Here is a 144,179-nt window from a genome sequence, read left to right as displayed (position 1 = left end):
AGATCTCTAAGTACTGGGATACTCTGGAAGTCTCACCTGAGAACTTCACAAGACCTTAGGTTACAGACACTGACTCAGGACCTGCAGTTTATGACACCCTCATTAGACAAGGTGCTAAGCACCATGTGATTGAAGTGAGTCAAAAGATAATGAGACACTTAAGTTTACAGTTTACAGTTACCACCCCTGATTTTCTTTAGGGCTTTTTGTCTCAAAAATAGTGATGTTATCTTGGACCTCTACAATGGAGAGATAAGATCCAATTAAACTCATATCCTTTAGGTCATTCTCTTCAATTATATTCTACTCTCTACCCTTAAGAATTAGAAGTGTTATATCTTCCCTTTTAGGGTTGCATACAATTTGATAGTCTAGACCAACATTTATTTTGTTTTGTTTTTCTTTTTTCCTTCCTCTTTTCATTTACCTTTTTTTTTGTTTTGTTTTTTAGGAACTCTTCACTTGTGTGACCTCTTCACTTGTGGGACCTTTGCTGTTGCAATTGAATTCTCTGGGTGTCTGGAAATTCTAGAAGACCTCTTTTTCATTGAACACCCATCTTTTTCTCTGACATTATATGCTGATTTTTGCAAGTTAGTACATTCTAGGTTGTAATTCCAGGTTTTTTGCTCTCCAAAATATGCTATTCTAGGTCTTCCAATCTTTCAATGACGAGGCTGATAGGTCCTGTGTGAGTCTGATTTTCCTTTATATTTGAATTGTTTTCTTTTTGCTGCTTGCAATATCCTCTCCTTTATTTGAGAGTTCTGGAATTTGGCTATTTACAGCCCTTGGAGTTTTCATCCTGGGATCTCTTTCTGGAGGGGTTCTGTGGATTCTTTCAATGGTTATATTGTTGTCTTATTCTAGTAGATTTGGGCAGTTTTCCCTTATAATTTCCTGCATGATGTTTCCAGATTCTTTCCGTGATCTAGGCTTTCCAGTAGTCCAATGATTCGTAGATTGTCTCTCCTGGGTGTATTTTTCAGGTCATTCATTTTCCCTAAAAGGTACTTTACATTTTCTTCAAATTTTTCAGCCTTTTTGTTTGATGGAAGCTTATATTCTTATAGATTCATTGGTTTCTATTTGTTCAATTCTAATTTTGGGAGTTTTATTTTCTCCAATTAGGTTCTGTGTTTCCTTTTCCAGTTGGTTATTTTTACTTTTTTTTTGCAAGGCAATGGGGTTAAATGGCTTGCCCAAGGCCACACCACTAGGTAATTATTTAGTGTCTGAGGTCATATCTGAACTCAGGTACTCCTGACTCTAGGGCCGGTGTTCTATCCACTCTGCCACCTAGCCACCCCGGTTATTTTTACTTTTAATCGCAGTTGATTTCTTTGGTCAATTTTTCATAATTTTCCTGCATGACTTTCATTTCTTTTTGCCATCTTTCTTCCTTTCATCTTTGGTTTTTAAATTCTTTTTTAAGCTCTTTGATGAGCTTTTGTATTTGAGTCCAATTGATACTTCCCCCATGAGTGTCTTTTCACTGCTTTCTTCTTCACACATGGCCTTGCTGTCATCTTTGTCTGTAAAGTAGTTTCCTATAGTGAACACTCTCTTAGCCTTTTCATCTTTGCTGTTTTAGCTCTGCTCCTTGGGTACAGGGAGTATAGATTTAAGCTTTTTTATTTTTTTTGCTGGGAATAGGGTCTGACCCCTGTTTTGCCATTGACCAAGATGTTACCTATGCAGTCCAGGCCTTGTCTTTGCAGAGGGTTTTTTCCCCCTTTACGTCCAGGTTTCTGACTTAATAGTGGTTTGTTCCCCACCCAGGCCTGTCTTTTACCCCAATGTTCTCAGGGTTCAGATTTTGCTTGGGGCTGGAGTCTTCCCTGCTGACTTGCTCTAGCTGCTGGGACCTCTGCTGTTGTAAAGCTATTGGGACCTGGATTGCACTTGGCTAAAAGTCCTCTGCTGGCTTTCCTACTCTCTTGCCCCCTGGACTTTACTTCCACTTCCCCAAAGAGACAGACCTTCACTGAAGATCCTCCACAATATCTACAGTTGAAAACTTCTTTCAATCTTCTCTTTTTCTTGGTAGGATCTGTACAGTGAATGTCAGAGTAGAGGCTTCATTTATCTTTTGGTAGGGAAAAGTTCCAGGAGCATATTAGCATCACACTGTCATCTTGGTTCCACCCCAGAAGTCCCTTATTTTTTTTTTGTTTTTAATGAGAGCTTTTTAGAGGAGAAAAAGTAAGGCTATGAGAGGTTTTAGTGACATCAGGGCTGATTCGTGGTGAAGATTTGGGGAGAGTTTTTCTTAAATAGCATCTTCCTTGAACATGAATTTGGTTCAGAGAAGTTTCACAAATCATCCTGCTTTAGCCTCTCTAAGGGTCTTTCTATTTTTTTTCCCTCATTACTCCTTCCTTAGATGGGTGGAGCTGTTCTGGAGCAATGGACCATGAACTTGGCCTCAGAGGACTTATCATCAGTTCAGAATTCCCATAGACCAATAATGAGGTTTGAACCATTTGGGGAGAGCCCTGGCCCAGGAGAAGACAAAAGAAAACAGCCTTCCCAAGTGTGGCACACTGTTTCCTTACTACACTGGTTCCAAGAAAAAAAATCTCTTATTTTTAAGACCACCAAAGAAGGAGGTTGCAGAAGGAAACTGCTTCTTAGTTCTAACACAAATAGTATTATTAGGATCAATACTAATATTTCTAACTTTCTAATTCTTAACACCAATATTAAGGGGATTCTTCCTTATACTTTATATTTAGCCTAAATCCTTTTTGCAATAATTAACACTGCTTTTTTTGTTCCAGATCAAAGGAGATGACTAATAGTATCTTGTTTTTCAGTCATTTTTCAGTCACATCCAACTCTTTGCAGTATTATTTGGGATTTTCTTGGCAAAGATACTGGAGTAGTCTACCATTTCCTTCTCCAGTTCATTTTACAGATGAGGAAACTGAGGCAAGCAGGATTGAGTGACTTTTCCAAAGTCAAACAGCTAGTGTCTGAGATCACTCTCTCTTCCAAGTCATCCAAGTCCAGTAGCAGTACAAAAGTCAGGATTACTGGTGATGGATGCGGGGATGACCTTGGCATCTTCAATGTCTGAAGAAACTCTTAAGTGTTCCACAGCACATGCTTCAGCCTCCTTCATGGCCAATGGAACAAACTATTCCCATCCTTCCACTCCACTGGAGGAAATCTTCATGTGCTTGCCCTAGTCAACTGGGCTTGTGTCCTGTCAGGTACCTTCAACCTGGTCTAGTCCATTTGCCAAAACAGTGTGGTTATTTCACATGCCACAGCTTCTTGGAGCCACAGGTGAGACCTGGGTGACAGGTAGACATAAAAGGTGAATGAGCAGTGAGCAAAAGAGCGCCTCCACTAGAGAAGATAGTCCTCCCCTTGAACATCCAATCATCCTATATATATATATATGTATGTATGTATGTATATATATATATATATGTATAATAAAAGAGATATTTTATGAAGATTTTCCTCAATGGCCACTTTTTTTAATCCTAGCTGCTTGATTTTGTTTCTGCAAAACAATTACCTATTTAATCTTGTGATTGCCTCTATCATTTGTTTGATCACTTGTAGTATTTGTGAAAGGTATCTCTAGGCTGGTTCCTTTCTAATTTTTTATTTTATTTTATGGTAGAAGTAGTCTTCAAATATTCCAGTTACTACACTTTTTTAGTTTGTTGTGGTATGTGGTGTTAGATGTTCATCTAAATCTAATTTCTACAAAACTGTTTTCCATTTTTCTTAAGCAGAAATCTAATTCAAATCTTCCTGACTCCAACTCTAATAAATAAACTATTCTGAGATAGAAACACAAAGTCCCCCTTTCTTGAACCAAGTATGCATCATAAAAACTATAAAGTCTCTTTTGCTCTCAACAAAGACATCTCTATCTCTACCTACTTTTGTAGATCTGGCTGGACCATGAGTCACCCTCTTTGATTTTCTCAGTTTAACAAAAGGGCTAAGTTTAATATTATCTTTTGTTTGATTAAATTTGTTTGTTCAGAAACATGACTCAAACAGAGGCAGAACCTCCCAGATGTTTGTTCAGTGTTTTTTTTGACTTTCTCCCTCCCCTAGCTCATGACCCCCATCACTTTAGGATTCTTAGGATTGCACGATTCATAGTTTCCAGGAATACCTGCTCCATAATGCTTCAGAATAACAAGCTGCACCTGTAACTGTTCATTTTCTTTTTTTTATTCTGCAAATGTGTTTATTTATACCTTCCAGCTTGTTACTATAGTGATTTCTAGAAAAATTCCACTTTCCCTTCCCCTCCTTCTTCAAACTGAACAAAGAAAAACAGTAGAACAAAAAAAATGTGTTGGAAGGTCCATCTATGACAATGTAAAAAATATTCCACTCTAGTAGTGCCCCAATTTTCAGTCATGAAGAGGGAGCTTTATTTTTTTCATCATCCATTCTCAGGGAGCCTCAATCTGAGTTTGGCTTCCATTGAGTGATCTTCCTAGTTACATGTTTGCCACTATCTGTTCTTTTGGTATTTCTTACTTCCCCTGAATCTGTTCATCTTGGTTTCTCTGAATTGTTCATAGTCACCATTTTCTGTAGTAACCATTTCCTTTTGATTTTGTTTTATTGTTTCTTAGTGTCTCATGGAGTTGTTAGCTTCCATTTGTCCAATTGTAATTTTTAAGAAATTATTTTCTTCAATGATCTTTTGTATCTTTTTTCCTTTTGATCCAATCTACTTTTTAAAATAGTTCTCTTCAGTGAATATTTGTGCCTCTTTTGCAAAACTGATGACTCTCTTTTTATAATTTTCTTGCATTACTCTAATTTCTTTTTCTAATTTTCTCTCTTACTTGATTTTTAAATTCTTTTTGAACTCTCCAGAATTCTTGTTGGATTTATAGCTTATCTGTTTTTTTTTCCTTTTGAGGCTTTCCTTGCAGCTGCTTTAATATGAGTCTTCTTCTGGGTTTGTGTCTTGATCTTTCCTGTCACCATAGCAACTTGTTATGGTCAGATTCTTTGTTTGCTCATCTTCCCAGACTATTTCTTGACTTTTAACGTTGTGTTAAAGTTGGGCTCTGCTCCTGGGGTGGAGGGAACATTGTCCCAAGTTTCATTTTTTTGTACTACTGTTTTCAGAGGTCGTTCTGGAGGTCTGGAAGTTTTTGGAGCTTCTGTGGCGGTATTATCTAAGGAGAGGTGACTGTTCTCTTGGCCTGTGCTCTGGTCTTTACCCAGGAAGGGCTCCTGCTCCCCAGTTGCTACAAGTACTAGTTGTTCCTCTTGGCCCTAGAACTCTGACCAGCTGCCTTCTTCTCCTGTAGTCACAAGCATTAGTGCTTCTTTCTCCCTTGGAACTGAGACTAGGTCTCCGCTTTGTCCTGGAACCATGCCTAGGCCCCTGAATCCTTGTGATCACTACTACCATGGCTCCTTTTGGCCCCTGGACTGCAACTGTGAACTGTGCATAGTGTTTGTAACAGGGTCCTGAACCAAGCACCAGAAAAGGATCCTTTGCATTCTCCTCTGACAAGCTGTCTGACATCCCCCCCACCAACAACATTTATGAACTTAGAAGCCCCTAAATTGCTGTTGTTGCCAACATAGCATCCTCCAAAGCACATCCTGGGTTGCCTTGCTGTAGCAATCATTTCCCATTCACATAGCACAATTTTATTTTTTTCAAGCTGCTCCCTACCTTGTGGGCCCCTACTCTGTTTTCAGCTTTCTGACATCAACAACAAAAATGCTACCAGGATGACATTGGCAAACATGGAGTCTTTGTTTCTGTCTGTGATCTCCTGAAGGAATTTCAAGTAGCCTTTACTCAGCTTGGAAAACTCCTCCCATTCCTGATCCACACAGAGCATCAGCATCCCCAGTTTTGCTCCTTAGTGTCTGAGCAAAGTGGATGTGAGAAGTATGCTCCTTCCCAGTGGCTCCTGCTTTCTTTAAGGATTCAGTTTACTGGGAAGCTCACACACCTTGTTGTGGCATCTTTGGCTTTGAAGCTGAGTTGATAACTGGCACAAGTTCCCACAGTGGCACAGATCAGCTGCCAATCACCAGCAAGGCTGTTGTGCATCCCTGGTCCAATTCACCTGGCAAGGGATTAGAACCAAAGTTATTAATGGAGTGCATTTTGTGATTTGATGGGACAAGAAGGTTCTGAAGGAAGAATAATGGGGAACATAGATGGTTCATAAAGTCATCCCATTTCCACAGACTGTGCCCTGCAATGAACTTTCAGGCTTCCCACAATTAAGTGCTGAGCATCTCCAGACTTAGTAAGCATGGTCCTCAAATAAGAGTCTGCTCATTAGACTCATATTGAAGCTTTTCTGACTTACCTGTCAGAGTTTGCGCTCTCCTGCCCAAGTCTTTGACATTTTCCTGTTCACCTCCACAAGGATGGATGTACCAGAGCCAGCTCCTGCTGCTTTTTGAGAGTTGATTGCTAGATTTTCAGTGTGAGCATCTACATTTCTAAAATCAGCCAATGCTTTTAGGTGGGAGTTTCAACCATTGTTGGGTTGATTGCCTAGACTTGAGAAAGTGATGGGAAAAAATGTTTAATAATGCCAATTAAGCTTAAAGGTGTCCTGTGTATATTTTCTCCCAGAGCTGGCTGTTACACACTTGCCAGAACACCCTATCCTAATGAGGCATTGGAGACAGATATTAATGGATGAAAACAAGATCACAGCTATCATTTCCTAGCACTTTATGCTGCTCACAGATTTCTCCACACCATGTGGTTCACAGAAGACGGGGTTCCCAAAGTCCTCCCCTCCCCTCTCCCATAGTGAGTTAGCTACACTGTGGGACAACTTTTCCAGGAATTTAAAAGAAATATTAAGTGCATCTGTGAAGCAGACATTTTTCCATTCCCAAATGTGGCTGTTTGGCAAGTGGGTATTCCAGAGGCAATTTCAATGGCACTGTCCTGGGTATGTTAATTCCAAGGAGCCCCCTGGTACTACTTCCTTTCATACACTCTTATTTTCACCCAAATTTTTCTACCTAATGTTATCTAAATTTGCCCCCCTCCATCTCTTGGCTCTAGACTAGAATTTATAGTCTGGGTTCAAGTCTGTAATGCACTCTCTTCCTCATCTTGACCTTTTAGAATCTCTAAGGCTCAATCCATATGCACTGGAAAGCCTTTATTTCACTGGGAAATAATTTATGCTCTCTTTGGAATCAGGAAGACCCAAGTTCTCACTATGTGACCTTGAATAAGTCACTCCTAGAGCCCCTATTTCCTCAACTTCAAAACAGGGATAATAACAGCCCCTATCCCAAATAGTTGCTCTGAGAATCAATCAATAAATAAATAAATAAAGACCTTCCCTTGCATGGGCCACCCTTCATCCCTGAAATGCACTTCCTATTCACCTCTTGACTCCTGGGCTCTTCCTTTCAGATGCAGCTCAGCACCATCTTAGGCCCCCACCCCATCACTGCTGGTGCCCTCCTGCCCAAACTGTTTTGTAGTTAATGCCATTGCCATTTTCTATCTCATATTTATGTCATCTGTTTGTATTTGTATTTATAGTTTCCTCCATTAAATCATAATCCCTTTTAAGTGTAGCCTATTATCCTAGATAGAGCTCCAGGCTTGGAATCAAGACGACTCATTTTCATGAGTTCAAATCTAGTCTCAGACATTTACTAGCTGTGAGACCCTGAGCAAATAACCTACCCCCATTTGCTTCAGTTTTCTCATTTGTAAAATGAGCTGAAGAAAGAAATGATAAACTACTCCAGTATTTTGCCAAGAAAATCCCAAAATAGGGTCACAGAGACAGACAAAAAGATAGATGTGAAAACTATCTATAGTCCTATGAAAAAATGTTCTAAATCATTATTGATCAGAGAATTGCAAATTAAAACAACTCTGAGGTACCACCTCACAACTATCAGATTGCTCAATATGACTAAAAAAGAAAAATGATCAATGTTGGAGCAGATGGGGGAAAGGTGGGACACTAATGCATTGTTGGTGACATTGTGAACATCAGTTCACAAGGTGGGATCACCCACCTTTCTGGAGAGCAATATGGAATTATGCCCAAAGGACAATAAAATTTGTACACACCCTTTGTTCTACTACTGGATCCATATCCTGAAGAGATCATAAAAAATATGTACAGGGGCGGCTAGGTGGTGCAGTAGATAAATCACTGGCCCTGGAGTCAGGAGTATCTGGGTTCAAATCCAGTCTCAGACACTTAATAATTACCTGGCTGTGTGGCCTTGGGCAAGCCACTTAACCCCATTTGCCTTGCAAAACCTAAAAAAATAATATGTGCAAAAATACTTATAGCAATTTTTCTCATGGTGGCAAAAAAAATGGAAATTGAGGGGTTGCCTATCAACCGGGGAATGGTTGAACAAATTTCAATATACAAATATGATGAAATACTATTGTTCTATAAGAAATCATGAGGGAAGGGATTTCAGAAAGGCCTGGAAAGACTTGTATGAACTGATGCTGAGTGAAGCAAGCAGAACCAGAAGAACAATGTGCACAGCAGCAACATTGGGTGATGATCAACTTCAGCAGTACAATATTCAAAGACAATTCTAAAAGACTTGTGGTATATGATACCGCCCATATCTAGAGAAGGAACCATGGAGTTTAAATGCAGACCAAAGCTTACTATCTTCAATTTTTAAAAATTTTCTGGTGTATTATGTTTTGTTTTTCTTTCTAATTTTGTTCTCTATTTTGATTTGATTCTTCTTTCACAAGATTAATATGGTTTTATGTTATGCATTTTTAACTTAAATTAATTTCTGTCAAGGGGAGGGAGGAGGGAAGAGAGGGAGGAAGAAAATGTGGAACTCAAAATCTTGCAAAAAAAATAATTGTTGAAAACTACCATTGGGAAAATAAACAAACAAACAGACGAATGAATGAATGGATAGATAAATAAATAGATAGAGAAGTAAATAAATAAACAAACAAACAAATAAATAAATAAATAAATGGGGTGGGGATAGATGGGAAAATCTTAAAGCATTTTACAAATATTAACTATATGTCCAGGTTGTATAGAATACATGTAGAAGATAAACACTTTGGGAGTGGTTACTGGGTTTTTGTGGTTGCTTTGTCTATTCATTGAGGAAACTAAGTGGTACAGTGGATTTAGTGATGAACTTTGTTTTGAGAAAATTTGCCTCAGCTACTTCCTTTCTAACTATGACTCCCTGGGTTAAGTCACTTAACCCCTCTCAAACTTAAATGGGAATACTATCTATCTCCTAGTGATTTTAGGGGGCGTTACAGAAAATAACAAGCCTAAAGCACTTTTCAAACCTTAAAATCAGTATATAAGAGCCAGTTACTATTATCATTACTACTACTACTATTGCTGCTGCAGCTGCTATAACCATTGTTTGTAACTACCACCATTTTCATCACCACCACCCCCATTACTGCTGCTATTTTATTCTCAGGACCAAACACAGATTTTGCCATTCAGGGATCAATAAAGCTTATGGGTTGGTTTGATTGTCCACACTGTTTCCACTATCTCAAATCAAGGATTGTAATCAGAGACAAATAGTTTCATTCTGAAACCTAATATATGGAGAGTTTGGGTATGGCATAGTGAAAAATAAAGTGACTTTAGAGTCTGAGACCCCGGGTTCAAATCTCAATCCTTGTGATTTTTTCCTATGTGACCCTGGGTCTCAATATTCATATATATAAAATAAAATGGATGGACTAGGGAGCTTCTGAGCTCCCCTTTAGCTGTAGAGCTAGGATTCTTTGATTTTTTGGTCTCAATTTGGAGTTCAAGATCCTTAGTTCAAATCTCTGATCATTTACTTTTTCCTTGTGTAATGTCAGGTGTCACTCTTTCCCTACCTGTGAAAAAATGAGGTTGGACCATATTCTCTCAATGGGTCCCACAAAAATGCAATTTGCTATGTCTCTGACCTCCAGGATCTATTTCCTCTTTCTCAGCTGAAAGAGCCCAGCTCTGGTTTGCTACAGAATGGAAAGACAGCCATAGGTGTCCTTCCAGTAATATATGTACATGGAACCTGGATAAACTAAATACATGTTTCTCTGAGTGTAATCCCTACCCCAAGGCTCGCCAGTATGAGCTTCTCTTCTTATTGGTGAAGAGGAATGCCTTGGCCTGAGTCATCTGCTCAAATTTTTTGTAAAACAACAAGAAAAATCTTTTTGCCAAAAGAAAATCCATCCCCTGACTTGGGATTTTTAAAGCTGACACAGGAACCAGAGCACTAGCTTGAGATTGGGAAGATCTGTTGGACTCCTACCTTGGTTCCTGACTGCCTAAGTCAGCAAGAGGGAGCCAAGTTAATTTTTGGAACCCTCAGAGTCCTCATCCATAAAGAGGGAGGCAGGTCATAGCTCCTGGCTCACAGGGATGCCATGAAGACAAAAGTTAATTCCTGTAAATCACTTTTTAAACCTTAAAGTATTAAAAATGTTAATGACTATTATTGTTATAGTTCTTTTTTCCTATGTCAATGCATTTTTATTTAGGATGCCAAGTATGCCCTATAGAAGATCTAAAGATATAGACAAAGAACTGTGGTCTACAGAGGCAGAAAATTTCCCCCATGAGTCAGTATCAATACAATGAATAGACCCCATGATTCCACCTAATCAGCCCACAGCCTCTCACATCCCGTTCTGCTTTTCTCTGTGGTCTCCTTTAATTGAAATTCTGCCCCACAGCAGGGCCCTGAGTGCACTTCCCCTTTGACAGCCCGTGTCAAGCAAGCATTCTAACCAGATTCCCTACCCTAGTTAGTGTCTACTTGGCATGAGGGACCACAACCATTTCTACTTTCCCTTCCACAGTCAATATTTAATCCAATTTGAACTAAGAAGCCAAGGATGGTGGCACATGCCCCTACTCCTGGGGAGGCTATAGTTGACTTTCCTGAGTTCAGGAAATACTGAGTTCCAATGGACTGGATATCTGCACTAAGTTCAGCATCAAAATGGCAATCCCTACAAGTGGGTGGCTGCCATGATGCTTAAGGAAGAATGAACCTGTCCATGCCTGAATGGAACGGTCAAAGATTCTATGCCCATCGATGGTGAGACTGGGCTCATGACTAGCCCCACATTGTGTAGCAATCTAATCTTTTAAAAAAATAATTCAATTCAGATCCTGCACTAGTTCCTGGGAACAACTCTTTAGAATCAGATAGGAATAGGGACCACATCTGTGATTTCACTATTAGGGAACTCCAGGATGAAAAAAATCCCCCCACTAATGCCAATTAGAATCACTTCTGCAATTTTTCCTCTCAGAGCTGACTAAAGTAGCAGGATGTTAGGTGACTTGTCTAATGCCACATAGCTCTTATGTCTAAGAGAAGTGACTCGAATTCAGGTTGTCCTGACTCCAAGACCAGTCTACCATTCCATATTTCCTCTCTTAGAATCAATTTATCTGTTTCAGACAAATTCAGGTTATTGGTTATTCTTCCTTTTAAGTAGATGTTGCTTATGATTTCAGATCATGCCTTTCAATGATCTTTCTTCTAAAGATGGAAACTGGAAGCAAGCAGGTCATCATGGGAAAAATATAACACTAGCCCTGGAGTCAGAAGACCTGGCCTGTAGAAAGGTCTCTTAAATTCTCTAAGTCCCATTTTCTGACTCAGGAAATAAGGCTTGGTTTGAATGGCCTCTGAGGTCCCATCTATTCATAAATCCTGGGATCCGAGGAAGAAGTGATTGAGCATTGGAAGGTATAAAGATGATGGCTCATCTTCTGCCACCTACCATGCCAATGCCAGCTCATTGCATGTCCATCAGTATAGACCATTGCCTCCTTTTTCTCCTGATCGGTAGCTTGGGTCAAGCAAACTTGGAATTCATTATATCAGAAAGATCTGTGATTAAAACAATGTAAGTACTTATCTCCAGAGGTACCAATTACAATCTATTTGTCTTCTCATTCTTCAGGATTCCTCCAGGAAATCCTCCACAGGGATCCAAGCAAGAAAAAGAGCTGTCCTCTAGGGTGGCTATGAACCTGGGATCCACAGATTCTCTTGGGATGATTTTAGGGGGTCTTAGATAGGAAAAAATACATCTTTATTAGAATAATTGTTTTCCTTTGTTATCCTATGCATTTTACTTTGTAAGCTTAAAAATATCATTTTGAGAAGGAATTCTTAGCTTCACCAGACTGTGACAAAGTCATACATGATCCACACAAAAGTGAAGAGCCCCTGCTATAGAGTTCTTGACACTGCATGGAAACCAACAGAATATACTAGCTTTCTAAAAATGACTTCTTATGCTTCTTTTAGGATTTTTTTTGGCAAGGCAATGGGGTTAAGTGACTTGCCCAAGGCCACACAGCTAGGTTATTAAGAGTCTGAGGTTGGATCTGAATTCAGGTCCTCCTGACTCCAGGGCTGGTGCTCTATCTACTATGCCAGCTAGTCTCCCCTGATTTCTTATACTTTATAACCTTTTACAGCTAGTATGACTTTTCCACTTTTGTGTTATTAAATAATAATGTGCCTCAGTCTTTCCATTGCCCTTTGGATGAACTTCACTTTGCTTTTTTGGAGAAAATGATACCTCATTCTTCACAGCCATAGAGACTCAATGGAGGAAAATGGATATGATGAGCCTTGATTCTGGGAGAAATTATTCAAAGTATCATATCATTTCCCTATAGCCATCCAGCCTATTCCCATCTTCACTTCTGGGTTCCCAGTTAGTTTTTCATTGTCAATGACTACCCAAGATGTGTGTGTTGATAGGCCCATTTCATGAACTTCATATTTCCTGGACAAAAGGTATTCATCTACTTGTTCATTCATTTTTCCCCAATGTGGAACAAAAAGGTGAATACTTTTGAGACATTGTGGATTTAATTTAGGCTATGAAATGTTCAGATGCTAGAAGCACAATGTCATCCATTGTCATCTAGAGGACCTTTTCCATCTACAGGGAATCCCTCTCCCAATGAAACTTTGTGCCAAACAACTTCTACGACCACATAAGCACCTCTGATGAGCAGATATCTTTTGGGATCTTGTTGATATTATCACCATTAATTACAACAGATAATATTTCTATTGGGTTTCAAAGTTTATAAAACACTTTACAAATATTATCTTGCTTTAAAGTCACAACAATCTTGGGAGGCAGGTGATTTTAAAACTCACATTTTATAGAGGAGAAACCTGAGGCTGGGACAGTTTAAGTGAGTCACATATAAGTGTCAGAGGCTGCATTTGAACTTGGGTCTTCCCGAATTCAAGGCCAATACTAGTCACTAGATGCCAAAAGGATTTCTGTTGTGGCATCTTTCAAGGACTCCTAGGGAGTTTTTTGAGGCATTTTGCTACATAAATCAATCAAAAGCTGTTTTTCCCAATAAACAATCCACAATGAGATCTCATTGGGTCAGTTTCATGGGTAGAAAAATGTGATCTGCCATAGAATTTTGACTTTATTTCTTTTAAATCCTATTGATCAATATAAGTTTATAAATGACTTTTTTTTGGAGGGGGAGGGATACAAAATGCACAAAGGAGATGAAGCTCAAAGGTGATGCAAAGCTGGTTTGTTCTCAGCTACTCCCCAAAATCTTTCTCTGACACAGAAAACTCCCACTGTGAGAAAAAATGAGAAGAAAAAGGTGACTTTTCAGTTCCTTTGCTCCAGGACTTCTTACCCAGGGTTAAAAGCCACATTAGAGTCAAACCAGTTGTCCTCGAAATATTAGGTGAGTCACTGTTCTTACCATAACATGCTCAGTCAGGTTCCCACCCATTGTGAAAGGCAAACCAGCTCCACAAAATTTCTTTCAAAATCATGACTTATACCCAGGAGAGTTTTGCTTGTCTTAATCTGTGGGTGAAACCCAAGCTTTAGATTGGAACATCTTAAATTAAAAAAAAAATTCTATGTCAAAAGAAATGTGTTTGAAGAGAACAGAAAGCATCTCAGACAAGCAGGTCATCTTTGAAAGTTAAATTTTGGAGCAGTTAGGTGGAACAGTGAGAAAAACACTAGCCTTGGAGTGGGGAGAACTGAGCTCAAATGTAACCTCAGACATTTTATTAGCTGTGTGACCTGGGGGGAATCATTTAATCCTAATTGCCTCCAGGGAAAAAAAAGGAAAGAATGTTAGATTTGAATTTATTCTGTACTTTAAAAAAAAGAAAACCACATATTAGAGTCATAATTTCATGTATCATCCTCATTTTTTCCTTTTCAAGAAAAATACCTTTGAAAGTTACATGTAGAAATTATTATATATTTAAAAATACATATGAGAGATTCATAGTTTTAGGTATCATACTCTTCTGTGTATGTGGTGGTGCTTTTTTTATTTGGAGTTTAAGTTCAGAAGGTTTAACAGAGTTCAGAATTTTTAATAAATGAAAATGATGGTGAAGGATTAACATCTTTGCTCCTTTACCTCTTGTAAACTTGCCTAGATTTCTCGTCTCCCCTAATGAAAGTGTGAGCTTCTAGAGAGCAGGAACTTTCTTCCTTTTCTAGAGGTATCACCAATGCTTAGCACACAGCAAGCACACAAATGCATTTTTCATTCAATTCATTCATTCCTCATTTGTTCATTCATTTATAGCTCAGCTGCCTCTTCCATGGAACCTCTCCTGATTTCCCTATTTCTTGGTGCTTTCTCCATCCTTAAATTAGCTGTATATTATACTGATCTGCTGACATCTTGTATTCTTTCAGTAAAATGTAAGCTTTTGGAGGGCATTCCTTTTATCTCTGTATCACTACCAGCCAGAACAGTTACTAGCTCATAGTAGGGGCTTGTCATGGGATTATAGGTTTCAAGCTGGTAGAACTTGTGAAGTCATCAAGTCCTCCTCTCTCCTTTCCCCCTCTATGGCTGAAAACAACTGATATTTAGAGAGGCCTGTGATATATCCCTGGTCAGTCACCCAGGAAGTGTTTGAGGTGGCATTCACGCTTAGAAATTCATGATTCACAAGTCCAAAACTATCCACTGAGTCACCCACCTGCCTCACTTAATAAATGCTTCTTGCCCACATGATATAGGGCCCAGTTTGTTCTTTTGTCCCTTAATAACTGTGAGATAGAACTCAAGTGGAGAAACTGTGATTATTATGGGAAAGTAGACATCTTTTGGATGACTATCATTAAGGGCATCATTTTAATCCATGGATTATCTTGCCTTACACAACAGACCATCTTGTATTTGTAGAACTATTATTACTGAGAAGTCTAGCCTATTTAGTCAATCAAGTTTACCTATTGTGTACTAGATGACAGAGACACAATGACAAAATGAAAGTCCCTGCCCTCAGGGGAGCTTGTATTCTCTCAGGGATACAATTAAATCTATACAGAATAAATACAGGAACATTTGTTGAGAGGAAAGTCTCACTAGTCTTATAATCATCAGAGAAGCCTTTGAAAGGAGATACTTGGGTGCCAAGCTCTAATCCTTCTATCTACTGCCAAAGACAAACATTAATTTCACTTGACTTTTCCTCACTCAGTCCTGAGTTATACAAAATGATGAAACCACTTCTGGATCATCACCCATTTTGCCTACCAAGGCACTGTTGGTTGGGTTGGGTCATTTGTTGTTTGTGCCTTCATATTTAATCCCCATAAAACCTATTCTACATGAATCAAAAACATAGAGGAAAGTGCTCTGGGGAACCAGCATGGAATTTGAGAAGGGTTAAAATGTTTTTTGAATCACAAATGCTTATTTTTAAAAACTAATAATGTACTGTTACTGGGAGCTGTGACACTGAGAACAATTAATGACTACTCTTTCCAACATGAGAAATATGTTGAGCATAAGACTCTATCTCATACAAAATGGCTCCTAGAAAATCTGAACTTCCTAATAGATCAGTCACAACAAGGAAAGACTTGGCACCATCAGAATCTATGCTTCACTTTGCCTTATGTCCAGAGCATTATTGTGCATTGGGGGATGGAGGAGGAGGGAATATATATATATCCATGCAGTCTAGCAAATTGAAGAAACCAAACAATAAGCTCGCTTTAATAAGTGCCTCCCAGTGTTAAGCGTTGCAAAGGGATCAGGATACAAAGGCAAATTGGAGTATACTTTTCTCCCTTTATTTTTCTTGCTTTTTTGTGACATGACTAATGTGGACATGTTTTGCCTGATTTCACATGTTTGATTGATATCATATTGCTTTCTCAGAGGTAGGAGATTAGAGATTTAAAAGGAAGAAGAAAATTTGGAACTCAAAATTTTTAAAATGTCAAAAGCAAATTACTAAACCAAAAAGGAAAAATAAAAATAATCAAACTGCTTTTTTCCAAGTCAGATGGCAACAAGTGACATAAATAGCTCATTGGGTTCAATTTAATCAAATACTGATAATGCATTCCTCATTTTTCTTTAAATCCCAGATTTACCACATATTCAGAATGTAGCAAGTATAAACACACACACACACACACACACACACACACAAAGAGAGCAGTAGTTTGCTAATCCTACATTAGATTCCTTGGACTTTGCTGTGATATGAATGAACAGGGAGGTCACCTGAATATTTATCAGGAATTCCTGAAAACATTGCACTACTTTACAATGCACTTGCCATACAGGCATGGGGATTACTGGAGTGAGTTCTGACATGTCTGAGCCAATTGTTAAAATTTCATTGTGAGCATTTCCACCTTGGAAATCCTAAATAGTACAAATCAGAGACTGATTAAATTTTTTTGATCTATTGATTTCTCTAGAGTTAAGAAATGATAGAGAAACTGTTAGTAAGGTAGATTAAGGTTAAACAGCTACCCTGCATATATTTTCTAAAAGAGCACAGTATAGAACTCAACAAACATTGACTTGGAATTCAGGGTTCACTGCCCAGAATGTTAAAATGAATTCTTGATTTTCACATATTTACTTATCAAAAGAAAGACAGTTTTCCTCCAGCTTAAGCAGTTAATAATATGGGCATGACTATAGAATTCCATGGGAAAAAAATGCAAAAGACAAAGAAATTGGTCCCCAGGCTGCACCTTTGATGTGAATGACTATGGGCCCAATAGAAGGTTAACTTTGGCACAAGCATACACACATACACACACACACACACACACACACACACACACACACACACGCATGTGCATACCCTGGTGTTAACCCTTTTTATGATAAGTGCACTTCTTGGATACTTGGTTGGACCTGGTTTTCCTTCATGCGAGTACTCCCTCTTGCAATATAGATCAAAACCCATCCACATCACTCCTGCTGCGCAATTCTTGGTCATGTCTCCCTCTAACTCCCCAATGTTCTCCCTGTCCTACCACTACTCCTCAAAACATATGACTCCACAGGCTGCAGAATTAAGGGGCATTAACTAAAATAAGCAAGGGAGCCAACCCATAAGCCCTAAAGCGGTCTAGCTTTTGAGAGGCACGCCCTAGCCAAGATGACTTGTGTGCATTAAATTGGGTTAAAAAAGTCTTTCTCTATATAGCCTTCCCACTGCCACCTCCATCTGGGGAAACTGTTGGACTGAGAAGACCTCTGGGGAACCTAGAGAATACGGCCAATGGTTTCAGCCACTTATCGAAACTAGGTTGAGTGTAGTGTTTCCTAAAGATCTTGACTGAAATAAGTAATACTTTTATAAATTACTGTGGGCTAAGCACTTTACAACTAGTTCATTTGATCCTCATACTAACTACAGAAGGTAGATGTTATCAGTCCCATTTTATAGATGAGAACAGAGATGAAAGTGCCTGAGGTTGGATTTGAACTCAGGTCTTCCTGACTTTAGGTCTGGTGCTCAATTCACTGCACCACCTAGGTGAACTGTCAGGACTTAAATCATTTGAGTTCAGACGACGGGATTAAAGATTTAGAACAGTAAGACACTTCGGAAAGCATCTCACTTTAAAGATGAGGAAACAGGTGCAGAGACCTGTCTCTGGATATCTATGCTATAAATATAAATAACCCCAAATACTTAAAGGTTTGCAGAGTGTGTTATAGATGTTTTGTGAGTACAAGTAGCAGTACTGTCCCCATTCTTGAACTCAACTACCTAGCATTCAAATGCTACTACAGTGAGAGCAACTACGATGGACTGACCATATTGTTAGACTGTCAAACACACACCTGCCAAAAAGATTATTCTATGAAGAGCCACACACAGGGCAAGGTGCTCACAAAGGGTCAGAAGAAGCAATAGAGGGATACTGTGAAAGTCTCTCTTAATTTGATTGAGCAGCATGGGAGACCCTGGCATAAGACCACCCTGCATGTCATGCTCTCATCAGAGAGGGAGTTCCATGCTATGAGCAAGGCAGAGTAGAAGCAGCTCAAAGGAAACATGAGGTATGTAAGTTTAGAAAAAACAGCCCAGGTATTCGAACACGTGACTATTTGTACCTGACCTGTAGTAGAGCATCACTCACAGTAGACACTGTAATTTGTCTCTTCGACAATGTCTTCTTCGATAATGAAGGACAAGAACCAATTGTCTCCATTTTTCCAGGAGAACAAGAAGCAACAATCTGACTTGTCTATGGTCAACTTAGAAAGTTAGAGGGTTTTGTTTTGAACCTATGATTTCATTAATATTGAGAACTCTTGGGTAAGGGAATACCTTCTATCAGTGCACCATCATCTTAGAGAATTATCGAGAGCAATGGCCTTCTCCGATCATTGCCTCCATTTCCTTTCATCCCCGTCTCCACTTGGTCATGTGGCTTCTGAACTCATCCTTAACTGGGCACTGCTCTCTCCCAAGTTTCCCTTGGCATCTTAGTTTCTTGGTCTTATGGATCCACCTTCTCTTCCTGAATCCTACCTTCTCTCTCCTGTTCTTGTCTGTTTTCTCCTGGTTCTCCTGCCTGTCTGATCACTTCACTCAGTAGATCTCCTCTGCTAGATTCTCATCCATACAGAGCCCGTTATCTAAGCATTCTTTTCTTCCTCTACCTTGTTTTTCATAGTGATCTCATCAGTTCCCATAGATTGAATCATTACCTCTACAAAAATGATTCTTAGACCTCTTTCTCTAGTTCTAATCTCTCTGCTGTCATCCAGTCTTGCATTTCCAAATGCCTACTGGACATCTAGAACGGCATGTCCCACAGTAATCTTAAAATCAATGTGTCTACATTATCTTATTATATAATTTTGCTATCTCTTATACTTTGTGTTTCTTCCTTAAGGATTTCTCTCTCATCACATTCAACTTAGATCAAATACCATGGAAACAATGTAAAGACTAACAGACTGCCTTCTGTGGGGGGTGGAAGGTGTCAGGAGGGAATCAAGATTGGGGGAAAAATTGTAAAATTCAAAATAAATAAAATCTTCCTTTAAAAAAATCAACATGGGGAGGTTAGGTGGCATAATAGAGCATTGGCCCTGGAGTCAGGAGTACCTGAGTTCAAATCCAGCCTCAGACATTTAATAATTCCCTAGCTGTGTGGCCTTGGACAAGCCACTTAACCCCATTGCCTTGCAAAAAGCGTAAAAAAAAAAATCAACATGTCTAAAACCAAACTCATCTGTTCTTTACAAACTCTTCCCTCTTTCTAACCTCCCTCTGACTCTTGAGGGTACCTACCTCAAGTCAAGAGGTACAATAGATGTGGACCCTAAGATCACAGTGCTGGCAGTTGTCTTATAAATTAGCTTATCTGAGAGTACAGGAATAATTAACTAGAGAGATAGTCATCATAATTATTCCTGGGATCTTGGAACTTAAATGGCGCTTAGTTTATATCTATTAGATAAAGTATACTAAGTAGGTTAAAAATTCTGAGTACTGGGACCATGTCTGATTCAATTTTTTGTAGCTTCTTTGCTTTCACCTCGTCTAACATAATATATTGGGGCGGCTAGGTCGCGTAGTGGATTAAGCACCGGCCCTGGAGTCAGGAGTACCTGATTTCAAATCTGGCCTCAGACACTTAATAATTACCTAGCTGTGTGGCCTTGTGCAAGCCACTTAACCCCATTGCCTTGAGAAATCTAAAAAAAAAAAAAAAATGGCAGCAGCTAACACAATATATTGATCATCCAAGATTAATTAAGGTTTCTTAAACCCAGTTGATGCAACCAACTAAATTTAGGAAGTAAAATTGCTATTAAAGAAAACGAGTCTCACAAATTGATTTCCGGCTTGCTAATCAACTATTCTATTTTAGTCTAGAAGCTAAACTCCATCTTTTATCTTCTTAGGACCCACCCTTAGCCTTCTCTCCTCTAGATCTTCCTTCATCCAAAACTCTTCTGCCATTCGGGTTTCTTATCACCCCATCAAGAATGGGTAATTAGCAATCCCCAAGTCAATTAGGGAGGCTCCAAGTTCTTTTTTGACTCTGTAACTTTTAGGCATTTATCACTTTTCCTCAGCTTCTACCTCCAAAGATATCTTACTCAGGTTGTGCTTTTATGGGGAAATACCATGTAAGACAACAAGAAAATCCCCAGCCAAGGACCATAGGGCTTGGCCACTTAAAGAGAATTTCCCATCACATGGGTCTGTGATGAGGGGTGAAGGGAAGAGAGAGGGAAAGAGAAGGCTAACCACAACTTCATAGTCCTTCTCTTAGCCAGAAAGGCATCAAAATATCCCCTCGAAAAGGGGTCATTTAGACCCTCCCAGTTAGTGGAGGCTCACCATATACTCCAATGGCTAGAAATCTATGGCTTGAGATGGGTAAATGATGACTGTATTAGTAAAAGGGTTAGTATTCAATGTCTTTGTAATACATAGGACTGCAAAACACTGCCCAGGGGTTAATAAGTTTTGAGTAGCCTCCTTTCCTCTATCTTTTAATTCAAACCAAACCCTGCTTGGCTTGTCAGGATTAAATACCTCCTCCTATATTTGCAGCAGCTCTTTATGCACTGCAGCTTGTTAATGGTCTCCCAAAACCAGGCATCCCAAATGGAATACAAGTTAACAAGCATTGATGATGGATTTGCAGTCAGTGTGCTAGGTATAGTTCCTGCCCTCATGGAGATTCAGAGATCTTCATTGAGCAGCCAAGGGCAGAAGCAACATCTTGTTCTGGACAGTGACTTTCTGAATACTTCCTAATATTGCATTAACTTTTTTCTTTGCTGAGGTACACAGAACCCGCAATCCTTGAAAGCCCTCAGTTCATGTGAGAAATGGTTCAGACCCACCTCTCACACTCTTGTACTTGTTATTCATTCCTGTGGCAAATGGTCAGCAATATCTGGTGGTCAGTCTTCCAGGGATGACAGGATTATGTTTCATCCCTCTTCAATTCCATCTTTTCAGTTTGAGTCACCAAGATTTATTAAGGACTTCCTCTGTGCTAAGTGCTGGTGTCACAAAGGCCAAACATTGCCCCTGTCCTCAAGGAGGGCTATGTACACACTATGAACAAAAATACCAGGAAAGCCGGCAGAGGGAAGGGTCCAAGGAGGGAAGCAGGTCTTATAGTAAAGTGTTCTGGCAGATGGCAAGATCTGAGGCGAGTCTGGAAGGTGAGGTGAGGACAGTGTGACAGGGCTTAGAGGCAGAACACATGGTGAGAAGTATAGACCAGAAGGATAAAGCTTTAAATACCCAATGGGGTATTTTGTTATTTGGTCCTGGAGCTCACAGGTTGTTGCTGTGTGAGTGGCTCAGGTGATTTGGTCTCCTGGGCTTTGGCAGCTAGGTGAAGGATGGATTGGAGCAAGGGGAGAGAATTGAAGCCAGAGAGCCTAACCAGCTACCTATAGCAATAGTCTAAGTTAAGAGGGGATGAAGGCCTACACCATGGTGGTGACTGTCAGAAGAGAGGATTTTCACTAGATGCTGGGAGGGCACGAAAAGTCTTGGTAACAGACAGGTTACTGGAGGATGAATGAGACGTGGAGGATAACATCAAGATTATGAGGTTGGTTGACTGGGGGGGAAGGTGGTGCCCTTCCTTCTTAATTCTAGCATCTTCTCTGTTCATTCCTATTTATCCTCTAAATAGCTTTCTTTACATATACAATATGCTTGGTTTTACTGCACTTTGCTTTACTGTGCTTCAGATACTTTTGAAAGTTTGAGGCAACCCTGCATTGAGCAAGGTTGACATTTTTCCAATAGCATGTGTTCAGATCATATCATTTTATAAAATCTCACAATATTTCAAACTTCATTATCTTTATTATGTCATGATTTGTGATTGTTGATCTATAATGTTACTATTTTCATGTATAAGTGCTCTGACTGCTCCCCCAATCTGCCTTTCCCTGGCTCTCCCTCTCCTCCAGTCTTCCCATCCTAAGACACACCACTATTGAGATTAGGCCAATGAATAACCAACCCTATAATGGCTTCTAAAGAAGAGTCAATCAAAGTTGTCTTTCTACTCTGACCTTCAGCAACTGTCACCTGATCGGTCATCAACATCAAGGCAAGACCTTCTATCAGCAAAAAAGATTATAATTTGTTGAAAGTTCAAATGATTGGCATTTTAAGCAATATAATTTTAATTAAGGTATATTGTGTATTTAATAAAGTACAGAGAAATTGTTGTTCAGTCATTACAATTGTGTTCAACTCTCAGGAAGCTTTCTGGCAAAGATACTGGAGTGGCTTACCATTTCCTTCTTCAGCTCATTTTACAGATGAGGAAACTGAAGTGATTTGCCCAAGGACACCCAGCTATTAGATGTCTGAGGTCGGATTTGAACTCAGGTCTTACCAATTCTAGACCCAGCGATATTCCTTATTGTGGTGGTTTAGAACTAAAGCAGCAATAGCTCCAAGGCATGTATGGTTTCCTTGCCTATGGCTTCCCTTATTTTCTGTCAGGTCCTTGAGGGAAGGGACATTTTGCCTTTTTCCTATCTCCAGCACCCTGCATAGTGTGACTGTCCCCCCTCTGTTGACTGTAATAAGGAAACCTGCTACAAGGACATGTTAAATCTGAGAGGCCTGCAGGACATGAAGTTTCCAAGAATGAGGTGTTGATGTAACATAAGCTCAGGAGAGAGTTTGGGAGTGGATCTCGAGACCTGGGAGTTGTCTACTTAGTGACAATATTTGAAGCTGTGGGAGAAAATACGGATAAAGAGCAAGGGGCCCAGGACAGAACCTTGAAGGATATACATGATTAACTGAATGTGAACTGGATGGAAATTAAACCAAGGACGCTGAGAGATCAGACAGGTAGGAGACTAAGAAAGACCAGTGTCACAAAAACCCAGAAGGAAAGAATATCCAAGAGGTGGTCAATAGCAAAAAGGCCACAGAGAAGCCAAGAAAGATGAGGACAAAGCAAGGTCACTGGTTTCAGTCTACCCTTTCAGCCTGGTAGTATCTTTTTGAATATCATCAGTCATGACATATATTCAACTAAGCTTTATGTCATCTGCAAATGTGACAAGTATGATATCCATGTCTTCATTAAAGTCTGATAAAAAGGTCTAACAGTACTGCCCCAGGGCTCTGGAACAGTAACTATTAAAATAAATGACTGCAGGTGAAGCTAAATGAATAACCCTGCAACAAATTGGCTACCATATTACTGTTGATTTCTGCTATCATATGCACATGACCACTGAGAATCTTATTCTCCCACGCCAAGACCAAGAAAATACAATTGTGCTTCAATTCATACCAGTCAAATTAATTCAGACTTGGAAATTCCCATCTACTCATTCATTTAAGGGCTGACAAAGCTGAATATTTGTCCACTTTATGCAATGTGTGGAAGTGAAATAGGTTGCTTTAGATGGCAATGATAATGAAGAGCATATCACTTAATTGAATGCCATCTTTTTGACACTGAAAATCTAGTCATACAAAATCCCTTGTATCCTAAATTTAGAAACTTTAAAAGACAAATCCTATTTGTGTAAAACAACTTTCCTAAAAGGTTGGTTTTTATAAAACAAGTTTAAAGATTTTTAAAGATTTTTCAAATTATTTTTGAGAATCTTTTTCTACCCAAGCAGTACTATATTTAAATAGCTATTCTTACCTGTAAATTGTTTGCTCTCCCATTTATTCACCTCACCTAAGCTTAAGCCTCTCATGTTGGAAAGTTTGATAGGACTATCTATCTGAATTGAGGATTTAAAAGCCTGGTATGTTTTCCACCATCAATGTCTACAAGGCTCTTTAGAATATTAATCCATAGCACCACCTATCTTTCAATGAAATGGTTGGAAAGAAGGTTCATTTTTAAGACAGAATCAAATCAGATGCCAAAAAAGAGATTATTCTCATTGTCTTGCAAAAAAGTATCTGCAAGAGAAGACCTATTTAAGTAGAGTACTGACATCCTGAATTGGGTGTGGACTACTAGAGATCTGAACCTGAACAAAAATTGCTCAAGTATGGCAGGAACTGGTTTTATCTCATTAGTACCTTACCTGGATCTCCAGCAGGTACATGAAGCCTCTCCCTGATGTCATTCACACAGGCCCTAGCTATGCCATTTCATATCTTTTCATGTCAGAAGATAAGGAGCAGATGGCATTTTCCCCTATTTTACATAAAAGTAAACTGAAGCACAAGGTTAGGTGTTTTATCTAAATTACCAAATTCATGAAGAAGAAAACTAACTTCTCATGCTCTAGGCCAGAGCCTTATGGATTTATGACAAACACATCTTGCCTTTTTGTCATTGTCAGCAGAAATATATCTTTTTTGTTTTCCTTCTCAAATAGCTCACAATGCATCAATGTCAACAACAGATTCCAGGTTACACAGACCTAGGAATAGGAAAAACAAGTTATTTCACTTAAAGTGAATGAGTACTCAACTGAAAGGAATGAGTTAATCAAGTTAGCACAAGCTGACTCTTTTGTAGTTTTTATGAATTTTTTTTACAAAATTTATCTGTCTGACAAATTAAAAATGTTTAAGGAATAATGATTCCTAGCACCTTACTCTTCTCTTTCTTTAATATACTACTTATATGCTATAATGTCTTGATTTATTCTTTTGAAGAGTTCATACCCTCCTAAATGTGCTGTGCTGGGGGCTAAGGATTCCATCTTTTCAAGCTTAGAATTGGAGTACCCGGAAGGATAGCATTAAGATGCTTATTAAGCAAAGAGATTATTTTAACATCTCTTATATTGAATAACATGATAAGGAGATATACTACAAACTCTTTTGGGGATCTATCAAGGTGATTCAATGAGATCTTTGGAGATTTTTTTTCATTACAATCTAGCAACAACTCATTTATATATACTTCTTAAAAGGGAACATAATTTTGGCCAAATACTGGTATGTATCTGAAATTTAGCCATAAAAGGTGAATGACTTGATACTGTTAATCTAGTAGAATAATTATAGTTCTCAATTCCAATCTCTTTTTTATAGAAATATTTCAAATTTATAATTATTATTTTCAAATATTATACTCATCTAAAAAAACAAATACCCTCTTCATTTTGCTCCTGCCAAGAGTGCTGTCCTGGTATATTTAAGGAAAATGCCTAGTCCATTTCATGACTCCATTTTAAACATGCATTTATTTTTCAAAAATATACTACTTAATAAGTCAAGAACAATTCAAACCCAAATACTTTATGTCTAAAATAAAGAATCTTTAAAAAAAAAGATTTTAGTGAGACATTACCATTTATTTTAATATATGGCGATTTAGCATGAGAGTAAGCACATTTTAGAACTCATTCATTGTTTCTAAGTTTCTACCAAAAGGTAAAGGTATTCTGGCTATGGTTTTCAATTCAAGCACATCTTGCCTTTTTGGTCATTGTCAGCAGAAATATATCTTTTTTGTTTTCCTTCTCAAATAGCTCACAGTGCATCAATGTCAACAACAGAACAATATGATTGACAGAAACCACCTTGGAAAAGTATGGCTTTATATAAAGAAATAACTTGACAATGTGGCCACATTCCATCAAGAGATGCAATCCTAATTGCCTAGTGATTCGCCCTTAGTAGGAATGCTTCTCTCTGTGTTAAATCATTTAGGCATATTGTCAGAATAGCCCTTGTAAAACTGAAACTCTGTTCTCAGATCGCTGGACATCTCTATCAGATCGGCCCTGCTTTCAACGTGAGAAAGTTAGCCTTGGTCGTCTCTTTTTCTTTTTTAAATAATCAAGCTCTCCCACATCCTCTGGATGCTCTTCTAAGCAGACAATTTATGTTACATCTAGTTAAGTAGAACCCTTTTGTGCAGCACCAAAGTAGTTTTAAAGAGGCCAAATAACTAGATGTGCTCTTCCTTTGATTAGTCTTTAAAATAGGTTATCTTTAAAACTTAGAAATGAAGATAACAAAGTCCAAAGTCTTTCACCCTGAATAAATTAAATACTTTGTCCATTTCACACTAAACATTAAAATTGTTTTCCTATAGATTGTAATCTTTCTTTTTCATTAACAATCTGCATGGTCAGCTGGTAGGTTTGAGACTAGTAGAGCCGGACAGGATTCTCTAGGTTTGCTTTGAAACGTTCAAGAAACTTGGTAGCCAGTTCATCATCCACCACTCGGCTGTCACTGGACATGGAAACGGTCATGAGCTCATGCTGCTGTAGCATGGTATTCCCTTCTTCATCTTCAGAAAGCCTGAGGTGAGGTCGGGATCGACCCACGGCCAAAATACAGGACTGAGGAGGATTGATCACAGCTCGAAATTCATCAATACCAAACATCCCCAAATTGGAAATGCTATGAGAAAAATAAAAGACACTGAGTGGGAAAATCCTTATGGAACACCCTTTCTGACCATACAGCAAGAATGTGCTATTGAACCCCCCCAAGTAAACATTGATTTTGTATTCTAAAAAAAAATACACCCAAATAAACATAATGTCTTTTATGAACTCAATGATAATAGTAAAAATAAGGTCTTAAAAACTTAAAGAGTTAATATTTTTCTCCAAAGTATTTTTAAAAAGGTCACAGTTAGAAATAAGCACAAAGAATTGTTTGCACATCTTTTAAGATTACATGCACTCTGACATAACTCCCTAATAGTCTCTTAGCTCCAAGCGGGGAAACGATCACATTATAGCTGAACTATTATCTCTCCCCACACCAAGCAGAAGACAATTAAACACACTCTTGCTGAATTGAAATGAAGAAAACAAGATTGACTGGTTCCTAGTGTGTATGTGCATCAGTTTCTTATAAAAACAGTATGCTGCAGAATTTGAATTTTTTTTTAAAAAATCATAGCTATTTAGCAACAAATATGTTACTATAAGAGGATGAGTCTCCATTAAAGAGCACATTCATTTCTGAGTCCTGATGGGCTCCTATTAACCTTCTTGTGACTTTGGTTGCTGTTTAGTCATTTCAGTCATATCCAAATCTTTGTGATCCCATTGGGGATTTTACTGGTAAAGATACTAGAGTGGTTTGCTATTTCCTTTTACAGGAAATTGGGGTAAACTGGGTGAAGTGACTGGCCCAGGGTCACAAAGACATGATCTAGGAGTCTGAATTTAAACAAAAGCTGAATTTAACTTCAGGAAGATTCTTCTTCCTGACTAGACTCAACACTAGCCATGAGTCACCTAGCTACCCCTTTCTTGTAACAAGGGCCTTGGAAAGGTACCATCTGACTGGTAAGAAGAATGTTTCCTTTCTATACCTTTCTTGCCTAAATACAGAGAAACCTATGTTTAGGCAAATAAGTAAAATAAATCTACCCAAATGTGTTAGTCTTAGGTCTATCTGACATTGAGAGTAATTAATGTTTCCACTTTACCTAAAAGACCCTCCTTGATATTCTTCTGGTAACAACTTTCCATCTCTTGCTTTCTTTGCCAGAGCCTAAAAATTAAAAAAAAAAAAAAAATTTAAATTAGCAACAAAAATATTCTGGATAGCTGAAACTGCCAAGTGGAAGATTCAGTCCACAAAATCTATGTAATTTTGTTAATTAAGTTGTTAGTTTTTCATAACATGCTATGTAACTCAAACACAATTGGGGCAAAAAAAAAGCAGAGTAAGTTTACGACCTATTCCCCCCCCTTTTTGTTTTAGCAAAACTAGGCCGACAATTCACATTTTTTTCATTTCCAGTCCAATGTTACTTAATTATGCCAAACTACCTCCCTGTTCCAGGAGTCTGCATATTATTATTTCCCGTGATGTTTCAGTTTTGTTTATAAGCAATTTCCTATTTTGAATGCAAATTTGTCCTTGAGAAAAGCAGGAGTCACCTTAGAGACTCTGGATTCCAATCCCATCTATGCTATTCACAACCACCGTGATCCTAGGGTTTTTCTCTGGACTTCCCTCTCTTTTTCCTAATCTGTAAAAGGAGAAGGATGACCAAACAAACCTCAGATGTAACTTCTGGCTCAAAATTTTACTAAGTCTATGAAATCCAAGGCATCATTTCAAGATTGCTTTTTCAGGGTTGTTTAAAGGATTGAAAAGGTGGGGATGAAAGAAAGCTTTTATTTCCTCTAGGCTTACAAAAATTTTCTCTGCACTAAAAATCAGAGACAGTTTTGCATTCTACATTTCTCAGTGTCTCAAACGAAAGGTTGGTTGGTCCACAGACATGACATACATGGTGGCCAAATTGGAGGTGTGGAAGAGTGCAAAATTAGCAATCACAGTTTAAAAGGTCTGCAGTTTAATTTACTGTAATTTATCGCAAACAGAATTAACAGGCTATCACAGATACTCACTAATTAACAAAAAGAAGCCACAGGTTATTTTTTAAACTTAATCTCCCCTTCCCACTATCAATATGTCATCATGAATTGCTGCCAAACAAAACAAATCATAAATATATACATGTTGCTTAACAAAAGTAATTGGATCTAAAACCTCAAATGAAGGGAGATGGGTTTAGACTTGAAATAGTACTTGAAAATAAGGACAGAGAAAGAACAAACTAGAAACATGTTTTCCTACCTTAGGCAACAGCACCAGTCACATGATTTGATCAGATATATCAAACGGACTTAACAAGAGATTTCTTTAAAGGCAAATGATCTCATATTTTCCTGAGTAGCATGAAAGCAGGCTGAGAGGAACAGGAGCTACTTAGAGTTTGCTGAAGACAGTAGAAATCATCTAGGACTTTAGTGCAGGCAGCCAGAGTTCAGAGGATAAAGAGCTGATGCCTTGGATCCAAGGCATCATCCAACACACACTGGCTTGGGGGACCCTGAGGAGTCTTTTTTTCACTTCTCAGGGCTCCAAACATATGGAGGTCTTGCTCAGTATGGGGAGGTGCCCGGGCCAGGTCTCCCTATCCTTTCACTCCCTACAGTCAAGAGCCCCGAGTTCTAGAAAGCCCTGAATCCCAGGGGGGCAGCCTGGACTTGTGCTCTGAAATGGTGGTCACTGAATACACACTCCCTGAGGAAGCCTATGCTGATGTTATCAAGCACTAAGAAAACACTAAGCTCACCTTTACGGAGAGAGCGATCTCCTGGAGCCCCTTGGCAGCAGCATCTTTTATGATGGGAGTTATGAGACCTCGGTCTGTGGCTACTGCGACTGAGATGTCAATGGAGGCCAATTGCTTTGGGCCCTCTCCATCCCAGCTCACATTCACATTGGGCATTTGCTGGAAGATAGAAGCAGAAGTATGTGAAACAGAAGAAAACTTCAAAAAATTAAAAAAAAACATACCACTGGTGGATTTCAGTTGGAAAACTTTTTAAAGCATTCATCTATGTCATTGCTGTAAGTCCCATCATTTTCAAAATCTGGCAAAATGCTTTGGGAGAAACATCCCCAAAATCACAACTCCTCTAATAGTTCTAAAATGGGAATGTTGCTTAGCAAGACATTTTCTATTTTATTTCCAGTGATACTGTTAAAAGAGTACAGCATGGAAATGGGACAATCTGTCTCAATCACGGGTTCTTCACCTTTGTCAGTGTGGTGAAACCATTTGGTTGCCCACACATGTAACAGGAAGAGATGTTAAATAAAAAAGACCCTTGCTTTCCTGTTTAAGCTCAAACACCCTGAAGTCTCTCTATGGTTGCTCATGAAGTCTGGAGACCCCAAGTTCAAAACTCCCTTTTTACAATGGCAAGGGAGGGATGTATTAGGGATGTTCATGGTGTATTTATGTTCCCCTCATGCAATCTGATGCCCAGGTATAATCGCATGACATCACACTGCTCTGAGACGTTTAAGCAGCACTAAAAGAATGTATTTTATTGGGGGGGGGGGGGGATTGGCGTTAAATGAGTTGTCTAGAGTCACTCAGCTAGGAAGTATTTGAGTCCAAATTTGAACTCAGGTCCTCCTGATTCTAGGGCCAGTGTTCTATCTACTGTGCCACCTAGCTGCTCCAAGTAATGTATTTTTAAAGGATTCACTGCTGCACTTCCAACTCTTTAAGCCTTGAAATCACAATCTACATCTAAAGCAATGGGTGTGGAGACAAGCTGGGCAAGTCAATTCACTCTTCTAGAGAGGAAAAAAATGGACAAGACCATCTCCAAGATCCCAGCCAGTTCCAAATCTTAGGAACCCATTGAGGTTGAACTTGGATGAAGGAGGTACTCCAAGCAGCTTCTGCTGACCAAGATAGGAAAGCCCAATGCAAATAGCGCCCACCCCATCACATGCTCCTTAGATTTTCAGTGGCCTTTAGGACTTTCCAATTTAAAGCCTGACAATGATGTTTATTGTAACAAATTTTACATGTATATAAATTTTTACAAGGGAAGAGGATCTCTGCTTAGGGTGGGGAAAAAAAGAGGTATGAAAAGGAAGAACCAGATCTTAAAAATTAAGATTACCTAACTTTAAAATATCCTCTACTGAGTTGTAGAATATAATCTACAAACAAGCTTTAGAAAACAATTTAATTAGAAAATAATTATAAACTTGAACACCTAAAGTACAGCAAGTAATGTACTGGTTTCAAATTATGACTCCTGAATTTTTCGCCCCTGGTTATATCAGAGACTCACTAAATAACCTTCTATTTAGGATTATAATAATCCCCAATGCCTAATAGTTTAGTTAAAAACACATTTAAAACAAAGTTACCATATATAAAAGTTACCCTATATAAAAAGATCAAAGTAGTTTACAAAGTCTAAAGTCATTCAAACAGCAAATAAGGGAATCAATTTACAATCACTTTTCTATCACCACTGTGTATAAAACTATCAAGCAGGAAAGCATAAAAATAATCACACGGCACAACTATTTATTATAGTCTCATAGATTATAGCACAAGTATAGGGTATAATTACATGTTTAAAACCTACACATAAGAAAAAAGAACTATGCAGTTAAATCTTCCATGGAAAATCTCTAAATTGTAAACTTTCACTTCTTTGTCCAGGAGGAGTGTGACAAAGGAATTGTACTATTTTACATTTAGGTTTATTTTGAGAACTCAATTTATACATTATTGAGAACTTCAAGCAGACTTAAAATTGTCTGAAATCAAGCAAATTAGACTATAAATAAGCATGTATCAATATAAGCAGTTACTTCTAACATACAAAATATCCAAGACATAAAAGTTAAAAAATCTATAATACTTTTTTTTTTTTTGCAAGGCAATGAGGTTGCCCAAGACCACACAGCTAGGTAATTATTAAGTGTCTGAAGCTGGATTTGAACTCAGGTATTCCTGACTCCAGGGCCAGTGATCTATCCAACTGCGCCACCTAGCTGCCCCTATAATAAGATTTTTAACAAATTTATAAGATGGTTATAATAGATGTTTCTTAAAAATAAGTACTGAATTTTTAAGGTTCATAACTGGATCTGTGGGAAACTAAATGCTGGTTGAAAGCAAGGAAAGGTATAAGAATGAGATTTTCCCTATGAGATTTCAAAAAGGTCATTAATAATATGTTGTTTTAAAAGAATATTCTAAGACCTCTGTTATACTGGTTGAAAAAGAAAATTCTCAGAAAACCAAGAAAGCAACTGGAAAAGGCTTTTTTTTAATGTTCATCAGAACTAGTTAAGGAACGATTATATTCCAATTCTAGGGATTAATTTATCATGTGCTCTGCTAGATAATTTGAGTAGTAATCATTTCCCACATATTGGTTAAAAGGATTTAGGAAAATATTCTTTTCAAGTTGTTAAATAATATTATAAAGTACCAAAATTGAAAGAAACATCAACTAGAATTTTTAAGGCCTAAAGTTAATTTCTTCATGTTGTTAGTAAAAGAAGAGTAAACACTGATATATATACTCAGGATTTTTTAGAAAACAAGGGTTTTTGAAAGATCATATGGAGAACCCACATAATAGGCTGCATTCCTTCAGGAAATCAGTAAAACAAAAATCCAAGTGTACTTCATATATATTACAAATAAGCATCCTTAAAAAACTCTACAAGGGGGGTGGCTAGGTGGGGCAGTGGATAGAACACCAGCCCCAGAATTAGGAGGACCTGAGTCCAAATCTGCCCTGAGACACTTAATAATTACCTGGCTGTGTGGCCTTGGGCAAGCCACTTAACCCCATTTGCCTTGCAAAAACCTAAAAAAAACAAAAACAAAAAAACCCCATCTACAACAGGGAGAGTTTGAAATGGTCTAAAAACCTCTGGGTACAGGCTTCTTGGTCTAGCTCTATGATTTGGGTGGCCCTGGGCCACCACCTCCTCCTCCTCAGGAAAGATTCCTTGAAGCTATGTTTTATGAGGACAGTGACTACAACTTCCAACCCCCCCCCCAAAAAAAGAACCCCTCGAGAAAGTGAATTCCAGTACACGTGTACATTGTCACGGACTAGGCAAAGAATGCTCCCCAGAAATGAAGCCAGCAGAGAAATCCCAGGTGACTGGGCTTTGTTACTTACTTTAAGAGTTACAGCTATCGCCTTGATAATAAAATCATTTACTGATACTTTAATATCATCTGAAAGAAAAAAGAATATTAAGATCAAGACTACTGCTCATACAACTTCAAGGAGTAACATAATTATGGCTCTCAATTTGCCACTTAATCATAAATTCTTTTCCTGCATTCTGATGACCTCCACTTGATAGAAATAGAAATTCTATAAAGTGTGGCACAAAATGAAGAGAATAGAACTCCCAGAGATGCGACTGAATGCTGAGTTCTCTCATTTTCACTTGTGCTCAGGAATCACACACATAACTAAATTCTTTTAGACAGCTCCATCAGAGACAAGGACTCATGGATCTCCAAGTGGGGTCTTGGCAGTATACTTCAGTAGACCACTAAGCTCAGAAAGCTATCCAGACCAGGGCACAGAACTCTCTGAAGAGTGAAGCAACATTGGCAGGGGTCCTGGTCACTGAAAACAAGGAAGGCACTTTTCTAATTTGATGGAGAAACACTGAGACCCTTCTGGAGACAATAATGTCTCCTGACAAGACTTTTTGTTTGGGGTCATATTAAAATCAATCATAAAAACGAATCCCTGCTCACCTTTACAAGTTTTTTCTTTCCTTTAGCCAATGGGAAAGAGGACGACAAATAAGACAAGCCCTTAAAGTTATTTCTGGGAAGTCTGACCTCTAAGCTATAACCAACATGCAGTTTAGTGTGAATTATGTTATCTTCTGTCAACTCTGCACTCTGATGGATACCTCTGTGTCTATTGGGGGGGGGGGGGTGACTGCAGAAAGCACAAGAATTTCCCTGAACTACTCTTTAGAGGGTCGTGCAACTTCACAATGAGAAGAGGATCACCTTCCCAAAGGTATGTAGGAGCTTTTTCACCTAATGAGACAAATTCTTAGAAAGCTACACTGTCATAACCATGGCAGTTAACTGCTAACTGTAATGGAATACAGAAAACAGAGATGGTGCTGGAATCAGAAAGAATGGGTTCCCATGCAGTATGTGTGGCCCTGGGCAGGTCATTTAACCTTCCAGGGCCTCACCAAACAACTCTCTAAGACTAGGAGCTGCAGAGAAGGTCCTGATTCGAACTGGGAGAGGAGCTTCCTTACTCAGCACTTCCTGAACAGCAAAGTCATGAGCCCCAATAGAAAACAACTGTAATCTTTTGGCTTAAAAAAGGCAAATGGAAATATATCTTAGTGCTGATAAGCTTTAATCAATAGTGAATGTCTTGGCTATTATCATCATGACAACTCCAAAGAACTTACGATGAAAAATGCTATCTACCTTCAGAGAAAGAACTCATGGACTTGAGTGAAGAAAATGAAATATAATGATTTCTCTTTTTCTTGCTTTTTTTTTTCCTTCTAGAACATAGCTAATGAAGAAATGTGGCTTGTATGACTTCGTTTATATAACTGGTAACATATTTTTTGCCTTCTCAAATGGAGAAGGAGGAGGAGATGGAGAAGGAGGAGGAGATGGAGAATTTGCAGAATTTAGAACTGATAATAAAAGTTAAAAAAAAACCCACCACTATTAGATCCCAGTCTTTATTTCTATAACTACACATATTCTATTACAAAACTGCATTTGTGGTCAGGACTTATTCAAAGGTTCATCTTATTAACTCCTTGGTACTTTTTCAGAGAAACTTTTTAAAAAGACTTCCCAGATAAAATTCCTAATATGAAGTTCCTTTTTTTCCAGTTTCCCTAAAACTAGCAAACCGAAGATTCCACCACATGCCTAGGATAATGTTTGTGAATGAGATGAAGATTCGCTAACTTTTTGTAAAAAATGGACAAATTCATCTTTTAGAGAACCTAAGAAATATTGAGGGGATATAAACTATTAGAGATATTTCAGAAATTCTACTTCTGTAATAGCAGAAAGTAAATAGCCATCACCAATCTTATAAGAAATTGCCATTTTAAAAAGGAAGTTAAATCACAAAGCTTTTCTAATTTCTACAACAACCTAAGCTTCAGTGTACACAGTTGTTTCTGGAAGATTTAAAAACTCCCCAAATAAAAAGAAATAAATATTCATGGATTGGACTACCTTGGGAGGTAGCATTCAAAGCTGGAAGGGCTCAAGTCACTAAGTCCATGACTATGCTTCTTAAAGTGTCACATAAACATGAAAAATGATTTTTAAAAACTGAACTAAGAACCCTTAGCAAGATTTCCCCTAGTCACAATAAAATTTTCCGAGTATAAATAAGAAAAAAAGAGGCTCTTTTGACAGGCCCTTTAATCTTTCAGAGCCATGATGAAACCACTATCATGGGTTACATTTATCCAACTTCCCCCCAGAGCAATTTTACATCTGGCTGTTTGAACCTTTAGCAAGCTGTCAGGTTGTTAATCTTGAAGGTCCTTGTTCTGAAACCTACCTCTAAAAAGCTCACCCAGAGACTTGAATACCCTAGTCACTTGTGAGAATGGGGCAACAGTCCTGGAACTCAATTTTGCAGCAAATATCAAGTCTGTAGGAAAACCCTCTGCTATTAGGTATGAACAGCCATCATGTGAGATATGGTTAAGCAAAGGCTTAAATTTGACTCTAATACAACAAAGACTACTCTCCACAATGCTATATGATTGCAGTACTAGGAAACTTTTCCCAGAGACAATAACATTTTTATTCAGGTTGGCATTATTACACAGATTGCTTACAAACTGGAATGAAAACGCTTCTAACCAGTCTTTCCTTTTTTTTTCCCTACTGCACCTATAATTCTCTTTAAATCCTTCCCTCTGGTTGTCACATCAGCAAAAATATAGAAATCTACTGTATCCTAAAAATACACAGCTTTCTCTATTTGCATCAAGTTTGGTGAATGATAAGATGCTTTGTGCTTAAAACATACAAGTAGTACACATCCCTGCTGCAGAGTATAACCATTCACTCTCTCTTTATAGAAAGTCACCTAAGTAAAACAAATTCAGGAATGGAAATTGTACTTATATGTCCAGTTTATTTCTCTCCTCTCTACCAAAGAAATCTGTCATCTTTGACCCAGTTTACTGCATGTTAGGAGCAGAGTTCTCTGGGCCAAAATGATCAATCAAATCCATCCCTTAGATAAGCAGACGGTTGTCCGGTTGAATGACTCTTGGTCAAATGAACAAGTCATCATCAGCCTGCAGGGGGTGGTAAAAAACAGAGGCCATTTTGTTGGGTCCTTTGTGCTGCCTTCAACATGAGCGAGAAACGTGCCCATCGCCAGTCACCAAGTCACAGGAGCCTGACTCCACTCATCATCAGTGGCCCGGCCGCACGGTGTGGTGCTCTGAGAACTTTCAAGCTCTGTGAAGGCGTGACTGTCCATCAGGCACTCTCAGGAGAGGCTTTTATTAGTCAGTATTGAGTTTACTGTTAGCCTGCTAAGACTGCCCCCCCCCCCTCCTGCCACTGAGGCGCCAGTGGGGAGCGACTTGACTGGATCAACAGTGGCTCTCATTTTCTTCCTCTTTCAAGGATACATTTTGTGTCATCTTTGACTCAATCTTCCCATTAAGGTGCAAAAGCTTCTATTTCCCGGCTCAGCTTCTTCCTCTTATATCAAATCACAAGCCCTTAAGCAGTCTTATTTTTGTAAAGGATAGTTTTGAAGAAAGTGAATAAACAGAAAGGAAAGATCTGATGTAGTCAAAATGAATTCTAATCTTGAAGGAAAAAAGAAAGCAGCTTCTATCACCACTTAAAAATCTCCGTCAGTCCTCAAACACTCTTAGAGTAAACAACACTGCGATGCTGAGACTGGCTTTGTTTGGCTCCCACACAAAAGCCATCCACAGCTATAAGCCTCTTCAGCCAGAGTACAGTAGTCTCCACTTATTTATATAACCTTTTGCTTATGGGAAGTTAGGCACAAAAATATATTTCTGAAGTCTGTTTTTGTTTTATAATAACAAAAGGAATTATAAAAATCCTAAATAAAAAAAATGAAGCCATGAATTTTCAAATTGTCTTTCTAAAACAGCAAGAACAGACACTATAGGAAAAAGGCTTAAGAGAATATTTGCAACTGGACTTGAAAATGAAGAACAGTCTTTCCACTAGATATTAAGGTGACCAAACTTTGTATAATAAGTTTTATAAAGATTTATCAAATTAAACTGAACAATTACATAATATGACTTGAATAGGATTAGTCCTTTACAAGGAAAAAAAGTAAAGATGCAATAATACCACTTTGTCTTTTTATAAAAAGGTCAAAGAGAAAACTCTTCTAGATTAAAAACTCTTACTCAGCTGGGCAAATGCAAATGAATCCAATAATCCAGAGATAATTTTATTTCAAATGCAGACTTATACATCTTCTCAAAGCAACTTCTTTAGGGTTATCTAGTATTCACAGAAATCCTCAACTAGAAAACTCAGCTGGGTCTGAGTGTTCCTCCATCTGGATCTTCCCTCCAAGGACATGGCACAGGGCCCACTCCTCCTGGGCTGTAGGTCTTCCTGCCTCTCTTCTGACATATCAGGTTGTCCACCTGTCATTCATGCCCTTGCCATGAGGCCAGTTCACCTTTTATTTTCTTTTAGGTTTTTTTTTTGCAAGGCAAATGGGGTTAAGTGGCTTGCCCAAGGCCACACAGCTAGGTAATTATTGTGTCTGAGGCCAGATTTGAATTCAGGTACTCCTGAGTCCAGGGCCAGTGCTCTATCCACTGCACCACCTAGCCGCCCCATCACCTTTTTTTCTTTAACTGTTACACACTTTGTTGATGAATGGCTCTGAAGTTCCTCCATGTTGATGTGTTATGGCCAGTCACGTCACCCAAGCCCCTTATTTCAACAGCCTGCTCTGTGATATTCATATTCGATTCTCCTGACAGTATGCTCTCCCACCAGGCAACCATTATGGCTCAAGACTGGTAGGTATGCAGAAGCAAGATATAGGCTTGGGGTGGGGGTGGTCATTAAAAGATCTCTGCAATTTACTAAAGGCTTCACTCAGGAGAGTTCCTGCTTGGTTCTTCGCCTAAAATGAGGGGCATCTGACTGTCCCACATCAATAGACCAATGGACATGCTAAGTTGTCCATTCATACAGGAAAGGACACATTGCTAAAGGGTCAACATTGATCAGACTTTGGATGGCTTTCTTTTTTTTAAATAGAGGACTGTTTTATTGATGCATCACATACTGACAATTTGAAGAGGTAGTAAGACTAAGATAATCCATCTACTCAAAGGTACTGCATATGTAATATCTTTCAAGTGATATAATGCCTGAATAAATTAAGGAAGTAGATTCCTCTTTTCACATGATACTTTTTGTCTTTCCAAATTCTTCACAAAATCCTTCTCTTTTCTGATGAAAGCTTTCAGATCTGGACTAATCTCAGTAACCATCTTCTCTTCTTGCCAACACTAGATTCTGCTTGATGTCTTTTTCCCCAAGCACTAAAGTGATAAAAAAAACCAGGAGCACTATTTCTTCTGATCTGACAGAAGAGCATTCCACAACACCCTCCTTTTGTTCCCTGCATCCACAACAGAGAAGACAAATCTGGCACCACACAGGCCACTGATAGGGGAGCAGAGCCTGATCCAAATTTGACTTTACCAACCTCCATTCCAGCCTCTTGGATCTTTCCTGTCAAGATTTTCAGTTGATCATCTAGAAATTCCACTCTAGGTATGTGCTGAAAGATCTGAGGATGGTGGCATTGCCACCAACACCACGGACAATGACTCTGTAATAGAAGCATTTATTCTGATGATACCCAGTACTGTTGGGGCTGTGCACACCCTGTTCCTTTACAACTGCAGATGTGATGGGGATAATTCAGATCAGGGCTTCTGGGCCCTGCTTGGCCCAGGCAGCAGGCAATGCAACCATGTTGTAGAGTTGGTGCTGAACAGGTCACCATCAGACATTTCTGGCTTCCCGGGGGGTCCTACAGGTATCACAATGACATCACAGCCTTTCTAGAATCTGGTCCTGGTCCCATGTCACCTTCCTGGCCTGAGATGGCTTGGATCAGTGGCTGCACAAGGAGTGGGAGCTGTGTTACATGATGTCAGACAACTTCCCAAAGGGCTATTTCTCAGAAGCAGTGAAGGAGCTGCTCAATTCCTTCAGAAGCACCTCACCCAGCCAGGTTCCATTATTATGAGCTTACTGAGGCTGCAAGGGAGGGGCAGCACTGGAGGAACAGGGGAAGGACCACTGCACTGTGGGACGCCAATGACCTCCAGCAAGGATGCCTCTGACATCTTTCAATGATGCTTTTTGAGGTCATTACTGAGATCATCAATTAAATGGCTCTCCTAGTTCTGCTCAGTTCGCTCTAGTTCAAATAGGTTTCTCCAAGTTTCTATGAATTCTTGTTTCCAACAAAATATTATTGCACAATAAGAAAACATGATCTCACACCATAATTTATTCAAGCACTCCAGAATCAATGGGATCTTATCTTCCTCACTCTTACTATTACAAAAAGTACTGCCCTATTTTGCTTCTATGTGACCTTTCTGTTTTCGATATTTTTTGGAGGGGGTATATACCCAATAGGGCTATCACTGGGTCAAATGATCTGCATATTTTCGTGGCTTTTTAGAATGATCAGACCAATTTAAGTTCTGGCAAGAACCTATTAGTGTTGTCTGTCTTTTCGGAGTCTCTCCAACTTTTACTTTCCTTTTCTATCACCTTAGCCAATCTAATGGATTGAAAGAAATCTAATGGATTTCTATTATAGGTGACTCACGGCATCCTTTCTTCATATGGTAGTTGCCAGCTTTCTTCTTTGGAAATCTACTTATTCAAAAGGAATGGGAACAAGAGGTTGGTCTATAGTTCCTTCTAAATCTAATCTACAGTATTATTATTTCAAATGATTTTTTAAATGTTAAAACCATATACATATACATAATAGAGAATCAGAGTTTCATAAACAATATGAACTCATAAGAGACAAATTAGATATTCTCAATGAATTACCTAAAGTCACTTTACTAACCTTTGATGAGATTTTGTCTTAATTTTAAGACAGCTCCAAGGTCACAGTCAGCAGTAGCATATGCATGAGGTACAGTACTTTTAGACTCTGTTAGCCTCTTGGCAATTACTCTTCTAACATTGCTGGCAGGGATTTCAGTGAATGTGCCCTAAAAAGAAATAGTAATCTATCTGTTAAACCATGGGTGGCAGAAGAATGAAAAACTATCCAACTGGGATCCTGTTCCAAATAACCTTAACTTATAACATTAATTTGAAAATTAATGTAAAAAGGAAACCATTTAAAATAGATGAGGTAATCGCTTGTTCCTATATTGAATAAAAAGAAAAAAAGAAAATGACTTGCATTTTAACTATGTATGACCAGAATAGCCAATGGGGGAAAAAAAAATCAAACTTACAAAAAGTCAGTTTATGTTATTGGATTTAAGATTACAAAGAAATCAAACTCAAATATATTTGCCCCTTTGGCAGCTCTATGCTTTGTTAATCAGTTGATCATAAAATAATTTTTTTTTCAAAAATTATACAAGAAGTAGTTAGGTGGTGCGGTGGATAGAACACTGGCCCTGTAGGCAGGAGGACCCAAGTTCAAATTGGGTCTCAGACATTTAAAAATTACCTAGGTGTAATTAGGTACAATTTGCCCACTTAACTAACCACATTGCCTTCCCAAAAATAAAAAAAAAATTATGCAAAAACCACTGTCAACTCTTACTTACCTGCTCTAAAAGAGATGAAGGGCATGAATCATACTTAGTATCAGTTAATCTCCAAATTATTTCTATAAAGTTCTACAAAATTTATTTTTAAAAAGGAAAATCTGAGTTTTCTGAGACTCTCAAAAAATGCTAACAAAATTATAAAATCACAATGTCAAGATCTGGAATTCCCGCTTCCTCATTTCCACTCCTCAGCATAAGTGGCCTCCTATTCCTTTTCCACATACATTCCAAACCATCTAAAAAAAAAAGGGAATCCCTTGATATAATGTGGGGTTTCACACATTCCTACAGCAAAGAGTAGGCATTGTACTTTAAGCTGACTAAGCTAGGGAAATGAACAGAGGAAAGTCCTGGAGGTACCATATATTAGGAATTATCTATTTTGTACTGAACAAGAAGTATTTCTGTTCACATAGTTCATTGTGCCAATTTCTATGCAAATAATAGTTTAGGATTTAGAGAAAAAAAATATATTTTTTTTACACTTAATGTTAAAAAAAAACACAAGGCAACACAGTAATATCCACTTTGTAATATTCTAATTTGTTTTGCCTTTTAATTCTTCATGGCACATCATTCCTGAAAAATACAAAATCTGCACAGGTGTTACCATTATATTAGGCTGCCCTGGAGTAGAAACTGGTGGAATCGCTGGCCTTGGATAAGATGATGGTACAGGAGCTGCTTGAGGAGCCAAAGGCACTGCAGTTGGAGTAGGAGGTGCTGGAGAAGGTCTTGATTCAGGAAGTTTGCTCAGTTTTTTTAGCTGCACAAGTTTAAGTGCATCTCTAGAGATAAGACAGAATTTAAGGACACTCATAGGCAACAGTGCATATATATGACATTTCACACAGGGGGAAAAATTCTGATTAAAAGAACAGCTAAACATAATTATCAAAAAACTTTTTTTTCTGATTTCAAGGAACTGAACTTGTTTACTCTCCCTCACAACTTGGAAAGTCCCTGATCTTTCTTTCAATTAGAAATCAGATAACCTAATTTTGTATCCCAGTTAATTGTTTTCTTCTAATTGATTGATCTTATTTGATTAATTGCTTTTAATACAAAAATCTCTGCTCTCTTTGTATTTGGGGTTCAAACTTAAAATGAGGAGGTCTGTTTGTGTTTCATTATGCATGTTTCATTATGGCATGCACCACTTAATAAATCACTAAACTCAGAAAATCAAATCTTTGTTTCCTCAGTCATTTCATTTTTTAGCCCCCCCCACATATATTCGTACCCAAAAGAAATCTATAAAAGAGAATATGTCAATTCAGCATGATAACCTATAGAGCACAGGAAATTATACATATTTTATGATCTATATACTTTTTTCCAGATAGTTAAGTGCCAAAGAAATTTTAAGTCTGTAACAGCTTAAGCACAAATCATTTTTTAAAGACAATATTAAAATCATTTCTAGTTGACTCAAGAAAATTAGTATGTAAAACAAGACACTATTTTTTAAGTGATATACTGATGCTCTAATAAGGTGTGAAGTGGGAAGAAAGACATAAATTATTCAGTTTCAGATACTTTAGGAAGAATATGGACACACAAGTAAGTTTAAGAAATTCATCAATATTTACATAATGCTTTTATTTTTTTTTTCAGTTGTTTTAAAATCAGAAAGTTGAGAACATGGCACTGCTGACAGATGTAACTGCAGTTTAGGAGTTCTTGGGTTCCTAAGTGCCAAAGAAATGAAAACAACATGTTTTGCTGCTAAATTCCAAAACAGCATTGTCTAAGCTAGAAGGAGGGAATTAAAAAGGGTTTGAGAAGATAAGGTTAGTTAAACAAATGGGAGTGTCAGGCACAACAGAATCTCAAAAAAGAATTTAAAAGTCCAGTCAAACTAAATTTAAAGAAATATAGCTTCCAAGAACAGCTAAACATAATTATAAAGAAATTTTTTTTTCTGATTTCAAGGAATTGCACCTGTTCACTCTTCCTCTCCCAACTTACAAAGTCCCTGATCTTTTCTCCAGTTTGAAATCAGATAATCTAATTTTGTATTCTTTTAATTAATTGGCAAAGTTATTCTATGTAACACATAACAGGAAAAAGTAACAGCATTGGTTAAACTAAGGCTTTTAAGTGCAGTACATTCAGGATTCTTGGGTGCAGGGAAAAGGATGTATAGTACTTCCACTTCCATATTTCAATATTCCATATTAAATTCAAAGTTTATTGATAATCTTTAAAAATTAAAAACTAGTCAATGACAAAAGTTTTTTCAGTGTACAGGGGTTTTTGCTTTTACTTTCTTACAATAAGTTCCTCAAAAAGAAGTTCTACTCTGGTGTTATCTCATAGCACAGAGGTCAACTTAGATTATTAAAAGCCATGTTGCAGGCTTCAAGATAACATGGCAGGCTCATCAAAGCTAGGAAGACTTCTTATAAGGACCCTGTCTGAGGAGGGCTTTATACAGACTCATTAAAAAGTACTGCCAAAGGGTGGCGAGATGATTCAGACCAACAATTTAAAAGTTATGTAGCACAATGTGGTTCAAGATCAAGAAATGAAAGACAATGCAGGTCAGAAAGTTCAAGACCATTCTTCATGAATACTTCTTCAATAAGATGGTCAAAGTCAATGGACAAAAGTCAACCTTAAAAATGAACCAGATCCAAAACGACCACTTTAAATGACCAACAGGCATTCTGTATGAAGATGGTAGCTCTAATCCAACTTAATTAAAAAAAAGAGGCTCCATCATAGGAGAAATTCAAAGATAAATAAGATAATTAATCCCATCAAGGAACTATAATCCCTGCCCAGTTAAGAAGATAATATGTATGCAAAGTGCTATAAATCAAAATACAGTCAAGTGCTATTATTGAGAGTAACAGAAAAAGAAAATCACTTTAACTTTAAAGCAAGAAACAGAGATCAAGGAAATTTTCCTAACATTTGATCTTGCAGTTAAAAAATCAGTAGAACTTCAATATGTGAACTGAAGGGAAAAGGATATTCTAAGGAGGATAAGGCCAAGCATTGGAGATAAAAAGAAAACAGGGGGAAAACCATGTGTACAACCATGGACAAACAAGATATACTGCACAGACTGGAAATAATCAAGAGAGGGAAAGGACTAGCATTAAGGGGAATCAGGACAGGCTTCTTGCAAAAAGTTGTGTTTTAATGGGAACTTGAAAGAAGTCAGGAAAACTAGGAGGTGAAAATGAAGGAGAGCTGAGAGATGGAGCATTCTTGCACAAGGCCTAGCAAGGAGGCCTATGTTGCTGGACTGCAGAGGACACAGAACGGGTAAACAGGAGGGAGAGAGAGCGCCTGTGTGCATGTGTGCATGTGTGCATGTGGAGGTTACCAAGGGCTGTAAAGGCCAACAGGATTTTCAATTTCAGTTTGAAGGTGACAGACTACCTTTAGTGGAATTTAACAAGGACAGAGCATAGGGGAGTACCTGGGGGTACCTTATTACAATGTCAGGCTGCCTCTTAAGGAAGATCATTTTGACAACTGAGTGCAGGGTGGAGTGGAGTGGGAAGAGATATGACATAAGGAAACTAATCAGTCAACTATTATGGCAGTTCAAACATAAGACTATTAGGGTAGTGTTAGAATAAAGTTGCGATAAGCATATGAGAAATATTAAGAAGGTGGAGTCTATGAAACTTGAAAACAGAACAGATAAGGAGGAAAGAGAAGGAAGAATTGAAGTGAACACCTACATTGCAAGCCTGAGTGACCGAGAGGATGGTGTGGGCCTGAAAGTAATGAGAAACTAGAGAAGATAAGTAAAGAAATGATAAAACAATTTAGAGGACAATATGGCTAAAATGCAGAGTATATGAGTGGGAGTAATGACAGCTTATGGAGCTAAATAAACTGTTGTTGAACTGAATATAGCATTTGAGCTTACAAAATACCTTTTACATGGTGAAAGATACCATTCTATGGATGGGCCTTGAATGCCAGAAGGTAAGTATATTTTATTTGGACAGCAAAAAACATTCAAGTTTTTTTTTTTTAAGTGATAAGTGAAGTGAAATGTCAACTCACCAGAAAGATTAATTTTATAGTAGTGTGGAGCATGACCAAAAAGGAGAAAACTACAAAGTCTTGTTAGGAAGTCACTGCCAAGAGTCAGGCTGAGAGGTAAACAGTGATGGCAGAGTAAGCAGAAAGGGAGAGTCTGATATGAGAGATATTCAAGAGGTCAAACTGGGGACTAACAGAGTCAACATGGTAGAATAGCTGGCTTTTAACTAGGTGACTGAAAGAATTATGATGCCTGTCATAGCAAAGGAGAAGTCTGGATGTGATGCAGGTTTAAGGAGAAAAATCAGGAAGTAGTTTGGATTTGACCAACTCCATGATGCTAAGACTAAAAGAGAGAAAACAACAGGATTTTGCTATGAAATTTTATACAATGTTAAAAAAAAATATCAGTAGTAAAACAATGTTTGTAGTTCTACAAGGTAAGCAGGAATAAAAGAGAACTGGAATAAGAAAAAGGTAAGCCACATATAAGAGAAAAAATGAAGAGAATGAATTTTAGAATAAGGTTGAGCAGAAAAGGTTGTCAAGAGAAGAGTCAAGGTCTTTCCAAAATTCTCAATAGAAACCACAAAAAAGCCAGAGGCCTTTCACTGGCTCAGGGCATAGGCCTTGGCTGGTTTATCTGTTGTCTCCCATGGCTCTGGTGAAGACCTTAAATGGGCATACTGCTTTGTTGACTGATTCTCATACCAATTTTTAATTTCAATGAAAGATAATTTGTTTTACTTTTTCTTAAATTTTTGTCATAAGGGAAAGTTCCCTAGGAGGGGCAGGGAATGAATATAAGAAGAAATCTGGTCCTGATGACAGAGATGGCTCCTCAAAAATGTGTAACCACTAGGAACAATGAAACTTCAACTGCTGCTTTTTTGCTAAATGAGAAGTAGCAAATCACAAAATCTGAAGTGGTCTGAGTTTAGCTCCTCATTCCATGTATTCATGTGCCCTGTGATAGGCATGGACAGAAACAAAGTAGTTCAATAAATGTTTATTAGTAGATTGATTCAAACGTGCATCCTGTGACTACAAATCCACTTCTCTTTACTGCTATAAACAATGTCCCTTGGCTTATACATACTGTCCCATCGTGGTGATGCACAATGTACTTGAGAATTTTTGAGCTTGAGTTCCTTCATCTTTATGGAGATAATACTCAGAAGGTAATTGGAGAAATACATTCTGTAAGCTTTTAAAATGTATCTACATAAATGTAAGTTATTCTAAACATTATCTATATAGTCAACAACAACAAAAGACTAAGTTATTTTTACTAGAACTTTATTTTTCTATTCCCTTCCCCTGAAAACTCTCCCATGTAACAAAAGAGTATCATCAAAAACCCCAAATCAAGTCACCACATCTACATCAGGCATTTTTTTAATGATGTATGCCTTCTTTAAGACCTATCCTCAGTGTTCCCTATGAAGGATGAACTCTATTTCCCCACCAGGTCTTTAATCCAAGCCTGGTCTTTGCAATGGACCCACATTCTGGTCTCTTTCAATATTCTTCTCCTTTACAGCATAAGGATCTGTTCTCCTGGTTGATCTTCTGTGTCAGTGAATATCAACTTTTTTTTCTTCAAATGTGAAGATGTTTCTTTCATAATACTTTTCTAAAATATTTACATACCATGATTTATTGAACTATATTCTACAAGGGTGACCCATTTTATTTCCAATGTTTCAAATTTTTAATACCAAAACAAGGTATTTTATAAGACAGGGTATTTTGACTTGTCCTTTGATCTCCTAGGATTACATGCCCTATAGAGGTATTGTCTAATCAAAGACCATTCACAATATAATGATTTTTCTAACATTATGAAAAATAACTTTCCAGAAAGGCAAACCAAGTCACAATTCCACCAACAGACTTACACCTTCCTTGTATGTCCCTTGCATGAAATTTGTTTAGCACAGAATAGCTTCACCTTTAAAAAAAATGTGCCCTAGGATATTCTGGGAGTGCTTTCCTCCAAAGTTTTAAAATCCTGCAACTTCAGAATAAGAAAGTGGCTACTACAGCCAGGCAATGAAGCCATATGCTTATCACTGGACTTTGCATAGAATCACAGGCATAAGAATGATTTAAATAGTTCATCTTCAATGTTGTAACTAAATCACAATGTAACAATTTATAAAACCTTTTCTTAGAGACATTATATAATCTGAATGACACCGCTTTACAAATTTACTAAGAAAAGGTATGTAAGGGAACAAGATGATAAAACCTATCATCAGACACGAATTCTGACTGTTCAAGGGGAACTGTACAAGCAGAACCAGAGTCAGCCACCTAGTCCAACTTCTACCTGAAGCATGCATCAATTCCCTTTACTGCATGACTTACAAATGGATCACTTCTATTAAAGCTCTCTTAGAAATAAGGAGCTCCAGGCCTCCTGAGAGCAGGTCACACTGGGAAACCTCCCTTTGGGACATAACTGACACAGTAAGAGTCTGTAATCCTCAAACTGCCCCTCAAAAATAATAAACATGGAAAATAAACAAAAAATCTGCTTTGCTTTATGACATGAGAATTCAGAAAAAAATGAGTATCTGACAGACATTTTTTAAAGTATTGTTTCCTTTAAATAAGGGGGAGGGAAGGTAGAGTCCAGAAAAATGTAGTTACAAAAAAATAAAGCCAGAAACTGCAAGAGACATGCTCAGACACACAGTCAAAGTCACATAGGAGTTCTCTGCACATGACCTGTTCACAAGATTTAGGATCACAGACTCTAAAACAGATTTATTAAGCAAAGAATGGATAAATAACTGCTTAGAGTTAAAGAAATGCCTTTCATTAACACACCAAAGTGAATTGTGTGGCTGTATCTGGCAATGAAATAACAACCGGCTAGGCCAGCTTGAAAGAGAAGTATTTCAGGAGTTAGGGGTTCTATTGAGCACCTTCAATTGGCAAATTTAAATGCTACTATGCAAAACTGCAAATAACATTAGGGTCCTAAAGAAGGGGCTGCTACAACAAAATAAGGGCATGCTTTTATACATGCAATGTGGAAGTACCAACAGTGGCTACTGTTCTTTTCAGTTGAACTGGTATGTAGACAGTGATCATTATCTGTATCTTGTATCTCGGTGAACAAGTAGGGCAATAATGGGCTCAATGTTTTAAGTCTACCAAGTACTCATCTCTAATAACTTTGAATTAGTCTGCAAGCACTATTCTACTCTTTCTGTATTCTGATGTTATCTGTCACATACTGACATTTACTGGTTCCATGAAACTAAGTACAGTATCATTCCATCTAACAGTCTAAGACTTTTCCAACAAAACTGGAAAGGTAACCCTTCTCCACCTGAAATGTCCTTATACTTTCCCCACAAGGCCTCCCACAATAGATATGGATTCATAGCTTAACAAACTCTAAAGCATGGGCATAATCTACCCCAGAGAGTCACAAAATACAAAGGGCATCGTGGGGAGGAAGGTCAAGGTATGCATGGATTTGAATCCACACCATTTGACCGTAGTTCCATTTCTCAGCCTTGAAAACTTTTGTCTTAATGAATTTTTGCAAGAGCAGTGTGGTGGGTACCAATCAAGGCCTGTACTGAAGACCGCAGCTGTCAGTGTGGACCACAAGTTTTATTTGCTGTCTTGCTATTCTTGGAAAGTCTCAATGTGAGGCAGTCTTTTCAGTGGTAGCAAGTTTTGAAATATTACACATTCAAGAAGCATAATAATTCTATAAAATAATTTTTGGGCAGCTGTTTTTAAATATAGATATTGCTACGTGTTAATTTCTTAGTTTTTCTCCAAAAACCAAAAATTGAATTAATATCCAATTTTCTTTTCCTTGAAAGATACCTTAAATCTGCAATGATTTTATATGAATTTGTTCTTGTTGGAGATGAAAATCGACATTTTTGAAAAGCACCTAATATTCTTAGGTACTTTATGAGTTTGTCAAATATCTCTAATTTAGCTTCAAAACAGTGCAAATCAAGAAAAGGACATTATACTAAATTATGAAAAAATATATGCATTGATTACAACAACTATAAGATTTGATTATAACAACTTTTTAAAAATTATAACTAAAGGATTAATCATTTCTTAAATCCAAACACCTAACTAAGTGCTTTGCCTTGACAATCTTATGAATTGGACTTTTATATTTATATTAAATATAAAATTAGGTCAATTAAAATTAAAAAACTTTCATTTAATGTAAAAATAAGGAAATAATAATGGGTTAGAAAACAGTATACAGGGGCATCTAGGTGGCGCAGTGGATAGAGCACCAGCCCTGGAGTCAGGAGTACCTGAGTTCAAATCCAGCCTCAGACACTTAGTAATTACCTAGCTGTGTGGCCTTGGGCAAGCCACTTAACCCCATTTGCCTTGCAAAAACTAAAAAAAAAGAAAAAAGGAAAAAGAAAACAGTATACATTAGAAATGATGGGGGGAAGCTGGGGGCACTGTAGATAGAGTACCAGCCCTGGAGTCAGGAGGACCTGAGTTCAAATCCAGCCACAGACACTTATTAATTACCTAGTTGTGTAACCTTGGGCAAGCCACTTAACCCCACTGCCTTGTAAAAATCAAAAAATATATATAAAATAAAATTTTAAAAAGTTACTTAGCTGTGTGACCTTGAGCAGTACTGGTGATTAGTAGTTACTCCCACTTCAGCCTCAAAAAGCATTTTATATTTATGGAAGCTTTATATTTTCCATCCACAGAAACTATTGAAATTCATCTAAACTACTGATGTCATGAATACATCCCCTACTTCATATCAGTAGACAATATATGGATCTCTGAGTCTGGAGTCAAAAAGACTTGAAGTCAAACTGGACTTCAGATACTTGGTAGGCTGAGTGACCCTGGGCAAGTCACTTAATTCTGTCTGCTTCAGTTCCTCAACTACAAAGTGAGATTACTGTTTGAAAAGCACCTGGTAGAGGACCTACCACACAACTTGGTCTTGTTCAGTCCTGTCCAATGCTTCATGACTCTGGAGACCACAGCACATTGGCACTGTCCAGACTTTTCTTGGCAGGATACTGGGGTGGTTTGTCATTTTCTTCTCCAATGGACACAGAGTGAAATGACTTGCCCAAGATCACATACCTAGTAGGTGCCAGAGGCTACATTTGAACCCCAGGTCCTTTTGCCTTCAGACCCAAATGTATCCAATGATCCACCAGCTATCTCTACATAGCTACACAGCAAGTGTCTAATAAATGCTTGTTCCCTCCATTCAATCTCAAAACAACCCTGAGAAATAATATAATTATTACATTATAGATATTAACATGTTAAAAATGAGGAACCAAAGGTTTATCAAGATGAGGTGACTTGCCCAGTCATATGGCTAACACAATGGCAGATGCAGAAAAGAGATAAAGCATAGGTTCATTAAAAATTTATTTTTCCCACTACCACATATTAGTCATTTAGTGTCTGATAATAATGAGCATGGGAGAGATGCTCAGGACCCTTGCTGAATAAATTCAGTTACTGTTTTCTTGACTTTCAATAAGGTTCTATTCAATAATGTTGATGATGAACATTTTTCTTCCTGGCCTGCCTCTATCTTGGGTCTCACATTCACTCCCTCCCTAAGGTCATGTCTTTCTCTTGACACCATGAGGTACCAGAGGGGTCTCCCCTCAGATGTCTTAGACCCTTGCCATGGGCACAGTGCCCCTATTGTTCTTATCATGGGTTCCTTCTCCAGAGCCCTGTCTCTCCCATTGAGTCCCTCTCCATAACCCTCTGTGCAATACTCAGTTTTAGGTCTTTGGAGGCCACTACATTCTACAGTTCACTGGAATATACCAACATGAGAACAATATCAGTTTGAAAAATTACTTTTAACATAAACCATCATTAATAGTTAATTTATTAGTTAATAGTTAATTAATTAATTAATAGTTAATTAGTTAATTAATAAATAGTACCAAAAACACATACGTACTCTTTAGTAAATATGCCCCGAGGCCCTGTAGGAGTACCCAGGCTGGCATCAATATGATGTGTCTCCAAAATGTTGCGAGCAGCAGGACTTAGCCGGAACCTGAATAACAAAACAAAGGTAATATGATGCAAAAATTCACTATTATTTCAAGTAAAATGATCTAGATCAAGGGTTTCAAACTCAAAAACAGAATTGATTTCCTGTCAACTAAAGGCTAACTTAGAAAACCACCAATCAGCATTGTCTATGTTGCATTTTTATTTTAATTTATTTTATGGAGTTTGACATTTGTCATCTAGATGATCATTGTTTTAATGATTCACAAAACCAGTTTGTAACCATAAGCAAAGTTACACTGCAAATTGTCTCAGGACATTTAAAATAATCCCTTTTACTCTGAAATATATTACAAAATATTTTTATAAAACATTTAACCAATCACTAGTTCAAAATATTCTTTAAGGGAATTCTGTCCAAGATGGCGAAGAAAAGCCAGGCCATGTTAAGGTCTCCTGATCTTCCCTCATAAACAATATGAAACAAACCTCTTGATGGAAGTCCTATGGACAAAACCCAGAAAGAGAAGCTAGGAAAAGAACATTTACCTCCAGGCCTGTCATGGGAGATTCAGGGGTGTGTGTGGGGGGCGCAGAGCTGGACTAATCTAAGCTCAGCCGGGGGCTTTCCCTGGGGAACCACTTTGCTCTAAGCAACAAGCAGAGCGTGGAGGCCTGACCCTGGGACTGACAGGGAGGGCTGGAGGGGAGGGTCCAGCCTCCAGCACCCCTACTGGCCGGGAGGAGAGGTCACATTCAGTGAGAAAAGCTTCCAGCGCCCCCTACTGGCCAGCTGGAGATATTACACTCAGTGGGTAAAGCCTCTAGGGATCTCAATACCAAACTTCTGTGAACCAGCTCTTCCCCAACACAAGATCTTAGGAAAATGAAGAAAGGCTAGCAGAAAGGGGGGATCATAGAAAAAGTGCTAGAAAGAAAAAGCTCCTAATTCAGAACCCTTGAGGAGAATATGATTTGATCTCCAGCACAGAAAGACTTCCTTGAAGAAATTGGGAAGGAGTTTAAAAATCAATTGGAAAATTTGGGAAAAGAAACCCAAGAGAGGAGAGGATTAACATCTTGCGACAAGAAAACAAATCCTTGGAAAATACAATTGAACAAATGCAAAAAGAAAATAATTCTCTTAAAACCTCAAATGATCAAAGGGAAAACTCATACAAAAATACAATTGACCAATTGGAAAAGGAGCTGCAAAAGGTAAATGAAGAAAATTCTTCCCTAAAAAAAGAATGGAGTCTATGGAAACCAATGACTTCATGAGACAATAAGAATTTGTTAAATAAAACCAAAAAATTGAAAAAAATAGGAGAAAATGTTGAATACCTTGTCAGCAAAACCACTGACCTCAAGAATAGATCAAGAAGAGATAATCTAAAAATTATCGGTCTTCCTGAAAACATTAAAAAGAAAAAAGCCCTGGACTCTACTAAAGGATTTAGTGATGGAAAATTGCCCTGATATCATGGAACCAGAGGGCAAAATAATTATTGAAAAAAAGACATCGATCCCCTCTGGAAAGGGATCCCAAAATGAAAATACCAAGGAATAGTGTAGCCAAACTGCAAAACTATCAGATAAATGAGAAAATCCTGCAAGCAGCCAGAAACAATTAAAATACCAAGGAAGCCACAGTAAGGATCACACAATACCTGGCAACATCAACATTAAGGGACTGAAGGGCCTGAAATGCAATATTCCAAAAAGCAAGGGGGCCTGGAATGCAGCCAAGAATCCATTATCTGGAAAAATTGAGCCTGCTCTTCCAGGGCAAAAGATGGACATTTAATGAAATAGAAGACTTCTAACTTTTCCTGATGAAAAGACCAGAGCTTAATAGAAAATCTGGACTTCAAACAGGAGACTCGAGACACATGAAGAGGTAAAACTTTTTAAAACTGGGAGAAAGGGAAAAAAAACTTATCAAATAAGATGAAACTAGCAATATCACTACCTGGAAGAAAGACTTTAACAACTCTTGAGAATTGTAACTCTATTAAAAGAGAATTTGATTAGCCAGAAGAGATGGATACACATGATGTATTTGAGAAACGGTTACCCAACAAGATGAAACTGGATATATCCTTACCTGGGAGGGGAGAAAGACTAATAATTCTCAATAATTGTAATTCTAGTAGAGAAAATAGCCAGAAGTGATGGACACTCATGACCTTTCTGAGACTCAGATAGAATGATTTAAAAACAATACCTCCTTAAAAAAGGAGGACAGTGATGGAAGGATGGAGAAGACTGAATGGGGTAAATCTCATTACATTAAGAGGTACAGAGGACTTATTGCAATAGAGGGGAAGAAGGGAGGAGGTGAGAACCGCCTGAATCTTACTCTCATCAGCTTGGCTTAAAGTTAAGATGCACACACTCAGTTAAGAAACTTTTCTTACCTTTAAAGTGTTAAAATGGAAAAAAGGGGAGTGGGAGGAAAGGGGGGAACCAACAGAAGAATGGGCAGGAAGAAGGGGCAAAAGGGAAAGGGGGGGAAAGGGTTGGATATAGGAGAGCAAACACAAGGAAGGTGATGGTATTCAGAAACAAAATACCCAGGAATATAGATAAAGAGGAAAAGGGGGAAAATCACAGAGGGAAGATAACATGGAAGACAATAAAGTTTGTAATTAAAACTTTGAATGTGAATGGGATGAATTCTCTCTTAAAACGTAAGCAGATTAAAAAGCAGAATCCTACAACATGTTGCTAACAAGATACTCATCTCAAACAGAGATACATACAAAGTAAAGGTAACAGGTTGGAACAAAATATATTTTACTTTGGCTGAGGCGAAAAAAAGGGGTAGCAATTCTTATCTCAGATAAAGAAGATGAAAAAACAGATAGTGTTAAAAGAGATAAGGAAGGAAACTATATCACCCTAAAAATTACCATAGACAATAAAGTAATTTCAACACTAAATATGTATGCACTCAATTGTATAGCATTCAGATTCTTACAGGAGAAGTTGAAGAAGTTACAGGAAGACATAGTCAGAAAAACTCTACTAGTGGGAGACCTCAACCTCCCATTCTCAGATTTAGATAAATATAACTATAAAATAAATAAGAAGGAAGTTAAGGAGGTAAAAATACAATGTTAGAAAACCTAGATATGATAGACCTATGGAGGAAATTGAATGGGGATAAAAAAGAATATACTTTTTTTTCTTCAATACATGGCACTTACTCAAAAACTGACCATGTACTGCAGAAAGGCAGAAATAGTGAATGGATCTTTCTCAGATCATAATGCAATAAAAATCATATGCAATATTGGGCAGGGAGATTGGACCAATTGGAAATTGAACAACCTCATTTTAAAGAATGAGTGGCTCAAACAACAAATTATAGAAAGAATTAATTATGTTACACTAGATAATGACAATAATGAAACAACATACCAAAACCTAAGGGACACACTCAAGGTGGCTGTCAGGGGATATATTATATCGTTAAATGCTTATATGAATAAATTAGAGAAAGAGGAAATCAATGAACTAAATATGCAACTAAAAAACTTAAGAGAAAGGGTAAATTAAAAAGCCCCAGTTAAATATCAAATTAGAAATTCTAAAAATTAAAGGAGAAATTAATAAAATTGAAAGCAAGAAGACTATTGAAATAATAAATACAACCAAGAGCAGGTTTTATGAAAAAAACAATAAAATTGATGAACCTTTGGTCAATTTGATTTAAAAAAAAGAAGAAAACCAAACTGCTAGTATCATAAATGAAAAAGGTGAACTCACCACCAACAAGGAGGAAATTAAAGTAATAATTTGGAATTATTTTGCCCAACTCTATGCCAATAAATTTGATAATCTAAATGAAATGGATGAATATTTACAAAAATATAAGTTGTCCAAGTTAAATGAAGAGGAAATTAAATACCTAAATAACCCTATCTTAGAAAAAGAAATTCAACAAGCCATTATTGAACTCCCTAAGAAAAAAATCTCCAGGGTCAGATGAATTCACAAGTGAATTCTATCAAACATTTAAGGAATAACTGGATGCACTTCTATGTAAACTCTTTGGGAAAATTGGTCAAGACAGAACTCTGCCTAACTCTTTCTATGACACCAATATGGTGCTGATACCTAAACCAGAAAGTTAAAACAGAGAAAGAAAATTATAGGCCTATCTCCCTGATGAATATAGATATAAAAATCTTAAATAAAATCTTAGCAAAACAATTACAAGTTATCACTAGGATAATACATTATGACCAAGTAGGATTTATCCTAGGAATGCAGGGTTGGTTCAATATTAGGAAAACTGGCAGTATAATTAAATCAATATCAACTACATCAGAAATCATATGATCATATCAATAGATGCTGAAAAAGCTTTTGATAAATATAGCACCCATTCCTACTAAAAACACTAGAGAGTGTAGGAATGGATTGTTCTTTAGAATGATTAGCAGTATCTATCTGAAACCATCAACAAGGATTATATGCAATGGGGATAGGCTAGAGGCATTCCCAATAAGATCAGGGGTGAAACAAGGATACCCACTCTCACCACCACTATTCAGTATCATATTAGAAATGTTAGTTTCAACAATAAGAGAAGAAAAATCAAAGGAATTAGAATAGGGAAGGAAGAGACAAAACTCTCGCTCTTTGCAGATGACATAATGGTATACCTAGAGAATCTCAAAAAATCATCTAAAAAACTACTAGAAATAATTAGCAACTTTAGCAAAGTCGTAGGATATACAATAAGCTCTCATAAATCATCAAAACACACACACACACACACAACACACACATATATATGACTAGCAAGATTCAGACTCAGAAACTTTTTGAAAACAATTATAAAACACTTGTCATACAAATAAAATCAAACTTATTTATAACTGGGCAAATATCGACTGCTCATGGGTAGGCCGGGCAAATATAATAAAAAAATGACAATTCTACCAAAATTAAGTTTCTTGTTTAGTTTCCTACCAATCAAAATTCCAAAAAATTACTTTAATGATTTAGGAAAAAATTGAAAGTAAATTCATATGGAGAAATAAAAAGTCGAAAATCTCCGGGGATTTAATGAAAAAAAGTGCAAAATAAAGTGCATTAGCCCTACCAGATCTAAAATTACATTATAAAGCATCAGTCATCAAAACTGCCTGGTATTGGGTAAGAAATAGAGTGGTGGATCAATGGAATAGACTTAGGTGCAATATCAGTAAATGATTATAGTAATCTGCTGTTTGATAAACCCAAAGAGTCCAGCAATTGGGTTAAAAACTCTCTCTTTGATAAAAACTGTTGGGAAAATTTGAAGTTAGTATGGAGGAAACTTAAATTAGACCAACACCTCACATCCTATACCAAGATCAAAATGAATATAGGATCTAGAAAAGAAAATATTATAAGCAAACTAGAAGATCAACAAATAGTTTACCTGTCAGATCTATGTAAAGAGAAGCAATTTATGACTAAGGAAGAGATGGAGAACACCATTAAAAATAAACTAGGTAATTTTGATTACATTAAATTAAAAACCTTTTGCACAGACAAAACCCACTGTAACCAAAATAAAAAGAAATGTAGTAAATTGGGAAACAATTTTTATGATTAGTGTTTCTGACAAAGGACTCATTTCTAAAATATACAGAGAACTGAGTCTAATTTAAAAAAAAAAGACAAGCCGTTCTCCAATTGACAAATGGTCAAAGATAATGCAAAGGCAATTTACAGATGAGGAAATCAAAGCAATCCATAGTCATATGAAAAATTGCTCTAAATCACTAATTATTAGAGAAATGCAAATTAAAGCACCTCTGAGATACCACTTCACACCTCTCAGACTGGCCAATAGGACCAGAAAGGATAATGATTAATGTTGGAAGGGATGTGGGAAATCTGGGACACTTATACATTGTTGGTGGAGCTGTGAACTCATCCAATCTTTCTGGAGACCAATTTGGAATTATTCCCAAAAGGCAACAAAAATGTGCATACCCTTTGATCCAGCAATACCACTACTGGGTCTATACCCTGAAGAGATTATGAAAAAAGGGTAAAAGCATCACCTGTACAAAAATGTTCATAGCAGCTCTGTTTGTGATGGCAAAGAAATGGAAACTGAGGGAATGTCCATCAATTAGGGAATGGCTTAACAAAGTGTGGTATATGTATGGTATGGAACAATATTGTTCTATTAAAAACCAGGAGTGATGGGAATTCAGGGAAGCCTGGAAGGATTTGCATTGAACTGATGCTGAGAGAGATGAGCAGAATCAGAAGAACACTGTACACCCTAACAGCAATATGGGAGTGATGATCAACCTTGATGGATTTGCTCATACCAACAGGGCAACCATCATCAGGCACAATTTTGGGATATCTGCAATGGAGAATGCCATCTGTATCCTGAGAAAGGACTGTGGAGTTTGAACAAAGATCAAAGACTATTACTTTTAATTTTTTTTAAAATTTCTTATCATGTAATTCTGCTATGTCTCGTACTATATGTAACATATATTATGCTGTCCTTCCCTATATCCACTTTTGCATTTAAACCCTGAGTCCTAAATCATATGTTGATTGAATTTAAAGGATCTTATCTACCTTTTTATGTCCTCTGAAACAGATGCTGTTGCTTAAGCTGCATTCATCTTCATGGTGGTATTTTGGTAAATGCTTATCATCAGCACTAGAAGAAAAGATGACCAAGCAACCCATAAAGTGATTTTTCTTAATGCCTTTGGACACACAGTAAAATCAACTCATTTCTTCCCCTATTCAAGGAGAATTTATGGGTCATCTTTCAATTTACCTGCAATTTCTAAAGTTTCTTGGTTTTATTTATAATAAAAATATTAATAATGACATGACTCAGTTGTCTATAGTATGTCTACTTAAGCAATGGAAAAGGATCTCACATTTCTAGTAACAGCTGTTCTCATGTTTGTATTTTGTGATTCTCATATTTGGTGATTTCTGATACCTTGCAGCCCATCTTTTGCCACTGTGTACCCATATCACTGGCAAGGCAGAGGGGCCAAATGAGACTGAATACCATCTTATGCATTACATTATCTTGTGCGTTGCCATGAACAAAGAACTCATTACCAAAGAGCCAGCTTCCTGGGGATGAGCCTCTCCTTACTTCACAAGGCTAAGCCTTAAAAAAGCAAATCTCATCTGCTGCTTGGTCTTACTTGAAGTCTTTCCAACATGAGTCTGCCAAATATTATATACTGCTGGCAGAACCTTCAAAAAGAATCAAGGCATCTCAGTGCCTTCATGAAACACTGGTGTAAGTGATTGTGGGGTAAGCTATCATATATGTATCAAAACTCTAATAACAGTATATAAGAAGGGGAAACATGAAAATGAGAGGGGTCTGAAATATCTGGTACAGTTCTAAGGGGAACTTTGGTAAGAAGAAAAAACCAAAACCAAAACCAGCAGACTTTGTCTTATAGAGACCATTCAAAAGGAACCCTGGAGTGAGATAGGAGATGAGAACATGAGAATGTGCTTCGAAACACCCCTGAGAGCACAGCTCTCTGAAGGAATATAGCTGAAGAGTGGGCAGCAAAATAAAGTAGAAAAAAATCATGGATTTGTGATCAAAAGACTTAGATTTGAAACTCAATCCTGCCACTTGTTTGCTTGAATAATACTAGAAGGTACTAGAGGCCTTTTGTGGGTCTGTTTCTTGACCTGGATGATACCTGTGGTCCTTTACTCTAGTAAAATGCTAGGAGGCCACGATTTTGAAACCTTGTAGAACAATTTGCTAGAATGTACTTGGTTCTGTGCCAAAATTTCAAACACAGGAATTAAATTAAAACAAGGAATCAAAACCAATTGCTTTGTTTTTTAAAGTTCACTCTGTGTCAGTTGGTCAGGCTTGTGATAATGGAAGCCCAAATTCAGTTTTTGGAATTTTTCAAAGGAGAGAATCATAATCAGGCACAGTGAAAAAAATCTGAAGTTGGTAGATTTAGCTTCAAATCCTGGCTTTACTGTTTACTACTTATGTGGCCTAGAGGAAGTCATGGCACATCCCTGGGTCTCAATTTCTTCAGTTGGATCAGATAGTCTATGAGGTTCCTTCCATCTCAAAATCCTTTGATCCTCAAGGGATAAATTCTGGAAGACGGAGAAGACTCACAAACATCCACATGATCTAGAAGCTGTTTCCAGGATGAAATGAGATAACCCATGAAAAGTGCTTTATTTTTTTATTTTCCACTTTAAAGTGCTACATTAATGCCAATTGTTACTGTTATTAATTTCCTACTCTTATCACAGGTGACTTCTGGGTGCAAACACTGCTTTCCCAGCCCACTCACTGGATCTTCCTTTGGGGAAATGGTGGAGAGCAAGGGAAGGGAAACCAAGGGAGATGTGGAGTCCAGACAAGGAAATGAGTTAAAAGAATACCATCCACATCTCCAGGAGAGAACCAATGGCCCCCAGTTTCCCTGGGACTGTTTCTTCATCTATAAAATGATAAATATACAAGGTGATGATTGACATGTTTGGGTGTTCCAAATCCTCAAACAGCTAGGAATGGCTCTGAGACATCAAACACTGGCCTCAGAATCCAAATATCTAGGGAAGCTCAGTGCCTGGTTCTGAGACTAACTCACTGAGTGCTTTGGACAAGGTAAATTAACCACTTTTTTCCTAAGTCTCAAATTCTTAGGAAAAGAATGAAAGAAAGGCCCCGTCCAAATGTGGAGTATGACATGAAAGTTCATCTAATAAGAACACCATACTCACGGCAGTTTCCCAGCTGGGGGGGCCTTTTTGGCAGGAGCAGAAACCACAGCTTCGGCTACAGGAGGTGAACTCACAGGTGAAGGTGGGGGTGGCTGAGGACTCACATCTTTGGGAATTTTAACCTGTTTCCAATCTTCTCCTTCCTCCACCATCAACCCAATTAGTGATCCTAATCGAATACCTTTACTTCCTTCTTCGACCTACATTTTGAAAGGTCAAAAAAAAAAAGTCAGCAATATAATTATGAAAGGATGGTAAGTGTTATAAGATGTATTACACTTAAACTGGCATCAGATCACAAGGATGCTTTTTACTCTGAAAACAATAATTCAATTAATACTAGCACAAATTCTAAATTGGGTAAATCATTACATTTTCCTATGGCTCCAACTTATCTCTGATTTGAGAAGGTTAAAAACTTAATTGTTTTCCCTTCAAATAAAATCAAACTGTTTTCTCTACATCTTCCCCTATCATTCCTCTGTTAGGGGATGGGGGCAGACAGAGAGCAAGGTCAAGCAAAACAGATTCCCACATTGACCACATCTGAAACTATGTGTCTCATTCTGCATCTTGAATCCATTCACCTCTCTCTTAAGAGGTAGGTATTCATCATTACTCTTCTGGAACTGTTGTTGGTCACAGCAGAGACAGTAGTGGACTCCAGTCTCCCTGGCCATCATTCCCTTCTGGGTGCTGCCTCCCACTATTCCAATATAATTTCTTTGAGAAATTACCCAGACTATCTCTTTTGAACTTGCATTCAGTATTTAGTACAAAATCTAGAAAACACAAAGTGCCTAATAATGATTTTTTAATTCATTCAATGAATCTATCCTGAAGGTCTCCTAGTCATATCTCCTATAAACTACAAGAATGTTTATACACCTTCAACAAAAAGGTTATAAATTCACAGATTTAAAATTCAAAGACATCTAGTGAAATAGCCAAAGTATATACAAATATATATATATATACATATATATATATATGTAATTTTCAAAGTAAAGAATCTAAGCTGCCACTAGCCATATGAAAAAATGCTCTATATCATTAATAATTGAAGAAATACAAATTAAAGCAACTCTAGGGACCAGAGCTGTACTAGCAAAATAAGTTTTCACCAGCTCCTACTGAGCATACCCCACATCAGGGCTGTCCAAATGTGACCCGTAGGATTTTATGGGGCCACTGGAGGTTTACCAAATGCTTTAGTAAACAAAGAGCAACTTACACACAGAGCTCTCACTAAATGGCAAATCAAAATATATTGTGTATCGTTTCAATAAAAACTTTTAAAATTAAGATTGAACAGATTTGTCCTACATCAATAACTATAATACACAATATTACAAGTGAGTTGCTAAGTAGAGAGTAACAAAGAATTTCAGAGATGGAAGAGACTTCCGTTACCTCTTAGTTAAGAGAGAATTTTAAATGGATGCACATTTTATTCCAATCAACTTTAATCAGTTTAGTGTATTCCATAGGAGTAGTGATTGTCTTCCAAGATACATTTAGTCAGTGATAGAATCTTATAATAGACTCTAAACTCTAACCTACCAAGCTATAAGTTCACTGGCTTGTTACAAAATAAACTTGCTTACTCCATCTTCTTGGTCTGATGAGTGTATGTATTATTAAGACCAGAGTGGATGAGAGGAGCTTTTAAACTAATCATTGTGACCAAGTCCTATGTGGCAGAGATGACTTAAGGATAATGGTAAGTCCCAACTTATCTTATACCTCCAGACAACCCTCTATTCCCCAACATGAGGAGGTACCCATCTGAAGACCACTTAGCAGACATGACCCTTGCCTGGCCCATCCTGTGACCATCCATGTAGATGAATCATCTCCAATCCTTTGGAATGTCATGGTATAGATCTGTCAGCCAATGAGATTTTGCCTTTTACTCTGTTTCATCTGTATCATCCTGATAATCAAACACTATAAAACTAATGCCTTGTAGGGAATACTTGAGTCACATTCAATGAAGAGGGTCAGTCCCTTTAATAAATGGTTACTGGCTTGGAGCTGCCTCAGTTTCTTTTATCATAGAATGTCTGGATTGAACAATTTTGGATGCCACAGTTAAGTCAATTTATGGGGGGGGGGGGAACCTCTGCTTGATCATCTCCATTGAAAAGCAAATCACTTTTTATTATAGACCCAGGGGCAGGTCTAACCTCTCTTCCTTGTTAACAGACTTTCAAATATTTTAAAGACTTTCAATATGCCTTATTTCTCTTATGATACCTAAAAAGTATAAATCAACTAGAACAACTGCTATTGGGCACATTAACAACTGCCATCACTTTGCATTGTGTATATGGGAATAAGGAAATCTGTCCTACTTACTGAAAAAAATTCAAAGTGATACAGTTTAAATATATAACAAGTTACTTATTCTTTTCCTAAAGAGGAAATTGGCTGAACTGGTAGAGAAAACTACAATTCTATGAAATTTTATTGGTATTCCAATGAGAAGAGAAGATCCACTTCTGAATCATGTCTTAAGAAATAAAGCAAGATCACTAATTCCAGATTGAGTGGAAGTGGAGTTAATGATAACCCTAAATTGATTAAAAAGTTTATCTTTTCTAAGCAAAGTCCTTATCTTCAAAGGGAATATATATGATGATGTAGGTAAGATTGATGGGTTCAAGTTTGAAATGCTTATGAGAAAAAAACATTTTAAATTGCTCAGAAGTATCCCTACATAACAACTGTTATTATAGAACGAAGTAGGTAACCTTTTTTCTGCAAGGGCAGATATTTTGGATATTTACAACATCATTTCTAGGCTATATTTGGTCAAACATTTAATTAATTCACCCATAAAAAGTTGTCAGATCAGTCAGAGATTCCCCACTCCTCTTTATAGGAGTATGGAAAAGATCATGGATTGAAAAAAAAATCTCTTCTTTGTGATAGTTTGGTATTTTGCCCTTTTATTAGATGCAAACATTTCAATAATTTTCTTTCTTTTACTGACATAAATATTTAGGACCATGGATTTGCCTCTGGGCATAGTTTTGATTTCATCCCAGAGATTTAATATTTAATTTAATAATAGCACTTGTGTTGTCAAAGTGCTAAAAAATTGTTATTGTTATGATTTCTCACATAATTATCATCTAGCTACTTTGCTCCTACTTCAATGATTGAGTCCACCTCATCTCAACTGAGTCTCCAATGAAGTCAACAAAAAGTCGTCCCTAAAATTGATTTGCTATTCTTGTCTCAACAGCAGCTATTTCAATCTTTGTATTGTAAGTCTGTGATCTTGTCTCACTGAACTCAGATCACTGAGCTTCCTCCTCCATCTTCTCCTTACCTCTAATCTCAAATGAAAAAAAGGGTCTCCGTCCCATGGTAAACCTCTCTCCAGACACTTTTTTTTTTGGTAAGGCAATGGGGTTAAGGGACTTGCGCAAGGTCACACAGCTAGGCAACTATTAAGTGTCTGAGGCCGCATTTGAACTCAGGTCCTCCTGACTCCAAGACCAGTGCTGTCCGCTGCGCCATCTCACTGCCTCTCTAGACACTTGACCTAATCCCACCATCAACTTCAAGCTTGCTCTCAACTGCTCTCTCCTGGCTCTCTCCTTTATCCAACTGATCTTTCTTGGTACTCATCTCTGCCATATATTCACAGATGTCCTCCAAGACTCTGGCCTGGCTACCCTTCTTTTTTCCCCTCCTACACTTATTTTCACTTTGTGACTATCAGTTTCCAAAGCTTTCACCTTCCCCTTTGCAGACAATTCCCTAGGCTTCGGGCCAACCCCATTCTTTGCTGAGCTAGTCACACATTTCCACCTTCTTCTTGGACATTTCAAGGTGATGTCTCAAATGCCCAAACACAAACTCAACACATACAAAACAACGCTAATTTTAGCCATATTAGACCTAAAACTATCAATATAAAGTGACAGTCATCAAAACTATCTGGTAGTAGTGAAGAAATAGAGTAGTAGAATAATGGAATATACTAGATACAAAAGAAACAGTAGTAATAGTAATATCTTGTTTGATAAACCTAAAGATTCCACCTTCTGGAATAAGAACTCACTAATTGCCAAAAACTGTTGGAAAAATTGGAAGACTGTATGGCAGAATCTAGGCATAAATCAACATTCCACACAAATTGGTACAAAATTTAGACATAAACAAAGAATAGTCTAGCTATCAGATCTATGGAGAGGAAAGGAATTTATGACCAAACAAGAGATAGTGAAATCAGAAACTGCAAACTGGATAATTTGGATTATATTAAATTAAAAATGTTTTACATGCACAAAAAAAAAGCCAACATAACTTAGATAAGAAGGAATTCAGAAAACTGGGAAACAATTTTTATGGCTAGAATTTCTGATAAAGGACTCATTTCTAAAACAAATAGAGAACTGAATCAAATTCATAAGAATACAAGCCATTCCTCCAATTGATAAATAGTCAAATGACATGAACAGGCAGTTTCCAGATGAAGAAATTAAACCTACCTAGTCATATGAAAAATGTTCCAAATCGTTATTGATTAAAGAAATATAAAATAAAACATTCATTCTGAGTTATCACCTCACACCTCTCAGACCAGCTAAAATGACAAAAAAAAAAAGGAAAATGAGCAATGTTGGAGAGGATGTGGAAAACTGGGACACCAATGCATTATTAGTGGAATTGTAAACTGAGCCAACCATTCTGGAGAGCAATTTGGAATTATGCTCAAAGGGCAATTAAAAATGTGCATACCCTTTGATCTAGCAATACTACCACTGGGCCTGTATCCTGAAGAGATCATGAAAAAGGGTAAAAACCCCACATATACAAAAATTATTCATAGCAGCTCCATTTGTAGTAGCAAAGAATTGGAAATTGAGGGGAGGTTCATAAATTGGGGGAATGACTTTACAAGATGTAGTATATGTATGTGATAGAACACTACTGTTCTTTAAGAAATCATGAGGGTGGGGGCAGCTAGGTGGCGCAGTGGATAGAGCACTGGCCTTGGAGTCAGGAGTACCTGGGTTCAAATCCTAACTCAGACACTTATTAATTACCTAATTGTGTGGCCTTGGGCAAGCCACTTAACCCCCATTGCCTTGCAAAAATCTAAAAAAAAAATGAGGGTGGGGCAGCTAGGTAGTACAGTGGATATAGCACTGGTCCTGGAGTCAGGAGGACCTGAGTTCAAATCTGACCTCAGACACTTAATAATTACCCAACTGTGTGACCTTGGGCAAGTCACTTAACCCCACTGCCTTACCAAAAAAAAAAAAGAGAAAGAAATCATGAGAAATTGTATTTCCGAAAAATCTGGAAAGACCTGCATAAACTGATACTGAGTGAAATGAGCAGAACCAGAACAATAAATACACTAACAATAACATGGGGCAATGATGAACCTTGATGGATTTGTTCATTCTATTAGTGCAATAATCAAGGACAATGTTGGGAGAGCCTTGATAGAGAATACCATCTGAACCCAGAGAAGAAATTACATACAAATTAAGAGACCAAGAAATTATCTATCAGATCTATGGAAAGGGGATAAATTTGTGACTAAACAAGAATTGAGGCACATTAAAAAACTGCAAAATGGATGATTTTGACTATGCTAAATTAAAAAGGTTTTGCTTTGATAAAATCAATGCTGCCAAAATTAGAAGGAAAGAAGAAAGCTGGGAAACAATCTTCACAACTAGGAGTTCTGATAAAGGTCCCATTTCTAAAATATATAGAGAATTGCATCAAATTTATAAGGTTACAAGTCATTCGCCCAATTGATAAATGCTCAAAGGATATCAACAGAAGTTTTCAAATGAAGAAATTAAAGCTATATATAATCATAAGAAAAATTGCTCCAAATCATTATTGATTAGAGAAATACAAATTAAAACAATGAGGTATCACCTCACACCTATCAAGATGAAAAAAAGGGGAAATAATGCTTGAGAGGTGGTCGGAGGATTGGGATATTGATGCATTGCTGGTGTAATTGTGAATGGGGCCAACCTTTCTGGAGAAGAATATGGAACTATGCCTGAAGATCAATAAAACTGTTCACACCCTTGGACCCAGCAATTCCAATTCTAGGTCTATAATCAGAAGAAATTATATAAAAAAAGGGAAAAGCCCTACATGTTCCAAAATATTCACAGCAGCTCTTTTTGTAGTGACAAAGTATTGGAAATGGAGGGGATCCCCATCTATTGAGGAATAGCTGAACAAGTTATGGTACGTGTATACTACAGAATACTATTGTTCTCCAAGAAACCATAAATGGTCGGACTCTAGAGAAGTATGGAATGACTTATAGAATCTGATGCTGAGCGAAGAAGTAGAACCAAGAGAGTAATGTACACATCAACAACAACATTGTGAGATGAGCAACCTTGATGGAAGCAGCTCCTCTCAGCAGTTCAGAGAGCTTGAACAACTGTATTAGAACTAGACAACTGTTAATATGTTAGCCCCATCCAGAGGAAGAAACACAAACAAACAAAAAAAAATCAACCCTTCCAAATCTGATGAACACTTTATAAAAATTATCTCTTATGTATCTCTTTCCCTTAATCCTAATTCCTCATACTGAAAATAACTAATAAGTAAACATGTTTTTCAAAAATATGTATTTGCAATGCTAACCTGACTGTTCACTGATGAGGGGAGGGGGAAGGGAGGGTGGAGGAAATTTTGTAACTTAAAAAAATTCATATGCATGGAAAGGGGCGGGGAGGAAGAAAGAGGGGAAGGAGGGTGCCCCTTTCCTACTCCAGGCTTCTTCCAGGCACTCAATGTTTCTGCTGCATTGATGCACTAGCAGCTACTTAGACACCACATTTCCCTGCTCATTTCCATGCTCCCTGAGGTAGGAAATGTCTGACCTCTCACTTCCACTCTATTTTCCCTGACTTCCTTCAAAGCATAGCTCAGATCCCACTTTCTGCTCAAGATCTCTCCCACTTCCCCTGGCTACCAGGGCTTCCTCCTCTGAAATTCCCTTCCATCTCTGCTGACAGATCTTGCATGTAAATTGTCTCCCTCACTCAAATTTGAGCTCCTCAAGGGAGGAGGTTGAACTAAACCTCTCCTTGGACCCCAAGCCCATAGCATAGTACCAACTACTTAGGCAGCGCCTAAGAAAGATTGGTTAATTAACAGGATGGCAGTTTGTAACTCAACAGAAACTAGACAAAATGAATTTTAAGATGAAATAATAATTAGTAATAATAATAATCATTATTCAGGTGACCACAGTAAAATCTTTGGGACATTTTTATTGTACCATCCCCCTCCCTCTCTCATTCCAATCTAAATAAATTAGGATTTCCAAATTCTTTTGGGATTCTTTATCAGGAGTGCCATCACACACACACACACACACACACACACACACACACACACACACGTAATGGCATGAAAAGATAATGAGGTTCAAGAATCACAGAATATGAGCTGAAAAGGATCTCAGAAATCAGCTAGTCTACATCTGACACATGGTCAATCAACCTCCCTCTACATTTTCCAGGTAAGGAAACTCCCAGTTCTGTGACAAAACATCTACTGTATAGCTAAAATTGCTGAAAAGTTATTTCTTAAAGGATTCAGAACTGGAAAGGGCCTTGGAAATCACTTAGAGTAACCCCTCATTTTACATAAGAGGAAACGGGGTCCAAGAGAAGAAATGCCCTGCCCAAGGTCCCACAAGCCAGGAAGTGCAGAGCCAGGGCCTGTACCCAGACACCATCTGCCTGCAGACATTTTTCGCAATTCAAAATCTATTACTAGGTAGCTACGTGAGAATGATCAATTCAAAAAGATTTTTATGTGCAAAATAAGACAAGATTTCAAACTAGCCAGAGTTTATACTGACATGGCCATTCAAATCAAAATCATAGTTTGTAGTTTCAGTAGTTGTAGTAAAACTATTAATGCTTTTCATTGTCATGAAGAAATTCAGCCCAGAAACGAGGGCTGAAGGAAGAGTCCTCCAGTGAGGGCAGTGAGGTCCTCCAGTGACTATCCTCTAGTGCTCACAGTATCAATCCCAGAAGCTCAGCAAAGTCTCCAGAAATCTACAATCACTCTAAAGAACATAGCTGACCTCTACAAGAAGGAAAAGCCAAGTAAGTAGATAGCACCAATATTTTTCTATACTTCTGTAGTGGTGAGTCATGGGTTAAAAGGAAGACTTGACATTAAGGATCACCTAAAGAACAAAGAATCATGAGTTGACTACACTACAATTTGTTACACACATTAAACTACCAAGCTAAAATAAGCAACCAAGGACTAAGAAAGACAGGCTAGCCTTGTCTCAAGAGAATAATCTGTGTGCTGCACTAGCATCCATGGGATAGGAGGAAAAAAGGAAGGTCTCTGGCACACCAGGAGGAGATGAGCAGGAGTCACTCCGATGAGGCAGAGGTGGAGGGGTGGAGCACACATAACCTTGGAGGGGAAACCCATGTCAATTCAGTTATGAGTTATAGAGGTTTTTTTCACATTAATAAAATCTATTTACTCCTAAACTACTGATGTGTGAAACTGAAGGTCATGTGAACCTGGGAGAGGCTGCTGGCACCTAGAAGAATGGGAAAATTATTCTAAGTGTAAAAAAACCAGCTGAAAACAAAAAGTGACAGTGAAGACAAACATTCAGAAAGAAGACAATATCTCAGGGACATACAAGAATCACTGGACTCTGGAGCAAGAGGAAATCTTAAGGTGCACCTGACTAGTTTAAACCCGTCATTTTTTAAAATAACAGACATAAGACTCTGAAGCATGGTCAGTGGAACAATCAGAAATGGAGGAAGGAGTTCCCTCACCTAAAATGTCATTAGCATTGGGCAGTTATATAAAGATGGAGGGTAATGATAAATGACAGCTTAGTTGCAGAGGGCCTCAATTCAAGATAAAAAATGGGGACTTCCCAGGCAGCCACTAGCTTGGGTGACTTGAGGACAACAGTTTACCACAAGCTGATGTTTGTGATATAGTGTGGTTATTAAAAATGCTGATACATTGGCTGGATTCAACAATGGTAATAAAACACAAACCCTAACGTTCATCTTTCTGCCACATGTGGGTGACATTTGGAAATCTGTACTTTGAAAAAAGATTTAGAAAGAGAAAACATTGGTAGCTTTGAACATTTCCAAGTACAAAGACCTCTTTTTAATGACCAGTCTATACATATATTTGAAAAATATGTGCTTATATTGGCTTTTCATATGTAAAAAGAAAATAAAAAAATCTCACCAATGTGAGATTATTTATTCAATTTCCATGTGGTCACTCTGCATAACTAAATAAAAACCAAAATGTGTGGAGCCCATTTGGAATCATGGATACCTTGGAGTGATTCCATAGCACCAACAGATTCACAGTTCATTGGCTGGAAACCAGCCAAATACTGGAGAGGCCTGGGAAAAACCCCACCAAAACTAAGAGATATGTTAACTCAGTGATAGCTACATTCACTCTACTGGTACAGACAGCATTCCATTCATGTCTGCAAAATGTGGGAAGAATAATGTCCAATAAGACTAGAAAGAGGCTGAGGCCAGGTTGTAAAGAGCTTTAAAAGCTAAATAGAGAAATATATATTTTTATAAGCAACAGAAAAGTAATGGAGTTAGATGAATATACGAGTCAAATGTCCAGAGATGCATTTATAGAAAATAACTTTGGTAGTAGTGTGTAGGATGGAGTGGGGACAGCTGGAGGCAGGGAAACTAGTAGACTGTTGCAATAATTTAGGTAAGGTGTAGCTTCTATGAGTGTAGAGAAAAGGTCTGCGGCAAGAAATGCTGTGAAGGTAAGAGACAGCAAGCTGTAGCAAATGATTAGCAATGTGGACTGAGACTAAGGGAGAAGTCCAGAAAAAAAGCAGATCTAAAATGATTCTTCTAGTGGTGGTGCCTTTTACAGGATAGGGAAGTTTGGAAGAGGGGGAGGATCTAAGAGGAAAGATGAGTTTAGTTCAGAGCCTACTGCATTTAAGATGGCTTCATGATAACCAGTTTGCAATATCCAGTAACTGGAAATCAAGGACTAAAGCTGAGAAGAAAAACTGAAGCTAGCTCTGAGAATCAAGTACATAAAAAAGATAATTAAACTCATGAGAAGTAATGAGAATCCTGAAAGAGCACATAAGAAGAGGTCAAGGCAGTGGCAGTGACTTTACTAGCCTGGCCGCAGCCAGGGTTGCCCCAATGCTTCAGCTGGGCTGGTTCAACTGCCCCAAGAGGGGCAGCTGCTTGTAGTTGGTGGGTATGAACAAAAAACAATTTACAATATCCAAAGGACTGTGGGTACATTAAAAGACTTTCTCATATACGGTTATTTATTATAATGAACCCTGACTGGTTATGGCCTGAAGAAGGCAAGGGCCGAAGCATCAGTGGGTTGTAATGGTCAGAGAAGGTGAACAATTTTTGTCTGATGACAAAAGATGTCCATTTTTTTTCAGAATCAACATTTTGTTTAATTTAAATAACTCAGGTTGGAACTACCATGCTGGCAGTGTGGACTTCTCATTGTCATTCTAATTGATCAATGCTGAGTACCCACAGATTATTGATTTTAAAAGACTCCTACTTTAACATGTTCTTGTCTCTCCAGACACAATCTCACTTTTTGAGAAGGTAGGGAGGTGGTGCCAAGAACTCTATCAAAGGTGAGTCTGGCAACTGTTCCTGCAGAGAACAGGACACTGTACCAAGGAGTCAGTAAGAGTTGAATACAAATCCTATACATCAGGTACTGGTTGGACTTGTGACCACAGAGGAAATTATTTCATTGTCTGCCTCAGTTTCTTCATCTGTAAAATGGAAATAAGCATCTACCTCATAAGGTCAAATGATATATCTGTAAAGTACTTTGCAAACCTTTACTCTTATTAAGCATGCATAGTCCTCACCATTTCAGGTACCTTCTTATTCTCATAGATAATATTCAAGAGGTATGAGGCTTCTGAAGAATCTGAATTCTGAATTTCCATTTATTAATCCCAATGTTTTGCTTTCAATCCCTACATCAGAAGCCCTAAGCATCAAGGTAAATGTTAACTTTGGTTTAGAGAATCTCTTCAAATTCCTAATAACATTTCTCTATTTCAGCAATGTTCCCCCTCATCCATGATCATCATGAGCACTGCAGGTGAGGGGAAGTTAGTTCTGAAGACTGAGGCACTGCCTTTAGATGATTCTCAAAAGAGAACATGCCAGTTTTCTTCCCCTTGATTATATAACTTTTCTCATTCTCACTATTTAAAGTGAAGTTTATAAATAATCTTAAAATGGGTTGCTTCTAAGCTACATTAATCTTCTTTTTAAAACAGAAGGCTATTTTAAAATGTGTATGCACATCCTGAGGAGTTATGGTCCAAGAATTTATCACCTAGAAACTAAACCTCTCAATAGGTAGCTAAGACAGTCCTTAAGCAGCAAACATAATCAAAATAATTATATGGATAAAATTTGGGATTTACAAGAAATGGTTATCTAGTGCTAGGATTTATAAAGTTTTGTGGCTTCTAAAAAAATCACTAGAAGTTGTAATCTTCAGTGTAATCTGAAGAAAAGTAATCAACCTACTCTGTGCAGACACTGTATTAGAAAAAGGGAGTAAATTAACTGCCCTCTCTCATTTAAAATATTAAAAAAGACAATAATTTCATTGCTCTCTATCTTCTACAAGGATAGAACAAAAGAAATGGACACAAACTTAAAGAAAAGATTATGGATAGAACCAAGGTGGCCAAAACATCAAAAAACTCTTGGATTTTTCAAATACAGTGGAACCTAGAGGCAAGAATTGGACTAGAGGATAGAATTCTTTTCCAATACTTTCTAAACTAGGATTTTTTTTCTCATGTAATTAAGAGTTAAATATTACTTCCCATAAAACCTAGGAATTTAACAGTAGAACTTCCCTTCTCTGATAGTTGCATCACATTTTCCTCATTAAGGGTTTCTTCTGGTCTTATTTGAGAGAGCAACTCTAATGGGCAGGTCACATTGTTCTTACTTCACATAGAGGTCAGAAGAAGCAACACTAGGACACTCCCCCCAAGGGCTCTCTGAAGAACTACTTAATCAGTTGGGAGACACAGGAGACACTGGCACAGGAATACTTAGCATGGTGTGCCTGCATTAAAGAAGGCACTGCATGTACTATGAGCAGCAGCTGAAAAAAAACAAAAACATAAGCTATCCAAATTTAGAGACATCTTCACTCCAAAGGTTCATATGAACTAGTTGTGCCCGACTTGGGTTAATGCCTTTAGACCTTATATTGGTCTAATCAGCCACAGTCAGACACATGTGATGTCATCTTGGTCCTCTTCCAAAACAAAAGACAACAACCAACGAATCAATCTGAAAGATTCTCTTCTGAATAGCATTTCTATAGAAGCCATTTTGCATACAAACAGCCACTTAATTCCTTGCTAGTGGCACATGAGATATTTAAAACAATGGAATAACTCTGAAACCCGTAGCTTTCTTATATATTACTTTCCTGATTACAAAGCACCCATCTGGATCATTAAATAAGCCATTACTACCAACTAAACACTTTTTAAAAACATCAACACTTGAGTGTGACATAAATGGACAACCTTTCAATGCCATCAGGATCATATAAAAAAGAAAAATATAAATAATGTCATTTTCATGGGATACAACAAAGTTCTTAAGCACAATGGGGACATGGATTCAATGCTAAAAATTTCTACTTTATACCAAGTTAATGCATGGGTATATATATATATATACAAACCCAAAGTAATATAACTTTAAAATCATTTATATGTGCATGCTCACACACAGACATATATATATAACTGCATATTTCAATGAATCAGTGAATTCATCAAATTACTCCCTCACATATTTATTTAAATATTTATTTATGTTTAAGTATAACTTATGTTAAGGGCATTATGCTCACTCAAACATACACATTTTGATATGCTTTCAAGTTTTAGAGTCTCCTTACATTAGTCCTATTTGAGGTGAAGAAGTAGGATAGATACTCGTATATAAGTGCAGGCTTCTATATCTATGGATGTTTTCAAGTAAAGGGAAGTCAGCAAGCATTTGTTAAGCATTTCCTGTATACCAGCATTATGCTCCATATGGTCATCATGGATTGTTTCCTCTGATGATGCCAGGACTTGGACTACTTATCGAACAGGGATAAGAACTAGGTAACTGTAAAGAAGTAATGAGACAAAGAGCTAAAAACGCTACCCAAATACAAGCAACCAAGAATTCTGGATATCGTAAAGATGACTTTCAAAAAGAACAAGATAAAAGATTTCTCTGGCGGGGGGGGTGGGGGTGGGCCTGAAGCCTAGGTCTCCCAACTTTCACCCAGGTTGGAAGATGAGGAGCCACTCCAAGTCCTAGGGGCCTGGACCTGTGCCACTTCTGAGCAGGTCCAGCCCAGTGCTGCTGAGAAGTCCCAAAATCAAGAGATTCAAAAGCCTCAGTTCGTCCAGAATCTGGTATTATATGCCCAAGAGAAAACATCAATGTGAGCCTACTTGCAGGAAAGATGATTATTCTCAACAACATTTAATTTATTGGTACCTTTTGTTTGAAGATTTTAATAATACACAGAAGCTGTGTGCTTTGACTTTCAGACAAATACTGGACTTCATTCCAACATAATGAAAAAATCAGACTAAAATAAGAGGTTTTTCTCTTGCCAATAAAGTACAATAAATTTCCCAATGATTAGAAACTAAATCTCTACATTATTTGAACAAAATATAGCCAAGACAAATGTGAATGTACATTCACATTATGCATTTTGATAGTATTTTAAATGATAAATTAAGCAATAGAATTATAAAAGTTCTGCAACTACAAATGGCAACTTACCACTATTTTAGCCAGAACACCATCATCTCCTGAATCCAAGGTGACCACGGCTTTGTCCGTTTCAATTTCACATAATGCATCTCCAGCACTCACTGCCTCACCTAGAAAAGAAGGTGTGGGATGTGTTTGTGATTTCTTTTTGAGATCTTAAGACAAATATCTTTTTGAAAATGCAAATGGGTGGCAAACAGATCCTTAGAACAAGAACAACCATGGTCTCCATTCTTCAAGTCATAAGAGTTAATTCATGAACAGAAATGATCCAAAATTCATAGGAAGTACTAGTGGAAAGCTATGAAAGAGAAATTTAGAAATATGCTTGGCAAAAATAACAATTTCATAAAAGCATTTTATAAGAAGGATTGACTTAATTGACTTATTGACTTAATCAATAATCACTTACAAAACTAGATGCCAGGGACTATGGCTACTGAAAGAAAAAACAAAATGGCACCTTCCCTGAAGAAGCCAATATTCTATCAAGGGAGAAGACATGAACACAATAAGCATATACTGGTAGCTAGAAAGGAGTAAGAAAAATTCAGGCAGAATAGTTTCTTAACCCAGGACACATAAACTTCTTTTTCTTTAAAACATTTAAGGGGCAGTTAGGTGGCGCAGTGGATAGATCACCAGCCCTGGAGTCAGGAGGACCTGAGTTCAAATTTGACCTCAGACACTTAATAATTAGCTAGTTGTGTGACCTTGGGCAAGTCACTTAACCCCTACTGCTTTACAAAAACAAAAAAAAGTATTACAATAAAATATTTAAAAACTATGCTTCAATATAATTGGATTACTTTGTAATCATATATTAATATAATAAACCATATTTATATATTTGAAAACATTTTTCAGATTAGGGGTTCCTAGGCATCCCCAGGTTGTTGAATGAATCTGTTAAGTTAAAGGTAGCATTTATTCTCCCCTTTGAAGGAAAAGAGGAATTCCGGATTCCCAGTCCTGAGAATAAATATCCTGTGAAAAGGTACCAAGGAAGAAGGTGGGATTTCTTGTGTAAGGAACAAAAAAGTCACTTGGCTGGAGGGAATAATGCACAACAGGATTAAAACTGGAGGCCCAAGTCATACCCCTAAGGGATTTAAAGGCCAAACACAGAAAGCTGGAGGCAGATGGAGGTTCAAGAAGTAACAGAGAAGGGGGCGTGCCATGGTGTAAAGTAGGGATTGGAATGGAGGGAGGGGAGCAATAAGCAGACCAATTAGGAGGTGATTCTAAGAATCACCTCAGCTGAGAGAGCAGCTAGATGGTGCAGTGGATAGAGTACCAAACCTGGAGTCAAGAGAACCTGAGACACTTAAGAAAAGAAAAAAGAAAAAGGGCCACAACTAGGGTGGTGGTGGAGTAGGCAGAAAAGAGGTGGATATGAAGTGTAATCATAAAGGGAAAAGCAACAAGATTTAGCAACTGGGAGTTGGGAGGGGAAGGTAAATGAGATGTCAAGTATGACTCTAAAACTGTGGTACTTGATGACAGAGATGATGGAGAGGTCCTCAACAGAAAGAATTTAAGACTGGAAGAGAAGTAAGTTTCGGCATAAATACACTGAATTTAGTGATTCTTGGAGACATGCAATTTAAAAGGTCCAGTAGGCAGATGGAGAGTAATTTGTACATGTGTATATATTTACACAGTGTGTGTATGTGTGTATAAAACATAACTTTATTATCTATAAAGGATGTTTAAAATCAAGAAAATTTGTGTTTTAACCTGAAACTGTCCTCTCAAAACTATAATATATCTGAGGTAACTAAAGCCTAAAGGCACATAATCTCATATATTCTGGTTGATTTGTTTTACTAACAAAGTAAATTTAAAATAGGAAGGATTTTATTCCTCTTTATTTCTGTATGAACATTTCATCCAGAGATGTGGGGGTAGAAATTTGTGATATGAAAAACCATACAATAAATGAGGAAGGTCAGCATGAGATGAGATACAAGAACATCTGAAAAAAGGATCTTATCCTCCAATGCTTTTCAACCTGAGACTTTAATAGCTTGTGTTGTTGCGCACATATATCTCTTTCCATCTGTGACTCACGATTTCTTCATCAGCAAAATGAAGGTGCTAAGCCAGAAGACCATTAAATTCTCTTCCAAATCTAAATTTTACAATTCTATTCACAAATTTTAAAATTTCAAAGACTTAATTATTTATTTTTAAATGGGAAGTAACATTTCCATGAGGGAAGAGGGGCCTAGGATTTAAGAACAATGAACCTGTTTGTTAAATTTCCAATTAAAAGTGTGTCTCTGGCAAGCATACTTCTGAACAGTAGTTAAAGTCATTACAACAACACTGGTGACCCCTGTTGGCTTTATCAAAAACTTCTAATGAAAAACTTTTGACTGACCTTTAAGAATTTTTTTCCTCTGAAAAAGCTGCCTCTTTTTTTATTGAGGGCGGCTAGGTGACGTAGTGGACAAAGCACCGGCCCTGGCGTCAGGAGTACCTGGGTTCAAATCCGGTCTCAGACATTTAATAATTACCTAGCTGTGTGGCCTTGGGCAAGCCACTTAAACCCGTTTGCCTTGCAAAATCCTAACCCCCCCCCCAAAAAAACAGTATTGTTTGCTGCATGTGTTTCTTCTATGTATATTTGGTCGGACATATTTATTCTTCATTTTTCTAATTAAGTACCATTTTGAAATCCTCATATGGATCACCCAGGACAGAGCTGTGAAAAAGGGTCCAACTGTGATCATTGTACTTAAGTGAAAAAATATAATACTATAGAGCACTGAAAATCCATTTCTTGTGTATTCCTTGTTTTTCCAGCTTTCTAGCCTAGTTTTGGGGATGAGATCTCATGCTTAGATTTTTGAAAACTGATTATTAAAAATGACCAATGAAACATGTTAAGAAAATATACTAATGTAAGAAATCACAGTTCCTTAGGGTTAATTCAAAAAGTCATTTAAAAAAATCTCAATTCAATGTCAAGCATAATTACCTTTTCAAATAAAGAGAGAAAAATGGGTACTCAAAACCTAGTATTAAAGGGAAATGGATCTATTATTTTTTGTATGGAACCTCTAACTTCCCCAGTTTCACAATGATGTTCAACTTTCTCATCTAAGAGAATTGCTTGGGGTGCGAGGAAACTGATCAACTTGCCTGAGGAAACAGCCACTATACATCAGAGGCAAAATTTGAACTCTAGAGTTCAGCTCTGTCTATTCACTAGACATTACAGCCTTGTGTCACTTTTTAAAGAGCTTAAAATATTCTAACATAACTTAAAATGAACTGACACACTAATGAACACTTCAAAGAATCCACTATGTCATTACAAGGGAAACTTCCTTAACAGAAATAACGGCAAGCAGTCTGTGCCTTTTATTGTGCATGTATAGGTAGCTCCAACAAAGAGAAGATGCCTTGTCTAGTTACTTTAATATTTCACAAACACAAGGGCAACACCTGAGCTCTCCCATCTGTTACTTGTTACACAACTGGCCCACTGCCTCTTCTAGGCAAACTGTCTATGATGCAGCCTACCAACCCACAAACCTACCATGCATCTTTTAGATCAGAGGTTGTTAGCCAGGGTTCCATGAGTTTGGTTTTTTTTTTTAGGTTTTTGCAAGGCAAACGGGGTTAAGTGGCTTGCCCAAGGCCACACAGCTAGGTAATTATTAAGTGTCTGAGACCCGATTTGAACCCAGGTACTCCTGACTCCAAGGCCGGTGCTTTATCCACTATGCCACCTAGCCGCCCCTCATGAGTTTTAATTATATGTAAACAATATATTGCACTTTGTGCATTTTAAAAATGATTCTGAGCAGGGGTCTGGATATAGCTTTATCAAAGTGACCACAATGTTCAGAACACAAATAAGGCTAAAAAAATTCTGCTTTAAGTCATCTGCAACCTTGATTCTTAGGAGATTAAAGTCATCCACAATTATTATAACCATATCTGTAATAATCACTATGAAAACATTACTATCATTAAAATGAAAATTTCTGAAATATAATCCAAAAGCATGAGTTACATCACAAAGAAAACCAAAGCCAAGGGGGGGGGGGGGTCATCAAAATGCTACAAATATTTATCCCTCCTGAATTTGTCAATGGGCTGTTTCAACTGATAACTTTCCATATTATTTTGTCAATAACAAGGATTTCTCAACAGGAGGTTTAAATATGTCATATGTATCCTCAAATGCTTAAATGTCTCTGTCATTGAAAATGAGGAAAAACAAAGTAAAAATCTTTCAACAGAACTAACATTTTGGTGTCATTTTTCTCCTTTAAAACTAAAAGTACCTACATTGTATAAGATTATGGTACTACTTTAATTAGAGTAAAAAAATTATCCTGAAGAAAACACTTATACTGATCTGATAATTCAAAGAGTAGAATGTATAATTTAACTCTCAAGATAATTCAAAATTGTGATATAAATCTTTGGTTGTTCAGTCATTTTAAGTCCTATCCAACTCTTTGCCATCCCATTTGGGGTTTTCTTGACAAACCTACAACCTACAAAGTATTTCTTCATTCACTATTCAATACTGATTTATTCTGTTAAACATAGAATAATGAAGTTAAGTATTCTTATGCTCCTGGTAAAATTATTATTTAGCATGGTTATCAAAATTAGCCTGCAAATATAATGTCTGCTACTCAAGGATTTATAATTAGTCATTAAAAAGAAAACAGAGGGAGAGCTATCACCTTATTTTAGAGGTAGCCAGATGGCAGAGAAAAAAGCAATGGATTTGGAATCAGAAAAGGGAAATTTTAATTCCATCTCAGATACTTAATTAGGTGTGACCCTGGGCAAGTCACTTCACCTTGTTTGCCTCAGTTGCTTTTAAGTAAAATAGGAGGATAATAGCACCTACTTCGCCAGATTGTGACAAGAATGAGACATTTGTAAAGTACTTTGCAAAGTCTAAAGTGTTATGTAACTTACAGCTTTTATTATTACTGATTATTTTAAAACCCAACCTTCTTAGTTAAGCAACCTGAGATCATTTAGTTCAACTGCCTCTCGCTTAACAGAAAAAAATTCAATCTCAGCTTAAACTGCTAGTTCATGAGACCCCACCAAGAGCAGCCAGGGGCACCAGAAGGCACAGAGCACCAGATCCATCTCAGGAAGCCTCAAATCTGAATTCAGACACTTATTGGCCGTGGAACTCTGAGCAGGACACAACCCAATTTGCCTTGTCTTCCTCATCTATAAAATGAGCTAAAGAAGGAAATTACAAATCATTCTAAATGTCTGCCAAGAAAATACCCAACAAGGTCACATAGAGTCTGAACAGGGTCACAGAGGATTGAACATCACTGTACTACATTCTCAGTTACAACAGATTTATAAAACTCCAAATATGCAGAAACATAAGACTTTTTTTATGCACAGGATTAAGTGACTTACCCAGAGTCACTTAGCATCATGTGTATGAGGCTGGATTTGAACTCAGTCCTCCTGATTCTAAGGCCCATGCTCTATCCACTACACCACCTAGTTGCCCCAGAAAATATATTTTCAATACATTATTATATGCATTTAATACATGCTTGAACTAAGATGAATGCATGTGTCCATAAATAGGCATACATATATGTGCATGTTTTATGAATTTAGATGTATTGATATGAAACATTTATCCATAAAAAGAATATGAGTCCCACCAATGGAAGCACCCCTCCCCTCCCCTCAGTCCAAACAATGCATCCCCACAGGCAGCCCTAAAGCATGACTCCATCAAGGAATCACCTCTGCTCTACATTATCAGAAAATCTTCTACCAATGGCATTGCCTTATCAGAGATGAGGCTTTTTAAGGGTAACATTTAGAAGAAAATACTGGCTATGAAAATATCTGTAAAACTTCCAAATTAAGACCAAGTAGGACACAGTTCCTATGTAGAAATGGACCCAGATTCTCCTGGGGCACAGAATTTGGAACTAGAAGCAGCTCTGGAGATCACCTCATTTCCTGGGTGAGGAAACATAGCCAAGGGCAAACAAAGAGCAGGAGCAGCAGAGTAAGATGACTCCATTTCATCTTTACAGCAGATCCAGTCACTGCCTGAAGACACGATAAATCTATGAAGTTTTTTTTAAAATATTCCTCATGTTCTCATATATGAATAACTAATCAAGTGACAGTGGGCTAAAAGAAGACAAATGTGAGTCCAAGGAATCGTCTTTAGCAATGTCTAATTAGGCCTGGAAATTTGGAGAAATTAATCTTCTTACAATTATCCCTAACAGACTGTTCTGTGATTGAACCATGACTTGAGAAGTGAGAATAATACCAGACCAGTTCATCTAATACAGAAATAACCAGAGCTCTATAATTCACCAGAAATGAGAAACCTAGAAATAGTCTGAGAAAGTATATTATTTATGAAGGTGAGGCTCTGTGAGACAAAACTCACCACAACTTAACTGCCCCCAAGACCCAGTCACTCCCTGTCCTGGGAGTTCATGGCCCAGATCAGTGGGAGACTCCTGCTCTCTAAAAGTTGTGATGACAAGCAGCAAGTTTCCAGATGTGGAAAGAGAAAGTCATCTGCCTCACCTGCAGTACCCCCAAGATGCTGCCAATCTCTGGGCACATACAACATGGATTTATTAAGCCACTGCTAAGGCCAAAAAAAAAAAAAACCTGCTAAGTGCAGGGATAAAAGAAAAGAGACAAGACCAAACAATTCTTGTTCTCTAGAAACTTATATCCTAAAACAAGGGTCAACATTTGTTGCAATGTCATGGAACCCTTGGGCAATCTGTTGAAGGTAATGACTTCTTCTGAAGGAAGTTTGAAAATGCACAAAACAAAATATTTAAGATTATACAGAAAACCAAATATATTAAAATACAGTTATCAAATTGTTGGGGGGGGGAGCAAGTTCACAGATCCCAATTAAGAATTTCTGGGTGGCTAGGTGGAACAATGGATAGAGCACCAGCCCTGGAGACAGGAGTACCTAAGTTCAAATCCGGCCTCAGACACTTAATAATTACCCAGCTTTGTGGCCTTGGACGAGCCACTTAACCCCATTTACTTCACAAAAATAAATAAATAAGAGTTTCTGTTCTATCATGAACACTATTGTTGTATTAGAAACCAGGAGGGATGGGAATTCAGGGAAGCCTGGAGGGATTTGCATGAACTGATGCTCAGCGAGACGAGCAGAACCAGAAGAACATTGTACACCCTAACAGCAACATGGGGGTCATGATCAACCTTGATGGACTTGCTCATCCCTTCAGTGCAACAACCAGGGACAATCTGGGGCTCTCTGCAACAGAGAATACCATTTGTATCCAGAGAAAGAATTATGGTCTTTGAACAAAGACCAAAGACTATTACCATCAAATTGGGGGGGGGGGGGGAGGTATACTATTATTATGTAATTTTACTATCTCATACTTTTTCTTCCTTTTTTTTTTAAGGTTTTTGCTAGCCAATGGGGTTAAGTGGCTCGCCCAAGGCCACACAGCTAGGTAATTATCAAGTGTCTGAGACCGGATTTGAAGCCAGGTACTCCTGACTCCAGGGTTGGTGCTTTATCTACTGTGCCACCTAGCCACCCCCCTATTTTTCTTCCTTAAGGAAGATCAATGTATAACATGGAACCAATGTAAAGACTAACAGAATGCCTTCTGTGGGGGTGGGGGAGGGAAGCAAGAATAGGGGGAAAATTGTAAAACTCAAAATAAATAATATCTTTCTTAAAAATAAGTTTCTGTTCTAAAATGAAAGTTAACGTGTGTGCGTGCATGCATACAGAAAGAGAATAAATGCATAAAAATACAAAATAGAGACAAAGTAGGGAGGGAAGGCACTGGTGAGGGGGAAAGGGAATCAGGAGTGCACTCAAGCCCAAGATGACCTTGAGCTGCAGTTAGAAGTGATTCTGTGAGGTGATGATAATGATAATTGAGAAAGCATGTACTCTGTGTCAGATATAGTGCTGGAGTACCGTACAATATTACTTTATGTGCCCCTCACAATAAGGTTGGGAGGTAAGTACTTTTATTATTCCCATTTTACAAATGGAGAAACTGAGGCCAAGAGACATGCCCAGAGTCACCCAGCTAGTGTCTGACTCCAGGCTCTGTAACACCCCGAGCTGCCAATAGTAGTGAAATAGTGGGAAGGGGTGGGAGATGGAACAGAGAAAAAGTCAGTTCAAAGAAGACAGGAAAGGCTTCGAAAGCCAAACAGAGTAGTTTGATCACATGGTCAATTAGTTGCCATGGAAGCATCTGGAGTAAAGGATAAAATAGTCATACCTTCGTTTATCAAAAATTACATTAGTAGCCAAGTGGAAGATGCAGTGCAGCAGAGACACTTCATGAGGCAAGAAGATGAAATATGAGGTCACTGCAATAGTCGAGGACACGGCTGATGAGGCTTGAACTTCACAGCCATCACATAACACAATAGTGAAGAAAGATGACAAATGCTAGAAAAATAGGTTCACCAATAAACTCGTGGTAGAGTTGTGAACCAATCCAACCATTTGAGAGAATAATTTGGATCCATACTCAAAGGGTTACAAAACTACACTTGCCCTTTGAACTACTAGGTCTAGATTCCAAAGAGAACTATGAGGGGGAAAAAAAAGGACTTTTAAGTACAAAATTATTTTTGGTAGCTCTTTTTGTGGTGGCAAAAAATTGGAAACTTTTCAATTAGAGAATGGTTAAACAGGTTGAGGTATGACTGCGACAAAATACTATGGTGCTATGAAAAATGAGGAACAGGATGGTTTTAGAAAAATTGGGGAAGACTCATGAACAGAGGCAAAATGGAGTGTGCAGGACCAGAAGATCACTATACACAGCAACAGTATTATTTTAAAGGTGACCAACTGTGAAAGTTCCTTTGATCATGTCAATGATCCAAGATAAATTTTGAAGGACTCAAGACCTTCAGAGAAAGAACTGAGTGCAGATTGAAGCATATTTTCTCCACTTTTTATTTTTCTTGCTTTTGTCCCCCTTGTGCAACATGGCTTAGGTAGAAATATGTTTTGCAGACTTCATATGCTTAATGAGCATCATATTTCTGGGCTTCTCAATGGGTACACACAGGGCAAGTAGAAGGAAAACGAAATCAGAACTGAAACTACCTTTTAATTTTTTAAAAAACTAAAAGTGGTGGCTGTGTGAATGTTATGATCAATGTACAGTTATCCTGTTTCTGTTAACTTCTCTATCAAGTCACAAAAGCTCTCCCCAATTACTCTGAGATTTTCCTTTTCTTCATACTGCCTTTTGTCTTCTGAGAGCCATCTATATCCTGCTACCCCCCTTGAGGATGTTTTTTTTATCTTTGTCTTCTTGGTCTCACACATATAAATGCTTAAGAAATGTCAACTAAAGGCTAGCTGCCCCCTACCCTTTCAGTCTCATCCCCTCTCTGATTCACTGTTAAATGTTTGGTTCCAAGTGGGCTGCCAGCCAGTCCCAGTACTCCCAGCCCCTGCAGGCCAGTTCCATACAAAGTCCCCCCTCCTGCCCAGCCTCTTCTGTGCATTCCCTTTCCTTTTGAAGTTATTCTGATTAGTCCAACTACTCCTTTAGATGTTTTTTGTCTCCTCCCAGTAGTCAGTCAGTCAACACTCATTTAGAATAGCAAGGTCTTAAGTAGAAATTGTTTTTCCTTTCTGTCTTCGTATCTCAGACACCTAACCAGTATCTTACACAAAATAAGTGCTTGCTGTCGAATATAAATGTTACAATATGAAGGAAAGAGGCAAAAGAAAAAACCTGAAAATGGAACTGGGAGTCGTCTTTTATATCCTGAAACTAATATCTAAGGTCAAAGTCTAAAAATACAACATGGTCTTAGGCTATCATTTTTTTCTGGTCAAGAAAAAAGACTGAAACAAGGGGGGAAATTTTTTACTTGTATAACTCAATTTACATTAGCTTAATTTATCCCATGACCGAAATTAATCAACACCAAAACCAAACAAATACAAAATGAACACACTCTCACTCTCTCTCTCTCTCTCTCTCTCTCTCACTTACCTTCCTTTTTCAACCATTTCACAATGTTTCCTTCTTCCATTGTAGGAGACAAGGAAGGCATTAAAATTTTAATAGGATCAACTGAAATAAAAAAATGAAAAAGGTTAGTAACTAAAAGTGAATATACTAAAACTTAGATTCAAATTCATATTGAATTCCCCCCATCTCAAGTTAAGTATTTAGCAGAGAGAGAGAAACTCCCAATTCTAAAGGAGAAAATAGCCCACATACAATTCCTCAAAAAGCACATTTAAGTAGTGTCATACTTATACAGATGTTGAGGAGGGGGTACAGCAGATACAGAGCAACGTTTACAAGTGAGGAAAGCCTGGGTTCAAGTTCTGCCTGAGACATACCGGCTGAATGACAGTAGGTAAGTTTCTTCAACCTTAACAGCCCAGATGCCTCTCTCGAATTCTCAGTGAAGGATCAGATAAGATCTGAGCAGGTAAAGGGAACTGACTGCTCTCTCCACCCATGAGATGGATGCCCTTCCACAGGGGATGCCAAGAATATCTGAGGACTACTAGAGCTGTGAATTCCTTATCCCTCACCCTTGACAAAGGACCAACTCCTCTTCTTTTACTATCATACATTTCTCTGGAGATGTTTTCAAATTCCTTTGTTTATGCACTGATATCCTACTCACACTGTTTCTGTTTCCAGAAACATTATGAGGAAATCAGGGGAATTATAAATTCCCTAAAGGTAATCTACCTCATTCTCCTTTGGTTTAATTCTGGGCCTGACTCCTGCCTTTCAGACTTTTTGTCCCAAGTATACAAAGTGATGGACTAGCTATGGACTGATTTATTACAAGGAAAGTTTTCTTCCCACACTTTTTAAGCTGAAACTTAAATTTCTCATAGAATGATCAAGTATTGATTAAGTTACACTTTTTAAAAAGATGCCAAAGGTATTTTTTTTATTATTCTTATTACTCATTTGGGCAAGCCAAAGTCTGTGAAAATAAGTTAGAAGTCCTGTGTTCATATAAATATGCAGTAAAGTTAAGTGCAAAAACAGAAAAGAGTGAGGTGTAAAGAGACTTCACTCTGAATCTGACTAGCTGGATGGCCTTGGGGAAATCCTTTAATTTCTGATAGCTCAGGTTCATCATCAGTAAAAGAGGGATAATAAAGGCACAAGGTTTCTCTGAAAAAAAAAATGCCTTTTGGCAACCTAATTTTGATGAGTTAAAAATGTTTCCCAGTAATATCCTGGCCATACCATATACCACTGTTAACTGGTAAAAGTCACTATCCTTTTTGGAAGACTTAGTTTCCCCTTCTATAAAATCAGGGGGTTAGTCATGACAATCATCAAGATCACTCCCACAATGTTCTGACCCTAAGATCTGGTTGGTTTCCTTGTTGATGGGAACCCACCTCCTCTTCCCCCAATAACATCCCTGCCTGAGGGGGTGTTACTTCATAGACAGCAGGAAAATCTAGGGATAACATAAGACCATTTCTGAAGGAGTAATTCTCACAGTAACTATCAATTATCAATATTTATTCAACCATCATTTATTAAAGGACACAAAAACAAAACAGTCAAAGGGTCCTGCTGATAAAGAGCTGGCAAGAAAGGGGCAGCCCAAGGTCATTCGGGACTTCCAGCCAGTTCAAGGTCCCCTAGTCTTCTTCTGCTAAACTGTGAGCTCCTGGAGAACAGGCTCTGCCCGGTATAGCTGGATATGGAACCTCAGAGCCCAGGGCCTAATGTCTGTCCTTCATTCTTAAAGAAGATCATGACATCAGGAAGGTGATGTGTCATGACAAGCACTTGAACTGTATCTGAGTGAAAGGATGCTGTGCTAAGTAACCAGCCTCCCTTTCTCCCCCAGAGTCTTCTGGGTCCAATAGTCAGAAAGGAATTAGGACAAATGGAAATGGTCCTGGATGCAAGGCAATAGGGGTTAAGTGACTTGTCCAAGGTCACACAGCTAGTTAGTGTCAAATGTCTGAGGCTGGATTTGAACTCCCATTCTCTAGACTCCAAGGCCAGTGTCCTGTCCAGGGCCATCAAGTTGCCCCAGGGCCTAACACATAATTAAAGTATTTGATAAGAGCATTTTTAGTCATTACTTCATTCAAATACCAGGATTTACAGGTAAAGAGAATCAGAGGGAGAATGGGTTGAGCATAAGGTCACACAAGGATTAGAATGGGGGTCCTCTACTCCAAACCAAATGACCTTCCCAAAGCATCACTTCAGAGCCTGCGCCGACGCCTGCGCCGACGCCTGTGCCTCCTGCGCCTCCTGCGCCTCCTGCGCCTCCTGCCGGGTTGGGGGTGTCTAGAAGGGAGGGTGTCTACACTGAGTGGAGGGGGAGGGATCAAGCCAGGGGATGGGGTGGGGGAAGGGTATGGAGATCAGACCCCTTCTTGCGGGAGGCACTGGTTGACTAGACTTTTGAAGTAAGAGGAAGGTGGAGCATTTCAGGCCTCAAAGATGGCAATGATCTGTCCCATATGGGTAACAGCAAGTCTGCCAGGCAGCTTAGAAACTCAGAAAGCCATGTTCTGCACCCTAAACGAGACGGGCTGAAGCCAGAGAAAAAAGAAGCTCTCTCCTCAGGTTATCAGGGAACTGCAGAGTATCTTAAACAGCCCCAAGCGTAAGAGAATGTATTAAAGAAAGCAATGTGAAGGAGGGGGCAATGAGAAAGTTACTACAACTGTACCAGCAAGCTGACATGGCTAATGGCATCAACGGAGAGACAGGGAAAAGAAAAGAGACACATGGTGGTGGAGGGAGAACGGACAAGGTTTTTCCACAGTTGACTGGATAGGAGGATGGACAGAGGTTTCAAACCAAAACAAAAGGTGTCTATGATGACAGAATCTTCACCAAAACCAGGGAAATTAGGGAGAAGAGGATACAAGGAGAAAGAAAATGAATTCTGTTTTGGCCATGTTGAGTTTAATGTAGCTACAATAATCAATTCAAGAAAGACAGGAGCTAGATACAAAGAGAGCTAAAAGAAGTTGGGCCCCTGCAGTCCACAGGCCAGGGAGTGGGACCAAGGACTAATCTAGACAGTGCATTTAGAATTGGAATCTGGGTTATACAATCCCAAAGTTGGTTAAAAGATTTTTGTCAACTATGGCTATAGCTGCATTCCAGTTTATGCTAAAATATGTTCAAAGTTAATGCCCTGAATGCCTAAGTCTCTCAAATATTTTCATAATTTTGCTTCTCCTACTAGGACAACTTAAACTTAATACTTCTGTCTCAGTATTAATCTCTCTTACCTAAGATTTTCCTCTTTCCATTAGTGATGACACTGAGAACTAGAGATCTTTAAATTACTACAGCTGAGTATATATAAATATATATATATATATATATATATATATATCTCAGTTTAACTATTAGTCAGTCCCAAATAATTTTCATTTTTATTTCATAAAAAAGCTCATAATCATTCCTCATGTGGCTATCCTTCATGGATGAATTGAAATTGCTTCTGTGACTTCACCAGTAATGAAAGTTTTAAATCCCATAATAGATCATCATCGTCCTCTCTTTAAACCTGAAGAGTGACAGAATTCAAAGCAAGGAATTGGAAAGACTGCCTTCTGAGAAATGACAGGAAGTTTATTATAGTTAGTAAAATTGCCTAAAGAAAACACAGCTACCAAATGCCTCTTGAGAACTGCATCTCAGAATTAGAGTGCCAGGCAAAGAGGAATCTTGTTAACTATAGCTCTCTCATCTGAATTTTTTTTCGATGGGCTGATTACACAAAATTCTTTTGCCAAAATGTGTTTTTCTAATATGAAAATTATGTAACCCTAATACTAGCATTCAAAGAGGTACATACATTAGTAATTTCTCTCCCTAACCAGTGCAGTTAACCATACTCAGAGGAAATGAACTTTACAGGCTTCCCTGGAGTTTAAATAACACCCAACATTATTTGGTTTCATTATTCAAAGTAAAATGTAGTCCCCTTTCTCCATTCCATTAAGCAGTGCTTTTTTAGCACTCTCCTGCTTAACAGTCTTTGCCTAATGTGGCACCAATTAAATCTTCTATTAATTGTTCTTGTTCAAACTTAGGTGTGGGGGAAAGTGGTTTCTCCCTCCCAGCAGTATTGAGAATTGTTTCAGTGATAGTCCACATAAAGTTGGAGCTAGAGTTAGAGCAGGGCATAAGGTTTTCATTATCATTTAAAGTGCTTGGATCCTTTTACACACAGCTAGAGACCCAACTGGCTTGAAAGACAATCAAATGAAGATGTTCACAAATATTCCTTAAAGCCGAGCATAACCTACCCAATATTTTGGCAAAAGGGACCTCCTGCATTAAGAAAACCGCTGCTGTCACTAATAAGATTCAACAGGAAAAAGATGAAAGCCAGAGGAGCTGCAGAAGTAGTCTTTTGTGCTATTCCACAGAAGGCCACATTTGACAGGCAACAGCTGCGGTCTCTCTGTAGAGTCTGGGCTATTGTTTCATTGGCCATAAGGCTGCAAGGGCTGGCCTTAAGACTGGGCTGAATGGCCAAGGAGTTTTACAGCAGCGTTAGGGGATACTTTTTGCAATCTTTCCAAAAGCCATTTGTGAATCTGTAGAGAAGAGTTTCTAGGCCGTTTCAACTAAAACACCCAAATTCCATTTTCCCTGGAATGGTCTTCTGTCCCCCCAGACAGGTCTAAGGGTTGTAGCAAACCTCTAAGCTAGGCTTAGTCACAAGGACACTGAAGATTCCTATACTAAGATCCTGTTAAAGTACAAAAGCAAAACAAGCTACTTTGCACAGTTAATAGGAAGCAGATCCAGGCTTCATTACTCTGAGTAATGTAATTAAGAAAAGTCAGCGGCTGACATATGGTGCCGCTTGTGTTTCATGCTTAAGTCTCACAGTTTCTCAACAAGAATCTAAGAATACAAGAGCCATGAAATGAAGACAACCCAATGCAGAAGTAAATCACCAAAGCTTTTTCAGCTTAGCTCCCTATCTCACCATTAACTCGCCTCTTCTGTAATCATTATGGGAGAGATGCAGCTCATTTAATCACCAACTTTCAACACAAGAACACATTAAATAAAACTGAATTGCTAAAAAACCCAGTAAAAATAAACCACTTCTGCCATCTTCAGGTTAGCTGAAAAAAAGCACATGGAAATGGAAATTTTAAATCAATGCTTTTAAGAGCACAGATTCTTAATATTTTAAAAAAACTGAGCAAATGGTTAAGCTCCAGAGAAAACAGCAGTTTCTTTTTCTGTTTGTTTTTAATTTGAGTCTTTTCTTTTCAAAGAATTGTCTTAAAGTAGTACTCGGGGTTTTCATGAACTAAATAAGAATCCCCTCATAGTTTAATTTAGAGTATTACTACAAAAGACTGATTCTCAATTTCCAGGGCTTCAAATATAGAATAAAGGATGACAAACATTTATGTTTCACAAACAGGCCTGAGATAGTTATTTAAAAATTGTCAATTCTACAGAACAGGACTACAGCACTTTTGAGCTGAAAAAAAAAACCCTAGAAATCTCAGGGCAATCAACCCATTTTAGAGATGAGAAACTGAAGCAAAAAGGAATGGCCTGGACAAGACCATCCTGTTAACACATGTTCAGAGCTGGTCTGACCCCCAGAGTCCCTCCCAGGCTAAACCACCAGAGCAGAGGGCAAATGAAGAGAGAGGGAAGGTGCTGAGAAAGGGGTGGAGAGGAGGTGATGGTGATTACTTGAAACATCAGGGGAAAATCATTGCTATTTTGTAACCCAAAAGCAATCTTGAGTTTTATCTTTTGTCAATAAATATTGGCTGATGTAAAAAATGAGAAAAATGCTGAGATTTCCTCAGTATGACAATTATATTCATAAATGTGAGCAAGGCGTTTTATGTATATTTTTTGATTTAACACTTCCAGTTCAGTGAAGTGGGCACTATGACAAGGACCTTTTGACAGAAGCTGAAGAGGTTAAATGACCTGTGAAGGATCTGAGCTAAAATTCAAAGTCCAATCCCCTTGGCGATGCCTGGGGAAGTATAGGAGTCCTAGATTTTCCAGGTCTAAGCAGATAATCAGGGGAGCCTGCTCTTAACTGGATCAGGCAGGATTTAAAGCAAGGTCTTCCAGATTCCAAGCCACAATTTATCTTCAGGTAAAGGATAATCTAATCTTGGATCTGTAATTAGTTCTTCAGAAGTGTAGAAACTGCCCAAGGGGGTGGGGGTTGAGCAAAGAGATGTCTTTCTCTGCTTAGTGTACAAGACAGCTGGTATGGGTAGGTCACTGGACTTGGAGTCAGTTCTACCTGGTCTTAAATCTGTCCAATTCTGTTAGCCTCTCATGTAAAACTGGACTGAAGGGATTAGAGGAAGGTTCTGACTCAAGACCTCTTCCAACTCTAAACTGATGATTAAACTGAGGAAATGAAGGCTGAGATAGCACAATCCAACTATACTACATTTCTTTTGTTGATCTGGCATGTATATATTAGTAAAAATCTTATGTATGTATGTTTGCAGATTAATATTCAAGTGCAGGTACTTTAAATCTGAGTAGGATGAGCCTTCCCTGTAATGAATTCCATCTTGAGTTAACAAGACTTAAACTAAGATGAATGAAAGCAACCTCTTTCCCTCCAAACCCTGGATCTCTTCAATCTAGGTGTAGTCTCAGGAGTTTTTTGGATCTCTTGGGGTTCTAGGATGGAGACACTAAAGGTTCTCCAGACAAGCAGGAATGCTCCCATAGACCTGACTGCATGGACAGGACTAAACACACCCAAAGTTGTTCTGACCCACTATCCCTTCAGAGTAACATAATGATCACCAAACCAAGTCAAAGTCAAGAAACTCTAATAGAACTCCAAAAACATTGGTCAAATGTTAGTTCATCACAAAATGCCTGTAGAACTTCTGGATGGACACAAGGTTTCATGTGTTTTCTTAAAAGCAGTTAAGAATTTCAAATGAGATCTATTTGAGAAGAAACCAGATGGTAGAGAGCTTAGAACTCGGGGTTTAGAATCAGGGAGACCTGAGTTTAAATATGACGTCAGACAAAGACTAACTGTGCAAATCACTGACCCTCTGCCTCAGTTTTCCCATTCATAAAATGCAAACAGTCATAGCCCTCAGCAATTTAAAGACAGGCCAAAGCTTACTATCTTCAATTTTTAAAAATTGTCTCATTGTGTCATTTTCTTCTCTCTAATGCTCTTTTTCCTTCTGTTCGGATTTGATTCTTCTTTCACAGTATGATTTATATGGATCTATGTTTAGCAGAATTATACATGTAGAGCCTATATTAGATTGCTTTCTGTTGGGGGAGGGAAGAGAGAAGGGAGAAAAATGTAAAACTCAAAACTTTACCAAAAAAAAGACTGGTGAAAACTATCATTGGATATTGTTAGGAAAACAAATAATAATAGCCCCTACCTCCCAGGGGCTATTGTGAGGAAAAATGAGATCTATAAAGTACTTTGTAAATCTTTTTTTTTTTTTGGTTTTTGCAAGGCAATGGGGTTAAGTGATTTGCCCAGGGCCAAACAGCTCAGTAAATATTAAGTGTCTGATATCACATTTGAACTCAGGTCCTCCTGACTCCAGGACCGCTGCTCTATCCACTGAGCCACTTAGCTGCCCTGGTACTTTGCAAATCTTAAAAGCACTATATAAATAAGCTATTATTTTGTTTTCCCAAAAAATCAAGAAATGAGATGGGATGGGAAGAACAATATTCCTGAAAGAATACAAGAAAAACTAATGGCAGGGAGAGGGGGAAGAAAAAAAGACCCTTTGGCCTACAAGCTCCTTGCACACAAGGGCTGTTCCCCACCCCACCCCCAGATGTGGGGTGCCCCCTGGCCACACAGCACTCCACAAATACATCTCCCCAGACCTTCACAAGGCATAAGATAAGTGTTGCTACACATGGCTAGAGTATTAATTTGTTTTATTTGATTGTTTCTCTGAAGGGTGGTACCTTGAGGGGAAGGGAATACACACTCCTGAAGCTATACCCTGAGATGTCTTAACAAGATTATCTCCTCTATTATCTTTTCTTCTGAAGGACCAATGGCACTGAGTAAGCCTTACACAAGAAATGGATTTCCTGAAAATTAAAATGGACCAAAGGGAAGTAGGGACTCCATGAGACAAGGAGGAATAGTAAAATAAAATAAAATTATCATAAAAAAGCAATATACAATATATATATATATATAAAATCAAAAGCAATTGACTTGTGACATAAATTGAAGAGAATTAAAGTAAGAATCATTGATATATATCCCAAAGCCATGACACTCCAAAAAAAAAAAAAAGGCCTGGATGAAAGATTTAAAAACATAAATGAAAACTGCCCAAATCTATTATAACCATAAGAACAAGTGAAAACAAAGCCTCCAAAAATCCTCGCTTGTAATGAAAACTCCTAAGGATGTCTACCATAATTCAAAGCTTCCAGATTAAAGAATTCAAGTGCCAAGGAACCATAGTCAGGACACATTGTCATTGACAGGACACAGCTGTCATTGACAGCTCACACTGAAAAGAAGAGGTGATAGTCTAAAAGGCAAGACAAAAGGTTTACAATCCAAAAATTATCTTCCATACAAAAATGACTGTAATCTTGCCAGAGGGAAAAAAATGGAGCTTTGATAGAGGATGTTTAAGTATTGTTCATGAAAGGTTCAAAGCTGAATGAAAAACTGAAGTTAAAAAAATAAATAAAAACAGAATCCAAAAGAAAACTAGAAGGAATTTCATATGAATATTTGGATTAGACTTTTTGAGGATCAAACTGTTCACATTCTGACAGAGAGAAGAAACAAATGCCCTCTCAGTCAAAAAAAAAAATTTATTAAGTGTTTACAACTTGCCACCGAGCTTAACAAGTGTTGAGGGTTACAAACTTTCCAATCTAAGTTCAGGCCAAGGGTCAGGAAAACCTGAGTTCAAAACTGGAATCAGAGACTTTCTAACTGTAGGAACCTGAGCAAGTCACCAAACCTCTGCTTATCTCAGTTTCCTCATCAGAAAAATGGGAATGATAACATTAGTACCTAACTCCCAGGGCTGTTGTATGGATCAAATGAGACAAAAAGGGCTATTTAAGTGCCCCTCTTGTTCCTCTTCAGAAACTCAAATTCTTAAGCAAGGCAAACACCTTAGTAAGCTACTAAAAGCTATTTTAAAGGGAAGCATGCTAAAAGATACCTTATTTCAGGAAGTTAATAAACTATGTGTACTCAATATAAACTGCTCTGAAGTGGTCCAAGTGCTGACCTAAACAAAGAAAAAGGTTCTTTGTTTTCCTATGGCAGTGAAATGACAAGGCAGTGTTTTAAGAACATCTTAAATGAATAAAAGCTCCCCCTTTATCAGCCAAACAAATAGCAAACTTGAGGCATGTGTATTTTTGAACTCTGGTCCTCCTGACTCCGGGGCCAGTACTCTATCCACTGTGCCACCAGCTGTCTCCTCCCACCTAGCTGCCTCCCCCATGTGTGTCTTTTTACTGAATTGAAAGTTCAAATTCAGAGAAACACCAGAATGCATCTATCTGGGTAGTTCTGCCTACCAACACCAGAGTTAAATGTTTTTTAAATAAAGATGCAGGTTGGTTAAATTGGGTTCTTTTTTTTAGAAAAGCAGTGGAGAAAAGAGATACAGATTGGGACTAGACACCTGAGCCCTTGGTGGTGGTGGATGGTGATGATGATGGTATTGATGGTGATGATGGTGGTGTTGATGATGGTGATGGTAGTGGTGATGGTGATGATGTTAGTGGTGGTGATGGTGATGTTGATAGTGATGATGGTGATGGCAGTGGTGGTGATGGTAAAGGTATTGGTAGTGATGGTGGTGTTGATGATGATGGTGATGGTAGTATTGGTGGTGATGTTGATAGTGATGGCAGTGGTGGTGATGTATTGGTGGTGATGGTGAAAGTACTGGTAGTGATGGTGGTGCTGATGATGATGATGGTGATGGTAGTGGTGATGGTGATGATGTTAGTGGTGGTGATGGTGATGTTGATAGTGATGATGGTGATGGCAGTGGTGGTGATGGTAAAGGTATTGGTAGTGATGGTGGTGTTGATGATGATGGTGATGGTAGTATTGGTGGTGATGTTGATAGTGATGGCAGTGGTGGTGATGTATTGGTGGTGATGGTGAAAGTACTGGTAGTGATGGTGGTGCTGATGATGGTGATGGTAGTGGTGATGGTGGTGGTGATGGTGATGTTGATAGTGATGATGGTGATGTATTGGTGGTGATGTATTGGTGGTGATGGTGAAGGTACTGGTAGGGATGGTGGTGTTGATGATGATGGTGATGGTAGTGGTGATGGTGATGGTATTGGTGGTGGTGATGGTGATGTTGATAGTGATGATGGTGATGGCAGTGGTAGTGATGTATTGGTGGTGATGGTGAAGGTACTGGTAGTGATGGTGGTGTTGATGATGATGATGGTGATGGTAGTGGTGATGGTGATGGTATTGGTGGTGATGGTGATGTTGATAGTGATGATGGTGATGGCAGTGGTAGTGATGTATTGGTGGTGATGGTGAAGGTAGTGGTAGTGATGGTGGTGTTGATGACGATGATGGTGATGGCAGTGGTGATGGTGATGGTATCGGTGGTGATGGTGGTGTTGGTAGTGGTGATGGTACCGGTGATGATGGTGGTGCTGGTGGTGCTGGTGCTGCTGTCAGTGCCCTTCGGCCTTGAGGCTCCTGGCGCGCAGGGGCTGTTCCCCCCGACGCGGGGCACCCCGGGCCGCACAGCACCCCACAAACGAAGCTCCCCGGACCCTCACACGCGCCCCCCCAGACCCTTCTGCGCGGGCGGGGCCCGGGGCTGGCGCCGGGTCGGGCGCGCAGGCGCGCTGGGCCGGCGGGGCGGGGCCCGGCCGCGGTGACCTCTGCGGTCGCCCCGGCCTCCGGGCCTCGCCCCTCGGTCCGCTTCGGCCCGGGCCGGGAAGGCCGCCTCGCCGCAGGCCGGTCCGGCCGGGCCCGCTCCGCCGCCCCGGGCCGGGCCCCCGCCCTCCCCCGGCACTCACCGCACAGCCACGCCGAGCGCCGCAGCCCCCGGCGGCCCAGCGAGGCCGCCGCCGCCCCGGCCCCGCGGCCGCCGGCGGAGCCCAGCAGGTAGCGCAGCGCCCGGCCGCCGCCGCCGCCGCCCAGCCGCAAGGAGGCCGCCATCTTCGCGGGCGAGCGGGCCGGCGTCCCCCGGGGTCCTCGGAGCGGGCCTCCCGGCGGCGCCCCATTGGCTCGCGCGCGGCGCCGCCCCGCCTCCGGGCCCGCCCCCGGCTGCCCGCCGCGCTGCCTGAGTGCCGAGGCGGAGCCGGGGACGCGCTTCCGGAGGCGGAGCCATGGCGGCCTGCGCAGCGGCGCGGCGGGGCGGCTGTTGTCCCGGCGGCCCCGCGCAGGTAGGGGCGGGGCGGGGGGGCCCCACGTGCCGGCGGCCCGGGGGGGGGGGGGGGGGGGGGCGGCCCGGGGGGCCCCTTCTGGGCCTCAGCTTCCTCCCGCCGGGCGTGGGCATGGGCCGGGCGGCCCTCCGACCCAGGACCGGCGGCCACGGCCCGTGCCCCGGCCGGGCACAGACAGGGCCCACGGGAGGCCGCGGCGCCCCGGACCCTGACGCCTGCCCCGCGGGCCGTTCAGCATGCCCGGCGCCCGATGGGCATGGGGGCTGCAGAGGGCACGGCGTGAGGGTGTGCAGCCCGCAGCCTGGAGTCAGGAGAGGCCTCCGGGGGCGGCGCCGGGGGGGGGGCACACGCCGGGGGCACGGCCGGGCAGCGGGGCGGCACCGGGGGGGGGGGGGGGCACGCCGGGGGCACGGCCGGGCAGCGGGGCGGCACCGGGGGGGGGGGGGGGGGCACACGCCGGGGGCACGGCCGGGCAGCGGGGCGGCGCCGGGGGGGGGGACACGCCGGGGGCACGGCCGGGCAGCGGGGCGGCGCCGGGGGCACAGCGGGGCGGCACCGGGGGGGGGGGACACGCCGGGGGGCACGGCCGGGCAGCGGGGCGGCGCCGGGGGGGGGACACGCCGGGGGCACGGCCGGGCAGCGGGAGAAGAGATGGGAAAAGCGCGGCTTGATGAGTGACTGGACTGGGAGGAGAAGGGAAGGGCGGGCCGAGAAGGGGGCGCCTGTGAGGGGCGCGGGGAGCCGCGGGCAGCGGGGCTGGGCAGCGGGGCTAAGGGCTTGCCCACGGCCACACATTTAGGTCATTAGTAAGTGTCTGAGGCCGGATGTGAACTCGGGTCCTCCTGACTCCAGGGCCGGTGCTCTATCCACTGGGCCACCTGGCTGCCCCAAGACCTACATTTTTGAAGAGAGAAATTAAAAGATTCAGCAAACGATTAGATCTGAGGGATGAACTTGAGAGACGCGTTAGGGATGACACCAAGGTGAAACACTGAAAGGTGGTGATCCCCCAGACAATAATAGAAACGCTATTCCACCTTGGACTGTTGAGTTTGAGGTGCCTATAGGACAGCCAGTCTGTAATGTCCTCTGGGCATTGTCCAAGTTAGAATTGAACTCAGAAGAGATTAGACCTGTAGAAGTATGGGAATTATCCAAAATAAAGTGTATGACTTCACAACATGAGAGCATCTAGAGACAAAAGAAGAGGGCCCAGGACAGAGTGACTCCCTGGTCGTCGTGGGGGTACATCCAGCAAGAGAGGCTGTATTGCATAATACCAGAGGATGAGCTCAAAGGCTATAAGAATTCAAGAAGGAGGAGAGAAAGCCCCATAAAGTTTGGCCCCTGACAGATCACCATCTCCATTGGTGAGAGCGGTTTCAGTGCAGACATGAGGCAGAAGCCAGAGGACCACAACTGAAGGAGAATTTGAGAGGAGAGGCCCCAAACGTAGATTATTTTCTTCACATCTTAACTCCTCCAAGTCGTGTTTCACTGAGAAGAGGAGTAACAACAGAATAAAGTGGAGCTCAATTGTTCATGGAGCTGTGAACTCATCTTTCTGGAGAGCCACTTGGAATTATGCCCAAAGGGCAATAAAAATGTACATGCCCTTTGATCCACATTACCACCGCTGGGTCTATAGATTATGAAAAAGGGTAAAAACATCACTTGTACAAAAATATTCACAGTAACCCTGTTTGTAGTGGCAAAAAAATTGGAAATTGAGTGAATGTCAGTTGGAGAAAGGCTGAACAAATTGTGGCATATGTATGTTATGGAACACTATTGTTCTATTAGAAACCAGGAGGGATGGGAATTCAGAGAAGCCTGGAGGGATTTGCATGAACTGATGCTGAACGAGATGGTCAGAACCAGAATATTGCACACCATAACAGCAACACAGGGTTGATGATCAATGTTAATGGACTTGCTCATTCCATCAGTGCAATAGGTTGAACGATTTTAGGGTACTTACAATGGAGAACACCATCTGTATCCAAAGAAAGAATTGTGGAGTTTAAACAAAGACCAAAGACTATTATCTTTAATTGGATTAAAAAAAGGTATCTTCTGTAATTGTGCTATCTTATTTTTTTTCCCTTAAGGATATGATTTCTCTTTCAACACATTCAGTTTTGATCAATGTATAGTGTGGAAACAATGTAAAGACTATCAGACTGTCTTCTGTGGGGGGTGGGGGGAGGGAAGTGAGATGGGGGGGGATTGTAAAATTCAAAAAACTAAAAAAGAAAAGAAGTGGAGCTTGGAACTTAGACCAGTCAAGGCATTCCTATGTCCTATAGAGGCCCTGGAAACAGATCCTGGTCACTCCTAGGGACAGGAGCCTTTGTTGTCCCCTATTCCAAAGAGTTGGGATGTGGAAAGGAGGGACCTCAGGGATCTCTCCCCAGATGTCTGGTCTGTTGTTGTAGAGCAAGGGTCAACACCCAGACCTTCAATTGTCCACAGCTGCTCCAGGAAACAACAGGGAAGCATGTCTTCCCTCTTGTCTCCTCTGGCCTCTATCTTCTGGGCCTCTTTCACAATCTTGGAGACATGGAAGGAAGAAGAGTAAAAAAGCTGACCTTAAAAGGTACCACCGCTACTTTTATCACATACCTTTTTATGGCAAGTTATAAAGCTAGAGACACCAAGAAGAAACAAACCAGGCAATGTTGATTAAATACCAACTATATGTTAGACCCTGTACAGTGTTACTAACCCTCATTTCTCAATTTCCAACTAATCAAACTGTCCCCCATACTTCAGCTCTCTAATTACATTGATTTCACCATTCATGATGATGAGCTCTTTTAACCAGTTAACTTGTTCTTTGCCAACAAAGACCTATTCTTTGTTCTCTATTCTCCAAACCTATAAAAGAAAGCTATCCTCCTCATTTGGGGGTCTCAGCTTTGCTAGTGAGGCAGAAAGCCTATTTATTGGTAAACTAACACTTGCCAATAAAATTGTTTGTGCTTCACTCTATCTTAATTTTAACTATTACAAAATGGCGAACATTAAGGATTGGCGGTGAGGTGGGAGACTGATCCCTGGAATAACCTCTTGTCAGGGTCCTTCCCAGAATGCTCAGGTGAGGTTTTCACTGGGAAGATTTCACTGCAGAGGGTTGCACCAGAGACCTGATCCTTCCCCCACCCCCAATCCCAGCCTTTTTGAGCCAAGTGAGCGCCCATACTAGTGGGGAAGCTGCAGCTGTATTTGTCTTCCTGTATGTGTTTTAGTGTGACTGACTGGCAAAAGGTGATAATAGCAAACCTGGAATTCAGAATTAGAAATTCAGATATTTGAAAAAAAAATTTCCTCTTAAATGGCCCCTAGTTCCCTTCCTAGAGGACCATTATTGATGTTAACATCCCTTCAGAAAGTGCTGTTACATGGGGACACACCCACTTCCATTCCAGGAGATAAAGGACTGATAAACAGGAGTACTTTCTATTTGAAGAAAGGAGGAGGAAAATGTGTCACAAGTATAGCTGATGAGCGAGTTGACTAGGAATAACTATAACTGGTGAGTGACTGGCAGTCAAGGGGAGGACTTCTCTACTTGTCAGAAAAAGAAAAAAAGGAAACCAAAATTAGTAGTCTACAAGTTATATAAGTGTTACCTAAACTGAGTCATAAAGGAAGCTAAGGATTCTGAAACAAGTGAGGGAGGACACTTCAGGTGTGAAATGGAGAATTTGTGAAAGAGCAGAGTAAAAATCACAACTAAAAAGGGCAGATGGGAGCCAAAGTGTAGAGGCACTTCCATCACGAGTTCAGTCCTTGTCCCAGAGCACTAGGGGATTAAGGCTTCTGAGCATCTAAGCTCAGTGTAAGACACTAAGTCCCTGCCCTTGTAACCTGTGGGGACAGCATGTCCTTAGATAGGGATGTCCAGAAAGGAAAGGTTGGAGACAAGGGGAGAGGTCAGGAAATTCCATAGGGAGAAGATTGTGCTTGTGCTGAACAAAACTAGGGTTTCTGAGAACAGAAGTAAGGAGGGGCACATTTTAGACATCGTGGCAGCCAGTTCAAAGACAGGAAAGTGAGGTTGGAGTAGAAGCAACAAAAAGATCATTTTGACTGATCCACTGTGTGTTGACAGGAGGCATGTGTATTACTAGAAAAGTAGGTTTGGGCCAATTTGGGCAGGGCTTTGGGGCATGTGTGAAGAATGAATTGGAAAGAAGAAAGACTTGAGGCAGGGAGCCCAGTTGAAAGACTATCACAGTAATCCAGTTAAGAGGTAAATAACAACAATATGAGTGGAGAAAAGGAAGAGATTTGAGAAATGCTGGAGAGATACAGACATCAAGATTTGGCAGCTGGGGTGTGGAAGCTTAATTTGGCTTCTCCAGTGATGCCCAGATGTTAAAACCTGACTGCTAGGATGGTGCTCCCCTCAACAGAAGTAGGATGTTAAAGAAGCAGAGTAGTTAAAAGGAAGAAAGGTAAGTGAGTTCTCTTTTGGACACTGGATTTGGGAAGAAAGATGTTGCTTTTCAGTTTGAAATGTGTTAAATGTGATCTGCGTACAGGACATCTGGTGGAAAATGTCCATATATCTATCTTTGATTTGGGCCTGGAGTACAAGAGAGAGACTCAGACCAGAATAAGTAAGAATATCAGGAAAGAGCAGAAGGGAGAGGGTAGCTAAGAGTCCCATGGATGGGCAATAGTAGATCATTAATCACTTTGGTTCAAAAAAACAGTTTTATTTGAATTTGAGGTCAGAAGTCAGATTATATAAAGGGCTTATGAAAGAGCAGGAAAAGAGGAAAAGTAAGATAGTGTTTTTTTCTAGGAGTTTAGCTTAGAAAAGGGAGACTACAGTGTATGATGGAATGTAGTGAATGTTTTTGTTGCTTTTTAAAGATGGAAGAGACTTGGACTTGTATGTGGCAGAGAAGAAACCGGAGAAAGTGATTGAAGATCGGGTGGGAGGAAAATAGCGCAGTCTTCTGGAGAAGATGAGTGGGGCTTGGACAGGATCATAGGTACATGTAGAGAAAGTTGGGTCACCTCTTCATTGGAGCTGAAAATAAAGGATGAGAAAATTGGGAATGATGTTGAGGGGCTTTGAGATGAAAATAAGGAAAGATTATTTTAGTAGCTATGTGGAGGATGTCTGGGGCAGGAACAGAAGCTGGGAAGAGAGAGACCAGTTAGATCACTATAATACAAATGATAGATGATGGAAAGTCTGGGCTTCATGAGCAGAGAAAAAGGACTGTCTTTAGAATTGGTTCTTATGAGTTCTTAACCTGAGGTCTATAAACTTTTTTTTAATATATTCTGATAACTATTTCATTATAATTGGTTTTCTTTGTAATCTTTCTTATTTAAAAAATTATTCCGAAAAAAGGATCCATAGACTTCACAGAACTGCCCTTTATGCCAGTGGCAAAAGGTTATGTATGACCCTATGACTTCAGAGCAAGATTTTGTCAACTAAGCTTGCTTTGGTCCCCTGCTTATTTTTGTGTGATCTGTAAACTAAGAATCATTTTTTTTTACTTTTTAAAGCACAATAATCCTTTATTTACAAATGTAAATAAGTTTTTGTGCTCCTTCTCACTTTAATTAAAACACATGTGAGTGACTAGCCCCTGTGGGCCATGTTCTTTATTTACAAGTAGGGTGTAATGGGGTGAGGACAAAGATTCCACTAGAGAATTAAAGCTGACCTCTTCGATGTGAGAAGAGTTAAAAGGCCACAGGCCTGCGAATGGGACCAGCCCTGAGTATCCCCTTTCCCAGATAGGCTGGCACTGAGTGGTGGGAAAGACAGGAAGGGGGCTTGTCCAACTGGAACTTCACTCCCTCCCAATTCCCAGAGCTATGCTATGGAAGAGGGCAAGGAAGCCCCTGTGACTAAGGGTAAAGTACAGAGAGAGGGGTGGTTGTGGTACCTATGTGCCAGCTCATAGGAAGCGGGGAGAGTCTGTGTTTGTCCCCTTGCTCTAGCCAGGTTTATGACCCAGCAATAGAAACCGAATTGTTATTCAGCAGACCCCTACCCAACTGACCTGCCTGCCCTCAGGGTAGCCCTGAGACACTTAGGTGGTGGGGAAGACGAGGATGAGGTTTAAGCACCGGATCTGCCAAGCAGCATCATATAGATGTGATCCCAGAAGTTGGAGATAAGCACTAAGAGAGATATTGGCATTTATCCATATGGGTACTGGCAGTGATCCTGAGAGATGTGCAGTGAGGCCAGCACAAACCAGATTACCTGGATGACATCTGGGCTGACTCCACCAGGGATGAGGCTGGACTGATGGTCCTAAAGCAGACAGTCCGTAACAGAGGCACCTCACCAGTTCACCAAGGTCTGGAGGGAATCTCCCCTCCCACTCCTTAATGTCTCTCCCCCCAGGCTCCAGGGCAGCATGGAGTGATGGAAGAGAGGAAGATCACCCGTGGGGGCAAGGGGGCTACCCAAATGGGCAAAAGGAGAATTTGCTGACCTCCCTAAGCTGGACAGCACAAATATAGTAATACCACTTGATGAGTCAGATGAGTGTGCCTGTCCAAAATCTACACAGCAAATTGCTTGCAGAGCCAGGAGGAATAATCATGGTCACAGTTATATGCTTTTAAGTTTACAGACTGCTTTTTTTCACAACAACCCCATGTGATAGGTAATGAAGTACAACAATCTTCATTTCAAAGAAGGTAAATGATTTACAGAATATTGGGTCGGAAGGTGTTTTTGTAACTCTTGTTCTTGCATTTCCTTCTTTGTAAGCCAGTGCTCTAAAAGCTAGCAGAGTTCAGCCAATTCTGATAAAAAAAAATAATTAAACTAAACATCAATATGGTGTGTAGATCATTAATTGAGGAAAACAGTAAGGAACCTATGAGGACCTTTATATTCAAGGAAGCAGTGGTTCCTGGAGTTTAGGTTCCCTTCCCAAAATCATATAACAAGTAAACACTTTGCAAAGCCAAAGCTTACACCAAAGCCTGTGCTCCACCACAACTTGCCTCCTAGAGAAGTAACTTCAGAAGTGGAGTGGCAGAGGGTGCTTATTTTAAACTTTGTGCCAAATGAATTCCCCTAAAATGAAGATTCTGAACTTTTTTGTGTCAAGAACATTTTAGGCAATCTGGTGAAGCCTATAGACTCCTTAGAATATTGTCTTGAATGCATGAAAGGAAACCAAGATATAATAGTGAAAATATTTTTTTAAGATGTTCCAAGACCCCAGATTAAGAACTCTCTCCTTATTACATACCTATAGTATTAGAACTGGAAAGGATTAAAACCAAGCTCTTCTGGCATCCATTGTGTTTCTCTTATCACCAATTTTTTTGTTTATCTACCAAGTTAAACAATTTAAATGACAACATTTTCACCAAGCACTTTTGTATTGGCTCTTTCTGTTCAGGGATTATTTTCCTGGGAAAATGTCATTTCATGCTGTGAATGATTTGAGTCGAAATTCAGCAACACAGCTGCACTGTCAGTTGTTATGTCTGTATTGTCTGATGCTACTAATTGCTATAATTGACATGATTTGAAAAAATAAAAGGAGAAACAGACATTTTCTATAGTATTTTAACTTGCTATGCAAATTGATAGTTTTCACAGATTTTGAACACTGCAGATTTCTGCCAATTTGATGAACCTTTAATATATAAAATATTTTGTTCCTAAAAATACTGCAAATTACATGGTGTATAGATAACTCCAACTAGGTGTTATATAAAGGAGCCAATATGATTTTACTATAAATAATAATAATTTGGGGATTTTTATTTCATTAATTTTCATTAATATTAATCAGATACTGTAGCATTTTTTAAAGGTTTCTTTTTCCCCTTACTCCTAATTTCATATTTTAATCAATTTTCATTCATATTTTAAATGTGTAGTTTATTTAAGCAGCCATAAAAATCAGTATGTTAATTTTTACTAATTGTTTCTTGGGATGATTACCCATGAAACTTCATTTAAAACATTTCCAAAAGGAGATATTATGTTTTTGTTTGTGTGTGTAGGAATTTTACTTTAGCTGAAACAATGTGGAAAGAAGTAAACTAGACAAATTTTTAGCTTCCAGTACAAGTTTGGTAGGCCCCTGAAATGATGATCACCATGACAGCCCTATCTTCTCTCTGGAGTTCACTTTTTAGTAAGTATTTAGTTAAGGACCTACTCTGCACCCAACACCAGGCACAGTACTGACCATACAATTGCCAACAAGAAAAAGTCCTTGCCCTCCAAAAGAAAGCAGAAAAGAAGGGAGGGGAAGGAAGATGGAGCGGCTGCAGGAGTGCACAAGGACTGTTGCCGGAAAAGTCCACACTCAGTGATGTTGGGTGGGGCTCACTGCTCAGTTCTAACTTTGTGATCCCTACAACGGTTGTCACATTGGTGTTTGTCTTGAAAAGGGGGATGATACTGGCAGAAATGATCATGCAAAAAGTTAACTTTGGGTCTATTAGAATTTTTTTGACATTCTGCAGTTATTACTAGAAAACATTTTTCACAGCCTTGGACATGAAAACAAAAATTCTTGACATGAGAAATCTTGATGTGGCAAAGCAGCTTGTGATCATGAAAAGAGCTCTGCATTTGGAAGACCCGGATTCTAGCCCTGGGGTCTACAATTAGGAGCATTGTAATCTTTGGTCACTTGATTTCTCAGCCTCAGTGTCCCCTTCTGTAAAATAGTTTTAATAATGGTTTGGCAGGATTACCTCATGATGATTTTGAGAAAAGTATTTGTTCTATGTAAATGTTTTCATAATAAGGGAATAACTATTGAAAAGTTTACAATTTCATCTTCTCCAATTGTCTTTTGAAATTGGATTTCCATAATAGTGCTATGTTGCAAGAATAACTGATATTTTTGAAAAGTTATTACTTAGAAATTACCATAGCACTGCCCAAATAGCAGAAACTGGAGATATGATGAAGCTTTCATTGTTTTCTCTGTCAATTTGTTCAGGAATATAAAATACCATTAATTAGATTCTTAAAATTTGTATTTTATGGTTATCTAGCATCACTAATTCTGAAGTACATGGAATTATTTTCAGTTCCATTATGGGTAATTTGAAAAAAGATGAGAAAACCTTTTCTATAGAAATTTGTTATATTATATTTAAATAGGCCAAACAGCGAGATTGATTAGCTTGCAGTATGTCAGCAGGGTGATAATTTTTTTTAAGTAATTATGTTGTTTCCATTTTTACATATTTCCTTTCACAAAATGGATCTTTATGGAGAAACTGAGCAAAGATTAAGCTAGCTGAGCTTCACAACCCTTCTTAACTCAAAAGAATCTATGTTTCAATATTTTATTTTCACTTTTAAATTTTTTTAGAGTAATATACATTGATTGACAATGTTATCTGCCTCCTAGTATCTCAGGAGAAAGAGTTTTATTCTTAAAATTATATTTCATTACAATTTAAAATTAAGTTTGATTTATAGAAAAGGACAATTTAATTAACTTTTAAGTGCCTGTGAAGTGCTTGACCCCTCTGCTCAACCCTTTCCTGTTCTCTCGTGGGCCCTTCCATAACCCACAGTCAGGGAGTGTCACAGATCCCACCTTGGACAGCACCTTTGCTGGCAGCTTTGTTCATCTGGGTCCTCCTGCTTCAGACCAGCTGGATTTTGGACCTTCTCAGAGTGGTCTTCAGGTATAGGGGGTCACGTGGTCTTTCTAGTCCAGTCACTATGGAGAGCTGTGACCTACGGAAAGGAAGACAAGGTGGGAGTAAAGGGAAGCTGGACCGGACCCAGGGTCTCTTTGGTTCCTCTGACTCTTCATGATGCCAGTTTAGAGACTTGTATCACACATCTGTTCATTTAGTATCCCTGAATTCTTAGACTAAGTCCATAGGCCACGCCTTGATAAGCCCAGATAGTAATTAAACAAGTTCTTTTCACTAATGTTAATGTTAGAACTTTGGGAGATCAGACATTAAATTGTAATATATTGAAATGTATTCAGCATAATACAATGTCAGTCAAAAACTTTAATTACTCTTCTGCTATATACTCTGGCACTGAGCTCTGTAGCCTGTAGCCATGGGTAGAGTGCTGAGCTTGAAGTTGGAAGACCCAGGTGCAAATTTTACTTTTGAAACTTACGGTCAAGGCATTTCACCTTCTGGATCATTGTCCATCTGACCCGACCAATTCACGGGATCGTTGTGAGGAAGACACTATCCAAACTTTCAAATATTGTACCTGTGAGCTGCTAGAATTATTTTTTGGAATGAATTCCCAACAGTCTTTTATATTCATGATCTCAACTGTCCCTTACAACATCTGCTTGAACTATATTTTTAATTATTACTGAAATAGTTGCCATTTAATAAGATACTTAGAATGCAAAAAATTTTTTTACAGAAATGTTCTGAAACAAGACATCCCAATTTGCTCCCGTACAAATGTTGAGTGTTAAAGAGTAAAGCTAAGAAACATGCTAACAATGAATTTCCCGCAAACCACTGACTGGAATAGACTAAAGGATCCTCTGTCTCTGTTTTTTGCTTGTTCTAATTTCTTTCAAATAGATAAAACATGACAAACACCAAGTATAGTAATAGGATTCATTTCTTCTATTAAAATAGCAATCTAGGGGTGGCTAGGTGACACAGTGGATAAAGCACCGGCCCTGGAATCAGGAGTATCTGGGTTCAAATCTGGTCTCAGACACTTAATAATTACCTAGCTGTGTGGCCTTGGGCAAGCCGCTTAACCCCATTTACCTTGCAAAAACTAAAACAAATAAATATATATATTATGATAGATTTAGGAGGAAGAGAGTTCCAGCATCTGGAGAAGCCTCCAGAAGGTATTACCAGTACTGACTGACCTGAAGGAAGATGATGAGGATACTGTTAGAGAGGACATGATCCTACTATTTCTGTCAAGAGCTTAGAATGAACTGAGGCATGGAAATATAGTCACCCTATCCCTATTCCTATCTATCCTGGAATTCAGTGTTGCAGAGAAGTTAATTTTCCAGATTATTGAAGCACTTAATTTTAATCCTAAAATTTATCAATACTTCATTTTTTTTAAGTATAGAGGTCACAATTTAACCTTTTCTTATGACCTATGGTCAATATACATAATCTTAAGCCTCTAGAATGCTGTTTTCATTGTTTTTTCTGATTCTTCAATCATTTTTCACTGTGAAACAGGTCCTCTCCCTGTTCTTCCATATACATTCTTCCTTTAATTTGCCTTATCTGCCAGATCTACTTTAGGTTATGATTGTGCTTACCAAAATTGATAGCACTTTGTGGGAAATTAAATTTTTGATTGAAGAATGAGTAAGGACATCTCGAAAAGAGCTCCACAGTCTGTGGGCTGTGACTTCTCAGACTTTGAGGTTTATTTTTGGAGCCAAAACTAAGTTCTAAAGCAGTTGCCTCTGGATATTTCTGAGAAATCACTCCTATCAGTTAAAAAAGAATTAGGATTCATCCTAGTAGTACTGTACTGATAACTTCATATTATAAAACATGAAAAGTAGACTTTATTTTTTTCAGTTTCTTTTATTGAAAACTTATTATTAAGTACAATTTCAATTGCCAATAAATCTTTTTTTCATTTTATTTTATTTTTTAATGTTTATTCTCATTTTGTATAAATAATTTTCATACATTAATAAAATATTCTTGTTTAAGAGTAAGCAAAATACCCCCTCCCCCAAAAAAAATATAGACTCGCTTGAGCAATAAAGGGGAGAGAAAAAAAATTAAAATAAAAAAAATAGTAATAATTGTAGGTATGGCCAGGTGGCGCAATGGACGGAGCACCAGCCCTGGAGCCAGGAGCACCTGAGTCCATATCCAGCCCCGTACACCCAATAATCACTCAGCTGTGTGACGTGCAAGCCACCCCAACCTCACTGCCCTGCAAGGATGAGATAAAATTCTGTAATCCTAGAGTCAGAAGTGAACCACTATGATTTGAGAAGGGAAGTTGCATTTTCAGACCAATACTCTAAAAAAAAAAGTGTGGAGGATGGATAGAGAGAAGGAAAAATTAGGGGTAGGAGGACTAAGAAACGGCTAGAACAAGATGGTGGCATGGAAGCAGACAGGGGCAGATGGGAAAGATCTTGGTAGAAGTTCTCTTGGCTTCTAGATTTGTAGGCTGAAGAGGAGGAGGAGTCTAAGATGAGGATGAGGTGAACACTGTCTTAATGGAGGCCACTTCACTTCACCTAATGATCCTTACCGGTCATATATTGACTTAGAAATCCACTATATCTGGGCAGCTAGGTGGCACAGTGGATAGAGCACTGGCCTGGAGTCAGGAAGACAGATGACCTGAGTTCAAGTGTGGCCTCAGACATTTAATAATTACCTAGCTATGTGATCTTGGGCAAGCCACTTAACCCCATTGCCTTGTAAAACCAAAAACAAATCCACTATATCATGCCATTGCTTTTATTTTGTTAAATATTTTCTAATTACATTTTAATGTGATTGCCATAGGCACATCCTCCATTTCCCATTTCCTCCATACCCCTTTGCCTTTGAGAATAATAGAGAAGTTTGGGACACAAGTCTGGTGGGAGGGTGTAAGCATTTATAAGATCAGTACTAAATCATTCCTCATCCATTGTTGGCTCATCCTATGCTACTTACTCTGCCCCATCCAAAACAAAAAAGTGAATGGGGGTTTAACAATCAATGAAGGACCTCCCCTTCTAGGAGGTGCCTGCTGCAGTCTGGTTATAGGTGGTATGCTAAGATGGGAGTGGTAATACAGTTAATGTCTATGGGTCCCTAGGTTATAGTGGCTTTGAAAGGCCAGTGCAAGTTGAGAGTTGTTGGAGTTGGGTTGCAGCCCATCTCCACCCATGTTGCTTGGTCATATACTCTTTAGGTTTAGGCTTTGGCCCCCAATTTGGAGACTACATGATTGAGAGACTAAGAGATGAACTTTCTGCTTCATAGGTTGGCACATAGAAACACATTTCATAGTTGGAAGGGACCTAAAAAACCACCTAGTGCAAGTATTCATTTTTTTTTGGTGGTTTTTCAAGCTCTCCCGTGATGGAGGAAAATGGAAAAAAGCTTAGTGTGTGGAGACTGTAAGCATGCTGCAAAGAAAGAAGGCTTTCAAGGAAACAGCCAAAGAGGGAAGGGGTTTCATAAATGAAGGCCTTATATCCACTTGAGCCTTCTGTTTTTCTCAAAAGCTAAAAAATTTTTCTTATAGACCACTTTAGCAAAGAAATATGCATCAGCAAGAAAACTGGAAAAGTATACATTATTTTCTAGATATTAAAATATGATGGAATGATTATAAAAAATAATTTCCCTCTCTCCCCCTTCTTTGAAGGACAAAGAACATCCAAGAAATCTGATTCCAGAGCTCTGCAAGCAGTTTTACCATTTGGGCTGGGTCACTGGCACTGGCGGAGGAATTAGCTTGAAGTATGGGTAAGTTATTCACTCCTTTATCTTTGAAATCCAGGCATGTACATATTCCATTAGGCTCCCACCAGCCTGGTTGAACCCATGCAATGGCCTTCCACAAAAGAAAGAAAGGATGCACAGACAACAGGAGCACCCCGTGTACAAGATGCTGAGGATACTAGTTTCAGATCCAGAACACCTCTGCCATCCTTACTCCTCACAGAGCTGAAAAACTTAATTTATCTATAGATAGTCAAAGAATGCCTCCTAGAGTCGAAGTGCTGTAGGAAACAGAATTAAGATAAATTTCCCTCCATGATGAAGACAAATTTGTTGAATTTCACATGTCTGAAATTTTAAGAATTCTTTGGTTGACACTTTAAGATAGTGAGTTTCCCGTCTTAAGTAGACAATGACAGGCTGGAGAATATTATACATGGATTTTGTGTCTCAGACTGAGGACTTGGATTGTTTCTCCAGTGGCTTCTGCCTCCATTTCTCTTCTCCAGGTGTCCGGGGTCTTCTTCCCCGGACTCCCGAGTGAGCTCCTCAGTGGGCACTGCTTCAGGCGTCCCTGGTTTTTCCCTCCCCCGGGGATCAGCGAGGAGGGACTCAGGCAGACACGTCTTCAGGAGGCATATGTTTTATTAGGTGCAGAGGGATTCCCGAATAGCTCAGGGCGCTGGATAATATAGGGAGTTATTTCCGGGCTGCCACCCCAATCCGCCCCGAGGGCAGAACCTACCACCCGATTGGAGCAATGGACACAGGCCAACCAGGCGAAGCCACTGCTCCCCTTAAGGAGCCGTGTCTTCTCTGGGTTGGTCTGACCTCACTCCCGGGGAGGTCCTATCCACCCAGGCGGTCAGGGCCGACCCCCGACATCCAGGTGCCTTGTTTTTCCCTACAGGTGCCAGGCTCTGTCTGCACTCCCCTTGCCTTCTGTCCTTACACAGTACCCCCACTGACCCCAGTGATTGGATGACTTCTTTATTGATCAAGTCAATGGCCTTTTCTGTCATTCTTCTTAACACTGACCACCCCTTCTTTTGGATGCACATCTTCCAAGGGACTTTGTCCAGTCATGGCTCTCTCCCTGCCATCTTTGCTTGAACGCTAACCACATCTCACCTCTCTTTTGCAGATGTGTCCAGTCTCCCTGACCCCTTGTGCCTTCCCCCGCCCCCCCCATCACTAACTGTTCATTGAAGCACTAAACTTGTTGTTTAATTGTCTCTCTGATGTACAAATGGGACTCAACCCAGGCTACATTCTGTAGTCCATGTTGGGTCATCATCCACATCGAGGGGGTTGTGACAGTATGGCAGGGACCAGTGTCCTGACTCACCAGTACTCTTCCATTATTAAATGGTATCCATTTGTTTCTGTAGAAGCTTTCAATTTTATGTAATCTTATGGTCCTTTCTAGAACTCTTCCCCCAACTGTAGCTGCAAAAGTTAGTTCTGTTTGTGTACCTTATTTATACTGTGTGTGCAGAGATCTGCTTTACATTTGCCCAACAGTGCATTCTTTTACTAAAATCCTTTGAATTCAGACTCTAAATTGTGGACAGTGATATTTTGGAAGAAATGCTCAGATACCCTAAGGGCCCCAGTAAAATGCTTAGGCAGGAAGGCTGTCTTCCTCTGCCAGGGAAATCCTCCCTGGTGTTAGCTCCCGGGTCTCCAGGTGCACAACCCCTGCTACAGGAGGTTTTTAGTGGGAACCCCTCTCACCTCCAGTTGAAAACCGTAGCCAGCCAGAGGTACCCCAGACTGCAGCGTTCCCCTAGTCCAGTGGTTAATGGTTGCACAGCTCCCTCTGTTGGTTGTAATAGGAAATGAATCTCTAAGTTGGCCATCCCTACATGCCCCTCCTAAAAGACAGCCAGCTCAGGGGGCACAGTGATGACATTTGGTGGCATTCGACATTAACTTTGCCATGAACCCCAAAGCTGTTGATTAATTTATCAATGTTTTTAATATGTATCATTTTCTTAGGCTATTGGTTCAAGTCCAGTCTTTTAAAATTTTGTGTTTGAAATAATTGAAACTAATCGAACATGGGGGTCATCATCAACCTTAATGGACTTGCTCATTCCATCAGTGCAACAGTCAGGCACAATTTTGGGATATCCGTGATGGATATACCTTTAATTGTAAAAAAAAAGTTACGGGGGGTGGCTAGGTGGCGAAGTGGATAAAGCACTGGCCCTGGAGTCAGGAGTACCTGGGTTCAAATCCAGTCTCAGACACTTAATTATTACCCTAGCTGTGTGGCCTTGGGCAAGCCACTTAACCCCGTTTGCCTTGCAAAAAAAAACCTAAAAAAAAGTTATCTTATTATGTAATTTTGCTATCTCTTATACTTTATTTTTTTTCCTTAAGGATATAATTTCTCTCTCATCACATTCAACTTAGTTCAGTGTATACCATGGAAGAAATGGAAAGACTAACAGACCATCTTCTGGGGGTGAGGAGTTAGATTAGGGGGAAAATTGTGAAATTCAAAATAAATATTTTTTTAAAAAGGAAACTAATCGAATAGCCTGGTAAGCACCATGCTGACAGACCAAGGCAGGCTTTGCATTTATCATATTATTTATTGACTTTTAAAATATAAAAATACTTCCCAAGGCATTTATTTCCTTCCTTTCATGCCTTCTAAGAAAAAGCTTAAGCTCTTTCCTACCATATGGTAACCATTGCAGCAGAACGTCCCAAGAGTGCCACCCCCAAGCCACAGACAAGTTGCTGTTGAGCAGGAGTTTCTGGGAGAGACTGAACAGTAAAGGAAGTACAAAGGAGCAGAGGGATCACATAAAAACCTCTTATTCACACTCTTATTCAACAGCCAGCCTGCCAAGGGCACATGGTTAGCCTTAGAATTTGAGAGCAAGAAGAAACCTTCCATTTGACTCCTCTTTACAAATCGGGAACCAGGCCCAGGAAAGAAAAGTGACTAGGGAAGCCTGGAAGGGGAGCCTGGATTCCAAACCATGTCTTTTATCTCCAGGTCTAATCATCTTTGTTTTACAGTGTACCCTCTTACAAAGTAAATAGTAGTTTACATTTTCACAGTGCCTTCCTGATATCATGCAAAGTTACCTGGAGATATAATTATTGAAATAATTATCTCAAACCATATGCTAGCTGGAACTAAACCAGTGACTGAGCTAATTTAGGAATGAAGAGGTTAAAAAACAGCTATTAAATGCTCAGAATACATGAAAAGAAAAAAATCTCTGAGTTTAAATGGATTATGACTTCAGATTTCTGTTACCCTCCTACTTTATTATGTAGTGTCGAGTCAGCACTAGAGAAGATAAATTGTGGAAAGTGATATTTAAGATTCAAAACTTTTTTTTTGTTTGTAGAAGCTTACTGCACAGAGGGAATACTCTAGTTTTGATGTTTTCCCCAACACATGGCTCCATCCAAAATTAAAATACTGTCATTTTGGTATTTTTTACAGTGTACTCATAGTGTGAAGTTGTTTTTAAAAACTAATTAACTTTCAATATCATAAAGCATAAAAATATAAAAATACATAGACAGCTTTCTATATGAGAATGTCAGATTTCATCTACTGAATAACTTTAATAAGCAGAACATACAAAGAATTTTTCATTACTTTGTGAGCTATTTACTCACAAATAACTTCATTCTTTGTGTATCTCCCTTAGCAAGGAAATATCTAGCACATGTTAGGTTATTATCCTAAAGATATAATTTTAGAATTACTTCCAAAGGATCAAGGTAATAGTATAAACAAAATAGACAAACAGGAGATAACTTTTGCAGTTACAGCTAGGGGAAGAGTTCTAGGTCAGAGAAGGGATAGAAAGAATCCTAAGATTGTATAAAATTGAAAGGCTTCTACACAAACAAAATCAATTTAGTAAATTAAGAGTGGAAATAGTTTACTTGGAAAAAAATAATATTTTCAACCACTTCCTCAGAAAAAGTCAGATATTTCAGATAAACTGAATTGATATGAATTATAAATAAATGACTCCCTTTTTTCTTTTTTGTACTTTGTTTTCCAAATACATATAAAGATAATGTTCAGCATTCATTTTTGTAAGATTTTGAATTCCAGATTTTTCTCCTCCCTCCCTGTCTTCCCCTCTCCCCAAGACAGCAAGTAATCTGATATAGGTTAAACATGAACAATCATGTTAAACATATTTCCATATTAGTCATGGAACAACTCACTTTCAAAGGATGAAATACAAGCTTTCAATAGCCATATGAAAAAATGGTCTTAATCACTAATAACAAGAGAAATTTTTTAAAAGAACACAATTCAGATTCATCTCACTCAAGAAATATTTAGCAACTGACTATCCAAGGAAAGAATATGTCCCCACTATACACTTTTTCATTTAATCTGCTTTATTAACATTTTCTCCATTACATTCTTAAGACTACCAACAAAACAATAGATCAAAACCCCTGATTTACATCATTTGCCAATTTCCATAGTAAAAGGGTTCATACCAATCATTCAACAATGATCGGTATGAGCCAGACCCCGCATACTTGTACCTCATCCCCATCAGATTGACAAAAATGACAAGAAATGACAGTTGTTAAATGTACCGTGAAAAAGGTGGTAGAGATGTACATCAGTCAACCCTTTTTGATAGGCAGTTTGGAGGTGTATCCTTTGACCTAGAATGCCTACTAGGCTCATGTGTCAAAGAGATTGAAGGAAAAGGAACCATATGTAAAAAAACATTTATAGACTAAGATTTAAGAGGGTACCCACTAATTATGGAATGAGTGAAAATTATGATGTACAAATGAAATATTATTGTACCTTAAGACTAGACCAAAAAAATGATTTTAGAGAATCCTGGGAAAATTTGTATGAACTGATACAGAATAAAGAGGGCAAAATCAAGAGAATTCTTTCTTTACACAGAAACATCAATAATTCAAAGAGAAATAATATGGAAAAATTTAAGAAGTCTGACAAAAGCAATGGTCAGTCACACTTATAGAGCCCTGACTGCTTCCTCACAGAGATGATGACCTTGGGGTTCAGAAAGACATGGATTTTCAGCCTTGATCATCTGTGGATTTATTTTGCTTAAGTTTTTTACAATATTTTTACAAGGACTTTTTGTTCTGAGAGAGAGAAGGAGAGAGAGCGAGAGAGAGAGAGAGAAGGGGGGGGAGAAAAGGAGTTTGTAGAGAAAAATGGAATGGAGAGGGAGGGTTTGGATAGGAGTTTGCAATAGAAAAGAAATCCCTTTGTGTCCGAGGATGTAGTGTTGGCAGGAAGCATAGAGCTCACTCTCCTCTCTTTACAGATGAGAAAATGGAGGTTCAGAAAAGGAAATTTCTTTGCCCAAAGTAATAAACCAAATAGGAACCCAAGCCTTTTGATGCTAGATTGAGTGATCTTTCTCTGACAACAGTGGTTCCAGAATTTTTGGATTTCTTAACTTTAAAAAAAATTAAAACATGCAAACACACCAATAGTAATGGTATTAAATATTTTTTAAACAATTTTATATTTTTGTATTACTGAACAGCTTCTGCGTTGGAAACTACACATGTGTGAAACCATGTCTATGTTTTGTTTACTTATGGATTTGCATTTTTCCTGGGGAAAAAAATCACGTGTTCCTTGTCCTACAGACAGCCAGTCAACAAGCATTTATGTGCTTGTGTTCGGGACAGCGCTAACAAAAAGCGTGGAAAATAGTCCCTGTCCTCACAGAGCCCCCTTTTAATAGGGTGACAACATGCAAACCATGGCCTAAATACAGGACTTCCACAGTGTCAACTGGTAGTAATCTCCAAGGAGGGACTCTGACCAGATGGGACCAGGAGAGCCTTTTGCAGGAGGGGTTGGAGCTGTGGAAGGCAGCCAGATATTAGGAACACCTGTATTTCTACAGAGGAACTTTTCAATTTGGCTTCATTAATGATTGAAGTGGCAGTCACAGGTAGCCCTGGTCACTTTTTCCAGGTATCCGTGACACAGAACAAGTGTTCTTCCATCCAAAACGTGACTTTTTTTTCCTAGAAAATGTTCTCACTCCTCCAGGAAGAAGCAGGAAATGGAGCTGTAGTTGGGCAAACCCTTCACTAGAGGTCTCTGCACTTCATGTTTTTACACTTTGGGACCTTCTCCAAACTAAATGAACAGAAACATACTAGATTGTGTGAAATCTAGTTACTGCTAAAGAGTGTGTATGAGTTTGAACTGTGGGATTTAGACTACCTTTTAAAAACCTAAGCAAAAATATTCACACATGTACAGACACAGCCCTGGAAATACACAAAATGAGAACACATTTATTTAACATTTGAAAGTAAAGGGGCTTTTCTCACAATTCATACATGTTTAAACACAAGTACATAAGATTGGCCCAACTACAATGTTGAGGTTATAAAATGAATTATTATTTCTTCTTCAAAATAGTTTATTTAGCATTTCAAGTAATTATATACCAAAGTGTTTTATATAGAGTTTCAAGCTATAAAGAACAATAAAGGTCAAGATAATAAAAAGATAAACTTCCTATACTCAAAAGAAAAAATGTGGTTGCATGTATATTTCTGGTTTATATTACAGCAATGAAATCTACATTGCTCCATCAGGAGTGCAAAAAGAACGAATTCAGGTAAGATAAAAGAATACTACTTACCTCAAATTTCTTCCCTTTTTGCTAAAAAACAGTTGTTTTTCAAAATAATCAATGGAGGTATTATTTTAAAACAAAGAACTTACCTTGTAACATAAAAGATCTGTGGATCTTTCAGTGTAGGTACTTGCTTTAACCAGCATAGGTTAAAAATCCCTGAACAATTTGGTAAATGATCTTTGAGAGTTGCTTTAGCCAAAAAATTCTTCCCCATGACCTCTGGGGATGATCCTCTCTAAACCTTGCCTGGTCTTCAGAGAGATTTCTGACACCAAAGCAATGTCCAAAGCTTTTCTTTTTCTAGTTCTGTGACTTAACTTTTAAGAAGCCCCCTCATGGTACTAAGTCCTGACTTTGCCACTAGACTTCCGTTTGTTCTTGAGAATGAGGGATCTGTATAGCAAACCTCTAGAAGCAAAGAAGATTGCTATTGATTAAGCAATGGCTAAACAAATTTTGGTCTGTTTGGAGCACAGTATATCTCTTTCACAAAAGTGACAGATAGGAAGAATTCAGGAAAGCATGGAAAGATCTGAAAGAACTGATGCAGAGTACAGTGGGCAGAACAAGGAAAACAAACATACATAGTAATTACAACAGGGTAAATATAAAGAAAACAAAACAAAACTAATAGTTGTTTAATTATTATAATGTCCCAGGATAAGAAGTGTAAACATATGCTTCTTCCTCCTTTACAGGGAGGGGACAGGCTGAACACCTTTTCTTTTCCCCATTTTAAGGGGAAATGGTTTGCTTTGGTTGGAGGGGAGTGGGAGAAGAGGCAATAGTTTCCAGTAAAAATAAAATTGAAAGAGCATATAATAGATTAGCAATTGTCTTAATAATTGGGGGTAGAAGGGGTATACAAGACTAGAGTCTCTGTTGAATTTTTTAAATATGTAATAAATGCCATTACTTGCATATAAAGTTACTAGTCAGTGTCTATTTTGCAAAATGTTTAAGAAATATGATTTATTAAACTTTAATGGGAAATGGGAGTGGGAAATTACCTTTGGAACAGAAACAACAAATAATAAAATGAGAAGGTTTCTCTAATTGATTTCTAGGGCTCCTTGCAGGTATTTGAGTCTTTGCCTAAAAAAATTTAAAGTAGATATATTGAGCAATTTGGCTAGCTAATTTTGTACTGTGTGGTGGTATGTTTTATATTTCATTACTCTTTTGAAACTTTTTCCTTCCTTAATGAACTAAAGGAAAGGTCTTGTTTCGAAATCAGAATAATGATAGATCGATGAGTTTACATCTTTGCAGCACTGAATAATGCCATTTTCAGCAATCTAAGAAGTGTTTTCTCAAATGACCTGAACTATCTAAGACCATTGTTGAAGTCCATTATACCTCCTCCAGTTAGCCCATTGATAATTGGCTGATACTTAAAAATAGCAATGAGTAAATAAAACCTGTAAGCCTTTCTTCTGATTTCTTTGTAGAAGACATTTCCATAATTAGAGGAATTGGTGTGGATGTTTAAAAAGATGATTCGATCCTAATGATCAAGAAATAAAAGCTAAACTCTGGATGTAAAAATGAAGAATACATATATCAGCACTTAACAGGCATAAATTCTCTGTCACATAGTAGTAGACCAATCCACATGTACATACATGTTCACTCATCCCCAGGTCTCAATGTAGGATCAGTTCTTGACCATCCTAAAGCAAAAGTAAGAAAAGAAACTCTTTCATCAAGAGACACTTGTAGTTGTCCTGAGAAGTCCTTATGAAAACACATGGTCCTGATAGGTCAGAGCTTCAAAAATAATTCTTTAGGTAAAGTATGCTTTACTTAAGTATTTTCACTTCATTGTAAGATGGCCAGTTTTCGAGTTCTAGTTCTTTCAATTCTTGTTGAAATGGAATAAGAAAACAGAATGTTTGATTGTTTTCCTTGGATTTTAAAAATAGGAATTTATAACACATTCACTTGAGATTATTGACTCCTCTATGCAGTCTCTGTATATTTAGGATCATAAATCTCAAGCTAGATTTCAGAATCTGTCATTTATCTTTGTCTCTATCTTTAGATAATCAGTATGACTTAATAATTTGTGTGAAATAGATTGAAATTTTGAAAAGTCAGCTTTACTTCATTTTAAGTAGAGATTTCCTAGTATTGATTTTTTTATTCATCATTGTTCAAATAGAGAATCATTGATAAGAGTAGATTTGAGGTTAAACCTATAGACTCTGGCTTGGAGAGTTGGATGATTTTTAGGAGTTAAATTTGATGAAAACAGAAGCATGATTATTATTATATTTGCCTTTGAAACATGTTGTTATTACTTTCATTTATAACAGAAATATTCCCCCATAACAACAAAAATTTGAGTTGTTTTTTTTTCCTTCCAATAGCCTGAAGACATGTTTGTTTGTGACATAAACGAACAGGACATCAGTGGACCTCCTCCATACAAGAATCTAAAGAAAAGCCAGTGTACACCTCTCTTTATGAATGCTTACACTATGAGAGGTATGCAGAAAATGCTTAGGCTCAAAGAATAATTGATCTGTAATTTAGACTTTAGGTGTGAAGTCATACATGTCTTATGAATTTAATCTCCATACCTTTTATATGCAAAATCTTAGACCCAAATGATCCCCTGAGCTGACTATTCTAGGGAGCAATAATTTCATCTGGAAATTTAATCGATGTTCATCTCCTTCTTTGAGGAGATCATAACCAGAGGCTTTCATAAATGAGAACCAAGCTTCGAGTCCATTGGTGACCATGAAATTTTGCAGGTTTTAGGCTTGGGACTTAAAATCAAATGTCAGATTTTGCTTATTATAAATTTCTCTGGACATGAGCCCTGAGAAGGCTCAACCTAGAGGATAATTTGAAAATGCAGGTTTAGAACTAGAGCACTTTTCTAACCCAAATGATAGTTATCCATGGCATGGTTTAGTACAATAGTTGTGTGATATAAAGGATATGTTTCTGTTGGCTGTTTTCAGGCAACATTATTGCCTATTGTTTATTTTTATGCTTAGGAACAGCGATTAGAACAGCACCAAAAATATGACTGGATATAGTCATCAGCTGTTGAACTAACAACTATTGTGTTAAAGTAAAGGAAGTGAATTGTTTCTGGTTAAGGCCTCCACAACTTTAATCTCCTTTCCCAGACCATTTATGGTCTATCATAGTAAGTCTTCAAGAAATTTCAATCAATCCTTCTCTGTTTCAGTATAGTGGCTTTTCTAGCAAACAGCTTTATTGGAGCAATTATTTGGTAAGATAAAAATTTTTCATTCATCATTCAGTGTGAAGAAAATTGATTTTTAATCTTTCTTCTCCAACCCATGCCCTCAGCATTTATTAGGCTGGGAGAAAAAAAAAACCTAACTATAAAAATTGATGGTTGTATAGAATATAATTTTTGAAATATTACTTTTAACTAAAAATCTTTTATTTTACTCTAAGGAGCAGGAGCAGTGATCCATACTCATTCCAAGGCTGCTGTGATGGCCACCCTTCTCTTTCCAGGACGGGAGTTTAAAATTACACATCAGGAGATGATCAAAGGAATCAGGAAATGCACCTCTGGAGGGTGTTACAGGTATCACATCTTCCAGTTTAGATTGCATATTTCTTCTTCAACTTGAGAAGCCAAATACTTGTCATTTGTAAGTTTCACACACAGCATCTTTGACCCAGAAGACACTTTTAATGTCCTGTAAGTCCTTAAGACTTTTTTTTTAATATCAAAAGACAAGGCTGAGGAAGCCTAGGTAACATTCTCAGAAGGTTTGTTGCCTACATTTATAATTGAAGAAATGCACAGAGTTAAAGGTTAATGAAATTAAATGTTTAATTTTTTTCCCCACCCAAGTTCACAAACCCCTTGGAATCTATCCACAGTCCCCAGGGTGGTTATGGGATAGGGTAGAAGATAGACTATGAATCTCAGTTAAACACCTGAACTCATACAATTCCCTCATTGTATAGATTAGGAAAAACTAAAAGAAATGTCTTGTGTCTGGTCACATAGTGGGTTGTAGATTAGGTAGAACTCAAACCCTATCTCATTTTATTCAATGCAAGATATTTTAAAATTAGATTATAGCATTTTCATTTGTTAAAACACTTTAGTGCCTGTGTTCAAATATATGCCATTTATCAAATGCCTAAAGAAAAATCCTCAGTGAAGCTAAGTCAAATGACGGTTTCTTTCCATAGAATAAGCTAATGTTTCAAAAGCTCCTGTTTGTGAAATCATTTATAAAATCATATATGTTTAAATCCCTGAAAACTTCAAGGTCATCTAGCCCAGCCTCCTCATTTTACAAATGAGGAACCTGAAGCTCAGGGATTTGTCAGAAATCACAAAGGTCATGGGAAGTAGCAGTGCCAGGACCCCATCTTAGATACGCTTACTCCAGATGCAGTCATTTTCTCAGGAGAGGTTGCCTTAATAAGTTAGGTAGATATTTCAGTGTTTACATAATGATGTTTCTAAGATCTGTGACTTGACTGGGGTGGGCATGCCCTCCAGAGAACTTCTGCCCACATTTTAACTAGGGGACAGGAGTTCATCCTTTGTCTATTGATTAGCCTTTCTGACCGAGGATGACAGACACATGGTCCAGAACAGAACTTTAACATTTGTTAAGGTTTGTTGTGCTGACACTTGTATTCTGTTGACATAATCTTTCTAAAAGAAAAACACCAATGAAGCTGTCCTTGCAGATAAGCTTAGGCCTCACACTAGATTCCTTTTCTCCCCTTCCCCCTAAAAAAGGTGCAGAATATCAGCACCTTTCCTACTACTTGATGCATCCAATCTCGTTGAACCTCGGTCATGGTGGGACACATACCCAATGCCAGTGCTCAGTTGCAAACTGGCCATTGCATGGTAAATTATTGCTAATGCCTTTTCAAAAGTAATTTCTTTATACCAAAGATCCTTGGAAACTATCCTGACTTGGCTGGTAGAGCTCTAGTGAGTTATAAATTCACACAACAAATTGTGAGCCCTAAGACCTCATGCATGCTGCCCTTTGCAGTTGGGTGACATTGGTTGGAGTGAAAGATGCCTGAGCTCAGCTTGTGAAAACTTGTGGGGGGACCCTGGCTCTTCTGCTGAGGATAAGCAAGCTGGAACAGGGACTCTTGTCACCATCCATTTTACTGATAAGCTACTGGAGAGTGCTGGCCCCTTCCTGTGAGCAGCAGAGGCAAAGAAAGATTACTGGAACAGGCATGCCATTCTCCCACATGTTCCTTCTCTCTCTCTCTCTCTCTCTCTCTCTCTCTCTCTCTCTCTCTTTTTCTCCTCTCCCTGTCTATCTCTTTGTCTCTGAGTCTGTCCTCTCTCTCCCACTTTCTTTCAATATGTTTGTCTGTGTCTGTGCGTATGTATATATACATATATATATATTTTTTGTGAAGCAGCAAAAAAATCCAATTCTTAAATCAGAGAATGACCTGGATTACCTACCAGCCTCCATAGTGCCATTCTATAACTAACTTCATTTTTTTTAATTTGAAGAGGTGTATGTATTCAAAGCTATTTTATTAGGGTATGTTTTTTTGAAAGTCTATACCATTGTTGAAATTGCAGAGATAATATTCTCCTTATGACATCATCTTCATCAAAGAAATTTTGATTAACACAGGGTATCTATTTCAGAATGGTTATGTGAAAGGACTTTTTAACCCTAAAGCATGATATAAATTTGAGATAGTATAAGATTTAGAAATAGCCAAGGTATTTGAGCATTTTATTCTTGCTTAGATATTTTAAGTGAGGTACTTCCCTGACCTCCAGGGATCCTGAAAGGGCAAGATATATGTGCTTTCACATGAAACGATGATTGATAAAGCAGTAAATGTAATTGGGGAGAAATAAAAAAGAAGGGGAGAGAGACCCAGTGATAAGGCTAAGGGAGGGGCAGCTAAGTGGTGCAGTGGATAAAGCACTGGCCTTGGAGTCAGGAGTACCTGGGTTCAAAACCGGTCTCAGACACTTAATAATTACCTAGCTGTGTGGCCTTGGGCAAGCCACTTAACCCCATTGCCTTGCAAAAAAAACCTTAAAAAAAATAAATAAAATAAAAAAATAAATAAAGATAAGGCTAAGGGACCCAAAGAGTCACACAAATGAGAACCCAAATGAGATGACAAAGAGTGGTACAAGAAGGGAAACAACTCAATAAAAATGGGAAAGTTTAACCCTGCATGCATTCATTTTTTATTTCATTAAATAAGTTGTTCCATCTCTAATCCTCTCTGTGATTCAGATCTTCAGATTTATTATTTCCTGTCTTCATTTTAAAATATCGTGTTCATCAGTGCTTCAAGGAAAGTACTTGTATGATCTTGACGATTTCTTTGTTGGGTTGTGGAACACCTACAAGTTTGTGAAACTTAATATTAGACATTGCCAAAATCTGAAGCCCAGTTTGGTACAGATGTTTGTGCAAAATCTACAGAATAACTTGTAACATTTTGCTTATAGAGAGTTTGGCAATGGCTCTCCAGTGATGAAGACTTATTATCTCTCTGACTAAAACAACTTGGGAAGTAATATTAGAATTTTTCTTAGAGTGTATAACTTGTTTAAACTGAGGAAAAAGTTTTCTTCTTGTAGATATGATGATATGTTGATAGTCCCTATTATCGAGAATACACCAGAGGAAAAGGACCTCAAAGAACGAATGGCTCGAGCAATGAATGAATACCCTGATTCTTGTGCTGTATTAGTCCGGCGTCATGGAGTATATGTCTGGGGAGAAACATGGGAGAAAGCTAAAACCATGTGAGTACAAATCAAAAACAATTTGGGGAACTCATCAAGTAAAATATTTATATATGTTTATATATATATATATATATATATATATATATATATATATATATATATGCATATATATAAAATTCAAAAAAGAAAAACAAATGTTTTATATTCATGCCTAAGGTAGATTCTCAGTCCATCTATAGAACACTTAAATTTGGTTGCTTAAGCAACCTAGGCCAGGGTAATAACATCAGCCATTCTTCTATGCTTAGTCATTCATTTCTGGGATAGATCTTTTTCTTGTTGGTCATGTGCCTAGTGTTTAGGATTATATCAGTTAATTTATCTTTGAGATGTCTTTAATTCAAAATTCAAACTTACTAATAATCAAAAAGACTTCAAGAAAAGATTAATGAGAGCTTATGTTAAAATAGCATTTTATATATCACAGCATATGTGGATAATGAATTTCATGTACAATATTTTAAGTAATAATTGATTATTCTTAAAGTTATTAATCAAAAATTACCAGATTTGCCACAATTATTCTGAAAACAGTAGCAAAAACAAAGTATTTGGAAGATAACATTTGTCTTTTCTTGTCAAAAATACCTCATATGGACTTGTTTACTTTTTTCAAAAAAAAGTTGAAAACTATATTTTCTTTAATACTTTTAAGGATCTGTAATTTCATTAGTATACAGGTCCTCTTTCCATCGATGAACGGATAGAAATTTCTTTTCATCTTAATAGAGGATCCTTATCAGTTGCTATAGTCTCAAATCTGCTTAGACCAATGACTAACTTTGTGATGATTTTCTCAAGACTTAGTCTGATCTTCAGATGATGAGGTTAATGTCATCATCATTGCTTTACTGAAACTTTTTCTAAGGTCACTTTAGATCTTGGTAGTACCTACCAAAGCTTAAGTTCCTTCAGGTACCCTTCCTTGTCATAATGAAACAGCATGAAAGAAAGTAAAAACTTCCCTCAAAAAATAATTCTGAAAAATTTGAAATAATATGAATATTTTATATTTTTCATATATATATAATTTTACTATATTTTGAAGCCATGGAAAGCTTTTTTGTGGTTTTTGTTTTGTTGTTTTAGAGGTAAGGAATATTTTATTTTAAAAGTCAGAATGGGGGCAGCTAGGTGGCACAGTGGATAGAGCACTGGCCCTGGAGTCAGGAGTACCTGAGTTCAAATCCAGTCTCAAACACTTAATAATTACCTAGCTGTGTGGCCTTGGGCAAGCCACTTAAGCCTTGCAGAAAAAAAAAAAAAAACTTAAAAGTCAGAATGGTTAAGTATATAAGTATTGAGTAAAATGGAAACAAAGTGAATTTCAAACATTCTTCCTCATATCTCTGAACCCTGATTGGCCTCCTTACTGAAAGGAATTGGAAAGCAGAGAAGTACAGTGGGAGTGGATTAGAAAGAAATTTTGTAAAACAAGTCAAGGAAAGGAGAACTCCTATCTGAACTTGTTTAAATCTGTATTCCTTCTGCCATATTTCTGGTCCATATATACATCATACCTGTAGGTTTTTGTCAGTTCTTTGAAGCTCCCATTCCCTATTCATTCTCTGTCCTGCAATTGTTCCATAATCCTAACCCTCTTCATACTTCCTCATCTTGTGCCATTGTTGTCCATGCCTTTCCATGAATCCATCAAGGATCCATCTAGAGAGAGAGGAAGAGGGCCTCTCTCTGACCCTGCTTAAACATCCCATTGAAATAGCATGGCAGTAAGCTTGGTTCTTGGGCTCTGCCAATAGAGTACAATCTCTAGCAAGTCCTGCCAAACTCACAACATTTCAGGTATGGCTTCAACAACAGACTTTGCCCTAAGCTGAGACATTGAACTCAAGGCCTTCTATATGCTACAAAACTCCCAAGTGCATCCTGAATCAGTTTAAATAGAATTGGGAAATGTTTAATGAAGCAAGCAAAAAAAATAATACAACATGGATAATGTTAATTTATGGTTTCATAAAGTCATTATGCTGACCATGGGTATCTGTTTCTATTTGAGTTTGTCTCTCCTGCTTTAGAGCACCATTCTAATGACATGTGGAGAAGGGATCACCGGAATGGGGGCCTCCTGTTTCACATGTGGGGACCACATTCTGCCCATTGATCAAAGAAAAAGATGTATAACAAAACAAGTACAGTTTCTCCATATCCCTCAAGCTCCATCTTTCCATTTCCTTCTTTTACAGGTGTGAATGTTATGACTATTTGTTCGATATTGCAGTATCAATGAAGAAGGTAGGGCTGGACCCAACCCAGTGTCCAGTCAGAGAAAATGGGATTTTCTGATCAGGATTTAATTTTATAATGATTAATCTGAAATCTATATCATGAATTCAAGAAGAGAGACTATGCCAGTCTTGTAAATTTACTGCAAATCAAAGCAGGTATATTTTGTTATTAATATGTCATCAAATACTACTCATAAAGTACGAATTTGTTCTTAATTTAATTCAGCAAGTGTTGATTATTTCTTTATATAATGTTTTACTATAACATGCAACATAGCTGCAAGAAAGATATTTGTGGGCCCTTTTCGCCTCTTTGTCAACCTCACACCCTTCAAACAAACCCTCGATGACCTGCATGGACTAGTCACATTTATTGATAGGGATTTCTTTCTCATAAAAATAGTAACAGAAACTGGTAAAGTTTTTGTTTTTCTTGTTTTTACTATTTATTTGCCATTTAATTATGGAAGAATTTTTTTTTCATGTAGAATGATGATGCTATTACTATTCTTATCATTATTGCCTTGCCATAGGAAGTCCACAGCTCTCCTTGGTTTTTATGGAATGGAAGTTAATGAACTATTCATAAATGCCAACTCTTCTAGACAAACTCTCCCCTACCTACACACACACACACACACACACACACACACACACACACACACACATCCCTCTGAAGTGGTGCTGTATCCTTCCCTTCCAGTTGTTAGGTGGTTGTTGTTGTTGAGAGCTGAATGGTTTATGAATGTTTCATTTCATTATTATCCTGAGCCTTGAATCACTGGACCAGCCTGAGACAGGTCTAGTCCACAGCAGCAGGATACTGATGAATCACCAGCGGGTCATCTCCACTGTACTCTGTGACCTCAGATGCTTATTATCACCCAGGACCTTTGCTGATGTATATCTATATACATATGGGGGGGGGGAGGGACAAAATATGAGAGAAAAGAATGAGAAGAGAAGGTCCTGTCTTCCTTTACCTATGTTAATACATCAGAGAGATACCCAGAGCATCTTCACCTACCCTTTTAATGTATTGGGTTTTTTCTTCTCCTTTCCTTCTTCTCTAGTTTCTGTGTGTGTGTGTGGGGGGGGGGGGGGTGATTATATATGAAGGATTAAACAGATAAGAGTCCTATATGAGTCAAATTTTTTTCCTTGACATTCCATTCACACCCCAAATTGGATAAGGGATTAACATTTTAGTTGAAGGGTGTGTCAATTTCTTGGTGAGATAATGTTTTGTTTCTCAACTGCAATAGATTCTAGAGCCTTTGGGCCCTACCCACCTCCTTTTTATGAGGAAAGAGCTCAAAGAATATAGGTCTCATTAATTTATTACACCTGGATTGAAGTCTTACAAGTTTCTTGGGTTAGTGCTCTTGTGGAAACCAGAGCATAGGTAACATAATTTCGTCTCTTTTAGATGCTCTTTTAAAATTTGCCTATCCCTAATCTTGAAACAAGTATTAATTCCTACACTAGTATTTTTCTGGTATTAATGTTTTGGGGTGCTTACATTTCTTTTACTTTTTTTATCTTTGGAATAGAATAGTAGGCCAGAAGCTTCTTGAGAGCAAGAACTATTTTTTGACTTTTTAAACCCAGCACCTAAACAATGCTTTTTCTATATTAGGAGCTTAATAGTTGCTGAGTTAAAATATATATTGTACTAGAGATTTTCCCCTCTTTGATATCAGTCTTTCCTTCATTTCAGTCTTAATCGGCATAGAAGCTGTTTCATTTTACTAAAGTAACATCTTTGATCATAGTCTAAAATTACTAGCCCTTACTCTAGAATCAGGAGGCCTAGATTCCAGATTTTGGTTTCAACAGTCAGTAAATATTGGTTACCTGTGCCAAACACTTCACTAGGTAAAAGAAATGCAGAGAAGGGCAAAAAATTAGTCCTTGGCTTTAAGACAAATAAGAGAGTCAACAGGCAGATAGATATGTACAAACAACAAAGGGAAGTCAATAGAATGAAGGGGAATTGGGAAAGGCAATAAGAGGTGACATTTTTAATAGGGACTTGAAAGAAGCCAGGAAACAAAAAGGAGAAAGGGGCCAGTGAAAATACCCAAAAGTGTCTTGTTCAAGGAGCAGCAAAGAGGCCACAGTCACTGGAATGCAGAGTATGTGCTGAAGTGTAACATTCTATTATGAAGAACTATGACCACCAAAGTTTAGGGTGGTTTTTGTTTTTGTTTTTTAATTCTGAGTTTATTCAATAAACCACAAGGGAGATTGAAGGGAGATTGACATGGTCACACTTTAAGATCACTTTGACAACAGAATAAAGAAAGGACTCATTCTTGGGGAGAGACTTGTCGCAGGAAGATTAATCAGCAGGGACAAGGTGATGAGGTCTGCCCCAGAGCAGGGGCAGTTTCAGAGGGAGGAAGATATAAAGCTAAAATCAATGGACTTCAGCAACATAGTGAATGTAGTAAATGAGAGAGGAATTGAGGTTGACATGTAGTTTGTAAGTCTACTAATAAGATGGTGGTGCCATCAACAGTAATAGGAAAGTGTGACAATGGAGGGGTTGAGGATGAGGGGATAATGAGTTAAGTTTTAAACATGTTGATTTTAAGATGTCTAGAGGACATCCAGTTTGCTATGTCCAATAGGCAGTTAGAGATGCAAGCCTAGATGTCCAACAGAGAGATTAGGGCTGGATAAGTAGATCTGAGAATCATAAGCATAGAGATGGTAAATGAATCCATGGGAGCTAATGAGCTTACCAAATAAAACAACATATAGAGAGAAAAGAACAAGACTCAGGTCTGAGCCCTGTGGGACACCCAGAGTTATTTGGGAGTGACCTGGATGAAGAAGCAAAAGACACTGAGAAGGAGTGATCAGTCCAAGGGAGAACCAGGAAAGAGTACTGTAGTAAAAACTAAAGAAAATATGAAGAGGGTGATTGACAATGTCAAAGGCTACAGAGAAGTCAAGAAGAATGAGAATTATCCTTAGATTTATCAACTAATAGTTCATAACTTTGTATTGATAACTTTGGAGAGAACAATTTTAGTTGCATCATGAGGTCAACAAACAGATTGTAGAGTTAAACTCAGAAATTCTTTTTATGGATGGTTTTCATCAGCCCTGGAGTTGGAAGGACCCAAGTTCAAATTTGACCGCAGATACTTAATAATTGCCTGGCTGTATGACTTTGGTTAAGTCATTTAACCATTGCCTTAAATAAATAAAATTTTAAAAAATATATGAATGGATCAAATGAGAGTTTGGTGTTTTTTCTGAGGATGGGGAAGGGGTTTAATATCAATATGTTTTTAGACCATAGGAAAATAGATAAAAGGGAGAGTATAGATAAATAAGAGATTAAGTATGATAATAGGGGCAGGGAAAATAGGATGATATATAATGATATTATATTATTAGACATTATATAATTTGGGCACATATCTTGTCCAGAAAGACCAGCTTGTCACATAATAAAGGTAAAGTCAAAGACAGTAGAAGAGGGGCAGCTAGGTGGTGCAGTGCATAGAGCACCGGCCCTGGAGTCAGGAGTACCTGGATTAAAATCCGGCCTCAGACACTTAATAATTACCTAGCCATGTGGCCTTGGGCAAACCACTTAACCCCACTGCCTTGCAAAAACTAAAAAAAAAAAAAAGTAGAAGACATCTGAGTGATGTGAGATATTGAGGAGGGGAGAGCTCTCATAGAGTGACCTCAATTTTTCAGTAAAATATGAGACAAAGTCCTCAATCACATGAGTGAGAGCAAGAGAAACAAGAGATTTGACATGGATGGAAAGAAAGGAAGAGAGCCTCCAGAATGAGTGGGATAATGAAACAATTAGGGAGGTCTAAAAGGATTGTCTTGTAATAGGGTCCAGGCCACAGCATCCCACATAACTTATTATTCAACCTCCTTTTGAGTAAGCAGTTTCCATTTCTACTTTCTATCCCCTCAGAGCTACAGCTGCATTTTTTGTTGTTTTTTGCAAGGCAGTGGGGTTAAGTGACTCATCCAAGGCCACACGGCTAGGTAACTATTAAGTGTCTGAGGTCACATTTGAACTCAGGTCCTCCTAACTCCAGGGCCAGTGCTCTATTCACTGCACCACCTAGCCATCCCAAGAGAGAGTTACATCTGAAGAAAACCATTTTCATTACTTTGATCATCAGGTAATTTTTTTCCTAACACAAAGAACTCTTCTTTAGTATCTTCCACCCATTGCTTCAATCCTACAGTCTGGGACCAGGTAGGACAAGTTTATTCTCTCTTAGACACACACACAGACACCCACACCCACTCACACACCATGTATCTTAGAAGACTTTTTCATCTGTCAACTATCCTATCCACTCATCTAGATAAAGCTAACATATATACAAACATACACACAGATGTATGTATATGTGTGTGTGTGTGTATATATATATATATATATATATATATATAAATAATTGCTTTTCAGATATGTCTATCATATCCTATTCTCCCTTACTAATCAATAAACATTTAGGAACTTATGTGCCAGTTATTGAGGCTATAAAATAAAAATGAAACAGTTTCTGGCTACAAGGAGCTTTTAAAATTCTATTGGGGAAACTATAAGTGTGACATGTGTGTATCCATACATATAAACAAATGTGTGTATATACATTATAGATATATACATGGGTGTATAAAACAAAAAAATAGGTATAGATAATTTTTCACGACAACGGTACTAGTAATTTTAAAAGATTTCATGGAGAAGGTGGCCCTTGATCTGAGTTTTGAAGGAATCAAGGGATCCAAAGAGGCAAATGAATGTGGCAAGAGACTACAATCTAGGAGTAGGAGGTAACCATTGCAAAGGCATTGGTGGGAGGATTGGAAATGAAACTTCAGCTTTGTTGTAATGGGAAGGGTAATAATGCATGTAGAATTGGGCTAGGAAGATAGGTTGGGGCCATATTATGAAGAGCTTTAAAATGCCAAAGAGGCTTCACTGCATTTGATCCTAGAGAGACAATAGGAAGTCCACTAAAGTTAATAGAGGATTTACATAGTCATATTTGTACTTTAGGAAAATGACTGGTAACTGAGTGAAAGATGGATTGTAGAAGTAAAAGAACTAAGGCAAAGAGTCAAATTGGGAAGCTATTGTTATAGCCTAGGTAACAAAACAACTGAATTTGACAGAGCTAAGATGGCAAAGTAGAGGAAGGAACTCACCTAAATTTTACCAAATTCCCCTCCAAAGAACTTTAAATAATGCCTTTAAATGAATTCTGGAACAGCAGAGTCAACAAAAGATTGGGTTAAAACAAATTTCTAGTCCAAAACAACTTAGGAGGGCAGTTCCACCAGGGTGGTATTTGGGTCCAGAGCACAGTACAGAGAAGGCAATGCCAGGATCAATCTTTGAAAGCAGCTGAAACAACAACAGCTTCAGGAGAACTCAGCCCACAGATAGTAAAGGGGTCAGGATTCAGCAAAGTTATAAGCTGTTGCATTGTTCATATTCAATTATGGACTGCAGTTCCAAGATAAGGAGGAACAGTGGCACTTGTCCTCGGGGGAACAAGTTCCTTTCCTGGGTAAAGAGATCATATCACTTTGAAAGGACACCCGCCCCCCCAGAACTACCTCTGAAAACAGCAACATGTAAAAAAACTGAAGCTTGGAATAATGCCACCACTGCCCCAGGAGCAGAGTCCAGAATTAATATAAAGTTAAAATTCAAGAAATACACTGGAAAAATGAACAACAGCAAAAAAAAAAAAAAAAAAGGAAGAACCTGATCACAAAAACGTTACTGTGGAAGATCAAATCACATACTCAGAAGACAACATTGTCAAAACAGCTACAAGCAAAGTCTCAGAGACAAATGTGAATTGGACAGCAGCCCAACAAAAGTTCCTAGAAGAGCTCAAAAAAGGATTTTCAAAATCAAAGAGGAGAGGTAGGGGAAAAATTGAGAAACAAAATGAGAATGATACAAAAAAATTATGAAAAGAGTCAATAGCTTAGTAAAAGAGGCACAGAAAAGTACTGAAGAAATGAACACTCAAAAAAACTGACCAAGTGATTCAACAAAAAGACAAAAACTCTGCTGAAGAGAGGAACTCCTTAAGAAACAAATTTGATCAAATGAAAAAAAAACATACGAAAATTCATCCAAGAAAAGAACTCCTTAAAATATAGAATTGTCCAAATGGGGGAAAAAGGCTAACTGAGGAAAATAATTCCTGAAAATTTAAAACCAGCCAAGAGGAAACTAATAACTCCATGGGACATCAAGAAACAATCAAGTCAGAAGAGTGAAAAATACAGAAAGATGTAAAATATTCCATTGAAAAAAATAACTAATTTGGAAAATAGATTGAGATATATTTTAAGAATTATTGGTTTAGGGGCAGCTAGGTGGTGCAGTGAATAGAGCACTGGCCCTGGAGTCAGGAGAACCTGAGTTCAAATCTGACCTCAGACACTTAATAATGACCTAGCTGTGTGGCCTTGGGCAAGTCACTTAACCCCATTGCCTTGCAAAAACCTAAAAAAAAATTGTCATTCAAGAATTATTGGTTTATATGAAATCCATGACAAAAAAAAGAGCCTAAAAATAATTTCAAGAAATTATCAAGAAAAACTTCCCTCATATCCTAGAATCAGAGGGTAAAATAGAAATTGAAAAAAAATCCATTGATCATCTCCTGAGATTTCAAAATGAAAACTCCCAGGAACCAAATTCCGGAACTCCCAGGTCAAAGAGAAAATACTGCAAACAGCCAGAAAGAAATAATTCAAATATTGTGGTGCCACAGTCAAAATCACAAGAGATTTAACAGTTTTCATGTTAAATGAGGAGAATATGATATTCTGGTAAGCAAAGGAGTTAGGATTATAACAAAGAACAACCTACCCATCAAAACTGAGTATAACTCTCTAGGAGAAAAATGATATTGAATAAAAAAAGACTGTCAAGCATTCCAGAAAAAAAGTCCAGAGCTGAATAAAAAAAATGTTTTTCAAACACAAGACTCAAGAAAACCATAAAAGAAATCATAAGGGATATTAAAAAGTTATAAGCTGTTTACATTCCCATATGGTAAGATACTTATAACTTCTAAGAATGTTATCATTATTAGTATAATTACAGGGAGTATGCATAGACAGCATGGGTAAGAGTTGATATGTTAAGATGATTTCAGAAAAATAAAATTAAGGGGTAAGAAAGATTCATTGGAAAAAGGAAGAAAGGGAAGGAAAAATGTGGAAAATTATCTCACTTATAAAAGAGATGTTCAAGCAATGGAGGAGAAAATGGAGTGGGCAACACTTAAACCTAACTATCATTGGAATTGACTGGAGGGAAGAATATATACACTCAATCAGGTATAGAAATATATCTCACCCCACAGAAAAGTAGGAGGGGAAAAATAACAGAAGTGGAGAGGGGGTTGGTGATAATAAAAGGGAGGGTGAATTAAAGGAGGCAGTGGTCAGAAGCAAAAAACAGACTTGAGGAAGAACAGGGTAAATAGTGAAAAAGGTTTAAAAATAGTATGAAAGGAAATAAAGCTTAAAATCATAACTGTAACCATTATTGGGGCAATGAGGTGGCAAAATAGATAGAATGTTGAACCTGAAGTCAGGAAGATTTACTACTTACTAGCTTACCTGGACACTTACCTGTTTGTCTCAGTTTCTTTTACATAAAATAGGGATGATAATAATACCACTTACCTCACCAAATTATTTGCAAACTTTAATACTTGCATAAATTCTTGCAATTTGTTATTATTAATACTGTTATTATTTGAGAAATGAAAAAGTTCATAACTAAATTAAGATAATTTAGTAAATTAGTAACAGGAGAAAAAACTGCAATCTTAAAGGGGAAGTGACACACATTTTGTCAGCTGGCTAATAAGTGACAAGGTCAGAATGGAAACTAACTTTTAGTACATTATGCCCCACCAAGGACAGCCAGGTCCTAAACATGCAATCAAGATCACTCATTTTCCTGAGTTCAAATCCTTCCTCAGACACTAACTGTGTGACCCTGGGCAAGTCATTTAATTGCCTCACTTTTGTTATTTGTAAAATGTGCTGAAAAAGGAAATGGCAGACCCCTCTAGTACCTTTGCCAACAAAATCCCACATGAGATCATGAAGTGTCAGATATGCTTGAACCAGCTGAAGAACAAATCATAACTGAATGTGAATGAGATGAACTCACTCCTACAATGGAAGAGAATGGCAGCCAAACTCCACAATATGTTGTTTGAAAGAAACCTGAAGCAAAGAAGTGCATGTAATAAAAATAAGTGGCAGGAATAGAATCTAGTGTTCAGCGAGGTTAAAGAAAAAGTACACTTTAGTTTGCCTCCTTAAGGATATGGTTTCTCATCACACTCAATTTGGATCAATGTATACCATGGAAACAATGTAAAGACTGACAAACTGCCTTCTGTGGGGGGGTAGGGGGAGGGAAGTAAGATTGGGGGAAAATTGTAAAACTCAAAATAAATAAAATCTTAAATGAAAAAAAGAGTAGAGCTAGCAATCATGATCTCAAGTCAAAAGCAAAAATTGACTTAATTTAAAGATATGCCTGGAAATTACATTCTGCTACAAAGTATCCTAAATAATGAGATATTATAAATCCTAAACATATATGCACCAAATGGCACAGTATTCAAATTCTTTTTTGTTGCTATTTTGTTTTCCTTTTGTGGGGCAGTGGGTTTAAGTGATTTACCCAGGGTCACATAGCTGGTATCAAATAGGCAAAAAAGGAGTCCTACCAATTTCTTTTTATGAAACAAAACAGGCAAAGTAAAAACAGAATGAAAACTATAAACCAATTTCTCTAATAAATATTGATTCAAAAATTTTTAATAAAATACTTGCAAAGATATTATAATAATATATCAAAAATATTATTCACTAATGAAATCTTAAGTCACATTTGAACTCAGGTTCTCCTGACTCCAGGGCTAGTGCTCTATCCAGCATTCTAATTCTTTTTTTTTTTAGGGTGTTCTTTTTTGTAAGGCAAATGAGGTTAAATGGCTTGCCCAAGGCCACATAGCTAGGTACTTATTAAGTGGTTGAGGCTGGATTTGAACCCAGGTACTCCTGACTCCAGGGCCGTTGCTGTATCCACTCCAACCCTTAGCTGCCTCGAGCATTCTAATTCTTAAAGGAAAACTTAGTTGAATTATAGGAGGGCTTTAATAGTGGAGAACTTCAACTTTGCCCCCTGAGAACTAGATAAATCTAACCATAAAATAAACAAGAAATAAATTAAGGAGATGAATAGAATTTTAGAAAAGTTAGAAAATTGAATGGGAATAGAAAGGAATGTGCCTTTTTCTCAGCTGTACATGTAACCTTCAAAAAACGGATCACATTATTAGGGCATAAAAACCACACAACCAAATGTAATAAAACAAAAAATTAAATGCATCCTTTTCAGACCATAATGCAATGAAAATTATAGTCAATAAATGGCCATGAAAACATTAAAAATTAATGGAAAGTTAATCATCTAAGTGGATCAAAGAACAAATTATGAAGAAAATTAATAATTTCATTAAATAGAATAATAACAAAAAGATAACATAACAAAATATATAGGCTGCTGCCAAAGCAGAACTTAGGGGAAAAATTATTTCTCTAAATTTTTATAATCAATAAAATAGAGAAAAAGCAGATCAATGCACTGGAAATGCAACTTAATAAAAAAATGCAAAAATAACAAATTTAAAATCCAAATTGGAAATCCTGAAAATCAAAGGAAAGATTAATAAAATTGAAAGTAATAAAACTATTGAACTTTATAAATAACTAGCAGGTAGTTTCATGAGGGAAAAAATAGATAAACCATCATTTAATTTGATTAGTAAAAAAAAAAGAAAGAAGAAAACCAAATTGCCAGTATCAAAAATAAAAAAGTAAATTCACCATCAATGAAGATGAAATTAAAACAATTTTCAGGAAATATTTTGCCTAATTATATGCCAATTTATCTAACAATCTAAGTGAAATGAATGATTACAAAAATACAAATTGCCAAATTAACAGAAGAGGAAATCAAATACTTAAATAACCCAGTATTAAAAAAAGAAACTGAACAAACCATCAGTGAACTCCCCAGGATCAGATGGATTCACAAGTGAATTCTACCAAATATTTTAAAAATCAGTTCCAATGGTATATAAACTATTTGGGGAAATGGGCAAAAAAAGAGACCTACCAATTTCTTTTTTATGAAACAAATTTAGTGCTGATACCTAAAACAGGAAGAACAAAAACAGAATGAAAACTATAAACCAATTTATCTAACAAATATTGTTTCAAAAATTTTTAATAAAATACTTTCAAAGATATTATAGTAATATATCAAAAATATCATTCACTAATGATAGCTGAAATATATGCCAGAAATGCAAAGCTGATTCAATATTAGGAAAAAAGTATCAGAATAATTGATTATATCAATAACAAAAACAATAAAAATATTATCTTAATTTGATGTTTAGTCATTTAAGTCTTTTCTCACCCTTCACAGGGCATTATTCAGAGATTTCTTGGGAGAGATATTGGAGTAATTTGCCATCTTCTCCAATTCATTTTTACAGATAAGGCAATTGAGGCAAACAGGGTTAGGGGACTTGCTCAAGCTAACACAACTGGGAGGTGTCTGAAGCTGGATTTGAACACAAATTTTCCTGACTCCACGTCCAGCACTTGATTCACTGTGCCAACTAGCTACCCTATAGATTATATTGTTTTCTAGATTATCTCAATAAATATAAGGAGAAAAAATGTTTTGACAATATAGAATGCTTAATCCTATTAAAAACAATACAAAGCATAGGGATTAATAGAACTTCCCTTAAAATGATAGGTATTGTTTACTTGAAACAATCAACAAATATTATCTATAATGAGGATAACTAGAAACCTTCCCAATAAAATTGGATTGAAGCAAGGATATCCATTATCAACAATATTATAAATATTATATTAGAAATGTTAACTATAGCAATAAGAGGGTAAAAGGAACTGAAGGAATTAGAATAGCGAAGAAACAACTATCACTTTGCAGACAGTATGATGCTATATTTAGGAAATCTATTAAAAAATAGTTGTACATTGAACAACTCTTTTTTTGGTGGCAAAGAATTGGAAATTGAGGAGATGTCCCTCAACTGATGAATGGCTGAACATGTTATGGTAAACGATTGAGATGGAATGCTACTGTGCTATAAGAAATGACAAGCATGAAGTTCTCAGAAAAACCTCAGAAGACTTATAGGAATTGAGGCAAAGTGAAGTGAGCAGAACCAGGAGAATGTTGTACACACAGTAACAGCAATTTATGTGCATAGTGATAAACTGAATGACTTAGCTATTCTTAACAAAACAAAGGATCCAAGACAATATCAAAGGACTTATAATGAAAAATGCTATTCACCTCTAGGAAAAAAAAACTTATGGAGTTTGAATTCAGATCAAAGAATATTTTTTCTTCTAATGAAACTTATAACCTATGTTTTACATATATATACATATATGTTTAACATATATAATCTATATCCAATTGCTTGTCTTCTCATGAAAGGAAGGAGATAGGGGAAGAAGGAAGGAAAGAATTTGGAATCAAATGTAAGATAAATATTTAAGAGTATTTACTTATAATTGAGAAATATTTAATGGAACAAATAAAAATGTATGAGCGGAAGACTAAGCTGTATTAGTGAAGGGCCAATGTGAAAGATGTTGGCAATAAAAAATGATAAGATTTAGCAATGACTTGATTATGAGGGAAAATGAAGACTCTTGCAAACCATACTACAGATACAAGCTATGTTAGCTAACAAGGGTAAAGATATGGGTGAAGCACCTTGAGTTCATAATATATATATATATGAAGATTGATTTAAGGAGCTGAGGATTTTTAAGTTAGAGAAGTATTTAAAGGTCTGTCATACAGAATAAAACTAAGTCATGTTCTTGTTCTAAACCCCAGAAAGCTGAACCAGGAGCAAGAGGTGGAAGTAGCAAAGCAACAAATTTAGGCTCAACATAAGGAAAAACTTCCTGCCAATTAGAGCTGTCCCAAAGTGGAATGACTTTTTCATTTTTCTTTTTCTTTTAAATATTTTCTTTACTTATTTTCCTAACTACAAGCAAAGATAGTTTTCACAGGCAGCTAGGTGGCACAGTGGATATAGTGCCAACCCTGGAGTCAAGAGGACCTGAGTTCAAATCCAACTTCAGACACTTAATAATTACCTAGCTGTGTGACCTTGGGCAAGTCACTTAACCCCACTGTCTTACCACCCCCTCAAAAAAAAGATAGTTTTCAATAATGACGTTTTGTAAGGTTTTGAATTTTGCATTTGTCTCTCTCCCCCTCCCTTCTCTCCCCTCTCCCCTTGACAGAGAGCAATCTAATATTATATGTGTATATCTATGTTAACATATATTTATGTTAATCAAGTTGTGAAAGAAGAATCAAATCAAAGCAGGAAAAAAAGATCATCATACCTAAGACAACTTTTAAAAATTAAAGATTGCAAGCTTTGGTCTGCATTTAAATTCCATAGTTCCTTCTCTAGATATGGATGGTATTTTCCATCACAAATCTTTCAGAATTGTCTTTGATTATTGTATTGTTGAAATGAGTAAGTCCATCATAGTTGATGGACCTGATGTTGATTTTAGTGTGAATAATGTTCTTCTGGTTCTGCTCACTTCACTCAGCATTACTTCATGCAAATCTTTCCAGGCTATTCTGAAATCTATCCCTCATGATTTCTTATAGAACAACAGTGTTCCATCACATAGAATGACTTTTTCAAAAGATGGTGGTCTTTCCCTCTTTCTTCTTTGCCTTCTCTACACTCTCCTTCTCCTAGAACATTTATTATTCAAATGAGCACTAATATCCCTTTCAATTCTAAAATTCTATGATTCTATGACATAACAATGAAAACATTCCCAAAAATATCTTTGGAGACATCCAATTAAAGCAAGGAATGTAATGGCACAAGATTGAGATCACATATTCAGTGACGTGGATAAAAGTTTCTCAGGATGATCATGTGTAAGTAGTTTGTAATCTGCAGCACTGAAGAGGACATCCATATCTCTGAGATTACAAATGCATTTGAGTATATAACAGCCCATGCCTAATAACTGCTTATGGGATCTGAAGATGAGATCTCTCATTACTTTCAGCACCAGAAAACCAAATCATAGTTAATAACACAGCCCATAGCCTTGAAGGGTATTAATGGTTCAATTTTGAATTCTTCACACCAACATCTCTGTACCTTTATTACATTTTCCATTATTATAGACATTTTAATATTTAAATATTCAGCATAATTCTACCATTTTGAAATTCTGAGATTTATAATTAGTGAAATCATATAAAATACCACTAACATTAATAATGGTCTGATTACATTACAGTATGCATTATCTATCACATTTCTACCTAATTTTTTAAGTATTTTAATATTTAATACTTCTTCTCTCCTACTTCCCAAAATTCAGTACTCACAGATTTTTCTTTTGGTTTTTTTTTACTTTAACTTTCTTTTTTCCAAAAAGTAAATGCCTTTCTCTATATCATCATGTTAGCTTGGCAATAATACTTTTTTTCCTATGTCTCAAGCAAACAATACTTTTTGTGGTTCAGTATTATGTATGTAAGTTGGTTTTGTGAAGGTTTATTTCTTTTGCCCCAGGTAGTTTTATAAGAATCATCTAACTCTTAACATGAATCTGACTCAGAGCAGACAGGCTCCAAGCCCTAAACTCTCCTGACTGATAATTTTAAAATCATTAATTACCATTTAAAAAGTCATCAGGCAAAAAGTCACAGTCAGCAAAATCTTATATTGGAGTTCCTGTTTTTCTTTAGAAGTTCTACAGCTATATTGACTGGGTTGCCCACATGTTCACTCTTAAGATGGGCCAATTACTAAGCTAAGCTCTAAGAAGCCAAATTCCAAAATCATGAGAGTCCCTATTCTTATGGAGCTTATATATATAGGGAGTGAGAACCATGTGCCCTCCTTTATCCATCAATCAATATCCTCTTCCTCCTTGATCCATTCTATCTTTCCAAAGTGGCTATTCCAAACCACTTTTTTTCATAATCCCCTACGAAACCACTCCCTTTTTCCCTGCTGGCAGAGGACTTTGTTTCTATACCACTAGAAAAAAACTGAGCCTTCAAGGCTCATAACCTTTTTCTCCTCACCCATTCTTTTCTTCATATCAGTTCAGCATCATCCCCAGACCTTAAGGAATCAAAAAATTTGAGAGTGGAAGGGACCTCAACTACCTTCTAGTCTAGTCCATACCAAAAGGAAGAAGAGGAGGATCCCTACTATAAGATATCGAAGTGATTCTACTTAAAGACCTCAAAGAAAGGGGAGTCAACCTTATCTTAAAACAGGTCACTCCAATTTTGGACAATTCTAGGAAATGTTTCCTGATGATAAGCCTAAATTTGCCTCTTTGCTACTTCTACCCCTTGCTCCTGGTTCAGTCTTTTGGGCTTAGAACAGCAACATGTCTTTTCCCAGCCCTTCAAATAAATATATAAAGATAGCTTTCATGTTTCCCCTGACTCTTTTCTAAGCTAAACATCTCCAGTTCCTTCAATCAATCTTCATGTGTCATAGGCTCGAGAACCTTCACCATCCTGGTTGCCCTGTATAGCCTCTTCTGTTTTGTCATTTAGAATTAAATACAGGGGCGGCTAGGTGGTGCAGTGGATAGAGCACCAGCCCTGGAGTCAGGAGTCCCTGAGTTCAAATTTGACCTCAGATACTTAATAATTACCTAGGTGTGTGGCCTTGGGCAAGTCACTTAACCCCATTTGCCTTGCAAAAAACCTAAAAACAAATAAATAAGCAAACAAACAAATAAATAAGCGCATGAATAAATAACTAAATAAATGGATGAATCAATGAATAAATAAATAAATAGAATTAAACACAATATTCCAGATGAAGTCTGATGAGTACACAGCACCATGGGACTATTATCACCTCCCTGTTCCAAGGAGCCATTCCCCTATTAAGACAACCCAAGATTACATTAACTCTTTTTTGGTTACTACACAATACTTGAACTTGTGGCCCACTAAATACCACAGAGCTTTTTCAGAAAAATTACTTACTAATTGAATCTTTCCAATCATACATGCAAATTTGATTTTTTGAACTTTAATGCAAGACTCTATGTTTATCCCTGTTGAATTTTACCTTCAAAGATTCAGTCCAGTACTCCATGAATCTCTCAAGATATTTGAATCCTGACTATAACATCCTCTGTGTGAATTCTCTCTCCCATCTTTGTGTCATCTGCAAATTGGATGAACATATGCTCTGATTAAGTCTCATTGATAAAAATGTTAAAGAACATAGGACCAAGCATAGATCACTGAAGTACCCCATGAGATCACTCTTGCCATGTCAATGTTAGACCAATGTGGTTAGCTTGTCATGACCTGCTATTTTGCAAGTCATTCAAGATCTTTGTATTCACTGCTTCTCTTTCTAAATGTTTGACAATTTCCCTTTAATGATCCATTCTAGAATTTTCCCATGAATAGAAGTAAAACTCATGATTGTCCTTCTCCCCTATCCCCTTTTTTGAAAGTAGAATAACATTTGCCCTTCTCCAATTTCATAGCACTTTTCAGCTTTCAAATATTATTGATCATGGCTCAGAATCTGATACCATAGTTCATCTGAACCAGGAAACTTGAATTCCTTAATAGCTAGACATATTTTATGAACTCCTTATCTTAGGTTTTAACTCTGTTAGTCATATTATTCTTACGTTTCCATGCTAAAGATCATTTTTTCTTTGATGGTGGTGGAAGAACATTGAAACAAAATAAGGCCTGAACAGCCCTATCTGTCTTCTCTCTGTTGGCAGCTGTGATCATTCCATTCACCACCACCTCCAAGCGAAGGTCCTTTCCTTTCTTTGAACCTTCTTTTTCAACCAAAAAAAGCTTTTTAAAAACTCACAAACTTTTTTGTTGTACCCAGTTTTCCACGAAAACCTCAGCTCATTTTGAGTTTTAACCTTCTTGTCGCCATCTTTACAAGACCATTTTATGTTCTTTTCTTCATCTTCTGTTACCTGATCAAGCTTCCATTTTTTGTACATTTCTTTTTTAAATCTAAGTTGTTGATGAGTTCCATATGTATCCACATTGATCTTTTAAGACACATCGTACTTTTCTTCCTCATTGGAATTGTCTCTCTTTGTGTCCAGAAGTTTACTCTTGGGCATTTTTATTAATACTTTTTTTATTTTTCTATGCTACTTGCAGATTTATAAGTTACACATTTTTCTACCACCCTCCCTTCCCTCCTTCCTTCCCTTGGTGACTGACAGTCTGGGAAAAGTTGTACTTGTACACTTGAGTTTCACATATTTACATACTGGTCATTTTGTGTAAGAGGAATTAGGACTAAGAGAAAAGAAAGAAAATCCATGAGACAGGAAGGAAAAACATAAGAGAAATTTTTAAACGTGAACATGGAATTCATTCAGATTCTGTGGTGGATCCCCCCCCCAGCCCCGGATGTGGATGACATTGTCCATAGCAGATCTCCCAAGGTTGTCCTTGATCTCTGAACTATTGAGAGGAGCTGTATCTATCATAGTTGATCAACTCACAATGTTATTGTTAATATGTATATTGTTATCTTGGTTCTGCTGCCTTGACTCAGCATCAGTTCAGAGAATTCTTTCCATGCCTTTCTAAAGTCCTATCATTCATGATCTCTTATAGAATAATAATACTCCATAATATTCATATACCATAAATTGTTCAACTATTTCCCAATTGATAGGCATCCCTTCAATTTCCAATTCTTTGCCACTACAAAAAGAGTAAGCATTTTCCATTTTTCTGGATCTGGCTCCCCAAAATAGTTTTGTACATGGAATCCTACATATCCTTTGGCAGAACTCTTCAAAAATAAACTTTTCCAAAATTCTAGGGCATATGTCAGTCTATGTTCAAATTTCCTCTCTATCACAAAGCCTAGAAGGAAGTGGACACTTCTGCCCAAAGCTACCTTCATTTTGTCCCCAACAGCCAGTTCTTCCTTCTTAGTGAGAATACAATCCCAAATAAAATTTCCCTTTGTTGGTTACTCACCATTTGAAATATGAAATAATCACTATAAGTCACAAAGCTATTGGTTGCTCTGTTTTGAGGAGAGTAAAAGAGATCGCCAACAAATTTTTAGTCAATTACTATATGATGCCTCTTGTGATTAAAATTCGAATCTATTTCTTTTCTGTAGAAGTTATCTATAATGGCAATGACAAACTGACAAAATCACTTTTTTCTCTCCCTTATTTGTCCTTCACCCAAATACTCAGTGTCGTGCTTCACCTTTCGGTTTCTGTATTTCCTCACATACCATCTTCATATGTAATCTACCCCACCCTACATTATACCTGCCCTGCTTCTTTTCATTAAGATTTACCCATCCAGACCTAGAGTATTGTCATTAGTTTCAGTCCATTAAGCCTCATTGAAATAATGAAGTCAAATCTACCTGTTTTTATTGGGACTACTTCCTGTCCTCTGCCAATGTCATCTCTAGTACTTTTGCCCTTGATCCTATCTTGCCCTTTAGTAGTTTGCCCTTTTCATCATACCCTTTCTCTACCTAATTTATGACCTCTATCTGTCTGTCATTCCCTACTACCTTTAAACAATATCTAACTGCCAGTTCCCCTTTTCTTTAAGAAACCTTTAATTAATCTTCTAGCCCCTCTAGCTATCATCCTATAGCTTTTAAGTCTTTAAAAAGACTATCTACACTCTTTTTCTCTTCTTTTTTATTTCCCACTTACTTCTCAACCCCTTACAATCTAGGTTCTATGACTAGTTGGAAGCTGATCTATCCAAGTCACCAAAGGTCTCTATTGCAAAACCCAAGACCTTTTCTCATTCCTCAATCTCCTTGAACTTCTGCAGCATTTCATACTATTAGTTATTCATTTTTTCCCCCCTGGGAGTTCTCTCCTCCCTCTGTTTTGTGGTACTGTACTGGCATGGTTAACTTCCTCTTAGAATAATACTTTGCATTAGCCTTTTTTGATTCATCATCCATACCCCAGACATTATGAGTGAATGTAATCCAGAACTCTGCCCTAGGACCTCACTTGTTTACTCTCTACAATCTCTGTGATCTCATTGGCTCCCAGGGATTCAACTGTCATCTCTAGATTGATGACTTCCATATCTTCATATCCAACCCTTATATCTCTCCTGAGTCCTGATCTCACATATTCAGTTCCCTCCTGGACATCACTACCTTGGTAATCAATAGTCTTTTCATTCAACATGTCCATACTCCATTTCTCACTCCCTAGATTTCTTCACCTCTCTGCCAGAAACTTTCTCATTTAGGAAATGCTGCCTCCTTTTGATTAGTGAGTCTCCAATTTATGAGGCACCCAGACCATAGTCATTCTACTCTTTTCTATGTCCTTACCTTGTCCCAACTTTCCAGTTTCCCCTTATGGGTTGTCTTTCCCAGCTGTATGTTCAGATCTGGGAGTCATCTTCATTAAAATGACAAAGTCATGGGAATTGATGATATCACCAAGTTATTTAGCACAAAATTGAGAAAAGGACCCAGGATAGAGCCCATGATTAGTGGGTAGGCCAAGGTTGATGAAACAGGAAAAAAGACCTTCAGTCTAACATCAATAACTATTGGACAACTCAAATTGGATGTTGAACTCATCTTTTCCCCAAAAGCCTCCCCACTTCTGCCTCAATTGCTCCCCACACTCACCCCCATATACAATCTGTGACCAAATCTTGTCCTTCACAAAAGATCTCATCTACATCTCCTCCTCTTTGCTCACACAGCCACCATCACTTCATGCCCCACCAAGCATTTATGAAGTCTACTGATTGTTCTCCCTACCTCACTTCTCTCCTCACTTCATTCTATTTTCCACTCAGTTGCAAAATGATCTTGGAATTCAACCCTGAAACAAATGATTGGACAAATCACTTTTTCTTTGTGCATCAGTTTCCTTGTCTACAAAATGGGGGATTGGAGTGGACATGAGGGCTGAAAGTTGATCTGACTTCCAAGGTCCTTCCAGCCCTAAATCTATCATCCTTCTGGCTCTGACCACAGTATACTCAAGGATTCTGAAGAAGAAAGGGACTGAACCATATAATAATATCAGTTCATTTTATAAAGTGCTAATTTAAGGTTTATAAAACACCTTTCATTACATTATTTCATTTGATCCTCAGCAGATACTATTATTAACCCCATTTTATAGTTGAGGAGATTGAGGCTTTGCCCAGGGTAAAATAGCCAGTTGGAATCAGACTTGAAATCTAGTCCTTTCTAACACCAAGTCACTCTAAAATATACCTCTTTGTCTCTAGCTTTTGGCTTTTTCTGATTCCCTTCCTCCCATCCATACAGAAATAACTTTCTGCTTATAGAGCTGTAGGCAAACGATACCCACTCACCCCACCCCCAGTAGAATGGAAGCTCTCTGAGGACAAGGATCCTTTAATAGGATTGTGGGATCACAGATTTAAAGTTGGAAGGAATCTTAGTGGTCACTTGGTCCCACCCCCTTCATTCAGAGGAGGAGAAGCTAAGTCACCTGAGGTTAATTGACTTGCCCAAGGTGACCCAACTAGTAAGCAGCAGAGATAGGAATCAAGCTCCTGTCCTCTTGACTGTAAATTCAGTGTCTTCTTCTTTGCACCCAATGACCTTGTGGCCAATTCTGGTTTCCAGTGGAAGACTGACATTGGTGGTGATTGCCCCACTGAAAGCTATTAGCAAGAGAAGGATGGAAGTGAGGTAATGTTTCCAATCTTTTAGGCAGCTTTTATAGACATACACATTTTTTTTGTTCCCGACAGTACAATATCACATTACTGCACACGCAAGTGTCTCACACCTGGGGAAGATGAAATTACCCTAAGCTTAATCCTCAGAAACCAGCTCAACCAGAAGTCACTTAAACATCAGGTTAGGAGTTGTCTCTGAGCAAAGACTACCCTGCAAGTCACCTGGGCAGCTTTCACTAATTAGAAGGACATAGCTTGATACTTGGTTAGCTTTATTAATTACAATGTGGAGGGCTAAAGCACAGCCCCTTGGCAGGGGATTATGACAGTCCTCCTGGTTCATTTTAGCCTCCAGGGCAAATTAGTTCTTCAGTTTGCCTGCAATTCCCCAGCAATCTGGGACAGTGAAAAGAGCATTCCATTTGGAGTCAGAGGACCTGAATTCAAATCCTATCTCTGACATTTGTGTGACCACTTCACCCTTCTTAGTGTCAGTTTCTTCATTTGGAAAGTAAGGAAGT

At 38.2% G+C, this 144,179-nt stretch overlaps 2 protein-coding genes across 2 annotated transcripts; one reads left to right on the top strand and one right to left on the bottom strand.

Annotated features, from left to right (window-relative positions):
- Nucleotides 1–25,580: 25,580 nt before the first annotated feature.
- On the bottom strand, nt 25,581–94,355 carry PDHX (pyruvate dehydrogenase complex component X). Its single transcript, XM_074230467.1, has 11 exons — nt 94,285–94,355; nt 83,243–83,323; nt 73,212–73,312; nt 59,305–59,504; nt 50,471–50,569; nt 41,090–41,267; nt 39,756–39,903; nt 32,760–32,818; nt 29,372–29,530; nt 27,707–27,771; nt 25,581–26,661 (listed from the first exon to the last, which is right to left on the bottom strand). The coding sequence occupies exons 2-11, from the start codon at nt 83,301–83,303 to the stop codon at nt 26,403–26,405; spliced, it is 1,329 nt and encodes a 442-aa protein (XP_074086568.1). The 5' UTR covers nt 83,304–83,323; nt 94,285–94,355; the 3' UTR covers nt 25,581–26,402.
- A 207-nt stretch (nt 94,356–94,562) lies between these two features.
- Nucleotides 94,563–123,991, top strand: APIP (APAF1 interacting protein). The gene is made up of 7 exons (XM_074230466.1): nt 94,563–94,653; nt 107,999–108,099; nt 114,671–114,719; nt 117,113–117,230; nt 118,185–118,320; nt 121,354–121,521; nt 123,729–123,991. The coding sequence occupies exons 1-7, from the start codon at nt 94,597–94,599 to the stop codon at nt 123,826–123,828; spliced, it is 729 nt and encodes a 242-aa protein (XP_074086567.1). The 5' UTR covers nt 94,563–94,596; the 3' UTR covers nt 123,829–123,991.
- Nucleotides 123,992–144,179: the final 20,188 nt, after the last annotated feature.

This window comes from Macrotis lagotis, chromosome 3 (assembly GCF_037893015.1).
Source record: "Macrotis lagotis isolate mMagLag1 chromosome 3, bilby.v1.9.chrom.fasta, whole genome shotgun sequence".
NCBI classification, from domain to species: Eukaryota; Metazoa; Chordata; class Mammalia; order Peramelemorphia; family Peramelidae; genus Macrotis; species Macrotis lagotis.
The sequence above is the reverse complement of the archived record's forward strand: the minus strand, read 5'-3'. Positions and strand labels throughout refer to the sequence as shown.

Coding starts and splice junctions, on each gene's coding strand:
- APIP (XM_074230466.1), top strand. CDS start 94,597: ATGGCGGCCTGCGCAGCGGCGCGGCGGGGCGGCTGTTGTCCCGGCGGC. Junction 114,720..117,112: donor TGCAAAAAGAACGAATTCAG/GTAAGATAAAAG, acceptor TCCTTCCAATAG/CCTGAAGACATGTTTGTTTG. Junction 117,231..118,184: donor GAATGCTTACACTATGAGAG/GTATGCAGAAAA, acceptor TTTTACTCTAAG/GAGCAGGAGCAGTGATCCAT.
- PDHX (XM_074230467.1), bottom strand. CDS start 83,303: ATGCCTTCCTTGTCTCCTACAATGGAAGAAGGAAACATTGTGAAATGG. Junction 39,904..41,089: donor CAGGGCAGCCTAATATAATG/GTAACACCTGTG, acceptor ATTTCTTTTTAG/GGCACATTCACTGAAATCCC. Junction 29,531..32,759: donor CGATAGCTGTAACTCTTAAA/GTAAGTAACAAA, acceptor TCTATCTTCCAG/CAAATGCCCAATGTGAATGT.